The 143,408-nt window shown below is 46.8% G+C and overlaps 1 protein-coding gene across 1 annotated transcript; it reads right to left on the bottom strand.

Annotated features, from left to right (window-relative positions):
• Window positions 1-28,440: 28,440 nt before the first annotated feature.
• LOC135914708 (uncharacterized) lies at window positions 28,441-116,541 on the bottom strand. Its single transcript, XM_065447648.2, has 5 exons — window positions 116,518-116,541; window positions 46,702-46,778; window positions 41,991-42,647; window positions 39,845-40,083; window positions 28,441-29,097 (listed from the first exon to the last, which is right to left on the bottom strand). Exons 3-5 carry the CDS (start codon window positions 42,174-42,176, stop codon window positions 28,749-28,751), a joined length of 774 nt encoding a protein of 257 aa, XP_065303720.2. The 5' UTR covers window positions 42,177-42,647; window positions 46,702-46,778; window positions 116,518-116,541; the 3' UTR covers window positions 28,441-28,748.
• Between the last annotated feature and the right edge of the window lie 26,867 nt (window positions 116,542-143,408).

The following is a 143,408-nucleotide window of genomic DNA, read 5'->3' as shown; positions in this document are numbered from 1 at the left end:
TACCATGCGATTTTTTCTCGTTGCACTGAGCTTCAGGAATCGAGAACCGTGCGTTCGCTGCGATCCCAGCTCTAGCACCAGTTGAGCTGAGTTGATACCCGTAGGCGCTTTTCACAGATTCGTAATCTTTGCCCGTCTAGTATTGCATCGCTTGTTATTCGATGCACCATTCGAGGAAACTTGCAACGACTTTGTAAGAATTTAGAAGCTACCTGTACATTTCAGTCTTCCACTATATTGAAAGGCTTCGTCCCATCGCTTCATCCCAACGGCCAGTTGTTGGAATATATTAATGCGGAGTACTAAGCTGAGTATATCAGTATTAAAATTGTGACCGATGCCCTTATCAAGTAAAACATACTCGCTCGTGATCACCCTTTCATCCACTCACTCCGTCATTCGCTCACATGTCCTAGCTGTTTGGTAAATCCAACCTTCCCGTATTTTATGTGCTGTCACTGCGGCGAAAGCGTAATCAATCAACATCGAGACCTCCAGGTTATTGCACCAGATTCTGCGCGTATTGCTGTAGGGACAGTAACGAAAGACGGACGACCAGGCATAGAACGACGTGTGCACAAAGGGCAGCGAATCGAGAAAAAGGAGCCCATTTAAAAGAGAGAGATCAAGAAAGCCGCATGCAAGAAGGTGAGAATAAATGGCGGCAAGGAATAAACACGAAGTGCCACCGACCGGAACGGAGGCCAGAGCCAATAGGGCGAGGTATCACGTTTATTCTCGGCTAGGCGCGAGCCAGCTGTAAATTGTGCGCCAAGCAGCTGTCCAGCTGTTGCCAGAAATACAAGGAGCGGCATTCGCTGCAAGCGGGAACTTGCTTCCCTTCCTTGCCGTTGCCTCGGCTATTGTAGACCAAGGGGGTCGAGCAGAGACGCTGGTGGTCAACACTATAAGCGGAAAAATGGTTTTACTTTTACCTCTCCTCCTTTTCTACCATACAGTCTTATTCTCATGCAGTTCCATCGCACGCTTATTTGTCTGTATATTTGTCTCTCACCCCTTTGCAGCAATGTTATACTCCCAGCGCGCTTAAGCGTAGTTCGCATCCAGCGCAATGGGCCGTCATTGCGCTTGGCTTCAGAAAGCATGCCTGAGGTGCATAAAAGCGCGCGTTTTACTCGCAGTTTCACGCAGGCTCAATTTTTTTTATAGCACCGACTTTCGGTTTGATATGTTGCTCCTTGTAGACGGATTCTGGTATGATTCGCTCATGTTATACGTGTGATCACATATTGTTGATCACATACGATTACAGTGGCACACAAACGAACACGCGCACACGCGCGTACGCACATACAATGAATCAGTGAATCTGTGTATGATGTTCTTGAAAAACAATGACCAACCCTTGCCCTACTAGAAAATGGGCGTAAGCGAAGCTTGTCTTGCGTGCACTTGACCATTGTCACAGTTAAGTAACCCACAGGTAACGGTGCCGGATTGCTTCGGCCTCTCACTCCCTCAGTTTGGGATCTTCTCGTTACTGTCGGATTGCCTGGGCTGAGGCGGCTCTTACGGCTGGATCGGCGCGCCGACGGCGATCCCTTTCATGGGCGAGTTATCGTCGTCGCTTGTCGAAGGCTGCCCATTCCTCGGGGGAACGCACAACACGTGGCCGTACCATCTGTTTTCCGAGACTGAAGTGAATGGAAACGAAGCTGACCCAGCGTGCGCAAAGCCCTTTCCTGCCCTTCGCCTCCCCGGTGGAAGAGAAACAGCTCTGACTGGTTGCGCGCGTGGCTTGAGCGCGCGCCTGTGCCGCTGGAATTCTTGCTAATGACTCACGCTTCGGCGCCGGCGCAGGTGCCAATTCATCACACCACCATTCCGCAGCTGCTCTTCTCGGGGAGAAATGGTATTTTTTTTCCGTGACCGTGTCCACGCCACTTGTGAGCAAATTAGGCTTCGCTTGAAAAAAAATACATTTAGTGCGGCAAGCGATTCTGTGCCCCATAATTTACTTGCCTGGCAGCTCCGTGAATGAACGTAGACACGATGACTACAGGATCATCAGAACCTAATTGTGGTATAGAGCAATAGGCTGTATTTCCTAACGCACGAAACACGGTATCCAATCTACCGAATGTTTGCCAATCATTTGGAAGCAAGAACATCAAAAGGTTACTTCTCACTTCTTCATTCCTAAATTGTATGATTGTACATACAATGTGCTGTTCTCATCTTTTCTTCAAACTTCAGTGTCATATATGACAAGCATCCTATCAACACTATGTACTTCCTTCTTTGCCTTCATTCTAAACTTAGAAAAAGCGCAAATACAGCGTCAAGAGCTTACTCGAGCATTTCAGGAAAGAACTTCGCTTACCCCAAACGTCCATTTTTTCCCTCGCGAACAATGTTCCATTTCCTCTACGACAGACAGCAACCGTGACGTAGTGTGCGCTTCGTGAGGACCTCTCGGAATCAATTCGACTTTACTCTGCCCTGTTTCAAAGAGCACGCTAGAAAAAAGGGGCTGACGAGGGGCGCAGAACAAAGGCAGCGAACAGGGCTTGCGGTACTCTACAGATGGGAGCCCACGCGTTCAGTGGCGCCCATCAAAGAAGAGAGTACGGAGACAGCTGTAAATGACCAGTAGAAAAGAACACAAATGCATCGTGCATCCGCGCAATAAAAGAACAACAACACCAACTACAACAACAACAACAACAACAAAAGTTTGTACACAGCGCTCATTCACTAATGGTGGCGTGGTGACCATCCTAGCAAAACTAAGGAACGGCTACCGAGGCGGAAGAAATGAGACGCGCAATGTGTGCGAAGCAATGTGCCTGAAAGATAAAGCAAAAAAAAAAAACGTCGGTGTGGGTGAGAAGAAAAGAAAACAAGCGACAAAGCGAAGGAATCATGAAGAGGCGTAGAATTGCCACTGAAGCTGGCAGAGGGAGAACTCAAGCGGAAGTCTGCGAGGCAGTCCAACGTATACAAGCTATCCTGTACTAACAGAAGAAGGTGGGAAGAAATGTTTCAGATACAGGCGAGACAAAGAAATGTTTCAATAGCACTGGACACAATCTGAGAGTTTGCCTTAGCGTAAACCGAGGAGTAAAGAGAATGGGTGCCCACATCAGAGTGTAAAAAAAAATTAAGTCGAGGGAAGTAAAGTTAACGGTAAAAAGAAAAGGACAAGTTAGGGAACATTATCCAGCGCCGTCAGAACGACGCTTCTGCTTGTTGGTTGTCTTGCAGTAGGCACAACACGGAATGAAATGAGAGAAAAGGAATAATCGCATGGATCATAAAGTTTTAACAATATTAAGGGAATCTTACGTTAGCTTTACAGACTGTGACGCGTAAGTTATACTCTGTAGAAGTTTCTCCAGAACTTTTTTGTCCCTTCAGTTGAGGATGATATGGTCTCCAGAGTAAGCACCTAGCGGTTGTTTTTTCTGTTTTAAGCATTTTAGGTTGGTCACCGAGACATTAGAGTTTTGGAAAGTGTAGCGCAGGCTTCCTTCGACCCACTGAGAGCAATCTAGTGCCAAATTCTTACAAGGCTAACATCGGAAACCTGAAAAATATTGACTGCTTTTCGTATTGGGTATGTTTCAAACTTCTTTCCTGGGCCGATCGTTGAGGTCGTGCACAGCCACGCCAATAGAAGTACGCGATTTTAAGGTTTGAGCTCAGTAAATTGTTTCCCATGGTTAATATTTAAGGCTGAGAAGGTTTACGATACAAGGCATGCGCTGTTGGTGTTTTGTTTGATATTATGTCAAGGATGTAAGACCTGGCATGAGCAATTTTGGTGAAATAATAAGGGAGCAATATAACGCGTATATACCGCGTGTCATGTATAGCATGGCGTGGCATACAGCATACGTATACCTAATTATATCCAGAATCACATGGCTACGCTGTGCCGCCAGCAAAATTTTCCTTGTAGACTGTCCTTATCGATATGGCTATCGCAATGAAAATCAAGCAACTAACATGCAATAGTTTCCTTGTAGAGTGTCCTTATAATAGCTATCGCAATGAAAATCAAGTAACTACCATGTAACCTGCCAAATTCCAGCGCACAATACACCCGGAGAACATGAATGTTTTACGTTGAACAAAGCGCAGATTACAAGCGCACCAATACGCATGCATCAAAGCATGACAACGATGCGTCCCAAAAAATGAAGAGACCAGGATAAGTAAAAAAAAAAACAGCACCGAAAGTAAGAAACACGCAGGTTGTAAAACCAAAGTGGCCCGTTACGCCGACGAGAACGCATCGTGAAACAATAGTGGGCGAAATGCGCAAGCTCGCTGCACGTCTGAAACAATTCACTCATGTTTTTGAGTTTCTTGAAGGAAATGGACGTGGTGGTGGAAGAGGGAATGGCAAGCGGGACAGTATAAAAAAGTAAATGAGCGAAAAAGGAGGAAAATGCTGAAAGAAGAAACAGTCCGCACGTTGCACTTTCTCCCATGGCCTTTATCCCAGGGGATGGCTGCCGCGATATAGCAGGAGGAAAATACAGCCGATGTATTCGCCGCAGCTATAATAAAACTTTGTAATGTATTTATCTCGTATGTATTTCTTTTATTTATTTATTTGTTTCTTTGTTTCTTGGCCAGTTTCTTGGTTGGTTGGTTTGTTAGAATGTAGGATGGTGTTTTGGACCGGGTACGAAAAATAAAGAAACGTGAAGAAAAAGAAATGAAGAAAGGCGAATAAACGAAAAAGACACGTCCCTTACAGTTGTTTCACGTGCCTACATCCCTCGGAAAATGTCGCACTCGATCCTTTCCGTCGTCATCTGCACTAAAGATAAAGAGCGGAATAGAATGGCAGGATTGGGGCGACGGAGAAGGAGAGAAAGAAAAGAGTTTTGCCGCAGCATTCGGGACAAAGTAAGACCTGCGAACCACTGGCGCGGGTCTCACATGACCACACGTATTACCCGAAGGGAAGGAACCAAGACTGAGACTAAGGAAGAAGAAAAAAAGAAAAAGACAAAGAGACATCGGAGCATACACTGAATTCTCGACAGCCCCGGGATGACCACGGGAATTAAGCGAGAGTTCTGCGGTGCTATTAAGAAGCCCGTATTCCTTTAGCGGGTTGCACGGCCAAAAGCACGCACAGCCACAGCTTCTGGTTGCTTGATTCTTAGTTGATTGTGAACACCGCAGGCCCTAGCGACGAGCAGATGGAGCGAGTATCAATAGATGAGCCAAAAGGCCGCAATATAGATAGGACGGCGGCTCTTCGCCAAATGAAATAGAAGACGGAAAAATAAAAAGCGGTGAGTAATTGAAACCAGAAAGCGGGTAGAGCACAAATGCACACATGCTGTGTTGTTTTCCTGCAATATTGTCTCCTGTAAGGACGGACTGTCCTGTTTTCATTAAACTGATTGTACCGAAAATACACCACCCTTAAAGGGGCCCTGCGAGGTCCTTTTCTGTTCACTATATTTGCTCTAGATCTATCCTCAGCATTTCATAACACACAGGGCAAATGGCAGACGACTGAAGCAATAGGAATGACTTGTTATTCATCACGGAATATTGCATTGGTCTTGGTTGTCGGCGATTCGCTGTTTCAATTTTGCTAGAAGCACCGAAACGAGGAGCAATGACACAATGCCCCGACGAAGCAAAATGCGTTATTGTTGGAATCAACTAATGCGAGTGCTTCTAAACTTAAAGCGGGCGATGACTTGTAAGTTGATGCAGCTTCTGCTCCAAGAATAGCGGAAAATTTGTGCTTCTTTACCGACATACAATTTCATATCGCATCGAACTCTAGTCGTTTCTCACCCACGTGCTCTCTATTCAATCAAGCTCATAGCACCTCTCAACATCTCAAGGCATCAGTCATATGAACAGGGTAGAAAACCGAACCCTTTTCCAGTTTGCCTGCCTGCATTTCCTTTCTTCCTCTCTTCCCCCATAATGAAAACGATTTGTTTATATGCGCACAGGCTTATCACTGACTTCAGATGTCGCCTGTACACAGGCTGTTTCGCTCAACTTGTGCCAAACATTAAAAGCATGCAAATGCTACGTAGCTGGACAGATACCAAGGATCCTCCTAATTAGATAATTACCCAATACTATAATTACATGAAAAGTGTAAATGAGGCAATTGCAAAGCAACATGAGAAACTCCCGATACTACTTTCTGTTGCTCAATGTATGCTGCATGAACATGTTTTTCCGACCGCGAAAGACGCCCGCCAATACACGCAAAGTGCATTGAGCTTACGCCTTCGTCTTTTGTTGGTGCTTCGCTGCCCCTTCGACGACTCGGCCTTTAACGGCCTCCTTTAGAAGTCGCCTCTCAATCAAACGTGACAATATATTTATGCAAGCTTCTCCTTAGAAAGATAGCGTTCATACCGTAATGCTGAATGGAAAGCTATTATATATGACAACACATTTCATGCGCAAGATTTTAATGCCAGTGCTCCTTGCAGTCTTATACTCATTTCCCACTAGATACTAGCGTAAATTTCATAATTTGTTTTTCTGACAAAGTGCAATGAATCAACACCAACAGCACCAGGAATCTACTTTCGTGAGGACGCCAACTGAATAGAAAATATGATACGCCTCTGTACCGCTTTGGAGAACGGCCGGGATATTGCTGCAGGACCAGGGCAAGTCACACACTTATAAACAATGGGGTACAGCCTATACATGAATAACTTTGTGAAATATTTATTACCAAAGCTACATCTACGGCCTCACATGAGAATATACGACACATTTCTAAATACGCTGTACCAGGAATACACTGTGCAAGGAATATCGACACGCTGTACAGGACCTTATCAAATGAGCTGTGGTTTTAGAACATGGCGCAAAAATTTTCTTGCACAGTTTCTTTCCACCCCCATGCTTAGCAGCTCATCTGGTAACTTCTGCCATATAAGTACCTCATGCGTTTTGTGCTAGAAATGTGTTTGCTGGCCAGTAATGCCGCGCATATTTCTCACGATCGTAGTGTCGATACTTCGTGAGTTTGCGTACGTTTGTTCTTTGTTTAACTTTCCACTGTATACTTATTTTTGAAAAGACGAAGCCAATTGAAAATAAAGGACATTTCTACATTGCAATACTGATGAAATTTGGAGAATATACTTATGTTTTATTAAAAAATCTGCTGTAACCTTCATGGACATCATTGTGATTTGATATTATGTGTGTGTCAGTACGTTCCTGGAATTATTATTCCGTTTGTCTTGTGACTGATCAATAAAGATTTTTAGTTTTTAGGAGAAAAAAATGATTCATTTGAGTAACTTGGCGATTTCAGATTACATTCAAATCAATCATAAGTACAGGAGCTGCTTATGAAGTAATCAAATATGTCAGTATTCAAATGTCAGTATTTCGAATCTCTTCTAACATGACCATGGCTCTACATCGTAAGTGCTTGCACACTATTGGAAAGAATACTGTTCTGAAGGAGTATAATCTCTTTTAGGAGATCTAAAAGCACTCTGAAGGAGTTCAAACACTCGGTTTGGAGTAGAAGTACTCGTTTTGGAGGAGTTGAAGCATTCGGTCTGGCGGAGTACAAACGCTTTGGTGGAGTACTATTGTCCTTGTGGCGAGAGAGCATTAGCACTCTGTCGTAGAGTACTAGCTCTCCATTGCGGTGTAGTAATAAAACTATGTCGGGGGGAGTTATTCTGCTCTCTCTCAAAGAGGGTCGATCTACTCTGAAAAAGGCTCTGAAATATGGTGCAAACAGACACTCCGTCAAAGAGAGTTTCTGCAGTTTTTAGAGTTTAGCTACACCCCAATAGAAATACAGGTACGAAGTTGATGACTTTTCATTGCCCAGTACTGCGCCCGAGGAATGTCCGCTTTCATCACTCGATATGACTCCATTGTCAACGTCCTATATATGTTCTTTACCTTGAATAACTATACGCTGCTGTTTTAATGAAGCACTGGTAGTTTTTTTTTATGTTCTGCGTCTAACCTATCATGCAGCATGCTCTCTCGTCTTGTTATCTGGGCGTATAAAGCTCTCCTTCGTTTTCGCAACCATGCTTTTGCATCTCTCATGACTGCATCTGTGCAAAACGCTATCAAACGCACACCTGAATCAAACTTTATGCACCAGCAATCGCAAATTCGGATTTGTCGGCTTGCCTCGCAGCAACTTACACCATTTTCACGCGCGCCATTGTCACTGCAACAATAAGAAAGTACATAAATGATCGAAAAAGCCACGGGTGCCATGTTCAGTTACTTTTTATGAACCTAAGCAAAAAAAGAAGTGAAACTGAAAAACAGTTTCAACAGCAGCAACTAATCAGGCCAAAGGAGACCGTACTGTAGTCGAGGGGATATTGCCTCGTCTAATACCACGCCGTGTTTTCTTTGCATCGTAACTTGGGGCTTGATGTCTGGCGCACGCTCGTTATTGGCGCCCCCTTTCCTCATGTTTCTGCAAGCCTTATCTGGCGTACACGAAGCCCTTGTTCTGTTTTTTTTTTCCTTATGCCCATTTGCTTTTTTGCGACAATCATAAAATGATTACTGACCGCCAGTACTGGTCATAGCTTGCTTTTCTTATTTTCTTGTAGTTTTTTTTCCAGACCAGAACATGGATGAAGACGGCCAAGAATGTCACAAGGACGCCGCAGCATGTTTTGGTTTTGAGGCCGTCACATGGCCTTTGCCTCCCATACTGCATGTGTACTGCACACTGATAGTGTGCGTTTGTGCGTGAGAATTTATTAGATCCACTCAGCGAACCGACTTCTATTCCGTTCGCTTTGCGCGAGTGGCGAAGGCTAACAAGGAAAGAAGACTCTTTTTCTGAGACACTTCCATTGTTTATAGCATGCTTCAGTGCGACACGAATGCGTTTAAGTCGAATGTGCAGTAGCGCTCGAAAACATGTGTCCATCTTTCTGGCGTACTGCTATTTCGCTGTTATTATGCTAGTGAGGTATTGAGCAAGAATTCCGCGAGTAGAAAATTAAATTCTCTTCTTCCATGGTGAAGAGAGTCTCATTAAAACTCTACTAAATCCAAAAACGTTGTATGGTTACTACGTTAGGCAATTGAAAACCAGGCGTATCATCAAAATAAAGTTGCCCTGCATCTACGTTGTATCGACTGACGTCGGACTATAGGCACACTATGCATAGTTAGGCGGCGCCAGCAACGGCTATCAAAAAACGCCATCAAGCGGCCATTCTCAGGTGTTTTTGGGATGCTGCTTCCAAGATCGGATTCCGCGAAATCTCGGAGGCGGTGGTTATGAGAAGAAGAGGGAGTGTACGGCGGCAAGCCGAAGATCACCGCACGAGTTTGGCGCGGTGCTCTTTGTGTCAGCAAAAACGTGTTCCTGTTCACAACGACATGGTGCCTCGAACTGCGAGACTCTAAGACTTTAATTCGGAGTGCTATACTCAAGGGAAATTTCATGTTTACAGCAAGGCACGTCTACGAAATCGAACAGGTGGCTATCGCAGGCGGTTTCAAGTACATCGAAACATGCGTTCTGCAAACTATAATCAACGCCGCACCCGGCAGAAATTTAATACAGAACATAGTTGCTGCATCATGCACATAAGGTTCGTGTTTTCAAGTTAACAGCCGAAGAATTCAAGTGACTGCCACCCCGGTGTTGCGGTAAAGTGTTACCATACTGCGGCTGTTCTTCTGCACGTTAAGTAGTTAATATCGAACCCGTGCTAAAATCAGTGACGTGCTTGAAGTGTCCTTTTATCATAGAAAGCATACATGCTTTTGGTGATTCACGAGCTGAAACCACAATCTAACAAAGATTGAAGGGTTTAATTATTGGCTAGTCACGCTTTCTAAAAAGACTTGTGTTCACAGCGGTGTGGTGGGGCTAGGTGCTTTTGGCTTCGGGGACACCAAAGGCTAGTTAGTCATATATGCTTCTTGAAGAAACGAAAGACCTTTCAAACTAACATTACCTAATCCTGTCTACGATGAGAAAGTGCTGGGGCGCTATGCAGGATGCGCCGAGTTTGGCGAAACTCGGTGTCTTCACGAGCTCTGGCGACACCCCAAAATGAAAGCACGAATGGTACCGAGACACAGTTTATCTTTCGACAAGCCTCCAGTTTCATTGGTTTATCTAGATTCACTCTGGCTGGCTATCATTTCTTGGGCGTTGCCTTCTGGGCGGTCGACAAACTGGGGCTCACGTGATCATACCGTCGGTGCATGGTCGTGCCTTCTTTCACTTGTTTGTCGTTCCACCGAGTGCATTACATGCAGAAGCAAGTTGTAAAACAAATGCATTTAGTACAATATTATTAGTTACTTTAACGTGGTTTAGAAGCATTTTGAAGCTTACGAGATGTGCACTGAATGCGTCTTAGACTAATTTGTAATTTAGTACCCTTCGCATTATACCACGAGGGAGCGCTGTAGTGGCGTCATCACATCCATTCACCGGGCAAGCATGGCGGCTAAGCATCAGGGAGGCCCAGTGTAAACAAACCCGTACAACGAGCTTGCAGTGCGCGACGTAGTAATCAGGCTCGACGAAGGCCACTATTTCTTGGATAGTTCTGTTCCTCCGTGGGCAATCTTCCCGTGCACCCGGTAAGACTGCCAATAGCTTCGGCGATTTTACAGATCGCAACGCGCACCTACTGTTCACGGCGAAGTGCTGAAGAAACAACTTGTCCGGTGCTGCTTCTGCGAGTGCGCCGAGTTCCTCCACTCTGCGTGACTGCGAGCGTCACGAACATTACATTGTGTGGGCAAAAGGTAGACATCCTATATAGCTACGACGCGACGAGGTGGTACCGACGATGGATCTCGCTACCAACACAGTGAAGGAGACTTCGACAAACTGCAGATAAGTATATTTCTACTGTTTCATATTTAGCATAATAAGAGTGCACGGATTAAGTCACTTTCGTAGTAACGAACTGAATGTCCAGCAGTTTAAAGAAGGCAGTGAGAACCAATGAGTGTTCGTGCTTTTACGTGCAAGTGGGCCCGCGAAAATATGGAATAGATCAAGGTAACCTCCACTAACTTGGTAAGGCAACAGAAATTCATGAGTGACATTAAGCTAGAAAATTTATGGAAGAGTATCTTTATCCAAGTGAAATATCAATAGCAAGTACTGATATAAAGCAGGAAACTTATACAAAAATTTCATGGGTTGAACAGCACATGGAAGGCATTACCGAATCGTGATCGCCACGTTACCGATATGCTTGAAAAAAGTCTAGAATCATTGCATTCCACCGGTTATGCAATATGGGACATAAACCTGGAGGTTAACAAAGAAACTTGAGATGTCAAGGACTGTGTAGAAAGCGAAGTAACAAAAATTGTTGCAGATAGCATTAAGGCAGGAAGACAGTGGCGTAGTAAACCGTGGCAACTGATATGCTAGTTGAGATTAAAAAAGAAAGGAATCGGCAGGCAGGCCATGCACGTATTCGATCACTTGTTGCCAATTCATATCAGGTGATTACATAAGCATTACAGAATGAATGTCAAGGAGAGAGAACTACAGCCAAGGATGGTAGAAAATTGCGTAATGGGACAAGAATATGATGTTTGTAGGCATAGGATGCAATCAGCTCGTATAAGACGGGATTGTAGGGTGAGGCATTTGTTTTGCAGCGAACAAAAATAGGTTTGTGGTGCTGACAGTAGAGACTCGTGAAGGTGCAGGGCCACCTCAGCTGCTGGCACACTAATCAACATGACAATTGGCTCTGAAAAAGAAAACCCCAGTTTTGAAAAATAAAGCAATGTTGTCCCAACGCATTGTTTTACTATGCATACTACACTAGAGGCTTCCACATTTAAGGGCACTTGGTACTAATAGTGCAACGAGCATTTTTCTTTGTAAATAATGGTTTGTACGTGGCTGATTCATTCCAATACACTTTTTTGCAGCAAAACATTCTGCTGCTGGAGCCACTCAACCGCCTGGTGGCAGTAGGCGAGCGCCAGGCACGTGCTCTTGAGAGTGTGGCAAAGGTCCAGAGGGCTGCTCCGCAACAGTAGTATCGGTGCCCTCACTGCTCTCCTGTCGAGCCCACAGAAGGCACCTTATAAAGGAGCTTTCAGTTTAATATTTTGTTTATTATTCAGGAACATGAATAAAATTATTGCAGTAAACATTGTGCTGTGCATATTAGGAGACTTATAACATGCACTTTGTGTCCCTTCAAAATAGGCAAAAACGTAAGACAACCTGTGCCGCTCTTGGACCATGTAAATAAAAAATACACTAATGCAGCATACACGTCATCATGCTGTTTGTTCTTTCTATGTGCAAGAATACAGTGCGTGTTCATTAGCCACAAGATAAACGGTGTGTGTAATTCACAATGAAGAAAGGAAACAGCAGGAGCTTAATAATGCTATCACCTATAGACTGTGCATATGACTGCAACACTCCCCAATTCAAATGTGTCATGCATTTACAAATTACATGCATGTTCGATACCACATATTCTTTAACATTGTCTTATAATTGCATGTACCATATTTCACACATCTTAAGCCCTTGCATAGCACACTTCTGATGTATCCATTTCATAGGCCAAATAATTGTACACTTTGTCCTTTTGTGTTGTATGAAAAGCAGCATCCTTTACAGTCGGATAAAACTTCAGAAGACAGGAGAGGCCCCACCCAGATGACCAAAGCGCAGCAGCCGATTGCCTACACGTCTAAAGAAATAGTCCCTCTCCAACGAGCAATATTAGTCTGTCTGGCGGCACGATATCAGTCTCGAGTGCGTGCCCATTGGTGCAGGCTTGTGTTCACCTGCCTTAAAGTGCAGATTCCGCAGCCTCCTAAAGTTGTATCCGACTATAGAAACACGTAATGCCTTGCACCAGTTGCATAGGCTTCTGCAATTTGATAGCACACAATGATCAGGAGCAGAAATCTATAAAGGCATCCAAGCAAAGCTGGCTGGCAACACTTCCATTATGAGGGGCTGAAAAAGGTCTCGCCAAATATTCCCATGACGTCCTTGAAAAAGAGGTGGTGTTTGGCACTTCTTTAGAATCAAAAACAGATTACACTGAATGTTGTGTAGCACGTCAAAACAAACTGAGCTTGGTTATTTGCACAGCATGTAATGGGAGGTCGAGCTTCACATAGGAAACAAACTGCTCTGTCCAGTACAATTTTGAGGCCGGTATGGCACCTATTATGGCACCGGTATGGCACCTATTATGTCAACAGTATCTATATACAAATTACACTTTTCACAGGCCATTGATTTCACCATTATTTTTGTGTGATGGTTCTTTCAATCAGCGCTTGTATTACATGAGCAGGTGGATTTGAAAGCAAAGCTTTGTTTGCAAACCTTCCGACTTCCATAAGTGTGTGGCAAGGCACTGGCATGTTGTCGAATAGCTCACACTTCCTCGGTCCTGCACCAAAGAAGCCCAATGCTCTATTTTAAGTTGGATCGCACAACAATTCAACGGCACACAAAGGAGTGTAACCCACACAGCAAAGCATTCTGCTGTGTGTATTTCTCTTTGTGCCCCGTCGAATTGTTGTGCAATTAAACTTCAAGCTTCTATACCAATACACCGTCTTCAACCTCACCAATGCTCTAGTTATTAGGCCACAATGGTGCACATCTTTGAAATTTCCCAACACAAATTAGTTCTCCAAAAAATCACAAATGTTAAATTTTGTAGCACAGCTGTATGTATGAACGTGCCATATTCTTTACCACTAAACTCACAGGAATCAAAGAGGCAAGCATTAACGAGCCTTGCTGCCGCCGTTACCATTATCATCATGACACCAATGGAAAGACAGTGCCACGTTTCAGTAAAGGGAGTGCTGGAGGGAAAGGTGTGACAGCGAGGGCTTACAATAAAAATAACAGTTACGAGACATGTTCAATGCCAACATATGCTGCATGTCGCTCAGCCTACTTTGGCAATGCTGCAAGTGTTTACTCGTTTGGGCATATCACGTTTTGTGTAGTTATTGCTCTAAAGCTGTACAAATGGTCTATTTGCTCTGCAAGTTTTATTTTTATCATGGTAGGTTAAAGACCCACTTTTCATTGGCATCTGCACCACATTTCTCCCGATATGTAATAATGCCTTGGTGGTTCATGACATCTTCACGTACAGAGAGTTCTGCAGAGTATCGGATGTGCATTGTTCTAATGCTTAAGAATTAGAGCCCCATTATGAGACGAAAATATACAATTTATCCATCCAAAATAACGCCGCCCCCCCCCAAAAAAAAAAGAAGATGCACTGAACCTCTGGCACATGCATCGACAGTGAACAGAGCAAACAATCTGAAGTATTTTCTTCATGCAAGCCAACACACTAAGATTCTCAATGCATTTTCATTTCGCCACAAATGCATAGGCACAACCGGCTTGGCGCAACATCCACATCTCGCGCTGCAACAAATTGTGCAATGCCTCGCTGTTTCATAGTGCGGCCGATAGATTACGCATGACCAAAATTCAGCATTGTGCATACTTAGTAACTTCACCAATGAAGAACCTCAAGTTCTTTATGAGATTAGGATTCATAGGTTACTTCACACAATTAGTGATATCCATTTATCTATTTATACTTCACCCCTTTCCCAAGAAAGTGAGCCATTTCGAAGGCACCCTGACAGATAAATAGAACAATCGACAAAAAGTGAACAACCAGCGAAAAAGTCTGTTAATCACAGTAACGCTGACATTGAAGGCGCGTTAATTCCTACGTACGTTCCTTCGACACACCCGACTACGTTCGTAATGTTCCCACGAAGTGGGAAGCATTCTTTTATATATGCCCGCTGCGCCGCAGTATTCTGGAAAGCTAGCCACCGCTTACGCACTGCCGCATCGATAAGCGCGTCAGACACATCTCTGACACAGTGGCTAACAGTAGTTTGATGGCGTCCGATGTAACTCTCGGCGCCGACGCTTCCCTGAAAACTCCCAGTCCCGTAGAAACGGAGGGCACAGATGACTTGCTCTAAGACGGTGAGCGAATGAAGCCCGCCACGCTGTCACCGCAGACGAGAGTCTTCGCCTCGCTCGTCACACAGCCAGCACACTGATGTCTTCGACAGGCGAAAATGACGCTGAAACTCCCCGCCGGTCATGCAGGTGAACGGGTCCGGACGGTCATACTGACGCTTGCTGCCGCTGGATGCAATGCCGCTGCCGCTGCTGCTGCCGCCGCCATGTTCCCGAGTTGAACTCGGAGGGGGTTTCGCGATGTACGAGTTTAGCACGAGTTCGCCTGTCAATCAAAACCAGAGGTCACGCCCCGCGCGAGGCATGTAACTATTGCGCGCGCACCCACTACAGTTGGGCCACGCCCAACTTATCTGCCGGCAACAGCGACGCGGTGTCGAGCTGAGAGGCATCAACAATCTTGACCGCCGACATAAAACACGCACAACGCACTGTCATCGGTGATGTACTGAGCACCACTATCGAAAACAAAGCGTTGACTGTCGCTGGCACACGTCTTCTCGGGCTGAGATGGCCGCACAACACGGTTTCATTGCCTGCATTGCGGCGCGTAGCGCACAGTAAATAATTATCGGCACGTCACTGTAGGTGCTTGCAAGGCGTCGAGGGGGACGACGATGCTGAGGAGGGCTTATTGCAGCAGTCGTTTCAGATAGCTGCTCTGTCATCGGTGATGAAACGGAGCCACAACGTCGTAAACACGATCAGCGTCCGAGAATCGCTCGCTCTTCTAGGCCCAGTGCAATGACATTTCTTCATCACAAGCACTGCGCACTCAACAGTTCCAACACATCTCTCCGTTCGAAATCTGATTTCATAACTGCACACAAGAGTCCTCACCTGCCAAAATGCGAGTGCTGCGGTGTCGTTACGATATCCATCTGCGATCGCTGCTGGCTCCAGCAGAGGTAATCCGCAAGCACCTTCGACTGCACAACACACTCATATACTGCGTACGTGCGCTCAGAGGCGCCTTCACTGGGCAAGCGATGACAAGCGATGAATTCTGTCGCTGGGGAAGCACGCACGTTTCGCAATGTATCGCAAAGGCTTCGCGCACAAAGATAAACTGGTACATTTTCACTGAACTGCGACACTACGCACTCTAAAATAACATACCGCCATTTTACAGCGACAGCTGTTGTGTCGTTTTTAGTTGGTAAAGCGGGGGCCTTAATAGCCTAGTGAAGCGCCTGCGATGAACAGCCGTACCGCGGCGCTGCGTTTCTATTCCCCTAATAGAGAAAGAGTGGCCATGACCCTCCATGGATCATGACCGACTTTATTGAGAATAGCACTGCAGCGCCCCTAGGCGACTTATCACCGTATGAACGCCCTCGTGCGTGCGACCCGTTTCAATGTACCGCTTCTAAGCTTTCGCCTCCCTGTCGCCACTCACGGCAAGATGTGCAAAATTTAATAATTTGCTCGATCTCCGTTTATCACCACAAATTTCTAGCATTGAAAACGAAAAACAGATACCTAAAGAAATAAAAATGTGCGTTATTTTATTTGTCGCATTTTAACGTATTCGTTTGAGTGAAAGTGTAGGTGCAAGAATGCGCCGCATGTACCCCGTTCGCATTCGATGGAGGATAGATAGATAGCGCCCGAAAGATGAGGCACGCCCTTGACGCGCCCGGGAAAGGCGTGGCAAACGGCTCACGGCAAGTGTGCTGACAGACAGCGGGGCAGTCACGGTATCGCTAAGTTGCGATAATCCGTTGATAACAATACGCGGCGCTGGCGCGTTTCGTTGTGCAGCCTTCTGCGCTTGAAACGTGGAAGCAGCGTGCCGCGCAGGGTGCGCTCATGTTGTCATACGCGACTTCTTGTCTACATATTTTTTTGCCTGCACCTTCGGCCCGTTGCGCGCTATCTCCGTTCACTGACTGCCGTCGAGCAAACTCGGGCAAAACTCGGGTGAACGAGAAACTCGGGGCATCCTGCATAGCACCCCTGCTCTTTGAATAGGAAAACGAAAAACAGTTCCAAAATTTATTATCGAAGCAGGAGCGATGACGATGTCAAGGATGTCGTCCGCAACGACGCAGTTTGTATGGCTAGGTGGATTTTCAGTTCTAGATGACGTTTTGACAACTGTCACACGGACGTTATAAGCCTACGTGTTGAGCTCGCCTATGTCCGATCAATGTTTCACCTTACTGCACTGCAGGTTTGTACGGTGGTGAAGCATACTAAAGCACACGAAAACGTACTGACAAGAAACTATTAAGAAGCCAACGAACACTGACACCTGGGACAACATAGAGGAAATTACTTGTGCTTAATAAATGAAATAAGGAAACGATTAATTAATGGAAATGCAAGTGCAGAAAAAAAAAACTTGCAGCAGTTGGGGAACAGGCCCACAATCTTCGCATGCGAAGGTTGTGGCATTGTTCCCCACTTGCGACAAGTTGCTTTTTCCTCCACTTGCATGTAAATTAATTTGACGTTTCTCTATCGTGCATCGTTAATAGATTAATTATCGTTAATTTTTATCGTTAATTCCCTTTCTTCTCGTTTAAGACATAGCAAAGCATACTAAAACCGCACTACTTCGTCATGTGTGCAACTAACCGCTTGGCAGATGATTAAAGACGCATACTTTGGAAAATGAACCCTTCTTAACACTGTAAACGATGTTTTTAAAAAGAATATCTACAATGGTACGGCATCCTGCAAGATGCCACCGCATCGCTGTCAGTACCACGCCACATGCACGTTTGCTTGTTTGAAAATGTTATAAAATAATTAAGGCTTGGTAATTGTAGTCCTGGAAATGTAGAGGGGCCATATCTGCTGGCCTAAGTCATGATTTTACCGCCCGAGTGCCACCCAGCCACTGGCGTTGGAATTGAATTTCTTCAACTTCGTGCACATTACACCTGGTCTTTCGACGAAAACACGCGCTATCGAGTAGAAATGAAACGTACCGCAGGCAACTCCAAGATGCACCTGTTTGTGATAAGAACAAGCTTAACGAAAATACCGAGCATGTAGCGGACTTTCTTCACCGAACTAGCTGGGTACATAGTTAGGCGGTTGCTTCTCTGATATCCGTGCGGGCAAAAAGCTCCGTACCTGGAGCTTTGCTGTAAACAGTCTTGCATCCCATAGCACATCAGGTTTCGCGGTTTGGACGCAGGAGTATTGCAGTTTACGTCGAGAACCTTGGTTTTTGGTTGAAATGTAAATGTAAAAGGAAAAAGTCCGAAGTTTCCTTAGTTTACGGAGATGCCAACTATTGCCGCGACGGTGCAAGCATAAACTTGTGTCGTCGCCTGCTGTGTCGTCGCCTGCTGGCAGCTGCAGAAAGCAGCGTTTTATGAAGGGCCGCCACGTGTTTGAGTGGAATGAGCAAATAGGGCAACCTTCCTTGACCAGTTGTCTTACGCAGCTTCCAGGAGGTGGCGACACAAGCTTATGCTTGCACCGTCGCGGCAGAAATTTGTATCTGCGTAAGCTAAGGCAACTTCTGTATTTTTTATTAAAGACCAGGCACTTAACTCTGCCAAGTGCTACAGTACTGCACTAAGCAGACTAAAATGCGATCTTTCTGCAAACTTTGAGAAAGAACTGCACAGCGTTAAAGCAATATCTTTCTTTCAAACACTTTAAGCGACATTTTATGTCCCTGTACACATACGGTTGCTGTGTTCCCATGAGTTTCTCGAACATCTTCATCTCCACCGTATGCAATACGTTTCTGCAATACAAATACGGATGAAGGCGCTGTAAGTGCATAAGATCAGGCTTTTCTAACCTTTCAGAGTAATAAGTGTAGCGCACTGCACAGAATTATATGGAATGTCGGAAATAATTTCACGCATACTGGTTTCATTGCGTTATGATTACTAGCAGCCTTGCCTTATGTTTTTGGAGTTCTAAATGGTTTGAAAGAATCTGTGCACTTCAAATTGCTGTTGGAGCATTCCAAGTTCATTTTTTAGGTCCATCTCCGTCGTTGACTTCATGTTTTCTAGCTCGCGCTACTTCTTTTCCAGGAAGGCCGCCATCGATTCTGCCGTCTCCGTTTTTGTGTGGATCAGCGCGAAGCACATGCAGCCTGACACGTGCATAGCTGTTACGCGAAATAGTTGCATCATTCTAGCCAGATTATTTTTCCCAGATCCCAATGTGCGCCCCGGTCATGCCCTAGGGAATTTGATCAGGCATGACCTCCTTGCTGTTTGCCACTAACATGGCCCGTAGGTGAAACTAAATTGTGAAGTGCATTAGAACTATTGGAAATAACGCATGAAGGACGAGTCAACCCAACAAATAATTTTTTCCAGAACTAACACGCGCCATAACTTGCGTGCGTGTTCTTGCTTTCGTGCTCGTTTGTTCATGCGTCAGCAACACTCCGAGCTGACGCGACAGCTGAGTTCTGGACTAGGCAAGAGTTCACATTTTATTTTCTTGACACTACTTGAGCCACAGAGCACAACATAGCCGGAAGTTGAACTTGGCAGTCTGTTATTTCTCGCAATCACCTTTAAATGACGTTTTCACCGCTTGGAACTGAAAGGTATTTCGTACAAAGAAACGTCAGGCTTCATATTCTTTTGCTTGACTGGACGTGAAGAAATGCACCAAACCGCAACGCATTTTCGCTTCTAAAGTCTTCAGACTACTATCCACTGCGCATCACTTGCAATTGACTACATCGTCCAAATGAACGTTAGTGTGGCACATCGTAAGGATGATCTGTTCTTTCACTGCCGACTGCGGGTAGTTGGCTAGAGGGTCAGAAGGCAGCACCATCATGCTGAGGACGCGCTTGAAAACAGAGAGGGCGCGGCGGACGGCTTCGAGCCGACGTGACTGCCATAGGAGAGTGTAGTAGTTGAAGCTGACTGATTTCCCTGACTGACTGATTGCTCTGACTGATTGAATTCGATATTTAGTATAACGTGGCCTAAACGAAAGGCATGAAACCGTAGGAAGAACATTAAAGGACCCCTCACCAGGCGGCATAGAAAAGTTTGGTTATACGCTGTAAGTAGCTACGTGTCCTCTAGGACGCATTCTATCGCAAGACTTTTTCAAATTGGTTCAATAATAACTGAGATAGAAATGTTTCAGTGCCGCGAACCCGTTATTTCAGGAGGCGACTCTGCAAGGGAAATTCCATCCCTGCGTTATCCCATACGGGAGCCGCAGGATCGCTTGCATTCGTCACGGGCCCCGCCTTCATCTTTTTTTTTCTTGCTTTTTTTTTTGCTGTGCGGCGCACTTATGCTGACGGCCTCTTGCGCGAGTTGTTGTGTTTATCTCGTTTCTCGCAGTGCACGATTTTGCGCCCTGAACACGAGAACATCTGATTAGCAGTATAAGTCAGTGCTACTTGAACACTGAGGCAGACGCAAGCGGATCACAGCGCACGATCGCATGATAGAACACCGTAGAGAACGACATACTTTCGTTGTATGCGGGTGCGACTGTATGACATGAGAACAAGCAGAAGTAACAGGAGTATATAGATCTCTCTTGCTACGTTACGAAGTAAAACAAAGACAAGCATACAATTGGTGCGTAGTGTTTTTATTATCTCTCTAAACTTTCATTCTGTTGAAGTAACATATCTAACAAATAACTGATGTTGCCTAGAATAATTCTCAAAGTCACGTGCCACCATAAGCGACGTCACAGTAGTGCGATGTCCATAGGCGCACTTGTGCGATATACGTCGGCTCTCCGGCTGGCAGCGCCGCACCCGCTAGGAGAAGGGCAGACGGCGTTCTGTTTGAAATTTCAGCTATTTCCGCGGCACGTAGCAATGTAATGCTTAGCAGACACGATCGTTAGCCCGCATTGTATGCACGGTGCTTGTCAGTTCAAAATGGCGAGACCTGCTGAGGGGCCCTTTAAAACATTGTAGTTACAGAAAAAGATGCTACTGTTTTACTGAGTTGTATATATTCGAATCATATCTGTCTGGATCGACCATACATTTTTGTGTATTTTTTCTTGTTTGAGGTCTGATTTATTTCTGCAGAGTAGGCGCGAAAGGCTAAACGTGGAGTATGCCTTGACTCAATTACACTAAGAGTCATCAGTCTCCCACTCAGCTGGAGTATCGGGCGATAGGAAGTACTAAATTAAGGAATGCCCACTTCCCCTTGCGTCACCATACCTTTTATAGTCGCGTAAATGACGCATCACTAAATACAAACAAATTCGGCAGCACTTAAGGTGGGAGCAAGAATACCATTCTGGCTTCCTACGCCGTGAGTAGCTTATTAAACCATCTTTGTATAATAATGAAAATCATGCAAAGTAATCGGCGCACGTATGAAAGCTAAGATGTCCTAAATGACTGTTTATTTCGCGCGCACGAAGCTTTGTCGGTAGCAGCTTTTTGTCGGTCGTTAGCGTGCTCGCGAATACGTAATTTTGGTGGAACCTGACGGGAGTGGTTTATTGAGTAAAGCTCATCTGGAAGCAAACACCGGTACTGTCGTGCAGGTTCTTCGATCACATGTATCTCGCGCCGTTTAATTCTACAATAAAAACATTTATTTTGTTTTTATTGCTATATATTTCATTCATTTACACACATTTCTTGGCTTCCCGTCAATACACTTTGAGCTATTGCAGGCTCAAATCTGTGTCGTGTTCCACAAAGTTCCAGAAGTTGAAGCACATTACATTTGTTACGTGGCCGCTTCATTTTTTCCGGCATGCCGTTTCTCGTTGTCGTAGGCTCCTTTCCTGCGCTTCGCATGCATTGAACATTTTTAAATTAGGTGCCCTTGTAAACGGCGTTGTTGTGCGAATGATAAAAAGTAAGTGGAACTGAGAAGAGCCCTCAAGGATTGCAAAATTGAACGAGAAAAGAAACGGGGACTGGCATCGAAGCCACCCCCATCTTCAGAAAGTTAAAAAAAACAAGAAAAATTAGCGGTCACAATCACACCATGTCATATTCTTGGAAAGCTGTGGGGATGAACTTACTTTCGCTAATGTCAGCTGCCCCCGCGATAGGTAGCTCACATGATAAACGCTCTTTTTATGCGTGTGTGTTTGTGTAGGGCGGGTAGCAGCTTTTTTGAGACTTAACCATTAGACTAGTTTTGAATGACACAGTTTTCCTGGGTTCTCTGTTGCGATAGCTCAAAGAAAATTAAAGACAGCTATCATATGTGGCGCTTCCAAACGAGCCACCAGCTATAGATAGTGTACGCGAACGCAATACGCCTACCCCATAGCAGCTTTAGGTGTCCCATTCAACGCCGCAATATGAGAGCCAAGATCGATGATAGCCTGCTACAAGGGAAGGGCCGAGGGGGCAATGACGTTAACGTGCGCCTTTGAACTACTGCTGTGAGGCACACGTTGGTTGCCTTTACTCTGCACCGCTGTCGGCAGCAGCCAGGAGCTGCTTGATGAATGCTCTGTGCCCGCCTATAGCTAAATATATCGAGAGAACAAAAAACAGGTGCCTCTTGGGAGAAAAGGATTTTGCCTTCGGCTGTATAGGGTGTACCCTAAAAGCCAGTCCATCACTAAAGGCCGGCATGAATGACCAAGGTGCGTGCAGTATGCCGTGTGCTTTAGCGGCAGGCCCGATATACCGAGGTCTAATACGACAGAGAGGAAAATAGCTTTGTGTGTTATACTATTGAGAGAGAGTGAGTAGCGAGTCGCTGATCGCGTGGGAGTGCAGCACAGAAACACAGGATCACGCAAATAAAAGACGGATACTTCATTTTGTTAACCAACTGATACGAAGGCTGTTTGTGTGTTTATCTTATCACTGTGTACATCGATCACCACACTGTTTATATCATTGCCTACATCAGGGTGCATCTCAGATGGCATACGGTAATATCTGTGAACCAACACGTAAACTAGCATGACAGGGCGTCAGCCAGGCAAACCTGTCCAGCTTTCATTATTAAAAACAGCAGCTCTCTCAGAAGACTACTGCGCAGATAAGAGATTTCACAGCAGGCTCAAGGCGGAGGAGAGAAGAACTTTAAAGGGCCATTTTGGGCTATTTATGAGTGGTAAGAAAATATTAGGTGGCACATTGTGATGCCTAAGAGCAGTCGCAACTAACACATCCAGCGATCTATGCATGAAAACAGGTAACCTTTAAAGTGCATGCAATTGGTGCCATGCGGCAATGTTGCGTTTACCTGACGAGGTCAACGTTTTCGAGTCGGTACCGAATCTTCCAAGCACGCTGAATAAACACTGGCACCAAAGTTGCCTAAGGTCACACTGAAAGTGAATAGAGTGTCTATGCATACGCTAATAAATGTATAAGGACTAAATTTCGAATTGCAAAGTTTCGAACTGGTGGCTTCACTGTCTAATCTCGAGGCATAGCTGAATATCTTGAAACTCGGTTAGGAAGCCGCACAAGGACACTAATATTGCTTGCACTGTCACACAAAAGCATAGATATCAGGACATGAAATGAGACTTTGCAAATGCGTTCTCTATCAGTGAATAATGTTATTTGTATTATTTTAGCTAGCAAAATTGAAGTACCATAAGAAATGTGCTGCATGTTACAGGAAGGTATCACAAACGGGGTATCTAAAGTGAAAAAGCAGAGTCACGCTTGGCAGAGCCTATCAAAAATTGTGGCTTGCCCAGTTTGCAGGAAAACAAACCCATTACTCCCTTTTTACTCCCATGGAAATTACATGAACACTCCAAGCGCATGTTTGCCGTCGCCATGATGGTCTGTATAAATAAAGTCCAGGGGCGATGACACCGTCACCGTGCGCCGTATTCTGTATGTGTGGGTGAAAGCACGCGAGGGAAGCCGATGATCACGGCTCAGTCTAGCGCGCGTGAAGGAGGAAAGCGGAGAGCAAACGCGCCACCTTCCGTCGCTCGAAAGGCCGTGGGGAAAGGGAGGGAGGGGTGGCGTTGCGCTCCGGCAGCAACTGCGTATTTCGCGACTGGACGCAAAGGGAACTGATGATCGCGGCTCAATCTTGCGCTCTATAGGGAAGAAATCGGGGAGGGAGTGAGGGAGTGGGGGAAGCGGATGGCTGCTTTGACTCTACCAATAAGTGCGTACTTCGCACGGCCGCGCACTCGCGTGCGTCGTTATCTTGAAAGGGGTCTACAGTTGCTCATACGCAACTGTGTACGCAACTTGTGCGCAACTTGTGCGCAACTTGTACGCAACCTTTGCGCACCCTGTTTTAGCCGTTCTTGAGCTGAAGCGATAGACGGCACGAAGGTCACTTCGCTCGCTGCAGCTGCCATGCTTGCTCACATCAGGGCTTTGACAACGAGTGTCCGCGCTTATCGAGTGAGATGTTTTCATGTTTTTTTCTGCACGCTGACACCATGCTTGTTATTCAATTTAGTACGCGAATGTTTCCAAGTTCATACAGCCGATAAAACTACTCTCCTTACCTCGTACAGCTGTGTACTGACTTCCTATCCCAATCGATGCTTCGCCTTTCGGGTTAAACTGCACCTTTTTTTTTTTTTCACTCAGCCTGTTTAACGCAGCGACATCACAACAAAATAGTTTACCAAGAAGCTCTCTTAACATATTGTTACAGTAATAGCAGCACATTGCACTCTAGGCAGGTCATTTTCCCACGTAATTCACGAAATCATTAGTTAATGCTCTACCCACCACAAGCTCCCAATCGCCTACCACACATAAACCAGGGGACCAGCAAAGTGCCTGACCGAACTGTCAACGGTGGCTGCCAACGTATACACTTCCGCGGACCATCGGCATTGGGACGCCGCTTTGTCTTGTGTTGCTTTAGCCCATACAACTTGGCGAGGCACGACACGCTCGACTATTCACGGTTTTTTCTTCTGTGTGACCACGTAAATTCTCTGCCCTCAACACTTCACGTCTGTTCCTGCGAGAAAGTGGCTAGAGCAAACTAGCGCTCTCTTTCAGTCGTGGATACTTATGGTTTTTGTAACTTTATAGATAAATTACCGTAACCATATTACAAAGAAAGAAACATGCAAATTCATAAACGAAAAATGCGCAAGCTTGTCACAAGAGGAAGAACAAGCCTGTAAGCAACAAATTGATACATAAATAGCAAGGAAACAGGGTGAATAGGCTATTCACTAGGGCCGAATATGTACTTGGTCATTCATTTAGGAGCTTAACGTTAATCATGGAATTTTCCCAAAGTGCGCATTATAAGGGATTATCGGGAGGATCGCGCGCGCTATAAGTGGAAACATGCGTTATCCACGAAAAATGAGCTGCATGCTTCACCGCGCCGCGTATAAGCCCTTTAAACAAAGAGATTGGCTACCCTGAACGTCAGTGTAATATTTTATTTTTATTTTATTTCTTTTGCTACCGTCGAGTTTCTTCAATGTTCTTTTTTATGCCTCAGTCTTAAGCCGGGCTACGTACGTCGGACGTCATCCCTTTTAGCCAGCCCTCTGCTCTTAAACCAGCTGTTTCTTTGTAGTACGTCCTACATTTATTTATTTATTTATTTATTTATTTAGAAATACTGTAGCCCTCACTCGAGGGCCATTACAGGAGAGGAATTGTCAATATAGAAAGTTTAATTTCAGCACCGACAATGCAACGTTACAAGAATAGTCAAACACAAATTACAGGTTGGATGAAAAAGTAACACAGTAAGTTTACACAGTATACACAAAATAACAGTTAGCATGATCAATTCATAATTATCCTGTTGCTTGTAATACAAAATTGAGTACAAAATTCTTTAACATTTTGTGCGGTTAATGTAGTCTGGAAGGCCATTCCATATATTATTACGCGAAGGAAAGAACGAGTATTGAAAACCATCAAGGCGTGTTTTATAAGGCTGTATACAAGCACTTCTAACATTCTCAGGGTTGGTTCTAGTAGTAACACAAATACCTCAGAATGTGGATAGGATAACCGCGCCGCGGTAGCTCAAATGGTAGAGCATCGCACGGGTAATGCGAAGACGTGGGTTTGTTCCAGACCTCCGGCAAGTTTTTTCATCCGCTTTCATTTCCGTTAATTTATCACATCTTTAATTCAGTTAGTAAGTACAAGTAATTTCCCCTGTGTTGGCCTAGGTGTCTTTGTTGGTTGGCTCCTGCCCTGCCCGAACTACTCAATCACATCGATGGCGTGGACCACGTGTTCTACGCCAACGATATAACGGTGTCGACGAACCGCGCGGGGTCCGATGCCAGGGTGGAGGAAGCCCTGCAGAGAGCGGCAATGACCGTCTACGAGTATGCCAGGACCTGCGGCCTGAGCTGCGCTCCACAGAAATCGGAGCTGCTCATGGTACAGCCCGGAAGACCAAAGAAATAGCCGCCGCCAAACAAAATTATCACTATCTACGGCACCGAGATCAAGCCAACACAGCAGATCCGGATACTGGGCCTGCTGTCACGCAGCGAAGGCAAGGCGCACGCAGCCGCCAACAAAATCAAGACCACATCAGAGCAGGGCCTGAGCATGATCCGGAGAGTGACCAACCGGAACAGAGGGACCAAAGAAGAAGATGCACTGCGCCTGGCGCAGGCATTCTTCGTGTCACGCGTAACGTGCTCCGCCCCCTACCTCCAGCTTACGAAGGTGAACCGCCATACGCTGAACACGACGACAACGAAAGCAGTCAAACTCGCCATGGGCATCCCAGTGTACTCGTCAACGCAGAAGCTGCTGGACATGGGTGCCCACAACACGGTGGAAGAGCTGGTGGAAGCACACCTATCCCAGCAGAGAGTAAGGCCGAGCCGGACAGTACACGGTCGGGCCATCCTACGCAAGATATGATGGCAAATTGAACAGCAACCGACAACGGAGCCGCTCCCCACAACGTGGAGAGACATTATTAAGACCAAGCCCCTCCTCCGCAACATGCAGCCGGTGAGGAACGACGAGAGACTCTCTGCGCGGGCCAAGGCACTGGCTCGACAGCTGGAAAAGGAACCCGAGGTTCTCTACGCGGACGCCTCGCTTCCCAAGCACGGAACCAGAGCAACCGCGGTCGTCACCACCATCGATAAACTGGTCACAGGCGTGTCGATACGGACAACGAATACAGCCGAAGCAGCAGTGACCGTGGCCCTCGCACTCACGCAACCGGGAGTGAGGACCGTGGTCACAGACTCCCAGACCGCCTACACAAGCTACCGCAAGGGGAACATCTCTCCCGCGGCACTAGCGATCCTCACCAAACGCAAATCACCGGGACGGGTCGTTGAGCTCGTGTGGGTCCCGGCTCACTCGCAAGTGGAAGGCAACGCACTCGCCGACCACTATGCCCGAGGACTCTAAACCCGGGCCAAGGACGAGCCAGAGCTACCACACCACGTGATAAATTACAAGGACATCACCCAAATGTACAGATGCGGCAGATGTAGCCTTCCCGGTCCGCATCGGCAACTCAGCCGAAGGCAGCAAACGATTGTGCGACGCACGCAAGCGGGGTCGCTAGCGCATCCCGTGCTCTTGCACAAGATGTTCCCAACAGAGCATGACACTTCACGCACATTTTGCAGTACTCAAAAATCGCCTCGAGTGTCTTGAGTATGCACTCTTTTGTGCCAAAGCAATGTCCCGCTTTACTGTGAGATAAGTAATGAGCCCTAGAGTGCCGCACTTGGAGTGCAAAACGGGCAAGTGGATGGTTGCGATGCTCTGGTGGACGGTGAATAAATGACATTGCCTTGACTTGGAACAAGACATGGAACCAGGCGTAGAAATGCATTGGAGGTTATGTTTAAGCAGGCATCAAAACATGAATTGACTGTTATCATCTATCCAAGTTATAGATGTTGGAACGTGTAAATTTCACTTACGGGAGCGCATATATAAAATCATATAAATGTATGGAATATTAAATTACAGAACAAAAGAACTTAAAGCACCAGTCAACGAATTTATTGAACAACTTATGCATCTTTACCACGATTGAACATAAATACTGAAAACAAATTCGAAAGGCTATGCTGACGTGCCTTTCGAATTGTTTTGCCCCTACCGAGTTGCAGCTAGCTGAGCAACATGAATTCTTAGGTGGCTTGACAAAGACAGTAAGCAGATACTTTTTTTGGTCTTCTTTGCCGACTCGTGTGAGCGGCACTAAGAGTCTTCTTTGTTTTCCCCTAACAGAAATGCATGGGAAGGCGAACCGAAAAGGTAGATAACTGTACTGCTGTATCAAGCGTGAAATGTTCGCGGCTGTTGAGCGGCATTTTTATATTTAGATGAATCTTGCACTGTGAGTTATACTCGCAGAAAAACAAAATCTGATCTCCGTGACCTCCGAAAACTGCATGGACACTTTTCAGAAGGTTGCGCCAGTTTTTGGCTGGTCGCAAGCGTTAACACGGTCGGTCTGCAGCGCATCTCTTGCGTTCACGCAAGACGCACATTCCATACCAGCCGTGGTATCACATGATTTCACAGCAGCTTTTCTGCCTTCGGATGTCAGGAAAGAGGACTAAATGACGAAGTACAACTTGTCCTGGCTCGATCTTATTAATACATTGCAGCACACAACAGTAGCACAAATTGACAAACAAACTCACGTACAGCGTTGCATGTGTAATTCATCATGAGCCGACTATATAGCATGACATTCTACTCCTCCTTTTCTCAGGCAAAGCACGCATCCTTACTCGCACGGTAGGATTTCGTCGACTATGTAACACTAATCGAAAAGAGATGGCCGATTCGACAGACACTCTGAATTTAATGGTCATTACGCGTAAAATCTGCCTCTATCGCAGGCAAAGCTTGGCACTCAGCGCGCAAGATGCAAGCTTGCTAATTCCCGACGCAAGCTTTGCGGCAGGCGGCGAGTGAGGCGAACTGGTTGGAGCCGACGAGGCACCGGCGCGACTGGAGCGTGCGTCGAGACGCGTTGACGCAGCGAGCTCCACCGCGTGCCTTCATGTCCGCGAAATAAGGGTGCCTCAGCTGTCGAGGCGAGCACGCCTGCACGGGTGGCGTCTCGTCGCACTCCGGCTCCGTACGGAGCACGCAGCGCCGGCGACACTCTTCCGAGCTCCTGAAGACGCCCCGGCGAGCCACAGACAAGCAGGTGCCCTGCGGGAAGGTCCATGCGGCGCACCTATTCCCGTCAAAGTACCAGGGCACGTCCAGCACGTCTTGCCTGTGTAAAATGTAACGGGAGAGAAATGAGGCGTGTATAATATTAGCAGTGGTACTGCCTCTATTTAGGTAGAAAATGGTAATATACATTATGGCACGTGGTTTAGGGCAGTTACTCTCTCTCTCTCTCTCTCTCTCTCTCTCTCTCTATATATATATATATATATATATATATATATATATATATATATATATATATATATATATATATATATATATATATATATATATATATAATCTTTGCTTTGTTGCGTTATACGGACGTCCTACTGTAACTGTATTGACGGTGGACGGTGCATGCGTGCACGGCCTGCGGGTGGCGACGATCTCCAGAGACGCGATAGACGGGCAATGCGTTTGGTTTCGAAATCGAAAAAGCCAACTGGACGCGCCGCTCGATCGGCTTTGCAGCAGAGCCAGGGCCGCGTTTAGCTTCCGCTGCGGGCGTGAGCTTGATGCGCACAAACACGAGCGTTCCTGCTGAGCAGCTTGTGTGCGCACCGCATTATAGCTGCGAAGGCGCTCATTACTGCGGCCAAGCAGCAGTTGCCGCGCCTACAACCTTCCGTCAATATTTTGCTTTCGCTTAATGCTTGAACATCGTCCGAAGAGCTTTAGCCGCGTGGCAAACCTTTCAAGGCTATCCCTTTATGCGCAAGTTTACTGGCCAGCTCGTGAAATCGGCGGCTTCTGTTTGAAGCCGCGAAGCAACCGAATGAGCAAGGCGCCTGAGCCTCCGGGCTGGCTCTGGTTTGTCTGCAAACCTAATTTACTCATTTAATTAGCACTGTGGGCAACCACTACGCTGACATAGTTACTTCGCCTTAGGCCGAAGCACTGAGATACGTGGCAGTCAATTAATATTTATTATTACTAGATTTTTAACAATTGAGCTGTTGTTGCTTGCGTAATGAACTTTTATGTTAACCATGAACAGGAGGTCCCAATTCAGTTTCAACTATCCATGGGACCTCCTTCTGTATACCTCTATCTGTATATTATTTGTATGTAATATTGATTGATTGATCGATTGATTGATTGATTGATTGATTGATTGATTGACGTGGCGATAGTAGACTATGTTTGATGACCATATCTTGTTCTTACAGTTTCTGTGGATTTAGGGACATGTTAAATTTTTGCCGTAGCTTGTTTTTGGTTCATCATGTGTGAACATATATATCTGTGCTAACTGCGATGCTACATGGAAAGCATTTTGCGCATAGATAGGCCGGTTTCGGTGTAAATAAAACCAGTTGTTAGTAAGCGCTTGTGTTGTGGTTTGTGTTTCTTTGTCTTCGTCCCAGTTGCCCTGCGACTTTTGCATAACCTCAGTACGTTTACTTCAATAGATTCAATAAAGGAATTATATTAGGTCCTTTATTATTCTCAAGGTAGATTAACGACCTACCTTGTAGCACCACCTTTAAGTTTAGGCTTTATGCACATGATTTCTACTCTATAACACCATTAATGTTGTGGCGACACACTCCGCGCACATTTCTGCGCACCCTCCGTCTTCTTATCATCTGGCCCAGCATAACACAGCTGCACGCTGGACCGCATGGTCGATAAAACATAGCGCCACCACCACGTCACCCGAGGTAAGTGTCACCGACGGTGGCTATAAAAACAGGCTGCCTGGATGAAAAAGATCGCCTTCTACCTTCCGCTACTGGGACGAACGTAGCGTTGGTATGCCCGTCCGCTGCCATCGTTAGTCGAATAAAGAAGCGTTACGTTTTTATGTTGGGATTCGTCCTTCGGCAGACACGACATCCCACATCTGGTGACCCGGACAACGAACAACGCATCGCCATGTACGAACAAGACGCTCTTCAACGACAGCTAGAACTTCTCAACAGGCAGCTTCACGCGCAGCAAGAGGGGATCCAGAAGCAAAAGCAACAGCTTCAGGAACGGCACGACCAGCTCAATGGCTCCGTGCAGCAGCATCCTGCCGGCTCCGCCGAGGACGTCACAACCCCGGCAGATGGCATCCCGCACGCTGCCCCGCACAGCGTCTGGCGTGTCGCTGTCAAGCTTCCGCCGTTTTGGGCCAACTCGCCCGAGGTATGGTTTGCCCAAGTTGAGGCCCAGTTCTCCCTCGCGCACATCACACAAGACCGGACCCGCTACGATTATGTCGTCGCCCACCTCGATGCCCGCTACGCCAGCGAGGTCCGGGATATCCTTGCGAACCTGAGGGCTCTCCCCTCCGCGGGGGGGGGGGGAGGGGGGGGAGGGGGAAGGAGTGTGATGTGGCGACACACTCCACGCATATTTCTGCGCACCCTCCATATTCTTATCATCTGGCCCAGCATAACACAGGTGCACGCTGGACTGCATGGCCGATAAAACATAGCGCCACCGCCACGTCACCCGAGGTATGCGTCACCGACGGTGGCTATAAAAAAAATGGCTGTGGCTTAGGTAAGGTTAAGCCCAGGATGCGAAGCATACTAGCCTTTATTTTAGTTGTTGAACCACTGTTTAGCTTGGTGAACTGTTGTTGCTTGGCTATATTTGGTTCGGCTAGACGAAGAAACAACTCATGCGTTACTCTGCTTCGCCTTGGACGCCCCGCATTGGACGCGGTGAGCGTCGAGCAACGCAGCGTTCAGCGCGGCAACGAAATGTGCGCCTGAGCAAGCGACGCACGCCTGAGCTTTTAGAAACAGCTCGTTTCTAAGGCAACACCGCATTCACTAGAGGCGCTTTTGTACCGCTTTGAAGCATCGTACTCGTGGCTCGAGGAACGCCAGGTAGCGTAGAGGAGTGAAGACGTGTTTACGCCGGCTCCGCGAACAACCAAGGATTCTGGTGGTTTTTCTGGCAAAATGATCTGCGATAGTGCTACAATCGATTTTCGGAAGTGACAAGGACCCTGTGGACAGAATTGTTTGTGCCTGTGAGTCGATTTTTAGTGATTTTACGGCTAAAAAACTGTAACTGGAGCACAACGCCACGCTAAGCCTCACCCCGGCTTCGGCATGGCCCCGGCCGTGGACGGCGTCGACGGACAGCTCCAGGCCAGCGGCGGCTCCCCGAGAAGCGGCGACATGGAAGTGACGGTGGAAGGCAACGAAAAGGATCCTAAGGGACCCGACAACGAAGGATGGTTCACCGTTTTGGCGAAAAGGAGGCAGAAGACCGTGCCAGCTGGCGCGGAGACGACGATCGGACGCTCGGCGGACGCTCGGCGCGACGCGCTCAAGAAGGGAGCAGGGAAGAAGGAAGCGGAGCTATCGGTAGCATCGAACCTACCGAGACTGCCTGCCACGGGCTGGAAAGTGACTCTACGACTACGAGAAGGCCTCTCGGTGCTTCAGAAGGCACCGGAAGTGAGCCTAGGAAGAGCAGTGCGCGAAAGCGCGGGCGTCAGCCTACAAGAAGCCAAGGGAGACCGCTTCGTGATAAACACCAAACAAGGTACGATTATCTACCACACATTATCGATGGAGAATGCTAAAAAAATAAGCAAGATAGAGAAGATCAGAATCGGAGACAAAGATTACGGGGTCGTCACGTACGTGAACGCACCAGAAAGCTGTGGGCGTGGAGTCATTCACGGCATAGAGGAAATGTACTCCGACAAAGATGTCCTACTCAACCTCAACGAGGATGAAGACAACCCGACAATCCTAGAAGCAAGAAGAATGGGCAAAACCAGAACTTTCCTCCTAACTTTTGACGACGAGGAAGTTCCACGCACGGTTTTCTTCATGGGCGCTATTCTACGGTGCTTCCTATACAAGAAGAGGTACGAAGTATGCTACAAGTGTGGCGGACTCGGCCACAGATCAGACGTGTGTGACAATGACGAACCGAGGTGTAGAGGCTGTGGGGCAACCAGACCGCAAGAAGGACATCAATGCGAGCCGCAGTGCCAGCTCTGCGGCAAAAACCACGTCACCGGGGATAAGAAGTGCAGGAATTTATTCCGCACCCCGTACATCGTGAAGAAGAGACGATGGGAGCAAAAACAAGCGGCCGATGAGGCGAACCAAGAGGAACTTCGTAAAAGCAGGCCAAGCGAGAGATCGAACAGCAAGACCAGGAGCCGCTCGGAGTCCTTCCCGAGGCTACAGACGCCGCAACAGCAGACACAACAGAAGGAAACAAGTAACAAGGTGAGCTGGTCAGGCAAAGTCTCCCAGGATTCAGAAAAGGATAGAGAAAACCAGGAGCTAAAAGCGCTTATTAAGAGGCAGGAAGAACAAATCAGAATACTGATTGAGGATAGGAAAAAGGAGAGGGAAGAATTTTTAAAGATAATCGAGGAGATGAAAAGGGAGAAGGGTGGAAACAGTACGAGACAGGAAGAGAGTGTAGGGGACCAAGAACCTAAAACAGATCGGCCCCCGCTCAAAAAGAAGAGAACGGGAGAGACAGACTCAGACAGCAAGATGGACAAAGTTACTCAGGATATTACCCTGATGAACGGAGCTATGATGCAATTCATGGAACAAACTCGAGCGGAATTCGAAAAGCGCGACATCGCCCTCAAAGCAGAATTTGAGAAACGCGACTTCGCTTTAAAAGCGGAATTCGATTGGTTTAAAACACAATTAATTAACATTCAAAATGCATTGGCAAAATAACACGATCTGGCAGTGGAATTGTAGGGGCTTCCTGAAAAAGAGAGCAGTCCTACAAACATTCCTAACTAACATCGATAAACCAGATGCCATTGCGTTGCAAGAGTGTGGGAAAAATGCAAAATTGGCCGGCTACACAGCCTACACTGGGCAAGGAGAGAATCGACAGACAGCTATTTTAGTTAAAAGAAACTTAGCAGCAGTACTCCACGAGACTGACACAAATACGATTGATCACGTCCTTATTGAACTAGTACCGAGGAAAAGAAAAGATAGAAGCCTATACGTTCTCAACGTATACAGCTCTCCTAAGCAAAAAAAGAATTGTGGCTTCGATCAGCTCATCGACAGGTCCAAAAACATTGCAGGGAACAGCCCCATAGTCATAGTCGGAGACTTTAACGCGCAACACACGGCTTGGGGGTACAAAACCTCGCAACAAAAAGGCAGAGAATTATGGGATACTATCTCCAAGCATGACCTAACTCTACTAACAGATCCTCAAATCCCGACTAGAAAGGGAAATAGCGTTTCCAGGGACACCACACCGGACCTTACTCTCATAGGGGGACACATAACCGCACGATGGTGTAACACGGGAGAGGACTTGGGGAGCGACCACAGAATAATAGAGACGGTGGTAGAACACGGCATACCAACTCCCAAACCCACGCAGTTCGAAGCGGTAAATTGGAACCTCTTTAGGCAGAAATGTGCCGAAAAAGTGGAGCTCAAGGATTTAAGCAGTTGGAGCAAAGCCCTCTTGGAAGCGGTTGAAGAGGCCACCGAACAGGTGGAGGCGGACGAAACGCAAAAGGTAGTAGACCGGAAAATGGTCGGATTATGGCGGAAAAAGAGGCAGCTAGAGCAAAAATTGAAAGAGAATAGAAGCAATAGAAACATTAGGAGGGCATTAGCGCACCTGAACGGAGAGATTGAAGAATACGCACTCGAACTCACGAAACGAAATTGGAATAGCATATGCGAACAGATGGATCACACAATTGGTAAATCAAATACATGGCAACTATTGAGGCACCTACTCGATCCCCAAAACAGCAAATCAGAGACGCGTAGCAACATGCAGAAACTAGTGTATAAGTACGAAGGTAGTAATAGGCAATTGTTCGCTGAAGTTAAGGATAGATATCTTAAATGTGGTCCGCAACAAACGCTGCCGGACTACAAAGGCGAAGAGAACCCCCTCTTGGACAGCCCCGTCACGGTAGGAGAAGTCAGGGCCGAGTTGAATCGACTTAGAACGAAAACAGCTGCAGGACCGGACAGAATCAGCAATCGGATGTTGAGGAACCTAGACGACAAGTCGATAGTAAACCTAACGAATTTTATGCAAGAGTGTTGGGAGAAAGGTAAAATCCCCAAAGAATGGAAGGAGGCTAAATTAGTCCTAATTCCAAAACCGGGGAAAAAGCTCAGTCTCGAAAACCTCAGACCAATATCCCTCACGTCATGCGTCGGGAAACTAATGGAACATGTGATACAATCTAGAATCAGCAGATACTTGGAAGACCAAGACATATACCCTGACACAATGATAGGCTTCAGAGCACACCTATCTGCGTGTGATGTCATGCTACAGCTTAAAGAGCAAATTATCGACCACAAAACGAAGGACACGAAAGCCATCGTTGGCTTAGACGTGGCCAAAGCATTTGACAACGTAGACCACAGGGCAATCTTAGAACAATTGAATAACCTAAACGTAGGGAGACGTACCTACGAGTATATAAAGGACTTTCTGACTGACAGAACAGTAACGGTCAGTCTAGGGGGTAACGAGGAGAAAGCGATAGTGCTCAGTAATAAGGGGACACCGCAGGGCTCTGTACTTTCACCCACTCTCTTCAACATAGTAATGATTGGACTCCCGCACAAACTTAAGGACGTACAGGGGCTAGAACATACGATCTATGCGGACGACATCACCCTATGGATAAATAGAGGCAGTGACGCCCACATAGAAGAAACGCTGCAAAAGGCCATCAATATAATTGAAGAGCACTTAGAAAAAGCCGGACTTAAATGTTCAGCTACGAAGTCGGAGGCTCTCTTCATCAGTCCACAGAACATGCGAAAGAAAATCCATAACCACGGGATAAAACTCACTGTTAATGGGGACGCGATTCCAAACGTAAAAGCTATACGTGTGCTAGGCATGCACATTCAGGACAATGAAAGAAATACACAAACGATTAGAAAGCTTGAAATGAGCGTTAGCCAAACCTGCCGACTCCTCCGAAGAATCGCCAACAAGAATGCAGGCATGAGGGAGGCCAACCTATTAAGGATAATACAGTCCTTCGCGATCAGCAAGATTACATACGCAACACCGTACCTTAAACTAACAAGGGCCGAGAAAAACAAAATAGAAATCCTTATTAGGAAAGGAGTTAAAACAGCCCTAAACCTGCCACCATGCACATCTACGCAGAGGATACTAAACATGGGCATTTCAAACACCCTAGAAGAGTTGATCGAAGCCACACTAGTCTCCCAGCAACAGAGACTAATGCGAAGCAGAGGTGGTCTGAGAATTCTAGCGAAACTAGGATACAAAACTAACAACAAAGTAAGAAACACGGGAGCCATCCCGTCACAAATCAGAGACAGGATACGCATACCACCACTCCCTAAGAATATGCATCCCACTCACCACCAGGACAGGAGGAAAGACAGGGTTAAAGCGTTACAAAAATCACTAGATAAACAGCAAGGGGTGTTCTACACGGATGCAGCAGAATATGAAAGCAGACGAGGTTTTGTCTCAGTGACGACACAGGTTAACGGTGAGAACTCAAAGAGCTGCACTACCCCGCAAAACAGTGTGGAGGTTGCAGAGTAGGTGGCCATAGCCCTAGCTTTGACTCAAAAAGGGGTGAAAATCATAGTGTCAGATTCCAAAACAGCTATCAGGAATTATACCGCAGGGAGAATCTCCAAAGAGGCGCTCAACATATTGGAGAAAGGACCAATTCCAGAAGATTTAGTGAACCTTATATGGACTCCTGCCCACGAAGGCTTGCCCGGCAATGAGAAAGCGCATGCATTGGCCCGAGAGCTTATTTACCGGTCCACCAATGCAGCCTCTATAGCCAGGGAGCCCCTACAAAAAGAGGAAGGTATAAACACTTACAGCGAAATTCTCGATTATTATAGAATGGGAAGGAAAACACTGCCAGAGGCGCATAAGAAACTAAGTAAGCAGGAAGAGATAACATGGAGCGGGGGTGATCTGCAACCCTTACATTCTGAAGAGATGGCACGATAGCATTGAGGCCATGAGTTGCAAACACTGCGGGGCAAAGGCGGACATGATCCACATACTATGGACATGTCCTAGATACAATAAGCCAGGTAGGGATAGACAATCCTGGGAGACTTTAATGACCAGCTCAAAGGAAGCTGACCAAAGAGAAGTCATCCGCATGGCCCTGGACACCGCTGAGCTCCAAGGAGCATCAGCCAGCTGAAAGGGGAGGAGTAAGCCGAGGAGACAGGAAGACTCTTGCCTCCTTGGGGCTCTTTTTGCGGGTGCAAATAAACGTTATTTCTCTCTCTCTCTCTCTACTCGTGGCTCAGTGGTAGCGTCTCCGTCTCACACTCCGGAGACCCTGGTTCGATTTCCACCCAGCCGATCTTGCAAGAGTTGAGCAAAGCCACTTCTCCTCTGTCGTGACGTCACGGTGTCACGTGGTATTCAAGGCGACACCGCCGCGCCTGAGGAGCTGGGTTGAGCTCTCGTAATATGCTTCGCATAAAACAGGCTGCTTGGCTGAGAAAGATCGCCTGCTACCTTCCGCTACTGGGACGAACGTAGCGTTGGTATGCCCGTCCGCTGCCATCGTTAGTGGAATAAAGAAGCGTTACGTTTTTATGTTGGGATTTGTCCTTCGGCAGGCACGACATCCCACAATGTCATTGGTGACCATTAGAGTCTTGTCTAATCCCGCATGTATTTTTACGCGTGGTGTAAAATATGGAAACTGAACATCAACTGCAGTAATACAGTCGTGATTTCACCTACCCGCCGATGGAGCTACTTTTTTTCTACCACTCTGTGAATGGCGTTGATGCCTAAAAGACTACCCTAATATCAAAATTTAGGCGTTCTTCTAACAGAAAATCTTCTTTCATCTAAACCCATCGAATATGTAACCGGAAAATAATTAAAACAACTAGGATATTTGCACCGGACTTTAACATAGACACCTCGTGACACTGACCTGCTTTTATATAAAACGCTTATTCGCCCCATTCTTTAATATGCGTCCGTAGTTTGGTGCCCTGCAAACACAGCGAAATAACATCACTCGGTAATGTTCGAAGAAAATCTATCCGTTTAATTTGCCAAAAAACAGCCGCAGCTTTTCGCCTACACAAGCTCTACAATCACTGAACATGGAACCACATCTCAAGCAACCAACCACATCACAAGGACGCTCTGAAATGTTTATCTATAATAATTACCTGCACCTCTTGCATTTTTGACTGTACCAATAACACTTTTACAAAGGAAAGTTGTACCCGCAATTCCCACGCATCGCACACGTTTTTTGCGTGTACCAACAAATTCAAATAATGTTTTTTCCAACGCGTAATGGAACTTTGCAATTATCTGCCCGGTTACATTCGTTCCTTACCATTGAACGAAGTTTTAGCAGCCACTGGCGAACACCTTGCTCACCAGTGAATTGCGTCATCTGTATTATTGTTCTTTTTGTGTATGTGTTTACTTTTCAACAAAACTTGGGTTAATTATTACCTTGAATTTGCTTCGTTATGCGCTACTAATATTGCGTAACATTTTCCCACTCCTGCTTTAGCCCTATCATTGGGTGTTCAGTATATATAGTAAATAAATAAATAAAAATTAAAAAAGAGGTATTGCTATGATGGCTTGCTGGCGCGAAGCCTTCAGAATAAACCTCACAAACCTATGAGCTGATTTGTAAATGCGGGCCCAGATGTCCAGCACTAATGGAACTCGGTCTCCGGTACACTCTATCAAAGTTGACTTTGTTCTTTTGGGTATGATCACTGAAGTCTGTGGATTTAGAGACCAAATCGACATGTACTGGCAGGGGTTCTTTTTGTTCTTGTTGCTTTCTTTTTCTTTCATTTTACATCACCAAAAATTTATCTGCACGAGCGGTCTTACTTTCTTCCCTTTCTGTAATGCGGGTGTCACTACCATATTCATCGAATCCGCGGCTTACTTCTGAGCAGCAGGATGCGAAGGCCACTGAGCCACCCCGATGGAGCAGGTTGTGGTAGAACGCATCACTGCTATTTGCTCGCCAGTACAATTTATGCTCCCGTTTTTTTGCTTTCGTTTCTTTTTAAAAAGAAAGTCAAGTAAAATTAAGCGGTTTCAACGCACTGCGGGAAGCGGTGGACACGAAGCGTCACAACGTCTTCAGTGACATTGTCAGTACTGAGAAGCTGTTTATTTCGAGATGCAGGCAAAATTGCAAGTAGGGCTGCCTGTACAAAGTAGTACGAAGAGTAACGCTTCAGTTTAAAGCACCTACAGCCCATGTAAACTACAACTATTAACACTTTCCCCTCGATACATTAGTTATTGGTGCTTAGGGTCGCAATGAACTAAGTATAGTAACACCTTTTATCACGTGCAAACAACTGCTCAAGCGCTCCATCTCCGAACTACTCCAATCAAAGGTGATATATGGTGTCCTTTATGATTTCCCTCTACGCACCTCATGTGTATATTTCCCTACAGTACGCTTACTTGGTAAGACGCCGCGCCAAATCTGAAGAGGCATGAAAGCTCGGTCCACATGCTAGACCTGCTAGGCCGCAATGTGATATATAAATATCCGAATAGACCCACCCACGTATCTGACTGCACTACTTCCACAACCGGCTCGCATTACAATTTGCACCTAAACGTTTGTGAGGACCCATATCGTGCACTGGTGCCTGCATGAGTTCGCGAAGTCACCGCAATCGGTTACACAGAATCAGGAATCGGACCAAGTTTACCCGCCGACACAGTGAACGAAGACACACCAAACGCCGTAGAGTAGCCAAGGAGAGCTTCGCTTTAGAAGGTTCTCAGACTCAGCAAAGAAGACGCGGTACACACGCAATGAGCCTCCAACTCACCGGTCGCAGGGAAAGAACAGCGTGCTTTCGTAGCACCGGTCCGACACGCGGCGACCGTTGACACAACTGGTGAGGCAGCTCTCCAAGCTGGAAAACCGGTTGGAGCCGCGGTTACACACGTGCACGGTGTCCGCGGCCGCCGGGACGCAGGCTCGCCGGTCGGCGCTGTAGTAGAACTCCGGCTTTGGCCGCACGCAGTGCGTGTACACGTGACGGCTGCAAGACTCGTCTGTGGCGTCCTGCGATGCAGGAGCGCATGGCATGTATCAGTGCCTATGCCCGCGAAGTATCATCGTATCACATAGCTGCAGACTTTAAATGTGGCAACCACACTGATTCTGGAATTGCCCGGCGTACTCGTAGTGGCAGGCACAGTCTTATTTTCGTCTTTATGCGTAGAAAGAAACTTTTGCATCAGGGATCATCGCGCATAGGACTCACGTTCGTGCAATACCCTGTAATATACACTGTAATACTGAAAATTTATTTGCCTGCTCCACACCCGGCAGCATATCGCGGGCGCCACTTTCGCAAAGCTAAACTATTGAAAAAATAAGAAAATTCATATGCAAAGAATACTGCAGTGACGTAGGTTCCTCGGAGCGACCGATCGGGACATGTACATATATATACTGTTCGAGAGAAATAACTTTGCCTTAACGCAAAACATGAAGCGGGGTGGTCGAGCACACTCGGTCGCAGTTGTGGATTGTTACAGCTTTAGCTTCGTGTGATACGTGATACGCTACTGTGATACGTTACCACGAAACGACCGGTCCATACGCATCTCTTATACCAGGGACTACCGTGATGGTAGCCACCGCTCCTTCCGGTCACCGTGATTGCGCGACAACGCGTAAGCCCACATCGATCGGCATTCATCTTTGCTACAGTCTTCACTGCAGTCATTACAGGCATTCACTAGTTAACGTTATAATTATTGACACTAGGACACGTGACATTACGAAATTTAATCCTATCAGTTGGCAAGGCCATGTCCGTTGAGCATAAATCCTACGACTACACAACTACCAACAATATATTCTTCCCTAATATGGGCTATGAAATACATTGACGTTTCAATAACACTCGCCAAATGCTCTCCTCTAGCAGCTAGAGACAATCTTCACTGGAAAGCCGGAGCAATTTTAATATATTCTTTTTAGACGAATATGCCAAATGTGCTGCTACTCTTTGTAATCTGTGTCCTGAAGCAATAAAATGAAATAAAACATTATTTAGTAAACGTTCATTTACCTAGCTGGACACTGCGCTGTCTTAAATGAGCAATTTCCACCTTTTTCAGAAATTATCCTAAAAAGCCACCTCTTACAGGTGGATTCAAAAACAAGAAAGGAAAGAAAAGAGGACGGGTTAGGAATTTCCCAAAAAAGATGGGTGGTTGATATTGCGCATTAGTAGCACACAGCAGCTCTTCCTTGCTTCTTTCGTAGCGCTGGCGGCTCGTTTTGTGCCAGCAGTACACGACGAACGCTTCTCGCGATTCTCATAACTACATAGTGTTTCGAGTAACTTCAGCGAAACCTTCAAAATATGCAAATGCCACTCAGCTGGACCATACCACGGTAATATTCTTCCGTCGCTTGGAGCTGCTCAAATAATTTTTAGCATACCGCCTAATTGCATAATTAGCCTTAATTATTTATTCAACTTCTGCGTTATATTATTAGACAAAAAGCATTAATGAGAAACTTGTAGACCAACAAGAAAAACTCCGCATACAGCTTCCTCTTGCCTAATACGTGCTACATAAAAGCATTTTCCCGAGCGCATAGAAGCCCCCGAATGCACGCAAAATTGCCGCGCGACTGGACGTTCGAGGGTATTCGCGGGGTTACTTCACGCTTGGTAAAACACTTTTATGTTGGACTTCTTCAGCAATAGAAAGCTGTACCGGGAATTTTTCATGTTGCTCTACTTTCATATAATTATAATAATTGAGAAGTTACTTAAGAATAATGATCTAATTGGGTGTTATGCAAAAAAAAATATTCGGACTATCTCCAAGCGCTGGCAAACAACGTTACCTTGTTTCTGTCCAGCTACGTAGCATTTGCATATATTTAATGCTTGCTCAAGTGAAAAACCCTGAATGAGAATTGCCCCGCGAAGAGGACAAACTTACGCGTCTCGGTCGTGCGTCGTCTTCGACGCGAATCGTGGTCACAGTCGTGGCAGGTGTCGTCGTCTCGGGGCTCGTCTTCGCACTCGTCCGTGGTTGTCGCGCTGCCTCTCCGCTCGCCGCTCGGCCCGCGACTTGGATCCGCGCGCGATTGCGCATCGTCCTTTTCCTGTTGCCGCGTTCGTCCATGTCCGGGTGCCCAGTGCTCCGCAGAATGAGACGCTCGCCGACTGTGCTCGGCGCCACGCCCAGCCGCCGGGCCCCGGCATCCTCCTCGACGTCCGGGCTGAGGTCGAGCGGCGACAGCGAGCTGTGGACGACGAGAAGGCCGATGCCCAAGAGGAGCGCCGCGAAGGTGACCCCGAGGACGAAGCTCAGGCACTCGGGGCTTCCGTGCTTCGAGGGCTCCGTCGCACCTTCGGGCTCCAGCGACTGCTCGGAAACGGGCTCGGCGCTGCCTTCGTAATAATAACCGGCATAGCTGTGATCCGGTGCTACAGGTGCTGCCGGCCACAGACCTTTAGACAGGAAACCCGAATCGTGCGGTGGTTCAGTCCAGTTCAGCGGAGCCCTCCATCCGCTGTGGAGAGGCTGGGTCGCCGGAGGGATGACGCCGGAACGCTCGGCTTCGCAGTTCCACTCGGGTTCCCCTTGGACGGGCTGCATTCTCGTCAAATAAAAAGGGGATGAGCCAGAAGTGGTTACGAGCTTCTCCTTCTTCTTCTTTCTTCAAAATTGTGGCACGTGCCCACGAGGGCGGGAGATTGGCCATGGCTCTCAAAGGAAACATAGTATGAATTTCTTGCTTCCTGTTAAGTTAGTGATGTGTACTATATATATTTAATTATTAGTGATTATAAATTATTTTTCACCCCCCGTGGTTGTTTAGTGGCTATGGTGTTAGGCTGCTGAGCACGAGGTCGCGGGATCGCATCCCGGCCACGGCGGCCGCATTTCGATGGGGGCGAAATGCGAAAACAACCGTGTACTTAGATTTAGGTGCACGTTAAAGAACCCCAGGTGGTCGAAATTTCCGGAGTCCTCCGCTACGGCGTGCCTCATAATCAGAAAGTGGTTTTGGCACGTAAAACCCCATAATTAATTTTTTTAAAATTATTTTTCTGTTCTTTGTTGATATTTCTCATGCCACTTTTGACGTAGATGCTATATTATATACGAAAGTAACGCGATTCAGTGTTACTAATGAGGAAAAGGAGTTCAATATGATTGTTTCTCAGTAGCCATGACGTACTCATGCACAATTTGGCACATTTCCTTTCGGGATCGACTAAGGGTACTTGCCCCTAAAGGCACAGTGTTAATCACCGAGAGAGGAAGGCCCATGCACAATAGGGGCTGCTCTAAGTAGGTATTTCTTTCGGAATAATATTTTTGACGAAAGCAGGGTAAAGGGGTCCCGTGATTCTATATCCCCACGCCATGCACAAAGCTTCTGTGGTGCGAATTCACATCTACTCACGTACGGATTTAGTGGCAGTATTCGACATCGTAATAGGGTAATAGAAACATTACATTGCCGAGAGGGACAAGAGCGGACATTCCAAGGGAACAATAAATGTTCGTAATCTGGTGCGGCAAGGAGCGGCTCATATTTTTCTACTTGGGACTTGTTGCCGCTTTCGGAATCTTGTTACAGCGAGCAGAGTAGGTTTGCGTATAAAGAAACTTACTGGCCCAACAAGCGCTGCCTTTGCCATTTGCCAAGCTGTCTGCAACCTCATTAGGTGCTGGTCCATAATGTCCGGTTATCCACACAAACCGAATTTCTTCAGCAAGATGTGGTACAAAAAAAAAAAAGTGTAGCGGTCGGTGAAATAGAGAATTGTGAACTGACAGGCAGTCGGTGAGCAATATTATGTGTGGCACATTTTTCCGAGTATTGTATACGGACAAGCATATGGCCATGAATTCGGCCACATAAATTGGAGTGTAAACGGGAAGACGAATACCAAAGCTCATGATAGCATTTTCGAGCAAAGGCTTATCACTGATCTCTCATCTTTTTGTCAGGCGTCCATGGACACTACTTTGTATGAAGGAAGATCTTTCAGATACTCATTCAAGAATCCGACTAGTGTCTGTTTGGTTATGAATTTAGCATTATTTGGAATTATGTAATCAAAATTACAAGTATTACATGTTTTTATTTAAGTGACACATAGAACGTATCGTAGATTAACGTTTATTATCGCTTAAAGACTATGCGTAAACACGAACTGGGGAGCTTGTATCTTGGCCATATAGAATAAATATATAGTACCGGTTGTGCGACAAACACTGAGTAACTTGTCGCGGGAGCATGTTGCATTCTCTAAGTTTTCACTTTTAGTAGCTTAAATCGCGACGCTAAATCTGGTGCGTTTGCTTCTAGATACAGCAGAGTTCGCAGCACACCTAGGGGCGCGAAGACACTGACGTAGGACCCACCTCTCTATCATAAATAAAGGCAAGCACTTATAATTTGGAGAGCCTGACGTCACTAAAGAACCTAATTCAAGAGCGGGTCTTAAATAAGCCCGGCAAAAGTAAAGTAGAGCATCACTGGACGTACCAAACTTCACATTGCATTTTCTCGTCACCGGGCCAAGAGGGATTTCACCTCTTCTCACAACGTTTTTATGTGAGAATGCCAATCTGGGCCTGGTTAGTAAATGACTCCCCTGTACCGCAAATCACCTGATTATCATAAACAAGGAAAAAGGAAACCGATTCATGCGAAGGGAATACAAGAAGGAGACTTCTGTTAGTGTGAAGGACTATGCGAAATTATCCAGCAAGACCACAAGAAGATTTAAATACGCTTGCAACTTGGGGTAAAGAATGTGAAAATATTTAGCGCAAGCAAAGAATGCAGTACGTGTCATCCGCATATACAAACAGCGTGACGTTCTGCATAATTGGAATATCGTATAGTAGCATATTAAACAATAGTCGGGAAAGCACTGAACGCCAAGGTGCACCTCTCGTCTGGGAGAACCACTCAGAATGATGTTTTTCGTCTGAGCAGAAAAATTTTATTCCATGCTATAAATCCTTGATCCAAGCAATCATATACGATGGAGGGTTTAAGGCAGGAATTTTATTCCGCAGGAGGCTGTACTCTACGCTGTCATAAGCTTTTGCAACATCTAGAGTTTTGAGGACCGAAACTTGTAAGTTTCTCTTAGAACCGTATCTTGCTTTGCAAATCTAGATGCATGGACGAAATAGAACTTACAACCAGTGCGAAATCCAATCTGAGTGGCGCCTAATGCATTAATTTTAGAAATGTGCTCTGATCGCGGATTTTGAAGAACTCTTTCAATTGATTTTAGCATATAAGAAGTTACAGTCATTGGCCGAATGTCGTCCAAATCAAGCCCTTTTCTGGCATTCTTGAGAAGCAAGATAATTTTAGCAATCTTTCACTCGTTAGGTAGCCATGGTTTCTCAAGGGAAAGGTTCACAATATATAGGAACTCCCCCATTAAGTTATCTGCCACGAATTTCACCATAACAACAGATATATCATCATAACCGGGATCTGCCGATCTCATGCAAGCTACCACAGATAGAAGTTCCGATGATTTTCACTGTGACGGAATTCTCAACACAACTGAGCACTGTGCCTGAAATCGCAACGCAAGGCCCGCGTACAATCCAATCAAGATTAGTCTTAGCTTCAACTGGGTTCCGTACAACGGAGCTCAAAATGTGGCTCACAGAATCTTTCTTGTTTGGCTCCATGAATCTGTGTAGGGTTTCCCTATTCTTTCGATCAGATAAGTAGGCGTTTGCATTAGCGTTGTAGCAATCCTTAGCTTAACCATAGGCAACCACTCTCTGCAGAGAGCACATGATAGAAAAAAAAAATGTAGGGAAATGATCACAAGAAGTCCCGCTATTTAGAGATGTCCATGATGACACGCTAACTCGAGTAGCTACCAGAGTAGGGGTAATTTAGGAACTGGAATCTCGGCGCATAAATGGTACAGCCTCCTATTACTACAGCGAACACTTCTTGATGATAACCATGACCACAGGAGTTCATCCCCTCGTATCTGAGCGGTAATCCCACGTGATATGAGTCCCCTGCAATGAAAGTCGGTCCAATTTACTCAATAAACGATCAAAGTAGGCTGTCCTACGGACATCCCCGGGGAAGCAGACGTTTATTATAGTAAGGGGGGCACATCTGGTACGAACTAAATGAATAGCCAACAGTTCACTTTCCGGATTCATGATTTCCTTATGTATAACAGCTCTGCGAAATATTTTTGAGGACACCATAGTAATTAAACCTCCGCCATGGCAATGCATTCGGTGTACTCTGAAGACGCGAAAATTATTAGAAGAAAATTATTTTAGAGGGGTCAGCTGCGATTCATAGGTAACAATAAGGCGTTGAAGATCATATAAAAAGACAACATAGAGCGGCAATTCCATTGGACAATATTTAACTCAGCAGTGATCGCTCCAAGACCGAAGAGGCAACAGCCTATTTCAATACATCAATCTTCTTCATGCTCTGAGAACATTTCTTGCTTTTTGTCTGAAAATCCGAGGAGCAGACTTCTGATACGTGATTTGCGCCGCAGTTGCGACAGCGTGTCACAGATTTACATGTGTTGCCTCTGGGTCCGAAATGCCAACAGTTCTTGCATAGGAGAGCACGTGGGACTAAATGATCTACCTTATAGAAAACAGGCCTTACCTTTAGCTCTGTAGGAAACGATATTCCAGCATACGTTGATACTGTCGACTCTGTCGGAACTCGTGCCGTCAACCATTCTGTTGCAGTGGTACACGAAAAACAATCCCCGTGTCAGCTTCCTTGAAATCCTCGAGTACTTCCTCGGGAGAGCAAGATGGTTTCACACCACGAAACATACGCTTAGTACATGCCAGTGGCTCCAGGATGAAGGCCTTTACCGGTAACGGCGCCAAGGTTGTGCGTCAGAGCAAGTCAGACCCTAAAGCCCAACCTCAGGATTTGCAGACAAAATCGCCTTCTTCCAAATGATCTGACTTCAAAAATTTGAAGATAGTGGATAGTAGCTGTGCGCAACCATTCCTGAATCAATTTAGCGTTCTTTATATAGATGGCTCCGTCACCAGTTGGCATGAACACCCCGGGTATACCATGTAAGCCATTTCGAGTGAAACACCCAAGGGATAGTTTCGGACCGGCAAGCTGGCAAACCAGACTGCCGACACTGCCCCTGGGGCGTTAACATACATTACAACCCAATACTAAGAGAAAAGCTCAAAAACTAGCCGAGGTATCGAAAAACCTGGCCAATCGCTCATGGTAACAGCACCGGGCCCGGCACAAAGTCCTAAGTGACAGCGTTCCTCAGCTTCTTGACGGGTGACCGCTCGAGCTTCAAGGCGCTCTAACTCTAAGTAGCTTAGTAGCTGTTACGAGCAGAGCGAGGCAAGGGGAGCACAATTTTGGTGCTTTTTGTCCTCTCTGGAATATTGTGACCGGTTCGCAATCCCCAGATTTTTCCACTGGGTTAGGGCAGCGGTAAACGCTATGAGACGAAACGAACACACCCAACTTATGCAAGCTTCTTTGGACTACAGGGATAAAACGCTCTTTTTTTCACCAGGATTTGAATCAAGGTAGTGTTTACAATACAAACGTCATGGGCGGGAGTGTTATAAGGCGAAAAAAACCATATAAGGCGAATATTTTGACACTCTTGATCACATGCATAGCATCTCAATGAAATCACAACGGTTATTTCAGTTCATTCTCTTGTAAGCTAGTCATCTAGCTCAATGTATTTATTTACTGTTCTTGAACTTACCTTACGACTCGCCATTCTAAGAAATTATGGGTCGTCGCCACATTGGTTTCCTGCTCCTTCACCCATATATCGCGGATAATAATCTAGCTCAAGTGGAAGGTCGGAGTTACTTGTCAATACAAGGCAAAAAAGCGGTCTTACCTGCCGTCTCGTCCAGCCCTGCTAATGCGTTGAACCCACGGTCTCGAAGCTTTCGCTCTCTAGGAAACATATAGAATCCGACGCCTTTGTCCCTTGTGCTGCTGTTGCAGCACCCAAGAACGCAGCAGGTGAATCTTCCCATCGCACTATGGCTCCACATGGACCAAAAATTGCCAAATATTGCTTGAAAATAGGATGCGCAGGGGTGCCTATAGTGGCCGGATGACTACACGTAGCGGCATGCACTGCGGCAGCTGTGGCATGATCAAACTGGCCGGTGGATTCAGTCTAATACAACCAAAGTGAATAAAAAAATGCCGATGCAGCTCAAACGGTTCAAAGCACGTACACACACCACGGCTGATGATGAACGTCGTATGTTTGAGCAAACAGAGATTGTCCCATACTGTAGTTACTGCTGCACTCAAAAGCTACATACTGGTTCCCTAAGGACTTTGTATGAATTGACATCCCGTAAATTTCTCGAAGAGCGTGCAGCACAAGACGACAGATGGATAGATGGATGGATGCTCTGAGCGGCCTCCTCGAAATGGGGAGGGGTGGGGTTGCACGACCAAGCTTCTTTTCTTATTTTGCAAAACGTCTTACCTACGTAACTTTTTTTTTAAGACAAAAAATTCCCAGCATCAAACTTTCTGAGTCACTTTCGGGCAGCTGCTTTTTGTACGCCGCCGTTGTTTGTGTTCGCTCTATTTTTCTTGCACCATACTTCCAACTACCTTTTTACTTATCTCTGTTGTGGGCATCTTTGCTCTCTCCCAGCTTTCACTGAAACCAAGAGCTTCGAGGCCAGCGGAGCCTAACCCGGAAACTGGGTCCTTTCAAGCAGCGCCGCGTCTTCTTGAACAAGCCAGAGAGGAGGAAAGGTTTGCGGTGCGCCCTTTCCTTCTTGCCTGATGAAAAGGTATATAAACCAGAATTTCCAGCGCCTGAATGCGGCTTCCATGTTTTTATGATTGTGAAGATGATGATGATAGTATGAGTGCTGCACGGGGACTGCGGGAACGGCGCGAGCGACAAGTTGTTGGGTCAGTTGCCTGCGATGGCGAGTTCCGAAAGATCTGCAGTCTTCTTTTCATCTCTTGATGACGGTAAATGTGCCGTCGTGAGCATGATTATGTTTCAGATGCCAGAATTATACCGCAGAGATAAATTAGCGAGCGTACCCTGCAGCGTTGTCTGCTTAAATGAATATTGAATGTGGTCAGTTTCGTTCCAATTGCAACACCCGGCCCAGTTTTTTTCTCTGTGAGCTTTGTGTAATTATCCCGCTTCAGGGGGCCTGAGGCGGTGTCTTAAAGGGACTAGGTGGCATTTAATACATGGTACCTCATTCTTTAAAAGATGAATAGCATTTCTGTGGCGCGCGCTACAGCCGCACTTCGTGCTGCATCTTTGCCTCTCCTTGTCATCTCAATCGTAGTATGCGCTCTTGGCACGCCATGACCGAGATGAGTATAATAGAGTGATTTTCTATGGTCTTGCTATATGCCGCCTGTTACAGAGGCTTTATTAATTATTTCTGTCGCAGTCAATACAGTACACGCAATAACTTAATTGCGTATCGATCCATGTATGAGATTGGTGTAGGAGGGGGCGACTTCTGGCAGGAAGAACTGAACATGTTCTGTGCGTAGCGGAGTGTAAGCATCGCATATTTATAACAGTTCAAGCATCCCTGACATAGCGCGCAAGCAAAAAAAAAATAAAGAGAAAGAAAGGGAGTCAATGACGCGAGCGCAGCGCTGTTTCTGTGCGCACTAGTCATATGGTGCTTTCTCTTTTCGCGTGCGCCAGTGTACAAATGCAGCTGATTCCCATGTACTACATGTAGATGTGCACGTAAAAGACAGGACACGGAAGCCGTCAAGTTCCACGCCTTCTTGTTAGACTTGCGCCTGCAACAGAACATTCGCTACCAAAGTTCCGAAGTCGACAAGCGCACCCGTCCGCTTTCTTCTAACCGTTATTTCATATCGTACGCGGTGCTCTCCGTGGGTGCTGCTCCCGGAAAATTAACCGAACAGCTTCAATATAAAGGCGATGAATGACCATAAATGACCGTATAATCTCAAACCCGCAGTGGATATAGGAAGGCTTGACATGTGCTATCACGTATAGTTTACGGCTCTGAAACGTATAACCACCTGAAGAAACATGCTGGCACGAAGTCTTTTCCGTGCAAAGCCAACACCGAATTGCGTTTTTCGCCGCACGGATAATTCGTACATAAAAATGCACACCAATAAACACAGGCTTGGCGTCTGCTTGTATGTTGCCCGGCTGCTGCATCATCCACGCCGAATCGGATGCACAACGAATTGGGTGCAAAGAATGGAAACGACAAAGACCATAGAGATTTACAGGAATGAGAAAGAAGGAAATTAGAAGAAAAAATCTTTACGATAGCATGAAGTGCCTTGCTATTTGGGACTCGAGCTGGTTGCCTCAGGACAAAAAACATACCGGAGCAAGTATTCGCAATCAGATGAGGCATGTGTATGCTGCAGCAAAACTCTGGAGACCAGTCAGCACATCGTAATCGAATGTGAAGTTTGTGAGCTGGCATGCCCGCGTGGCGTGGTACAGTGCGGCCGGCGCGTTGCAATCGTAACAGGTTCATGGGCATTGTCTGGGGATACCCCATCGTGTGAGACCGCCTGCAATACGTGGAAATGAGCGTCTAATTTCCTCCACGACACTGCCTTTTCGTGCGTGAAGGGCGCGTGGGGCAGAGGGGGGGGGGGGTGATTTCCGTCTTCGATGTCTCAATGGTGGCGTGAAATCGTTTGGCGATGAATTTTAATCTCTCGTCTTCGCGATAGGCTTGCTGAGAGGCTCGGTGGACGTGCGCTCGAGTCGAGGCGTACGCCTACATATTCCCAGCGAGAGATTGATGACCTAGGATTTACTTCATTGTGGCTGTTTTCAGCATGGTAGAATTTCGTACAATATAAAGCGCTACGTGTTGTATTCTGCCTGTAGCGTAACTTATGCAAGTCACTGGTAAGTCGGTGGGCGCAAGGACCTGCTCTCTGCCACGGTTTGTGCCAATGACAACCGCGATGGCCACTTCTTTGGCGCGGGTCGTGTCTATAGGCAACACTCTCGTCGCGCAAATTTTCCGCAGGTTTTGGTACATGACGCTGACGGCATGAGCATCATCCCTGTCTGGATACCTGGTCACGTCGGCAACCGGCACGTCGGATAAACTGGCGTTTTCTTTTTGTTATGCCATCGCTCGTACTTGTGGACGGTCCTTATGGCGAACGGGATGCATCTTTGTAGGGATGGATGTAACGTAGAGGCATTCAAGAGTATCCGACGGGTCACCAAGCTTTTGTGCCCCTGTGTTAGGAGTGGTGCAGCGCCGCACCATTACTGATTGGACATGGCGGTTTCTGTGAGGTTATTTTCCTTTTGGCTCGCCAGGTGTGCTTCGATTAGCTGCTATGTGATGTGCATGCCGAGATGTCCTAATATTTCGATGTAAATTTCCCAGTGGAAGGTCCATCGCTTGTTTGTATCCTTTTAGGATGAGTACATTTGGCTCGAATCTTTCGCTGCGGGTAAGGGTTCATTGAAGAGTGGCGCATACCCGGTGGCATATATCACGTGACCCATGTTGGTCCGGCGGTTGGTTTCGAACCTTGTTCGCGCGAAACAGCAGCTCGACGCTGAGCCCACTAATACGTGGACTACGCAGCGACCTAACTTTGCGGGAAAACTCTTAGGGACCCACCCAGACAGGAATACAATCCCCTAAAAGTACATGAAATTCATGAAAGTACGTGAAAGTTCATGTAATACGCTTTTTGGTCATTTGTTCAAGCGACTTACTTTTTGTCCTTGCGCATCTCAGCATCTCCACCGCTACTTCAAAGCCGTAGCATTTCAAGGAACCATATAAATATGTACCAAGAGCACATTTTCCTTTTTGACGCTTAGTACACTTTTGTGCGTGCATGTAAGTGTGTAGCAGCGTGAGAGTGTTTGTATACTTGCGAATCCGCGTGTGTGTCTGTTGTTACGCGCAACCACTGCGTTTAATTAGAGCGGCGTTTAGACCATCGCCCAATTTCTTCTTTGTATCTCGTGGTTGTGCGTCCAGCGCATTGTTCTCTTCTTTTTACTTTTTCTTCTTTTTTTTCTTTTTTTCTTTTGCGAACTACGACAGAGTAATGCTACGAGTAATAAAAACTACAAAGAAACCTTCGGGTCGTTGCGGTTGGCCGGATCCTATCATAAGCCCAACCGCCTTTCTTTCATTTCGCGCGTCGCTAGTGCTGCTATACAATACTGCTTCGTCTCTCCGTCTCCTGAACGCTGTGGTCACAACAAGAGGAGAGAAGAAGACATGGCACCAAACAAAACTCTAGGACCAGGCCAGACGGGAAAAGCAAAACGAGCGCTAACGCACAAGGGCTGCTTGTTTCGTGGTCCAGATTGAAGTTGCCCGCCTGGCGGGAAATTTTCTGCCCCGTGGCTTTCTTTTACGGCCTACTCTGCCGCGCTCCAGTCGCCAAGTGTTCCTTTTAGCAAAGGCGCCGGTAAGTTCAATGTGCACTTTCTTCGGATTTTTGCTTGTGTAGCGGCGCTCTTGAAGCTTAACTTGGCCCCATCCCGTCGCCCATTTTCTTATTTAGGTAGTATCCAATAGGCCGTAGCCAGTGCACACCGATCAAACTGAAATTACCTAGCTTACAGCTCGAAACTTGAACGACCACATTTTTTAACAAGGACGAACAGCTTGAGACAGACTAATTTAGTTTTAGCATTGAGAAGGTTTTAGTTTTGGTTCTCGAATCTACTACGTAGAGAACACGTTTTTTTTTTAAAGTTTCTTGAAGTAGTACACGCTACAACGATGGTAAAGAACGGAGCCTTAGAGTGGCCGTTTCTGGAAAAATTTATGGGATGTCCTTAAGGGCACCTCGTTAGGTTAGATCAAACAAGAGAGTGACAATGCAAAAAATTATACCGCAAACATGTACCTTCAGGCGGGACGGCCAAGGAGAAGCTACTGCGGTGAACTACAATGCCTGCTCCTACTTATGTATTCAAAACATTACGCCTTTGCAGTTCGTCGCTCTCGTTTCAGCAGGAAAGCATTTATTATTACTGTTACTTAGAACCACAAGAACCAAACCATTTAGGAGTTATTGTTAGTGAAAGACGCGAAACAGCGCACAAGCAGAAATAAATACGAAGCAAGAGACAAAAACAAATCTGGACCGCCTCTTTGTCACCTCTCGACAATAAAATTTGACTTGGGTCAAACCTTACTGGGCAATGTCCATTGAAACATTAGGTTATCGGCGTTGGGCGTTGCATAAACAGGGTGGTTGTTGTTGGGAAAACAAGTGTGCTGTTAGTATTATTTACGTGAATGAGAAAGGGTAGCGTAAATCACGGCGGCAGTTCACGAACACTATGGCAAAGTTTGAGCAGTGCTGGAAATGTTATCCACGTCATTGGCGGCATTCTTCAAATTCGAGGTGAAATCGGCTGTCCGCTATATAAACAGCCGGGTTTCACATCTTGTTTATTAAGCTATTTACTAGTGCATGAGTTCATACCACCACTCCGTGACGACACGCTCTTGCCCAGTAATATGACAATTTCTTTATTTAAGGAGTTCGCGCTTCCGTAAGAGATGTGTTGTCAGTTTAGTGTACGTGTTCAAAGACGCGTAGTGTATCTTGATGATGCACACCTCCGACATTGGAGGCTGTTCTTGCTTTTCTTTAGAAAAATCAGGCTCAGATGATATAATGTGACCACGTGGTGGCCTAACCAATGCTTTGTCTTACCTATATTCCGGTTCCCAGAGGATGGTAGCAAATGCGGTTGCAGGCTAACCTATCTTTTCTTTACCTATTTGATCTATCTGTCTGTCTGTCTGTCTGTCTGTCTGTCTGTCTGTCTGTCTGTCTGTCTGTCTGTCTGTCTTATCTATCTATCTATCTATCTATCTATCTATCTATCTATCTATCTATCTATCTATCTATCTATCTATCTATCTATCTATCTATCTATCTATCTATCTATCTATCTATCTATCTATCTATCTATCTATCTATCTATCTATCTGTCTGTCTGTCTGTCTGTCTGTCTGTCTGTCTGTCTGTCTGTCTGTCTGTCTGTCTGTCTGTCTGTCTGTCTGTCTATCTATCTATCTATCTATCTATCTATCTATCTATCTATCTATCTATCTATCTATCTATCTATCTATCTATCTATCTATCTATCTATCTATCTATCTATCTATCTATCTATCTATCTATCTATCTATCTATCTGTCTGTCTGTCTGTCTGTCTGTCTGTCTGTCTGTCTGTCTGTCTGTCTGTCTGTCTGTCTGTCTGTCTGTCTGTCTATCTATCTATCTATCTATCTATCTATCTATCTATCTATCTATCTATCTATCTATCTATCTATCTATCTATCTATCTATCTATCTATCTATCTATCTATCTATCTATCTATCTATCTATCTATCTGTGTGTGTGTGTCTATCTGTCTGTGTGTGTGTGTCTATCTGTCTGTGTGTGTGTCTCTGTCTGTGTGTGTGTGTGTGTCTGTCTGTCTGTCTGTCTGTGTGTGTGTCTCTCTCTGTGTGTGTGTGTGTCTGTGTGTGTGTGTCTGTCTGTCGCTCTCTCTCTGTGTGTGTGTGTCGCACTCTTCCTCTCTCTCTCTCTTTGTGTGTGTGTGTGTCGCTCTCTCTCTCTCTCTCTCTGTGTCTGTATGTCTGTCGCGCTCTCTCTCTCTCTCTCTCTCTCTGTGTGTGTCTGTATGTCTGTCACTCTCTCTCTCTGTGTGTGTGTGTCTGTCTGTTGCACACAAGCAATCAATTAGTGAGACGGCTGCCGCATTTAGATGGGGGCGAAATACGAAAACACCCGTGTACTTAGTTTTAGGTGCACGTTAAAAAACCCCAGGTGGTAGAAATTTCCGGAGTCGTCCTCTACGGCGTGCCTCATAATCAGAAAGTGGTTTTGGCACGTAAAACCCCATAATTTAATTATGCTTTAATTGAATCCCAAAGGCAGTGCAATAAGCTTTACGCATTAATCACCACGACGCAGCCAACAGGATAGCATCCTTCTCAGTGGCGTAGCTAGGTCGTCTGGCATCCGGTGCCCATAAGCCTTCTGTCACTGTCCCCTCCCCCTCCCCCCACCCCCGTGTGTAGTCAGGAAGGGGAGGATACCGAAACTTTTTGGGAGTGGGGGAGGTGATGTTTGAGCAGTAGCACAGCTGCATTGAACCCCCCCCCCCTCCACTTTCGTTCCCAGAGATCGCTAATATAGCAGGTATACAGGCTGTTTTACTTTCTGCACGAAATAAACCAGGGTACAGCACTGGTAACTTGTGACAAGCGCATTTGCACATCTGCTGTCCGACTGTAATGCTTGGCAGCCTATGCATATAAAGTTTTAATTAGCCATTTTAGAGGCAACATTTCATTTGCAAACTTGAAGACCGACAGTCATATGCCCAAAAACAACTTCACGAAAATCGTCGTAGGTACTACGTCATGATGTATTTTGGTTTTCACTAGCCCTGAACCCAATCGAAAATTAGACAGTGGGTCAGCGACGCTGATTTCCACATCCTATGAGAAAATGTCATCGGCTTCCTTGCTGCGTGGGCGCCAATACTATGACAATTACGAGTTCTCTTCATTCTTATCCATAAAGCCTTTCTTTATTTGCTGCTATTGGCAAACGTGATCATCCGAACTGCAATACCACGACAAGATTTCAAACGGAATAGAGCCCGCTCCGCGTCGATTCCTGGCGTCGCAATGCAAAAAACGAGAAGGCCACGATGAAGCCCGTGCCAGAGAAAGCTAGCGCTACTTTTGGTCTGCACACGCAATGGAGATGATAGAGAGATCGACGTAACGGATATTTCATAATTCTTTAGGTTCTGCCAAACTGAGCCGCCCCCAGTGCGAAAGTACTGAAGGCTCCTGCAATTGGGTCCTCGATTCCCTATTTGTAATGTTTCCTCTATAATTGCTAATTAAGCACTTATTTCACATATCCTTTTTGATTATCTGCCATATTTTGCACTATATCGAGCTCAAAGACACAGAACCTGACAGACTATGGGGAGATATCCCCACAAAATGCACTTTTTTGTAAAATTCCGTGCAGTTGAATCAGGACACTATATTTGTGACACGAATTCACACAACAACCACCGGAGGAGTTAGAAGAGGAGGAAAAGGAAGGTAGGAAAGGTAGGGAGGTCGACCATACGCACGTCCGGTTTGCTACCCTACGCTGGGGAAGGCGTTTAAGGGGAAAAAGGATAGGGAGGGAAGAAAGTACTATCGGCGTGAATAAGTGCGGATATCCATAACTTGATGCCTATAATAGGTAACTGAGGCCAGTCGCTTTCATCAAACGCAGCAGTGCCCGCGTCGCTTTGTAAGCCTGCGACGCATGGAGCCATGGTCGAAGAATCTTCAAATGGTATGCCATTTAATCGGTTTAACAACCTCCGAAGAACGTTGCGTTCGATCTCACAAAGCTTACAAAACCGCAGGACGTTCTTGATCATCTCTTCACATTTGGACGAGTCACAAATAAATGTGCCCGTCATTCCAATATGGAGTGATAAGGTTTTCGTAAAGGTCACCCCTAGCCAGAGGTGGCATAGTAAAGTTGCATCACGGCGGGAGAAGTTCGATGGAATCTGCATCTTCAGTTTAGGATCCAGCGGTGGAGACGGCAGCTGAAGAAAAATGGGGTGTTCCACAAAGTTTCAGTCTTGGTTTGAGCAAGTAAACGACCCCTCTCAGCGTCTCTCCTTGACAAGGGTACAAAAAGTGCCAGGGTTTCTTTATGGACTGACCAAGTGGCGTCATCACCAAGCTCATTTCCGACGATACCACTGTGCCCCGGAAGTCATCGGAGGATGATGTCATGTCCGTTTATGAGAGCTTGATGGATAACCTATTTGGTCGCAAACACGAGGTATTCATGGGTGTTGCATTGTAAGGCTGACTGCACACTCTCAAGGGCTGCCTTGCAGTCACAAAAAAGGACCCACTTTTGAGATTTGGCGTGTGCGATGTAACTAACGGTGGCACGTACAGCGGCAAGTTCTGTTGCCACAGAGCTCGTTATATCCGACATTTTGAACTAAACTGTGAATTGTAAAGGCGGAGGAATGAAGGAAAAAGTGGAGAAGGAAAGGCAGGGAGGTTAACCAGTTTAGGCTAACCGATTTGCTACCCTACACATGGGAGCGGGATGAGGGATGAAAGATGGGGAGGAGAGAGAGAGAGCACATAACACAGCGTACACATCGTCAGTTACAGTCCGTCACTCTTGCGCGGTACCTGACGTCACTATCAAAGCCGCTTGTCGAAGCCCGTCTCTTTCATAAACCGAAGTAGTCCTTTCGTCGCCTTCAGATGCGATGTCTTCTGTCGGCGATATGTGAAAATAGTTGCAACTGACAATGGTCTGTTGTCAAGGTGCGCTAGAACAGACGCCAGAGACTGTCTGTGAACATTATATTCAGGACATTCGTACAGAATGGGTTCCAGCGTCTCCTCGCAAAGACAGGCATTGCAGAGAGCGTTGTCAGCCATTCCAATGCGATATGAGTAAGATTTCGTGAAGGCCAGCCCTAGCCATAAGTGATAAAGCAGAATGGCCTCACTTCGGTGGAGTCCAGTTGGCATAAAGAGATGCATCAAAGAGGGCAGGTCGTATTGACGATTACTCCGGTTGCTCTGGCTGCTTGATGTGCACCATAGAGAGAGCGTGATCTCCTGTGCAAGCACTCGAAGTCTGCTTGCTGCGTCGGACCGCGAAAGTGGTATGGCCTCTTCCTGTGTGTCTTCAACACCTGCCCATGCGGCATTATCGGCGTGTTCGTTTCCTATGACGCCGCAGTGACTTGGCAGCCACTGCAACGTCACGTGGTGTCCTTTCTTAAGTGATGTGTGGAGTAGGCATCTTATATCGAATACGGGCTGTTCGAATGGCCGGCGACGCAGTGCTGATAGCACAGATTGTAGAGCTGCCTTTGAGTCACTGAAGATTGACCATTGTCGAGGTGGTTCCCGATAGATGAAATAAAGTGCAGCGCGAAGAGCAGCCAGTTCCGCAAATGTCGAAGTTGTTGGGTGGTCAGTCCTAAAGATGATGGCAATAAGTCTTGCTGGGACAACCACATCACCAGATGAACACTGGATGTTTGTGGAACCATCAGTATAAATATGTACGCTGTCCCCATACCTCTCGTGCAGAAGAAGCAGAGACAGTTTTCAGCACACGCGACGACAGCTCAGATTTTTTACGGATTCCTGGTACACTTAGATGGACTGTGGGCCCGATAAGGCACCAAGGGGGTATCGATGGTTTATATGCAGCGGTGAAGCCCGAGGGAAGTTTGTCGTTGTATTTGACGATAGTTTTAGAGAATGATGATTGGTGCCTGTCTGAAGTTAGTGTTACAAGGTGGTGATAGGGGGCGCGTGCAAGATGTCTGATGTGCGTTCTCAGGGCCTCCACCGTAATGTGAGTTTGCATTGGATGGTCCCGAGCAATCGCAATAGTTGCCTCTCTTGACGTGCATCTTGGCAAACAAAGGCAAACTCTTGTGCTGCCTGCAGAACATGAATATTTGTCTTGCAGGTGTTGTTCAGTACAGGTAGACCATATCTTCAGAAACCGAGAAAGAGAGCTCTGTAGAGCTTAAGCATTGCGTCTACTGACATCCCCCACGTCTATACAGTCAAGTATTTAAACAACTGGGGAAGTTGCTGTCAGGCACCGTTTCATTTAGGCCACGTGCGGGCTCCAACAGAGGTCTTGGTCAATAATTACACCAAGAAATCGGCGGGTTCTGACGAAGGATATTCTCCGCCCATTGAGATGACATAAGGCGTCATTGTTTTGCGAGTAAATGGCACTAGTGCGCATTTTTCTGGTGATATGCTGAGACCTTGTTTACACAAGTAGCTCGCTGTCAAAGTAGCCGCTCTTTGAAGCCGCGCACGTATCTGAGGACGTGTGACTGCCGAATTCCAGACACAAATGTCGTCAGCGCATATTGAAATTTTGATAGTAGTTGGCAAGTATTCAGCAAGTCCTAGAAGAGCGAGGTTGAATAACGTCGGGCTGAGAGCACCGCCTTGAGGAACGCCCCTACTGGTATAGCGTCGCGTAGTTGGACCATCGTCAAGTTAACACATAGAATGATCTTGCAGATAGGTAACTTGCAATCCACGGAAAGACTTGACCACCTAGGCTAACCGTCACAAGAGCGTCGAGAATGGCCTCATGTAATACGTTATCGTATGCCCCTTTCACTTTCCAAGAATAAAGTTGCAGGTCAACGCTTACGGGACCTGTCGTGCTGGACATATGAAACGACATCAACTACATTGTCGTTGGAAGAGCGGTCACGTCGGAAACCAGCCATGCAATTCGGATAAATCTTGTAGTGTTCAAGGTACTATTCCAGGCGGCCAAGGATCATCCGTTCCATTATCTTTCCTACACAGCTGGCCAGAGCTATTGGGCGGTAAGAGGTGAGCTTTAGTGGGGATTTGCACTACTTCAAGAGTGGCACGAGGCAGCTTACTTTCCTTTGGTCAAGAACATTTCCCTCCTGCCATGAGGAGTTGTAAAGACTCAACAATTTTATCCCTCCGGATTCTCCGAAATAGCACAAGGCTCGGTATGATAGACCATCTGGACCCGGAGATGATGAACGCCTGCAGAGAGCTAGTGCCGCCTCGAGCTCCTCTACTGTAAAAGGAAGGTCCATGCGGCAATCGCGGGAATGGGGGACGTCATCTCGGCCTGGAGGATCTGGGTGAGTCGCTTGGTCAGCGATCTGCGCACGAAAGTCTCCTGCGACATCGATGTTTTGCCGCCCTTGGAAAAGCACGAGCGCCTTGAATGGAAAACGCTGTTCCGGAAGGCAACGCAGACCTTGCACCGTATTCCAAATGTGAGACAGTAGCCTGCAGGGGTCCAGTGTCTGGCAAAACGTTGCCCAAGGTTCCGACGCTAATCTATCCATACGACGCTGAATCTTCTTTTGCATCCTCCTGGCTGACCTGAGGTCATGGCTTGATTTTGTACGCCGATATCGACGTTCCGCCCGGCGACGAAGTGATTGAAGTCACTCTAATTCTATGTCGAAGTTGTTTTGCGTGGAAGAGATCGTTATCGTTCGAGTGGCGTTTTGCATCATATATTTAATTGTTTGCTCTAACCCAGAGGGTAGGGTGTCGCGGTAGGTATCTTCCGTATCAGATTTGAAGTTTAATCGTCCGAATCGTATTCCGTGGGCCAGATCTAGACCACAAGCCTTTGAAGTTCAGATAGGTGGGAATGTGATCACTCCCATGTGTCTCAATATCTGGAAACCACTTCACACATCTGGCGAGAGAATTGGAGACGAAAGCAAGGTCGAGGAAGCTGCCGTATGTCACGCCTCGAAGAAAGGTGGGGCTACCATCGTTCAGGAGAGTAAGGTCATAGTTGTAGGCGATGCTTGCCAGTCTTCGTCCTCTTGCATTTGTCCTTGCACTTTCCCATGTTGGATGGTGTGCACTGAAATCCCCTACGATGACCCATGGGGTGGGACAAACACTCAAGATGTCCGCTGATCTTCTGGTATCGAAATTTGTGGAAGGCCTATGAGAGTAACAAGAGTTTGTTCTTTTTAACTGTGATGCATATACGTTGATGGTCGTCGTGGGACGCAATTGGTTGCAGAACATAGGGGAGTTCACGACGAACAAGAACGATGATTTTGCTGCATGCACCATTTGTCGATGACATGATAAATTCATACCTTGACAGTCTGACTGGTTTCGATAAGTTGGGCTCACAAATCACGATGAGTGGAAACACATTAGTGCACACAAACGGACAAAAATCTGAAATTCGTGATTTTAGCCCTCTGGCGTTCCACTGGATGACGGACGCTGCCATGACTTCTTTTCGGAAGGATGGGGTATGTGTAGCCATCTTTCCAGTTGAGGGATTCAAGCACTGGGCTTAAGGCGTCCACCACTTTAAGTGTGCTTAGAGCAGACGGTGTCCCTATGTCCACTAAAATCGCTCGGATGACCTCCATGAGAGAACGTAGCACCGAGATGATTTGACGATCTGTTTTAGGTGAACCATCCATGACTGGAAAAAGCTCCGGTGGGGCCGCGACCTTCTGAGGTTCCTTACAAAGGGAACGGCTCGGTAGCGTAGGCCATTCTTCTAAAGAAAGAGTCTTATCTGTTTCCTTCGTGGAAGCGATGGGCCCTTTCGCCACGTGACTAAGCGGTACCGTAGTGGAGTGGGTACTGTCACTTCGCACATGCGCCATCTTTGAAGACCTATGATGGTGCCGACGTCTACGCCGACGCCGAACTACTTCGGCTGCCTCCCTGTGGGCCGAATTGTCTCTGGCCATTTTCTTGAGAACCGCGAGCTCCCTCTTGATGCGGGGACAGCCTTTCGAGGAGGCTGCGTGAGGGCCGCCACATTTGGCGCACTTCAGAACCATGGCAGTGCAGGTCTATTCTGCATGAGGTTCAGCGCAACGGGGACACAGTCACGAGTTAGGATACATGCCCTTGACGTGTCCTAGCTTTAAGCACTGATGGCATTGAAGCGATTTCTGGATGAATGGTCGAACCGGATGTCGGAAATATCCCACTTTAACATGGTATGGTATGCAATCCCTCTTGAAAATTACTTTTACGCAGCGCGTATTGCTAAGGCGGCACACTTGCATAATGATCGTGCCCTCGTTTGCCGGCCTGATGAGGCTAGGTAAATCATCATTGGGAATGACAATGTCAATGTCGTAGATTGCACCGGCTATGGGTGTGTCGTCGATCGGGATAAAGGGGCGCATTTTGATACCGTCTAGCTCCATGATTTCTTGAAGTTTTCCAAGCGCACTCGTGTTGCACAGGTCTATGGCGAGAATATTTTGCCTGGAGTTATTCCGATGTCGTTAATTTGATCCAGCACAGCACATTCCAGAAAAATGGATAAGGCTTGCCTGTTGAGCAATCGTAGGTTGCTTGACGGTTCTTCCGTCATAAAGGTTGAATCCCAGCCACGGCGGCCGGATTTTGATAAGGACTAAATGCGAAAACACTCACGTACTTAGATTTAGGTGCACGTTAAAGAACAGCAGGTAGTAAACATTTCCCGAGTCCTCCACTACACCGTGCCTTATAAACAGAAAGTGATTTTGGCACATAACACCCCATATTTCAACCTAATTTCAATCTATTGAAAGGTCCGTCTGCAGTGTCCTTTTAGGGCATCCCAGTAGAAGACAGTATCCCAACAGTCAATGAATACATATTTTACTGTATCTGGTTTTCTGCATGAAAGATACTTTACTCCCCACAGTACAAACATGCCTCGTCGCTCGAGCTATGTTTTAGAGCGCAGCTCCTAGGCGCCCGTTCCTGCGTTGAGCGTCGGCGTGCCTCGTCGTCGTAAGCGAGCGAACGCGGAGCGCAGCGGTGAGTGAAAGGAGGCGATGACGAAGAGAGCGCGAAGAGGAAAGCGGAGGAGAAGTGTATGGCCAAAAGGTGAGGAGAAACGCAGAAGAATGTGGCGCAGAAGAGAGCGAGAGGAGGAAAACGGAAGAAGTCCCCTTGAAGCAGCACCAGATTGCGCTCACGTCCGCACATCCGCGGAAGCGGCGGCGCCGGCCGTCCAGGGGAACGCATGTATAATAAGTACCACAAAGCTCGCCTTCGCGCACAGCGTTCACCGCAAGCGTTTCCCGCTAAAAGTAACGGCTGCATAATCTGCAGTTGCCGGGAAGCGGCAACTGTGTGGCCGGTCAACATATAGCGCTGCGCGTCGAGGCTCTTGCACTTGGTGCGGTGATCGGTGTGATGCGTCAGTATATCGCGGAATGGATGGATGGAATGGAATGGAATGGAATGGATGGGGTGGGTGGGTGGGTAGATGGATGGATGGATGTTATGAGCGTCCCCTTTGTAACGCTGCAGTGGTTTGTGCCACCAAGCTCTTGCTATTATACTGCCTAATGTCCTGCTTAGGATAAAAAATAAAGAATAATAAATAACATAAAGAAATAAATAAAATAAAGAAAACACCAATATGAACTCCCATAAGCAAATTGTCTGAACACCTAATGCGAACTTTGCTCTTGTTTCACGTTTTCTCTCGTTTCCCTAGTTTTCTTCCACCATTCTTTCAGTCGCCTCTTACTAATCTCTATTGCGGACATGTTTACTTTCACACTGCTCTCACTGAACCCAAGGGCTTCGAGGAGACCAGCAGTGCCTAAATCCAGCGCTGGGCAGATGTCTTCACATTTTAGTGAAATATGTTCCATCGTTTCCCTAGCTTTACCGCAGCAAGCACATGCTTCTTCTTCCTTCTTATATCTCGATTTATAGCAGCGTGTTCTAAGGTATCATGACTTCGCTTCCCTGATGAGCTTCCCTTGGAGTTATCAGAAATTCTTCTCTTTCCGGATTTTGTTTTTTCCCTTAAGTAGTTTCTAATGGCAGCTTTCTTTTCCATTGATGCCACCCATGATATTATTTGAGCCTCTGATTTTCCCCTTGACGTTTTTAGTTGCTGTGTTGTCCACCCTAGAGGTTGCATACTTGCTGGTAAGCTTCCTAGTTCTTTTTCTCCACTGTAAATCAATGTTTTTCCTGTACAGATAACTAAACGCTCTCCCAGCCTATTTATTTTCTTGCATATTCCTCAGTCGCTCTTCATTATATATCTCACTGTGAGCTTCCCTCACTTGAAAACTAGTCCAGCCCATATCACCATGCACAGCTTGATTTGTAGTCTTACCGTGAGCACTCAATGCGAGGCGACCCACTGACCTTTGGTTCCCATCGAGTCCTGATTGTACCCTTGATTTCAAGCAAACAACCAGATTTCCAAAAGTAAGCCCTGTAACCATTACACCTTTCCACATACCACGGAGCACCTCGTACCAATTGTATCCCCATAGCGCTCTGTGCTTCATTATGGCTGCATTTCTCTTCCCCTTTGCTGTTATTGTTTGTCCTTATGTTTCCATATATCTATTGCCTTCGTTTATCCATATACGAAGATATTTATATTCTCTTACCCGATATATTTTCTGGCATATTAAACAGGGATAAGTGGGCTAGTTGGTGGTCGTTATTGGAATGCATCATGTAACCGCACAAGAACAAGGGACAAAGAAGGAATACACAGGACAGGCGCGGAACTTCAACAGTTGAAGTTCCGCGCCTGTCCTGTGCGTTCCTTCTTTGTCCATTGTTTTTGTGCGGTTACATGATGCATTCCAATATTTTCTGGCCCTGTATTGCCACTGTCGGTTCACTGTTTTGATTGAATACCATAACACCTGATTTTGTAACACTAAATTTCAAACCTAAATCCTTGCCTTCCAGTCCAGATATTAGCCAGACGCTGCAAGTCACTTTGCTTGTTAGTACGTGAATCGCTACCAGTTTATACGGTGCATAAAACTATCTTTACTTCGTGCAGCTCTCTACTGATTTGCTATCGCAATCGGTGACTCACCTTTCGGGCAGAACTGCGAATAAAAAAAAACTTTCATTTTCGTGGTTGAGCTTCGCTAACGTTAGCTTGGACAAAGGTCATATCACTTGCTACTGAACTTTTTAAATGGTTTGGTGACACAAAAGTCTGTTGGGAGCGCTTCCGAATTTCTAGCGCATAAGCAATGTTCTGGACGGCATCTGGAGAGGGACATTTTAGCTATTCCTGTATAGTTAGCACCTCCACACATACACTGTTCCTGCAGTGGTACACGCTTTACAGGCAGTAGTAAATTATTGTTTACACACACACACACACACACACACACACACACACACACACACACACACACACACACACACACACACACACACACACACACACACACATACGGAAAAAGTGTTAGCCCCCAGCCATAACTTATTTCAGTCAGCCTCCATGTGTACGGGTACTTTTATTACAAACGAATATATAGTGAAATCATCGTGCGTTGTCTAACCGTACGTCACATGGCATGCGTAATCAGTACAAGAACTCATTCGCGTGAGTCTGATGTTGTGCTGTATAAACGTAATGTACGTAAAGTTGGGTAAATACGCCTCTTCACGTGGGCTCTTCACGTGGTCCTAAATGGCTACGAACCACTAAATAACATCATTTTATGATGTTATTTAGTGGTTCGTAGCCATTTAGGCAAACGGAATTAGTACGCCCTTGTCACGCAAAGATAGTCAAAAAGCAAAACAAGAGTCGGAGTTTTTAATAACGGAGATGCGAACCGTTGCGGAGCACGAGAAGGCCCACACACGTCGATCGCGTTACCGCCTATCATCGCTCACGGCAAGTCGGCCACGATACGAACGATACGGAACACAACTTTTCCGAGAAGTAGGCGAAGGGCGTGGAGAACCATCTCGCTGTAATAGACACGGCCAGAATGGAAGCCGAGTAACAGCAGCATCGCGACGCGTTTCGCTGGTGCAAAACATATATGGCAGCAGGCGAAGTCTGGCTGTGTTGCGAACCAGATGCATTTACAAATTGGATGGCACCGGCTGTCTCTGTCTGGCAAGCGAACGTCGCGTTTGTTGACACCGGACTCGGGACGCAGAACGCTGGATATGGGCATGCACAGTCGCGAAAGGCGCCAGAGAGAAACGAAACACTGATGTGCTCGGTCGCGCGTTCAGGCCAATTCTTGTTTCTCTGTCATGATGCGAAGGCGTCGTCGCGGTGTTTACCACGGCTCAGTGATCCTCGCGCCGTTCATTGTTTAGCCCGCCTGCAACTCTGCAGCAAGGGACCAGCTGTCGGCTGCTGTTTCATGCAAATATGCCATGTCTCACATGCATCGGTTCGCTTGAAAGCGAACGGCTTACTTTAGTTTCTTCTCCCACTGTAGGGTTCTCGCGCTCTTTTTTTATTTTTGCTCGGGATGACACCACGCGCACTTGGCATATAGCGTTGTGTTCTCTGGCTCACAGCGCAAAAAGCCACCATGAAAAGCCGAGGGTTGCAAATTGCAAGACGCCACTACGCCGTCTTTCAGTGGCTGCATTGTCGGCTTTCACTGAACACAAGTGTAATTTATATGTGCCTTACTGAAAGTATTGTGGAGGTGGCAGGCAAAACGCAGCTTTCTCTAGGGACCCTCTAGAAATGTTAGACGTTAGAGGACAGCAAGTGTCGCCCTCTCTTAAGGACACTTCATACGCATGTCCAAGCGCAGCGCTTGAATGTGTGCATGCATGAAGGCCACATACCCCGATTTGAAGACAGAACATGTAGTTGCCTAAGAAAAACTACTACAAGGAACTATGGTGCTATTGTCTATGGTAGCTGCAAGTATATGGGGGTTATGCAAGCATGGGAAGTATGGTTAATACCTACATTCACCAGAAATACGCTCTTCCGGCTTCGAACGGCTTTGCGACTTTGCAAATTCGTTATATTCAGCGAAATATTCCCTTATAAATGCAGCAGTTAGCAAGAATTATTTACGTATGCAGAAACCTGTTGCATTTTTGTGTTTACAAAAACGCTGTACTCGAAAATTTTGAAAAGCAAATCGTATTAAAGTATTCTGCCAGAATGTCTGGAGTCGTATGCCCATACATATCTAGATAAATCCATATGCTATTATCCATTAAATTACTATGGTTGCTGAGAGATACAAGCTCCAAAGTTCCCTCTGGTAATTTTTGTAGGACACTGTATGGTGTCCTTCTACTGTTTTCGTGCGGAAATCAATTTCAAAAGTCACCAAACGCAGAGTCCAAGTAGTCAAGAATGGAAACATCATCCGCGCGTCCATAATCCTTAATGCGTGGGCGGTCCAAGTGCTCATGGCAGCTTAAGTTTGCAACGAAAGACTGGAAATAACCTTTCATTCATATAGGTCTGCGTCATGCATCATATCAACACTATTTCCTTTTTCTTGTAATGTACCTGTACCAAGTGTACCCCAACACATGCACTATACTCGCGGACAACTTTCTGTGGCAATGAAGGAAAATGCTACGGAGGCGAAACGCGCACAAGTGACAGTGCTTGTGAAAGGAGTCCGGCGTTTTAATCCAGGTTTGTTTAGGCTGGGCAAGGCAAAACGAACATTTTACTAGCAACTGGTAAGTAAGACAGAACACACAACTGAGTATAAAAGGTTTATTTTTTTTCCAGCTTTCCACTTCCGCGTCTAGGGAAACGCGAAACCGTCGCACCTGGAAGCTGCGATGATTCAGCGTCTGTTCCACGCTACCAAAATCAATATCAAACGCTGCCGGACTACTCGGCTCCGTAACACGTGTGCAGCAGGCACGAGCCTGTAGCTTCGCCTTCATTGCCACAGAAAGTTGTCCGCGAGTATAAACTTGACGGAACGTTCACGTTAGACACTGCAAGATGGCATATACAGGGCATCCTCAGCGAACAAATCGCCCTCTCCTTGAGAGGGCGATTTGCTACCACCATTACCATGACGGACTGTTGTAGACAAGATTCAGAAACGACCCCGCCTGTAAGTGCGGTTGATGTTAACTACAACGCGCGACACAAAGAAGACCGTCTTTACTTTCATAGCTAGCCATTCACAAGAGATCCCTGTTTGGTTGTGTACGTTAAAAACTGAGCACCATTTGGAGTTTTTTAAGTAGTTTTCCTTATTTAATGCATTTGGCCACTTCAACGCCTCTCAAGATGGCGCGAACGCGAATTACCTCCCATTGGTAACTTCTTCCTAACCCCCCCCCCACCCCTTTTTTTTTGGTGCGTTTAGAGATTGAAGGATATGCAACCGCGTCTCAACCTGATTAACCTCTCCGCCGTTATTTTGCTCGCTGGGCAGATGCATTCATTTCTCAATTGCATTTCTTCCCTCGCACAATAAACACAACTGATCATCGTGATTTTAAGAGGCGGTAGCTTTGAAAAAAAGCAGTTTGGTATTCCCTGGAAGCGTTCAATGGCACGTGGTTTGTGCTGGCGAGCTCCTCCATAGCTCAAACTTGTAGAAAGATACGTCTGCTGTGGCCATGGCAGTCATTCATTGAGAGCACCAAGCCATGCAAGTTGGCGTTGAGAAAGCAATCAGTACGTCTTCAACCAGTTATAAGTGCGTGAGTTTACAGACACGAGTCACCTGCACGTTGCAGCTGCAGGCGCGAACTCCCAACGAAATGTGCTGTTCATTTCGCCACCTTGGCAACTTAAGCTCGCCTGCGCTTGCTAGCTGCTGATGCCTAACATGGGGCCCTGTTTTTTTCTTTCTTTTGACGGATAGCGATGCAAGATGGAGCCCAATGCAATGCGAGATTTGTACACAATCTGGATTCCTGTACTAACGATTAGTACGTTACACATAATACTTTCCGAGAAACCGCAGCACGAAGCTCGCACGCGAGCTGGGTGGGTTCGCGGGCTTGGTGCGCATGAACCGAACAATTCATGCACACCAACCAAATGGTTGGTGTGCATGGCACCAACCGAACGGTTCTTGCGATATCAAAGAAATCGCATGGCGCCTCGCTGCAAGTTCCTCGCGATTTTATGCGCCCTTCGTGAGCCGCCAGAAGACAATCAATATCTTCCGACCACATTATTTCTTATTCCCCCTAGGCTGGAAGAAATATCGTGGGCAACAAGAAAAAGACGTGGAGGGGAGGCCATGAAACGGAAGTATAGCAAAGACGTGGCCAAAGCATAAAAGTATTAAGTGTAAGAAGAAAAAAAAATGAGTGAAATGTAGCAAAGGGAAGCAGTGAAAAGATCATCGGTAGTTGAGGAACAGGGAGGAGTCTCATAAGCTTTCCCGTCCATGGGTTATGAAGCAGCGGTAGGAAACAACTTTCTCTGACCACTTCTATGCAGCCGCCGGCTGTGCCCTGCCAAACTTGTTGGGTGGTCATAGCCTGCGCTGCGACGCCAGAGCGTTGTCCAGCATCCACCGTGGCTTGTCGTGGTTGCTTCTTCAGAACGCCAGCGCGGCTTTCTTTCTTATTGTAGCCACCATTTCTATTCCTCTATAAGCAGCGTACCAGCTTTCATGGCTGGTAGCGTTTCACATTTCTGGTGACAGCTGGCGGGCCACTTGGCGCACCCAAATGGAAATATTTACGGGTGGTCTCTTCCTCGCCTCATGGATTCCTTTTCTTTTTCTTCAGGCCGGCGCTGCCGGTGTGCTTATTTATTTCTACTTGCATTTTCATTCCTTGGCGTGCAGCGTCTCTGTACGCTCCCCCGGCTTTTTTCTTCGTGTTTGCGTCTTCCTGTGGACCTGTATTTGTTTGGTCATACATGTTTATATTCAACAAGACCCGCGGATTTGTACCGAATCTTCCCGAACAGAGGGTATGGTGTCAGTGCTCACGGATTATTCGCGTATTTTATCCGCCGTCACAACCGCCATCTTTAATGGCAGTGCGCTGTAAGATCTTTATTTGGGTAGGTAAATTAATGACATTGGGACCTTAGAGGTGTACGTGAGCGTTGAAGCAGGAATAAGCCTGCTAGACAAATGGCTAAAAATGAAAGAGAAGAGGTTACAACACGTGGAATCCTTCAATCATAAGAGTACTTCAGATGCGGTCGCATTTGTTGTTTCATATTTATTTAATTTTTTTTTTAAAGGAGGGGGTGAGGTGGCGGGGAGGCTTTTCAAGTGAGATACAATAAGCACCGCCGAGACATGTTTAAAAATGGGCCCGACGTGAAATCTCGCTCTGAAAGGAAAAGCAGACGCAACTTGGCTTTCCAAAACCTCTGTTGATATTAAAACTGTAGGCGTCCCAGCACACTTCCGAAGTGTATGTGCGTTAAACTACACATATGCTACCTGTATTCAAGAAAATCCATGGGAATCCAAGGTAACATTTTGGCTTGGTTGAAAGAGTGGCTCTGTTGAGCACGGACATCGTATATGGTTATGACAGGTGCCATATTTTTGACAAAGTTGAGGGTGATTGGTGGGACCGACCAAACGTATAGCGTAAGGACCGACATTCACTGGGAAACCTGCACGATGCCAATCTGGAGAACAAGAGTCCGGTGTAGAGTCCGGTGTTCCTCAGGGCTCCGTCCTGGGACCATTACTTTTCATGGTATCTATAAATGATATTGCAGCCAATATATCAGTTAAAATACGTCTGTTTGCCGATGATTGTATACATTACCATGAGATTTTGTGCAACGACGATCAGGAATTATTAAATATGTCTCTACGTAAAATTCAAGCCTGGTGCTCAACTTGGCAAATGTGCAATAATTATAAAAAAACAGTAGCTATGACTGTGACACGTAAAGTTAATCCTTTGAAGTTCCGCTACACCATCGATAACAACGCCTTGTCTCAGGTTACAAAATACAAATACTTAGGAATCATAATTACATCAGATTTGAAATGGAATGACCACATAACGTACACCGTAAATAAGGCAATGAAACAACTTGGATATTTAAGAAGAACCCTTCGTAAATCTTCCACAGAAATTAGACTGCTCGCGTACAAAACTTTCATTAGATCAATTCTAGAATATGCAGCAATTGTTTGGGATCCACACACAAAGTGCAATATTACCAAACTTGAAAATGTCCAACGCAAATGCGTCAGGTTCATATATAATTGTTATAGTTGGAAAAAATCCCCATCAGCCCTTTTGCAAACAGCCAATTTAGAGACCCTACAGGTAAGGCGACACCAGGAGAAGCTAAAAATGTTCTACTTAATCTACCATAAGCAACTTGGAATAAATAAAAATGCATATTTTCATTCAATTACCCAGCGACAAACCCGTTCTTTCCATTCAAAGAAGATGAGCGAGTTCTTGTGCAGAACAAATGTGTTCAAAGCCTCATTTTTCGCGAGCACAATTCGCACATGGAATAACCTACCTGCCAATGTAGTCGAGTGTTCGATGGTGTCTTCTTTCTTAAATGCATTTCAGAATAGCTAACGATACTTCACATTGTCGTGACATATTGTTTGTACTCCGCTTTGTTTAGCTTGTGTGGGTTCTTCTCATGCCGTACTTGCTCGAACAAATGTACATTGTATTCCTACATGCTGTATTGTTATGTACTCCACTCCTGCCTAAAGCCTGACATCCAGGCTGGCAGTATGTAATAAATAAAATAAAAAGAAACGGGCATGTTCTTGGTGGTGCGAACACAGGTATCTGAGTCATATAGAAAGCATATATACCGCCACAAGCTGCACATTTATTCATATGTTGTTCATTCTTCCCTCTCATCTTTCTTCTCCCAGCTTCCCTTTCCACAGCATATTTATTTATTTATTTATTTATTTATTTATATGCCAGGCACCCAGAAATATTCTGTCGTCCTTCATTTACGTTTATTGTCGGTGTAGACACGGGGATGACTTGACTAGACTCTATCTGATATCTTTAAAAAATAGTCTTTGTATTGGCGATCATCGCAAAAATTGCGATGCCCGCGACATCTATGAGGTTCGATTAACAAAAGTGATCACTTCGTTTCGAATCACCTACTTTTAATAGTTCGCAAAAGCACGTGATTTGCACAGCTGCGAGCGTATACGTATTGAGCGTGCTACGTAAATGCCGACGGGAGACTCCAGAAATACACAAGCGAGCTAGCTAAGGAATCCATGGGCGCTATAACGTAAAACTATTCCAAACTTTTCTATTCCAATTCTGCTATCAGCCCTCCGCGATTGGTCAAAAACTTTTTTCGACCACCCCCCATTTCACCTGTCTGTCACGCGACGTTACAAAAACCGCAATACCTCCCCATCTGATATGATGTGTGCACACTGATTATGCATGATTTGACAGAAAAAAGAAAAACAGTTATTTCTGATTCGACCCCTTTTCGCCATTAGCCCTCGGCTATTGGTAAAAAGTTTTCGGGCTGCACCCACTTCACCTGCCTGTCACGCGACGTCACAAAACCGCATGAACTCACCGCGTCAAAGTGACGTGTACGCGATAAAGATGCATTAATATGCCGAACAAAACTGAATTTTTTTCGGAATAGCCGCAGGCTGCCCCGTTCCGAAAGGAATAAAAGATAGCTGCCGCCGATCGCTGAGACGCTGGCTACTCGCACCTGCCGGAGAGCATGGGTGTATTTGCGTATAATAAAACTTCTTGCGTGACCGTGTAACGTTTTTAAGCACTTTCGACACGTTTACTACCTCATTCTGCCAACTCTTCTTTGCTGAGGGTCAATTTTAGCGTCATTCTTAAGCTTCCGTTGCATGCCGCCGCGATTTTCGACCAGCCACCACAAGCTATGTAAGGGAAAGCCGACCAATCGCCGACGCCGGCACCACCCTCTTCATCCGGTTATCGGTTTTCAGTGCACTGGCTCTGCCCTAGTGAATCCCTCTCCACTTGAGCGTTCTCCTCGCCTCTTGTCAGCCAATTAGATACAACAAGCCGCTCAGTGTAGGCAATGTTATTCGTTTTTCAAGCAAACAAAAGGGACCTCCTATGAACGAAGAGCGTTTGATTGGTCTGTTCAGACAACCCTATGGGTGACCGCCCGGTGCTTGTGTCGGTGGTTACGCAAATTTGACGTCAGGAAATTGGAATAGAAACATATTGGAATAGTTTTACGTTATAGGGCCCCATATCACTTCTCGTAAAACCATTGCTCTCAGCAGTCTATGGGTGCGTATGCCCCTGCTTCCGCTAAAGGGCACTTGTGTCACGCGTAAGTGCACACCTGGTTATTAACGCCTTCGTCGAGGTGCGTTGTCAGCCTAACGGCATCGTTGCAAGATGACGAGAGCAAGAAAAAAAATGCTGGGAAGCCTGAGTTCGAGGATGCTGAGGGCCATAAGATGGCGAGAAATTCATGGAACGGTAAGATTTGTACGGGCGGTGGAATAACGCACGGGTGCCAGGCCTTTCGCAATGACTGTGAGCAAGTTGTTGTCTAGAGTCGCGTCGTGAAACGAGCTTGGTTGGCAGCGGACAGAAGACCGCGGCTTTTTTGCAGGCGCACTTCTCAAGACGATCACAACGGCGAAAGGTGCAGCAGTTTTTATATTGAGTAGCCCTTGTTTGCCGCTCCTGGGCACTCGTTATGAGTTCGCGTGAGAGCACTGGCGAATACTTGCGGAAAAACTTACCGTGGATAAAGGAATCAGAAGTGTGAGGGTGGCGATTTATATGTGAACTGGAAGAAGGGGGCTTAACCGAGGGCCCCGATTTTTATTATTCATGTCATAAGAAGCCAAAAAACAAGGACACCAGGGAGAACATAGGGAAGATTACTTGTACTTACTAAATGAAATAAAGAATGATAAATAAATGGCAATGAAAGTGGATGAAAAATAAATGCTGCAGGTGGCGAAGCAATGACAACGTTGGCAAACACATGCGAGCCCTGTGCTGCAGCTCAACGTAAACAGCCGCCCGGTGGCTACCAGGCATCATGGGTATATCTGACGTTGACGTTGTCGGGGATCATGTATGTATCGAAGCTGCGGCGTTAGCGTTCTGGGCAGATCATGCACACGTGCCCATAGACGAGGCAACCTAAATTTTGCCCGCGCGGCACCAGCGCCGAATGCTCCCCTAGCGGACCGATGGAAGTTTCGAGGGTCGTCGCTGCACTCGCGCGCGCCCGTGGTCTGTACGGCGGGAGCACTCGTGCGCGTGGTTTTTGCGATGCCGAGTGCGACCTCATCAGCCAGGAAAGGTGGCACGCAATACTGATGTGTTGTTGATTGCCACAGCAGCCTCGAAAACACGAAAGGTCGTACGCCGCCCGTGAAGCTCTACAGATTTCCTGGGAAGTGGTACGAGAAGGACAGACGACAAGCATGGATAACTGCAGTGCGCCGAGTCAAGTAAGTCTCATACTTTCGCATTCGCGTGTAATATCTTGAAAGCGGAATAGTCATATGCCTGTTTTTAGTGCACGGCCGTTTGTTTAGTCGTGTCGCGTTGTTGAATTGTGGTGGCATCCGCCGTTTGTTAGCGGTAAATGCATACGTGTTGCGCCGCTAAGATCTACGACGCGTGCTCGATTCCCAGCCAGGGCGGCCGCATTTCGATAGGGGCAAAATGCAAGAACACCCTTGTTACCATGTGCTTTGATTTTTGCGCACTTTAAAGAACCCCCAGAGGTTGAAAGTATTCCTGAGGCTCCCCATTACAGTGGGCCTCATAATGATTTCGTGGTTTTGGCGTGGTTTTGGCACTTAGAACCCCCGAATTTATTTGATTGCACTGTGCCTTCCCTCGCGAACAGCATGGACGAGCTCAAGAGAATTATTTCCCTTTTCCAAACGCTGCAACTTAAATTACTATTTGCGCAGGTAACGAAAGGTGCCGCGCGCTACTTTTGTGTGGTAGCAGACCGTATTTAATGCAAGCCGCGGTCGTCGCGTGCGTCAGGAAGCGGCAGATCGGAAAGCAGCCGCTCGAGACGTGCGCGTTATGTTTGTCGTTTGCCCATGCTTTCTAAGTATCTAAGTGTGCAAGTATCATAACTTGTAGTGGTACCACTCTTGTAGAATAATATATGCACACAATCACAGGAACGTTGCCTTTGCAAACATATTATTGGGAGTAATTTAATCCCCACAAAAATAGGCACACATACTGTTTCATTTATATGCGATGCAGATGGAAGCGGCGCCAAACATACCAATGGCAATCACAACAGTCTTCTCAGCCGTCAGCACCACCGGGACATGTGCTTTCCTACTGCGGCGACGCAGCTCTTGAGCAGCGGCAAGACATGTGTGAAACAGGCTCCAGAACATGCCTTTGTGAATTGACGGAATCGTCAAGAAGCAGCCCAATGGATCTGCAGTCATCGAGTAGTATGACAACAGAAGTTTCTGCTGCCAGTGTGACTTATGTTGTAATTGAAATAAAAGTGGCTCAATTTCTGAACATCGTGCGTACCTCTGACTTGACGTCGTCTATGATCTTGTCGGACACCTGTGACACGCACTTGGCTTTCACTCTCACATCACCGTCCACAATTTGTTCAACGCCGTACACGTTCGGAAGCAGACGCTCCCCTATCGTGAGGTTGCCGCCACGAAAAAAAGCTGTCGGCGGCGGCAGCCTTCTTGAAACCGCACGGCAATCTTTGCATCGCTGTTGCGCAAGCAGGCGATCTGCCGCCGTCGTAAACGGGGCGCCGGGAGAACGAGCAGCGAAGAAAAGCGCGGACGGCACAATGTATACAAAGCGGAGACTGCGCCACGACGCGACCGCGCTGCTTGGCGTTTCCACATTGGGACGCTGTCAGGAGGAGCAGTAGCGCCGCCTGGCCATGGTTTTCTCGTCTATACACATGTTTAAACGTGAGCACATGTACGTTTCAGGAGCGCGCATATCAAGTAGCATCTCTGTGGCGAAGGCAAGCATGCGGTGAAAAGCAAGTGCCATTTCGACGGAGGGCACGCGCTTTTCTTCAGCCCTCTTCAATCCAACGTCTCGTCCTGGCCTCCCAACCCTTACACGAGAGACCCATCCCTCCCTTCCTGGGTATTGTCCTATTCTGGGCCGACCATCCCCTTTAGGCTCCCACTGCCCCAGAAGGCGGCAAAGTATCGCCCTCTCGCGCTAATGGCATGCTATTTGCGTGATGATGATTACATGAAGTAAGTGCTTGGGATAGATTTTCGCTGGGGCTTGGCACGCAAATATTTCATGGATAGTTATATTTGTAGTACATGGAATGACGTGCCATCGACAACGCATATAAGCAGTCATCAAGACTTTCACCCTCCACTGCGTTTGGAGCCAATCGACCGTCCATTCCAATGCATACCTCATGAGATTCAGCATCAAAAGTGGCACGAGTTTTTCTTATAAGTTTCTTTTATTTGCACCTGTTTCTTCACCAAATATATATTTTGTTAAAGATCAATCAGAAGATTTCGAAAGAAAGTAGCGAACTGTAATTCAATCAATTGAAAACAGATTAGTAAAGTATGGTTTACAGTTAATCATCAACTGTATATAAATAAGTTCCCGGGTGCAAAGAAATTTTCATGATGCAGGAGCGACCACTCTCCCTGCGATTGGAGATCGAAAGGAGAGGCCTTCGTTCTGGGTAGTGGACATAAAAATAGGTTGCTGCTGGTGCTGCTACTGACGATCATGATGATGATGGTGGTGGAACACACATACACGCTACATATTTTTGCTGTATCTTGGCAGAGAACACTTCCGTAGCAATTAAAGCTTTACAAATGTGAAGAAGAAGCCCTAACTGAAAAAAAAGTCTCCTAGCTCTATCTGCTGTGCGGACTCCAAGAGTAGATCATATGTGATCGAATGCTTGCGCAGTTTGCTGTGGTTGCGGTCGATCCTTCATCGTATACGCGCAAATTGTCACCTACACGTCTTGGTCACGAAATAACTTTTCACCGGCATGTTTGATTTTACTTATTCTTTTATTTCGTTTTAGGGCAAAGTTCCCTCCGCGCATCCCTGACGGCGCCTGACGGCATAGTTTGTGCGTATGCCACTTCTGTGCTTGCATGCTGAAGCGACAAAAGTGCCTGTGCTATGCTGTGCAGGTCGTGTGCTGAGCTGTGATAGTGTAAACATTACAATCATCGATACCCGGGAAGAGAGCGCCTGGAACTGGCCTCTCAACAGCGTGCTGGTCACGTTTGCACAAGGGGCACGCAAACACGCGCCAGCAATATGGCTCCGAAGTGTGCACTCAGCTTGGCGGACATTGTTGTGCCCTTACCACAAGCCCGGATTCCGAATCTGCAAGATGCAGAATCTATCCTGCGAGCGCCATAATTCTCCCTTCACAAGTCAAGATGCTGCGCCTTCGTGCGGGAGAAGCCTCGGCGAAGCAGCGTGTTTAAACGTGTCCGCGTGTGCCCGACAGCCCGGCGCCGCACCTCCCTTGCCTGGAGGTCACCGCGCGCGCGAACTTTGAACCGGGTGGCCAGCGCGGTCGCTGGTTGGACCCCTCGGACGACCGTCGTGTGCTGACTTTGTATTGGGCCGGTTGAGTGACAATGGGCCTCGGGGATTATAAAAGCAGAGACACGCCGCTCGAAAACAGGATCCGCCGACCCCACCTGGAGAGAGGGTCGCTCCCGACTGGGGTGAGATGTGTCACGCGTTTTCGCCGGACGCCGTCGTGCGAGAACAGTCGCGTTTGTGTGAGCTCTCGGCCCCAGTGCCGATCCGTTCATGTCCTGTATGATAACCTGTATATAATGTATAAAGTCCCTTTTGTTATTCTCATCGACGCCAGGCTCGGAGTCTTCGCTACCAACGCTCTGTCACGAAACGGGTGACGAGCGCTACGGGACCACAAAGCCGTTATCGTGGTGCAGCGGTTGAAGTTCGTAACAACATGCAAGCCCGAAAGAAGCTTCGCGACGAACAGGAGCGTCCTCGCTACGCAGCGAAACGTGGTGCAGGCCAAGAATCTATCTATACGCTGTATACCTACAATTTTATAATAAATAATTGAATTACGTACAGCACCATAGCTTAATTGAAGTTTAACAGTTCTGCCACTGGGCACTGTGCCATGTGAGGCAATGCTATTGCTCAACTCTCAGTCATTATGAAGAATGACGCAGAACAAAGCCTCAAGCAAACACGTCTGCCTGTGTGTTCTGTGCACTACGCAGACAAACAGCAGTGGCGCATGTAAGGTAACGTTTAACATCAGCTCACCACTCTAGCGTTAAACTAAACGCTGAATAAATTACGCATTCGCCGCCAGCACTCCCGCTAATTTTCGACAATCAAAGCAAATGGCACACAAAGCGTCGCATATAGCGATTGCCACTGTGCATGTGATCCCCACTTTTTTTCTAGGTGACACCCTGCAACTATAGCCATTATTTTCTAGTTTCCCCTCATTTCATTTTGTTTTCGTTTTTTTTTCTTTTTTGTTTATGTAAAGGCAAACTGTTTCCTTTTTTTACTATGTTCCTCTCCTTCAAATGCGAAGCTGATATTCTTGCACCTGGCCTTTTGGCTTTAATTGTTTTTTTTTTGTCTGCATTGTGTACGAGGAGGCTTTCAGTAAAATTCCGCCAAACTCCCCTAGCTCCACAGCTGCCACTGCTAGAACGGATTTCGTTCGCACGTCGTACTCTCGTGACTTGATAGATTCTACTTCATTCGAGACATCCTATAAAACTCCTATGGAAAATGGCCTCTACATTTTCCAGGTCAGTTTCAGAAGCCAGGGATTCGCGAAATTGATACTTTAGCGACATCCTACCGCGTCGGAAAGTAACTTCATATTAGGGAAGGGAAATTAGGACGCAGACAAAAGTTTTGTTGTCAGAAAGGTAAGTAAACGTTTCAGATTTTAGGAGGAGGCCTCATTGACGTTTTATAACCTCCTTCACGCTACTAATTTGCTGGCTGTTCTGGATAGAGGTAGGTCAATGATTATCTTACAATTTTATTCATTTGTGCATTTCTTGAGCGGTCTCAGCAGCACACCGGCCATGTTATCCTCGGTATAGGCCAACCATTAAAGGTGGGAGGAAATGAAGGAATGAATTCGACTAAAATAATTTTCTCGTTATGAAGACCATGCCTTTATTCCCCCAGAATCAAACAGAAGCGGGCAAACTAAGGAATCTGTCAGTTTACAACGCCGAACCTCTCGAGTGTGCTTCCTTCAATGGGAAACCCTTCATTTCGCTCTCAGGCCGTCACCGAACGTGGAGTCTGCTATTGGGCAGCTCAGGTATTATGGCCGCATGGCATTAACCAACACAAGTACACCCTTCAGGTTGTTTAGGAATGAATTCCGCCTCCTACAAGCCCGCTTTAGAAAACGCAGGACGCGCAAATCAAAGTTTCACCCGCAGCTCGGAAAACGGTGTGCATAGGCCATGTGCCCACAACGACTTGCGTCTCGTGTGTTTTTTTTTTCATCATTTTTTTAAGTGCAGTTTCGAAAATGCTTGCTCCTGTAGGGATTGCCACTTTGTTTTACATTCCTTAGGATTTCTTGCCTGATTACTGCAACTGGTGCATCGCACTGCAGTACTCCTGTATATGTAAAAAACAAAAGCAGTCCAAGTGAATTCTACGCTGTTCAACTATCTGCACTTCGATCTATATTATAGGGTCTCGTTGCCAAAATAGGTCAATGTGAAAGGATATGCAGCTATCATACACATCAAGACACCATAAGTGACTGGTCCCTAGACAATATGCACTGCAATTATATATTGGTGCCATCACACGATTTTCAAGCATTACATTTTTACTAACATGGTTCTAACATTGACAGGTCACAAGTGAAATTCTCTTCTCTGTTTTTCCTGAATACATACTTTAAATCTAATGAAGGGTTTGCACGTACAAAAAAAATGGCTGTGGCTTAGGTAAGGTTAAGCCCAGGATGCGAAGCATACTAGCCTTTATTTTAGTTGTTGAACCACTGTTTAGCCTGGTGAACTGCTGTTGCTTGGCTATATTTGGTTCGGCTAGACGAAGAAACAACTCATGCATTACTTCTTCGCCTTCAAGAGTGGAACGCGACAGCGTTCCCGTCGACCCGCCAAGGGGTGTAAGACAATGGGCTACAGGGCAGCGACTACGCGCCCCGCATTGGACGCGGTGAGCGTCGAGCAAAGCAGCGTTCGGCGCGGCAACGAAATGTGCGCCTGAGCAAGAGACGCACGCCTTAGAAACAGCGCGTTTCTAAGGCAACACCGCATTCACTAGAGGCGCTTTTGTACCGCTTTGAAGCGTTGTACTCGTGGCTCAGTGGTAGCGTCTCCGTCCCACACTCCGGAGACCCTGGTTCGATTCCCACCCAGCCCGTCTTGCAAGAGTTGAGCCAAAGCCACTTCTCCTCTGTCGTGACGTCACGGTGTCACGTGATTTCATGGTCACCGCCGCGCCTGAGGAGCTGGGTTGAGCCCTCGTAATATGCTTCGCATAAAAAAAAAACGACTGTTAAGTGTCGCCTTTGTCGTCTTTGCTGTCTTTGTCAGCACGCTGTCACGAGTCAGCGGCAAAGCATGCGCAAATACATGAAGAAGACGGCGACACTGGTCGGAAAAACGGAGAGTGGACACGTGATGCGACAAGCGCGCGAAGCACCAGAGATAAAAAAAAATGAAGGAAAATCTGACGAAGGCGGTGGAGCTGGCATTGCTGACGTGGATGAAGATCAGGACAGAAGCATCTCTAGCCGTGCTCAGGAGACGGGAAGCGGCAGCTTCGACGACCACGGACTGGAGAGGTTATGTTGGAGAGCTGGTCGGCAACATCTTCAGCTCCTGAGCCCCGACTACGTCGTCGTGGCTGCGCTACATAGCTCTGGTCAAACCCAGGCTGCCGTAACCAGCCGCTGCCCAGTACCACGGAGGCAGTTACCTGGCCACATCAGCGGACAGACACCCGACTGGCCCAGACCGCGTTATGTGCCACGGTGGTCTTCGCGGATGGCAACAACCCGGCCGCTCGCCGCGGAGGTCGACGCCTACGCCACGTCGGAACCCTACAGGCCGACATATTACGCAATGCCGGGTCGAGGTCCGACACCACTTGTGACGATTAGAACATTCTATTCCTAAGGACCAGTTGTTAAGTGGCTAGATGAACTAGTAACAGTATAGAACCATTATGGCTTCGCTCTTATGTACATAGCTAGTTTTGGGAGTGCTTCGTGTGTATATAGGAATTTCCCTCGTGGTCGGCCGGATGGTAGGCCTAACGAGACCTAGCACGAGAGCGGGGCTCCGCGGGCTCCCCGACCTCGGCCCGAGGTAGAGACGACCCGGAGCGAAGTCCCGAATACCGAACACCAACTTTGAGCAATCATCGATGAGAGGACCGACAGGTTTCATGGCGCAAACCCAGGAAACCATGGAGGACGATTTTCACGACGCCACCGAGCCCGTCCTCTTGCAAGATCAAAGCGGGCCCGCGGCAGGCACCCAAGCCCCCAGAGGCAGCACCCCAACGACAGGAAGACCACAGGCAGAAAGCAATAACGACGCGGACCCGGAATGGGAGATCGCCATGTCCAGGAGACAGAAGAGGCGCCAGCGAGACGGCAAAGGATCGAGCAGCCAAGTTTTGGCGGGAACGGCGCTAGGGAACAGAAATTCCCTAGGCGACGCAAAGATCACAGGCGGCGCGCCAGCTGCGCCGAAGCGAGGAGGAGGAGAGGGGGTGCCGCGGAGGAGACGGCCTCCGCTCCCCAAGGACGATTTAAAGATAGTGCTCAGGCCGAGGGGACTCGCAGTCAAGAGCTTGCAGACACACCAGGTTGCGCGAGCGGTGGTCTTGGCCACCGAATCCGGATGCAAGGCGGAAGACTTGATCATCAGGCTGCGCAATGGCTCCAACATCACTATAGTAAGCACCGACAACGAAGAGGCGGCCCAGCGTATACGGCGCATCACGCAGCTAACGTTCGGGAACAGCAGCTACGCCATCAACGCACACGTGGCGGCGCCGGAGGGCACGTTGCGGAGGGTCATCCACGGGGTGGACGCGGGGACCTCGCCGGAAGAGCTCAAGGCGAACCTACGAACCCGAATGCAGGGAGGGAAGATACTGGCAGCCAGAATGCTAGGCCGATCGAGCACGACCCGTCATTACTTTCGAAGGCCCCATTCTCCCCAAGCAAGTTTTATACTACGGGGGAGAAATGTGGTGCTACCCCTACAGGCCGACCAGATAGATATGCTACATATGTTGCCAGCAAGGACACCGATCGGACGTTTGCCCAAACCCGAACATCAAGGCCTGCAAGCAATGCGGAGAGCAAGACCCAATTACAGAGCATCAATGCACACCCAAATGCCTAGTCTGCGGGGGCGACCACAAGACGGGCACTAGGGACTGCAAACAACGACTAAAGGCAGCGGAGGAGCTGCGCGGCAGATCCGCCCAAAAGGGCAAGCAATGGCGGAGCCGGAGCAGGAGCCGTACCCGAGGAAAAAGACCAAGGTGGTTCGGAGAAGGAGACGACTCCCGGGACCAAAGCAGAAGCAAGTCAAGGAGCCGGAGCCGAGGAAGAAGCACGAGCCAGGACGGACGCCGGGACGAGTCCTAGCCGCCACTGGGGAAGCAGAACGGGCCCGGACCAAAACAACAGCAGACGAAAGGTGGCGTTAAGGTGAGCTGGAGAGCAGGCCTTCCCAAATCACTATTTCCGCACTCGGATACCAACACTACACAGACAAACAATGAAAAGAAACTACAGGAGGAAAACAAGGCATTAAGAAAGGAGTTAGAGCAATGTAGCGAAGAGACTAGGCAACTTAAAAGAAAACTGGACGAGCTCATCAAAGAGTTGCAGTGGCAGAGACAGGGGAGGAACGTGACAAACACGTCGGCTCCATCAGTTGAGGGCACGCAACAGACAGAAGAGCAAAACTTCAGAGACGAGATTAAAGGTTTCATGATAACAGTACAGAAGCAGATGCACAAAATGCAGCAAAAGCAAGCGTTGCAGGAACAGAGTTTCCGCACCTACGTTAAAAACCAAAATACCCAAAGAACCACTAACGACGCCACAGATAGACTCTACAATGAGAGGCGTTTCGGACCTGAAGGCCAAAGTGCAAACAATAACAACACAACATGGCAGGACAAAACCAATTAAACGTATGGCAATGGAACTGTAGAGGGTACCGGAGGAAGCAGGGCCTCTTAGAGCAGTTTATTACCACTAAAAGAGCACAACCAGACATAATCATGCTACAGGAAACCAACATAACACCCACGCTAAGGGGATACACGTGCCATGAGAGTGGAAGGACCGCAACCCTCATTGGCAATAAGATAGTAACCATAGCACACAAAGAGATTGAGGGGACAAAAATCGAACACGTGATCACATAAATCATACCCAAAAGAAATATAAATGGAGAAGCACATTCATAATAAACCTATATAGCCCCCCTAGACAAAAAGATGGAGATTTCGAGAAGCTGTTTGCCGAGGCAGACAAACTAGCCAGATCGAACACACTCATCATAGCAGGGGACTTTAATGCCAAAAGTCCGAACTGGGGCTACCAGAAGGCAGAACGAAAAGCACGAAAGATAAGTGACGCGGCGGAAAGGATAAGATGTGAGCTACTCACAGACGAAAACCAACCTACGCGACTAGGGAGTAGCGTAAGCCCAGATACCTGCCCAGATCTAACCTTTGTGAAAGGAGCAAGCCAGGTCGAATGGGCGAACACGCTAGAAAACCTAGGCAGCGATCACTTCATCATAAGAACGTCAATAGAGGCAGGAACAATCAAGAGAAAGATAGGATCGGCCCATTTAACAGATTTGGACGCGTTCAGACAAGGAAGTCAACAACTAAAGGGAGAGATCACATCCATCAAGGAATGGTGTCGGCAGCCCAAACAAATACAGGAAAGATATATGCATGAAATAGATAGGACGCAGCAAGTACCGGAGGTGGACAAACGTCTGCTTGGGCTATGGGAAGCGAGACGTGGGCTCACTAAAAGATGGAAAAGACAAAAGCTTAACAAGAAACTCAAAAAGAAAATAGCAGAAATCACAGCAAAAGCAGAGGAATATGCAACGCAACTGGCCAGGCAAAGCTGGCAACAGTTTAGCAGTTCGCTACAAGGTACGCTCAACACGGCCAAAACGTGGCGCATTCTGAAAGCATTGATGGACCCAGGGAAAACAAAGGCAGAGAGCAACAAGGCAATCCAGAGGCTGATTCACCGGTACAATGGTACCGAAGAGCAGCTAATGGAGGCTTTGAAAAGCAAATGCTACAGACAGGAAAGACCCGAAGAATATAAAGGGGAATACCAGGGGGAAGAAAACGCAGATATGGATAGGCCAATCACACGAGGAGAAGTGAACGCAGCTCTGGGTTCCCTAACCAAAAACACAGCAGCGGGAGCAGACAAAATTACCAACTCCCTCATTCGCAACCTAAGCGAGGCGGCGATAGATCAATTAACAATCTACTTAAACAAATTGTGGAACGAGGGAACCATCCCGGAGGAATGGAAACACGCCGAGGTCGTAATGATCCCGAAGCCAGGAAAGAAACTACAGATAGAAAACTTAAGACCAATCTCCCTCACCTCGTGCTTGGGAAAGTTATACGAAAGAATAATCACAAAGAGAATACAGCAACTCATGGAAGGCAAGGAACTGTATCCGCACAGTATGTTTGGCTTCCGAGCAAAGCTATCAACACAGGATGTCCTCCTACAGATTAAGGAAGAGGTCCTAAGCAAAGCACCCAAGACAGGAGAAAACATCATCATGGCACTAAACATCAAGGGAGCCTTCGATAATGTCAGACACGCGGCAATAATGGAAGGGCTTCAAAACATAAATTCTGGGAAGAGGACCCATGACTACGTGAGAGCCTTCCTAGCAAAAACAACGGCCACAATAGGACTAGGGGATATAAGAAGCGAAACCTTTGTCACCCCAAGCAAAGGTACGCCAAAGGGCTCAGTCATTTCACCCATACCGTTTAACATTGCGATTCTTGGCCTGGCCAGGGAACTAGGCGAAATCGAGGGCATACGACATGCAATGTATGCGGACGATATCACAATATGGGCCAACCAAGGAACGCTAGGACAAAAGCAAGACAAGCTGCAAGAGGCGGAAAACCGCGTAGAAAACTACGGTAAGGCAAGAGGCCTGGCTTGCTCCACAGAGAAATCGGAAATACTCAGAATTGGAAAGAACGCCACCAAGGCCGAAATCGAAATAAACTTAGAGGGCCAGCTTATAGCGGAAAAGAACATGATAAGAATTCTAGGAATGTGGCTGCAAAGCAGCGGAAAATGCAGTCACACAATTAGCTTACTTCAAATATCGACAGATCAAGTAAGCAGGATGATTACGAGAGTTTCAAATAGAAGACATGGCATGAAAGAGGCAGACACGATCAAGTTGGTTAAAAGTTTAGTGGTCAGCAGAGTCACATACTCGCTACCTTACCACTCGATGAACAAGCTAGAAAGAGAACAAGCAGAAACCATACTAAGGAAGGCGTACAAAGCGGCACTACACCTACCGAGGAATACTTCAAACGACGAGCTACTGCAGCTAGGAATACACAACACGTTCAGCGAACTGGCAGAAGCGCAACTAAACACACAAATAGCAAGACTTTGGCAGTCGGCTACAGGAAGAATGCTCCTAAAGAGACTAGGACACGATACGAAAGGGGCAATAGATCGAGAGGCAGACATCCCAGACAACGTCAGACAAACCCTCAGAATAAGTCCAATTCCGCGCAACATGGATGCGAACCTACACGCAGCCAGAAGGCAGGCAAGGGCAGATTACGTGGAAGGCCACCTGGCAACACAGTAAAACACGGTGTACACGGATGCAGGGCTATACCCATGGGGCAAGCACACTAGAACACACAGAGTAGCTACGGCTGTAGTAGACTACGTGGGAGAGACAATCAGCTGCGCAACCATAAGGAATTGCACGGTAGCGGAGGGGGAAGAGTTCACCATAGCGCTTGCAGCGACCGAAGGCTACCGAAGTAACAGATCACTAACCATATTAACAGACTCCAAAGCTGCATGCAGACATTACATGCAGGGGAGAGTCTGTAAAGAGGCCCTGCGAATCCCTCGGAGCAGGAACCCTCGGAAATAAAGTGAAACACAAACTTTTCTGGATACCGGCCCATACCGGGACAGAAGGGAACGTGATAGCAGACAGTCTAGTTCGCGAGATCACATACCGAGCTGGACAGATAGAGTCTCTCGAGAACCCTACAATGGTGGAGCCGACGTGTGCGGAAATATTAAACTATTATAGAGGGCAGAGAGTCAAATATCCTCCGCCACACACACTGCTTACGCAACAGGAAGCAGCCGACTCGAGAAGGCTACAAACCGGAACTTTCTATAATCTACACATATTAAGTAAAATGTATTCGACACAATACAGAAACTCCTGCCCATGGTGCGGAGAAATACCAACTCTTTACCACATAACATGAGAATGTAAGCATAACTACATATTCCATAAACATAAAAACCCGAGTGCGGAGCAATGGGAGGGCCTGCTCCCCAGCAGCGAGCTCATCGCCCAAAGGCCAATGGTGCAGCACGCGTGCGAAGTGGCCAGGCTCAGTGGAGCCCTGGAATAGGGGCACACCCCTGCTGAAGAGCCAGGCAGCAAGCGCAAGATGGCTCACCGCTAAACCCCTGGATAGAATCAATAAAGTTTTTCTCTCTCTCTCTCTCTCGATTTGGCACGCAAACCTTTCATGAATAGCTATATTTGTGCAGCTACGATACGAAATACATTTGTAGTACGAATATACATTCCATCGACAACGCACATAAGCAGTGATAGTGATTGCCTCAGTAACCCGCCGTGTGATCATAGCGTTTGGAGCCAATCGACCATCTAATCCAATGTATACCTCATGAGTTTCAGCATCAAAAGTGGCACGAGTTTTTCTTGTAAGCTTATTTATTTGCACCTGTTTATTCACCAAATATGTATACTTTGTTAAAGACCAATCAAAAGATTGCGAAAAAAGCAGCGATCTGTAATTCAATCAATTGAAAACAGATTAGTGAAATCTGGTTTACTGCTAATAATCAACTGTATATAAAAACGTTCTTGGGTGCAAGCAAATTTTCATGATGCTGGCTCGACCACTGTCCCTGCGATTGGAGATCGAAAGTAGAGGCCTTCGTTCTGGGCAGTGGGTATAAAAATAGGATGGATGCTGCTGATGCTGCTACTGATGATCATGATGATGATGCTGGTGGAACGCACATACATGATACAGATTTTTCCTGTATCTTGGCAAAGAACACTTCCGTAGCAATCAAAAGCTTTATAAATATGAAAAAGAAGCCCTAACTCTGCTGCACTGAAAAAAAAATCTCCTTGCTCTATCTGCTGTGCGGACTCCAAGAATAGATCATATGTGATCGAATGCTTGCGGAGTTTGCTGTGGTTGCGGTTGAGCCTTCATCGTATACGCGCAAATTCTCGCCTACACGTCTTGGTCACGAAATAGCTTATCATCGGCATGTTTGATTTTACTTATTCTTTTGTTTCGTTTTAGGGCAAGGTTTCCTCCGCGCATTCCGGACGGCGCCACCGTGGGCCGGGATGCGTAGTTTGTGCGTATGCCACTTCTGTGCTTGCATTTTTAAGCGACAGAAGTGCCTGTGCTATGCTGTGGAGGTCGTGTGCTGAGCTGTGATAGTGTAAACATTACAATAATTGATACCCCGGAAGAGAGCGCCTGGAGCTGGCGCCTCAACAGCGTGCTGGTCACGTTTGCACAAGGAGCACATAAAGACGCGCCAGCAATATGGCTCCATAGTGTGCGCTCAGCGTGGAGGATACCGAGGCCCGAAGGAAGCTTTGCGAGGAACAGGAGCGTCTTCGCTACGCAGCGAAACGTGGTGCAGACCACGAACTTATCTATCCGATGCATACATAGAACTTTATAATAATTAACTGACGTACAGCACCCTGGTTCAATTGAAGTTTAACACTTCTGCCACAGTGCGCTGTGACATGTGAGGCAGCCCTATAGCTCAACTCTGAGTGATTATGGAGAATGGCGCAGAACAAAGCCTCAAGCAAACACGTCTGCCCGTGTGTTCTGTGGACTACATAGACAAACAGCAGTGGCGCACGTAAGGTAACGTTTACCATCAGCTCACCACGCTAGCATTAAACTAAACACTGAATAAATTACGCATTCGCCGCCAGCACTCCCGCTAATTTTCGGCAATCAAAGCAAATGGCACACAAAGCGTCGCATATAACGGTTGCCACTGTGCATGTGATCCCCATTATTTTTCTAGGTGACACCCTGAAACTATAGCCATTATTTTCTAGTTTCCCCTCCTTTCTTTTTTCTCCTTTTCTTCTTTTTTGTTTATGTCAAGGGAAACTGTTTCAATTTTTACTATGTTCCTCTCCTTCTAATGCGAAGCTGATATTCTTGCACCTCGCCTTTCGGCTTTAATTGTTTTTTTTTGTCTGCATTGTGTACGTGGAGGCTTTCAGTAAAATTTCGCCAAACTCCCCTAGCTGCACAGCTGCCACTGCTAGAACGCATTTGTTTGCACGTCGTCCTCTCGTGACTTGACAGATTCTACTTAATTCGAGACATGCTATAAAGCTCCTAAGGGAAATGGGCTCTACATTTTCCAGGTCAGTTTCAGATGCTAGGTATTCGCGAAATTGATATTTTAGCGATATCCTGCCATGTCAGGAAGTAACTTCGCATTAGGGAAGGAAAATTAGGACGCATACAGAAGTATTGTTGTCAGAAAGGTAAGCAAATTTATCGGATTTTAAAAGTAGGCCTCATTGACGTTTTATAACCTCCTTCACGGCACTAATTTGCCCAGTCTTCTGGACGGAGGTAGAGCAATGATTATCTTACAAGTTTATTCATTTGTGCATTTCGTGAGTGGTCTCAGCAGCATACCGGCCATGTTAGCGTCGGTATAGGCCAACCATTAAAGGTGGGAGGAAATGAAGGAATAAATTCGGCTAAAATAATTTTCCCGTTATGAAGACCGTGCCTTTATTCCCCCAGAATCAAACAGAAACGGGCAAACTAAGGAATCCGTCAGTTTACAACGCCAAACCTCTCGAGTGTGCTTCCTTCAATGGGAAACCCTTCATTTCGCTCTCAGGCCGTCCCTGAACGCGGAGCCTGCTATTGAGCAGCTCAGGTATTATGGCCGCGTGGCAATAGCCAACGCAAGTACGCCCGTCAGGTTGTTTAGGAATGAATTCTACCTCCTACAAGCCCGCTTTATAAAACGCAGGAGGCGCAAATCAAAGTTTCACCCACCGCTCAGAAAACGGCTTAAATAAGCCATGTGCCCACAACGACTTGCGTCTTGTGTTTTTTTTATCATTTATTTAAGTGCAGTTTCGAAAATTCTTGCTCCTGTAGGGATTGCCACTTTGTTTTACATTCCTTAAGATTTCTTTGCTGATCAGTGAAACTGGTGCATCGTACCGCAGTACTCCTGTATATGTAAAAAACAAAAGCAGTCCAAGTGAATTCTACGCTGTTCAACGATCTGCACTTCAATCAATATTATAGGGTCTCGTTCCCAAAATAGGTCAATGTGAAAAAAATATGCAGCTATCATACACATCAAGACACCATAAGTGACTGGTCCCTAGATAATATGCACTGCGATTATATATTGGTGCCATCACACGATTTTGAAGCATTACATTTTTATTAACATGGTTCTAACATCGACATGTCACAAGTGAAATTCTCTTCTCTGTTTTTCCTGAATACACACTTTAAATCTAATGAAGGGGTTGCACGTACAAAAAAAGACGACTGTAAGTGTCGCCTTTGTCATCTTTGCCGTCTTTGTCAGCACGCTGTCACGAATCAGCGGCAAAGCATGCGCAAATACATGAAGAAGATGCCGACACTGGTCGGCAAAACGGAGAGTGGACACGTGATGCGACAAGCACGCGAAGCGCGAGAGATAAAAAAAATGAATAAAAAGGTGACGAAGGCGGTGGAGCTGGCATTTCTGACGTGGACGAAGATCAGGGCAGAAGCATCTCTAGCTGTGCTCAGGAGACGCGAAGCGGCAGCTTCGAAGACCACGGGCTGGATAGGTTATGTTGGAGAGCTGGTCGGCAACAGCTTCAGCTCCTGAGCCCTGACTACGTCGTCGTGGCTGTGCTACACGGCTCTGGTCCCACCCACGCTGCCGTAACCGGCCGCTGCCCAGTGCCACGGAGGCAGTCACCTGGCCACATCAGCGGACAGATGCCCGACTGGCCCAGACCGCATTATGTGCCTCGATGGTTTTCGCGGATGGCAGCAACCCGGTCGCTCGCCGCGGAGGTCGACGCCTACTCCGCGTCGGAACCACACAGGCCGACGTATTACGCAACGCCGGGTCGAGTTCCGACAGCACTTGTGACGTTCAGAACATTCTATTCCTAAGGACCAGTTGTTAAGTGGCTAGATGAACTAGGAACAGTATAGAACCATTATATTGTTTCGCTCTTATGTACATAGCTGGTTTTAGGAGTGCCTCGTGTGTATATAAGGATTACGTTTTGTCAGGATACTTTGCCTGTTCGTTTTTCTTCATTAGAATTTTTTTCCTGAGATAAATATTTTTTTTTCAAATGTGCTTGCATTTCTTTCCTGTCTATTTTTGGGTCGCAGAAATTCATGACACACACCAAGACGCATTGCTCCGGCTTCAAGATTTATATGAAGACGTGTATACCTATAGTTAGAGAAGCCTATGCACAATAACAGCGGAACGAGATCATCGCATTTCTCACTTGAAGGCACCGATACAGCGAGCTGCACAACCGTTTTGATCCCTATGGCAGTCACAATGATTGCACAACAAATTCAATGTGCACCTGACACATCACAAGTAAGAGCAACAATGGTGCGGCATCTATGTTGCAGACAAAAGTATTAGGCATAGATCAACGAGCATACCAAAATCTCACAAACATGCGATGCATAACAAGCTTTCAAGAGAGAATAGCCGAAGAACACGTAAGAATGAGCGTTAAATATAAGAAAACCTAAAGGAATACTCAGCGTAGCACTTCTCCAAGAGTAAACGACCAAAAAATACGCCCGATACGATCCACCAGCTTGCTCAAGAAAGAATCCCTCTTCTTTGAAAAGAGCTAACCATTGCATCCTTGGTCCATCCTCTCTCCTCACACTTTATACTTCCTTTTCCCATTCTAATTACCACAGCGCCGACATCTCTGTCCAGTGCGCGCACCCAACCACGTGCTCACTCGCACGCCCCATGAAAGGCCTGCTCGGCCAGGGAGGCTCTCGCTGCCAACGACCACCTCAGCCATCTTTCGGGAGAAGCACCGCAGAGTGTCCGGCGAGTCTTGATGCACACAAAACGGGCGGCAGCCAGAGCAGCAGCTGCATTCAAAACACGCGAGGCTATACCGAGCACTCCTTGTCCATGCGCACGCTTCCGCGCACACAAGCACCCACTAACATTTACAAGCACGAACACACACGTATCCACGCGCGCACGCAGGAGTGCAAACACCGCCAGGCCGTCGTTTGCAGACAAGAGCGAGACTGCACAGCTCCTCTTGTGGCGTGACGTTGGGACGGAAGAAGGCACACGGGCGGCTTCTGCATATTCGTCAGCGGGCAGAGAGTTTGAGGGGATGGAAAGGGTGGCAGAGAAAACTGGTTGTTTGCTCTCAGCGTCGTTTCGGCTATTAACTAGGTGCTCAAACATCACCCTTGCGGCAGACAGAGGGGGATCAAGGTGCCTCTTTATTGCTTAATTCTTCTCGGCGTAAGCGGCGCAGGGGCCATCGTTTTACGCCCGCTAAGCTTGTACACGCGTGTACTAACTGCGGCGCCTTCCGTTCAACGAAAGTTTGAGCACATGCGCATGCACTGCGCTCTCTACCATGCTGGGGGGCAGCTGGCTAGGAGGGGAGGAGGGGGCGCTATATCGGTCATAATCAAATTGGCGGTGCTTTTTTTTTGCTTTTCTCAATATACTAGGCCGGCAGGTGGTACTGTATGCACGAGGAAAGATGTATGGAAACATAAACTGTGTTGTCACACCACCCTTACAACCCTTACACCACCCTTACACGCCTCCGTTTTTCTTTATTACCTCCTTTTCGGAACTTCCGAAATTTCGCATCTGAAATATTGGCCCTAAAGTTACCAAGCAAAAGAAATCAGGGTTGAGGTTTTTGCAATTTCTATTCAGAGCTTCACGGTGGGTTATCAAGGAGGCCGACGAAAAGGTCACCTAAATGGCGTGTTAGAGACAGTTTAGGCTATACGAAACAGTTCTTACTCCAACGCTATTGTGATAGCAACTATATGGACACCACAGCCGCATTTCTGCCGTCTCCGTTGCCGTCGCCGTCGTTGTATGGCCCGTATAAAGTCCAAGGGCGATAATACTGTCACCTCGTGCGGTATGCTGTATGTGTGCGCGAAAGCGTGCGAGAGTGAGACGACGATGACGGCTCAATCCCGCGTGCGCAAGATAAGAAAGCGGGGAGAAAGCGCGCCGTCTTTTGTCACACTCAAGGAACTGGAAGGACACGAGGTAGGGGGGAGGTGGGGGGGGGGGCATTACACTTCGCCACCAACTTCGGAAAGCGAGATTGCGTACGGTCGCCCGGGCTTTATTTTGAAAGCGATCCACTTTGGGGGCACAGTCTAGGTGGGCCGACGGCTTCTAGCATTGCGGGCGCTTTGTTCTCGAAGCTCAATTTGCGTTGAAGTGGTAGACAGCACAAAGGTCACATCGTCCGCTGCTGTGGTCGTGCTTCCTCACGTCAGCGTTTTGACAGTGAGTGTCCGCTGTCGTCGTGAGTGATGTGTGCATGTTTGCCTGTGCGCGCGGACACCGTGCTTGCTAATTTACTTAACGGGCGAGTGTTTACAAGTTCATACGGCCAATAAAACTACTATCCTTACGTATTGTGGCTGTCTCCTAATTTGCTGTCGCAATTGATTCTTCGCCTTCCTGGCGAAACTTCGGCTTTTTTAAAGCTTGTGAAAGATTTGGCTTAAGCATAGTAATGGGAAGGTAAGGTTTTCAGGGTAGGTACACATGTCACCTGCAAACTGTGGTTTCCTAGCCAATACAAGGGGCAATACTTACGCGTAATGCGCGCTACTTCAACGCACGCAGTGACTGAAATTTCAACGTGATTTGCACAGACTCTACAATTCATTCTTCTTTTTCTTTGTCTTGTTCTTAGCTCATCTACCAAGGAATGGAAGAAATAAATAAAGGAACAATCCAGTGCGTAGTGATACTTTCTTGTCCTTTTGCAAGGAAGTGACTTTAAACGGGTTACGCGCTATGCCGTGAAAATTCCCCCAAACAATTCAGAGATTGGATATAAATAATAAATGACGACAATAATGCGAAAGCAAACACTGAAGCCAAGTTACCGTTTGGCTCTCTGCCTTCATTCGATAGTCCGGTAGAGTTGCATCAGCCCGCCAGTTCAAGCAAGACGGGCTCGGCATTAAGGGTTTGGCACAACTTACGTAAACGAGCGGACAGATTGGATCCTCGGTTTTCCGCCTACTATAAGGAGCACGGAGCTCTGCATATGCGCTCGTATTTGCGCCCCGAGGCCAGTTGGCACTTATAATTTGGCTCCCCAGAATCAAGCCCGCGTACGATTTTAAATGTACCATTTATTTGCCTCTTTTTCCCATTTTGCAGCTTCTAGTTACTGGTTTTTGGTTTCTGGCGGCTGCTGCCTTGCGCAATTCACCGTTTCCGGGTATATAGCGAACCAGTACCGGATGTACTGCGAACCGGGGTGACCAGAGGCAGCAGGTGTCCTACGTAAGCGCAGACTAGAGTTCTGACACAAGGACGCCTCTGTTTGCACATTATTGTCGTATTCTGTCGTCGATACCATATGAATCTCTTCCCATATTCATTATTCCTTCGTTTCCATGTCATCAGTGTTCTACCTTTCTCGTCAATGTGTCGCCATCATGCGGTCATCGTCGATCGATCATTTTCATTTCATCGTCATGATGAATTCGTCATTAAGCCGCCATCGTTATTCCGTTTTCGTGACACTGTCGCATTATTGCATCGTCATCAATCAATTATCGTCATGCCTTCTGCATTATGCCGTTGACGTCATTCAGTGATCATCATTTCCTCGTCATCAACGCGTCATATGCGATTTCCCATCGTAAAGCCGTCGTCATCACGCGGTCGTGATCATGCCGACGACGTCTTCACGCCATGTAATCATGCAGTCATCCCAATTTGATCCATGATAACAGCGCACGACAAAAAGATGACAAAGAAAGAGATAAAATCTGGACAAACGCTGTCCTTTCTCTTTACTTTTTCATCCTCCCCATTTTCGACAACATTTTTTAGGTGATTTCATCGCAACGCCATCATCATCATCATGCCATCACCGTCATGTAGTCCACATTCTGTTTCTGCCAATCAGGCCTCGTCGTGATGTCCTCGTCATCGTATCGTTGTCATGCCATCGCCGCTATGCCATCGTAGTCATGCCATCGTTGTCACGGTCGCTCCACGTCATCATTCCGTTGTCGTCCTTCCAGCGTCCTTATCCCACGCTGTCGTTGTCACACTGTCATCGTCACTGTATTGTCATTTCTTCGCCGTCTCGCAAGCGAGCGTCACAAGTTTAGGCTGAATGCCGTGTTTCTCTCGATGTAAATGTGCCCAATGGAGCGTGGGCTCTATACCTGCTGGAATGACGTTCATTGCAATTGGATGCAGGGGAGGGCGGAGGGGGTGAATGGGTAGCGGTCCCAGATGTTCACCCAAGGTAGCCAACCACAGCAACTACGAGCTTATATGCTTATAGCGATGCTGCTTACGCATATGTTAAAAATCCTTTTTGTTCAATCCCTCCAAGTGCTGCAAGCTCGCTCCAGCCAGCTAGTAGATGTGGGTGTCTTCTTTGGTGCTTTGAAGCATCTTACCCTACATGCAGTGCTTCACTGTGGGATACAAAAATAACCTCACAACGCAGTATCAATACTGTAACGTGGACAGAGCATGCGTTCAGCCTAAATGGGCGCCAGGAATAAATGCCGATGTTGGGTGTGCGCACAGGCGCAATGTCATGGCGCAACTAAAAGCCCTTCGTCCACGCACCAACACCGCTTTCACAGTGGAGCTGCTGTAATCTCGCTGGGTTTCTGATTGCGTCCGCAGCTTTGCCGAGCTGGGGAGAGAGACCTGAGAGAGAGTGAAAGAGTGTAAAAATGACAAAAGCACCATCGCGTAGAATAGCGACGCGGCAAGCATGGGTGAAGCCTAGCTGAGGAGAAGGAGCGGTGCGCACGCAAGCAAGGAACGTGGCCCGGATGCGTTCCCTCTCCTGCGGCGCGCGAGGCAGGGGTTCAGGAGAGAGAGGAGGGGCGCTCTTCATCTGCAGGCTGCTAGGGTGCCTCGATGTCCTCCTCACCCACCACTCCGAACAAAGTGGAGACAACCGCAGCGACTACTATGGCGTTGGCCACGCGAATCGCGGACGCCGTAGTAGGCGCCTCTGGTGGGCGCCGTAGGGACGCGTTGCCGGCGCTCGTGTCTTGTGTGCTGTTTGCCTGTACTTTACTGGCGATCCCACAGCTCCACTGGTCTCTGGTGTTTGTGATGGTAGAGCCACGCGTAATTTTTCTCATAGCAATGGCGCGCAAATTTTGCGGCTGTGACGAAACCATCGAACATGTGCTCTGCCACTACCTTTTTTTGACGAAGAAATACACTTACCGCGTTGCACTCGCTAGGCCAATCGGACGGCAGACCGCGCAAAGAAAGGGAAATACTAGAGCCATGTGGCGGCTTGCACGAATACTTAACAACAAAAATATTAACGGATTTAAGAATGAGTGTTTAAATGCTTCATAGACAACGCCTTGTCCGCACAAGAACGCGTTCTTAAATTCTTTAGTATTTTCGGTAATAAATGTTTGCGCAAACCGCCCCTGGTCTCGAACGCCCTTCTTACAGAAAACTTATAGATGTCCTACTGGGTTTCTTAAGCACCACTGGACTGAGAAGACACTTCTTAATTCGCAGCTGTGTTGTGTGTGCGTGAGTGCGCGTCACCTCCTGTCACTTTTTAAACGCAGTTTTCTAAGTACCGCCAACCATAGAGGTTCCCACTACAATACTACAGGTAGCGCACTGGCACTGCAATCATTCAGCCACCATAGGACTGATGTTTAGCACGCATGGATTTGTTTGATCTTCATGCTTGTGGCTTAAGAAGGTCCTTTCGCTACGTTAATTACGTTTTATCTGCCTTTGACAGTCTAAATGTCGATGCATCTATACTTTTTTTATGCAGGAGGCAATGAGATGGTGAACGCGTATAGTCGCTGCTAATTTCAGCGCTTCCCCCTTGTCCATGCGTCCTTCGCTGAATAGTTTCAATATCGGGTTTCCGTGCTAGAAGCCCTATGTTCAAATCCTGCCCTATGAAGAAGCCTTATGTTCAAATCCAGTTTATAACTGGAGTTCTTTGCTTTTGGATACATCCGAAAAAATCCCTTGAATACTCGCGGGTAAATTTTTCCCTAATTCGGATTTATCCGATAAACTCCAATTTTAACGCCCAATATGACCGATTTCCATTCTTTATCGAAAGCCTTTCGGTGAATGGTATGTTCTAAGCGGTCACCGATAAATCGGCCGGTTTGGCCGATATAAGCGTTGCCTCACGTAAACAGTATCTCGTAGACCACATTCATCGCACATTCAACAAAGGGCTTGTCGCTCCAGGGAGCGCGAGACGACATCTACATACACGGTACCCTGGCGGCAATCAAGCGCCAGGGGACTGAATCGAGCGCGGAAAGCCTGCTGGCGGAAAGCATGGCGTGCTCACATGACGCATTTGTGTAGCGCGCGAACAGAAATTTTGAGTAAGCGAAATGGGAAGGAAACGAAAGCTTTCCAGCGCCTACTTAACGGAGCTCAGGGATTTTGAAGAGCCAACGTCATCTGAAGGAGCCATTATTTGCATGTTTTGTCGTGTGACAGCATTGCCAACTTCAAGGGCGCCTTGAGAATTGCGGAGCATCTACAATCGCAACGCCACGTTCAGCTGAAGAAGCCCAGTCTAGACGCAAGTTCGTCCTTTTTTAGTTGTTGAAGGGTCCTGTTTTAGCTGTTGGTGCTCTGAATTGATGGCTATATGAGAGTGTGTGTAGCACGCTTCGTGCAGGCTTACACGGTTTCTCCGTTTATCTTGCACGCTTCCTTCTATGCCAGGCGTCTCAACAGACTTCACATGGTCACAATCCAATTTGGTTACATCGTCTTATTGTTTCTATCCCTTTGGCAACTCGTCCAAGCAAAGCTCGCTGGAAAAATGCATCACGCGGGCCCAATCCAACAGACAAGATGCGCATCACTTCACTGCAACAGTTTTTCCGGGCACTTTGTCGTGCTGCGATTCCACTGCACCAGGGTGATGGACCTCTTGGCAGCCTCTTTAGAAGCAAGTGTCCGATGGCACGCACGATGCCAGGTAGGTATCAACTACATCGGAAATACCTACATGAGGTCAGTGTGCAAGACATATCGACGATAAGCTCTTCAACGAAAGACCGCCCCATTTCCATCACCATGGCGAGTCATCGGAACTCCGGGGACGTCCGGCAGTGGCGGCGATTGCAACCTCCTACGACGACGAGCTTGCTGAACGTACGCCTCTCATAATAGGCTTGCAAGTTAGTCAGCAGTGTAAGGCAGTATCAATTGGCATGTTGATACAAACCGCTCTTCAGAAGGTAGAAAAGGCCTTAGTCGACGTTGCTGTGTTGAGCTCTGATTCAGCTTCCTACTTGCAGAAGCTTCACAAGGTCTTGCAACTCTCCAGCCCCGTTTTCAAGGCACTTCACTTTAAAGATCTGTGCACCGGAGGATGGAATTAAGACGAGCTCATTTAAGGTAGTTCACGATTTTGTTGTGCACTTTCCTGCCCTGTTGAAGTCGTTGCGGGAGCTGCGTGGCAAGTGTGGTCTTGTGTGCATGGCTATGGGCATGGCCATCAAGTTGCTGAAGACCGTGTCTCCGTCTAGTTGGTTCGATTTGTATGGAGGCCTAGAACATGTTCTGGACTATTGGTGTGTCATTTTGTCTTTCTTGAAAAGCGACGTTGCCAAGGGAACGAAGTGTGAGAAGCTCAAAACCCTTGTTCTATCGGCTGAAGTTGTGTACGACTGGCTCATTAAGCTGAGCTTAAGACGTAGTATGCTGTGCGCTCACTCATTAAGGAACTTGAGTCAGAGAGTACCCTGGGACACCAGCTTTACCCCATACTAGGGGTTCCTTTGAACGCACGCCTCAGTCAATGGCGTCACCCGCCTGAGGTCTTCACACCAGGTGTCGCAAGTTTGTTGGATCTCCTTGACGCGAATGGCCCCTCAACGACTGTCGCAGACCTTTGTCGATACTGCCTGCTGTTGCTGAATAGTGGAGAAAGACAGTTGAGAGGAACCATTGCGATGAACTTCAATACACCAATGAATCGTTTTAGTACAGTGTTCAAACTGTCAATCCAATTATGAAGCATGAGCTAGCCCACGCGTTCGAAACCTAAGCGCCGATTTTTAAATTAGTGGTTCTTAAAACTGACGACATAAGCCAGCGCATGAGTGATTTTGCGAACTATCAGGGCTATGAAATCAGTAACATAGTTGAACCCCGGTTGTTCTGGAGACTTCACGTTGTACAGCGGCCAGTGCATTCTCGCTGCGCACTAAGTCTTATGGCTCTCCCTGTTTCTAGCGCAGACGTTGAAAGGGCATTTTCAAAGCTGAGGATCATCAATCGAAAGGAGCGCGCTTCCATCACTAACAGCAACCTCGTAAGGTATGCTTGCGTCTATTACAACGAGCTTTAATGTTGTAACACGCACAAACGTAGCTGTTTTGTATACAAGTATTTGTGCTTGTCTGCATACGTGTTTTGTGTTCAAACCTTCCAGACAACCAAAATACGCTTCGTTTGGTCTGATGTTTCTTTTTGTTTGTTCAGATATCATTTCATTTAAGCATTTGGGGTATTGAAAATAATGAAAAATTTAACTCCGAATTTCGGAGAATTGGGGATTTACGAGAAAGAAACTCCGACAAGCGCCGAATTTCCGCAAAAGATATACTCCGAAAACACCCTCCGAAAACGCGGACTCCTGTTTATAGCGCATTACTTTCATGAAAATGGCCAGTTTCCAAAGGAAGTAAGACGAAGTATAGGAAAATCCCTGCACTAACCATCATTCCTACGCTGCCTGAATTGCCACGCTTGCAGCTCTCGCAGGCACTAGCGCCAGAGTTCCCTCTAGTAATTGTGATAAATTGTATGACACGGACCTTTGACGTGCGCCGCGTTCTCTGATTTGTCGCTCACCCTCGCTCAGAATCCGCAGTATTCCATTCCTCCACTTCTGTTCCCGGGATTTCCGCTTCCTTAATTTTTCCATTTCACTGCTGTTACAATCTCGCACCTGTGTGCCACATTAGCAAACTGCAGATGGCGTTGCTTCTGCTTGGAATCAAAAGCCGAGATAGCGCAAGCACCACTTGACGTCTAAAGCTTGAAGGATGAGCTAGAGAGGATCGTGTGTGGAGGAGGAGGAGGAGGAGGAGGAGGCTAGTCTCGCTGCACCTAAGCTGGAGCGTCCTTAGGAGCGACATAATTTGCCTCAGTCTTGCCCGTGGAAGCCGTTACTGTGGCGTGATGATAAGTTTCTAGACGCCCTTGCCATAGTGTTACAACTCAACGGTAACAGTCCTTTGTTCCTCAAGAGGTACAGTAACGACAGGTGTGCTTATTCAGAAGAAATGTGTCATCGTTCTCTTGATTCTTTATCGATTGTACCCCTTAGCTAGCATGCAAGGGTCTCCGAAAGGTACATTTACGTTAAAGCGGTTGGGTACTTTCTTTGGTTTGTGCGATAACATATTGGCACGCGCTAGTTACGCGAGCTGTCGAGAAAGAAGAAGTGTGCGTGGTAGCTGCTGCGAAAAACGAACTGTAAACGGCCGTTCGCTTAGAACTGTCTGACTGGCTTTTCCTCTCGTGACAAACTGGTGGAGGTGCGGGGTACGCATCCATCGTATGCCTGCGGGTCCTCAACCAGAAGCTACCGACGCCAGTACCTCGGGGACGGCAGAAATCTATCGAAGCAGCCGTCGCCTCCAAGGTCTTCCACCGCAATACAGCCCCCTGGCAAGCTCCGTGAGGAAGATGTCAACAACTACCGCAAGCCAAACCGAGGGGATGCCAAATGCTGCCGTACCATGCATTCTCAGCGCGCCTCGCACGCCTAACCCGTTCCATGGCGACGCCTTTGAGGACGTTGAAGACTGGTTGGACCATTTCAACCGGGTCGCCGCCTTTAACGACTGGGACGATCGCCGTAAGTTGAAGAACGTCTACTTTTCCCTTTTAGACGCGGCGAGAGTATGGTACGAAAACCACGAAGCCTCGTTTACCAGCTGGCAGGAGTTTTACCGACTGCTTTGCGAAGCCTTCAGCACTCCCGAAAGGAAAGAAAGAGCCGAACAGGCACTGTCTTCGAGGTTCCAAATGCCAAACGAAACCGTCGCCATGTTCGTCGAAGACATGACGCGATTATTCCGTCGGGCCGATCCACTAATGCCAGAAGACAAGAAGGTGCGTTTGTTAATGCGAGGCGTAAAAGAACAGCTTTTCGCGGGCCTCGTGCGCAATCTTCCTACAACAGTCTCTCAGTTCATTCGTGAGGCAACAGTCATGGAACGTATGCTTCGGCAGCGGCTCTCGCAGTATGAACGCCAGACCACCATGACTGCTGCATGCTCTCTCGTACCTGCAAATGATGACAGGGAGTCCCTTACCGAGCTAATACGACAAATCGTTCGAGAAGAACTGCAGAAGTCCTATGCATCAGCTCCGGTACCTCCCAGTGCCGCGGTTCTTACGGATGTCATTCGGGAAGAAATCGGCAAAGTCGTTCATCCCTCGCCACCAACACGACCCGAACCTCCCACGTTCTCGTACGCGGATGCTCTTCGGGCTTCCGCGCCGTCGACGGGCCGTTTTTCGCAGCCGCCTGCTGGGATTTCTCGACGCTCCCCAAGTCCGATCCACCGCACGAACCCGCAAGCACCTTTTCATCCTGGTCCGCGCAAATCTACAGTATGGCGCGCCCCCGACAACAGTCCGTTGTGCTATCACTGCGGGGAGGCTGGTCACATGTATCGCGACTGCCAGTACCGACGGATTGGTCTGCGGGGATACCATCCGGACGCCCGTTGCCCGCGCTATGGCGAACGCCCGCACGACATCGAGCAATACCTAGAAAGTAACCGGCTTCCTCCTGCCCAACAGCGAAGACAGTCACGGTCGCCTTCACCTCGTCGGTACGCGTCACCAAACCGTGCTCGACCCGCCTTTGATTCCGCTGGAGTCAACGGTGGAAGCCCGCGCCGGGGAAACTGAAAACGGCGACCTCCGGGGGTGAGGCCGCTGTCATGCGAACCGTCAAATATCCTCCGCCGACGCCATCCCCTCGCGACGTACCGCTGACGCCTTCATTCGAAACTGCAAAAAGAACTTCTGCTGTTATTACTGCTTCAATCGACGGTTATCCGGTAACTGCACTTGTCGATACGGGAGCTGACTACTCGGTTATGAGTGCCTCACTGGCCACTCGGCTACGCAAGGTGCTGACAGCGTGGGACGGCCCACATCTGATTACGGCCGGAGGACACCTCGTGTCACCCATTGGACGATGCACCGCCCGACTTGCAATTTCTACTTCGACTTTCGTAGCGTCTTTCCTTGTGCTGCCCAAGTGTGCTCGACTAGTTATACTGGGCATGGATTTTCTCCAGGAGTATGGGGCGATCATTAACCTTCGTGACTTGTTCGTGACTTTTTCTAACTACGTTTCTTCGGATTCGAGTGTGGAGGATGAACATCACCGCGCGGCTTTACGCGTGGTCGATGACTGCGTGACCGCCTCGAAGTAGCATCTTCGTCCTCGTTGAATGCCCCCAAGAACAACTAGGAATAGGCATTGCCGAAGGTAACCTCGCCATATTGCTGGATCGCGAAGTCGGCGTCGCACGAGGTCTCGTAGAGCTCCAACATAGGCAAACCACGATTCTAGTTACCAACTTCAGTGGCGAATACAAGCACTTTGCGAGGCATACCACCATGGCCTACTTTGAAACGGTGGCCGATTCCAACGCCTGTGCTTCGGTAACGACAATCTCGATTCCGGAACCCAGCGATGTGGACTTGACCAGTCACATCAACGTCAACCCACAGCTAGACCAAAATGAGAAGCAGAGGCTCCTCACTCTGCTATCGTCATTTAGCGACTGTTTCGCCACCACGTCGAAGGTCAAACAGACTCCTTTAATCAAACACAGAATCATCACTGAACCGACCGTCCAACCTGTTCGCCAACACGCTTATCGCGTGTCGCAAAGAGAACAGGATGCTATTCGTCATCAAGTTAAACAAATGCTCGACGATGATGTCATTCAACCATCGACAAGTCCTTGGTCTTCACCTGTTGTATTAGTTAAAAAGAAAGATGGTTCACTACGCTTCTGTGTCGATTACCGCAAACTGAACAAGGTCACGAAAAAAGACGTTTACCCACTTCCTCGAATTGACGACTCCTTGGATCGCCTGCGACATGCCCGTTACTTTTCTTCAATGGATCTGCGTAGTGGGTACTGGCAAATTGAAGTTGACGAACGGGACCAGGAAAAAACGGCGTTTATAACACCCGACGGTCTCTATCAATTTAAGGTCCTCCCTTTTGGATTGTGTTCCGCTCCGGCCACATTTCAACGCATGATGGACACAGTTTTATCTGACCTCAAGTGGAACTCGTGTTTAGTCTACTTAGACGATGTAGTTGTTTTTTCCACCACGTTTGAACAACACATCAAGCGGCTTGAGGCGGTTCTTCAAGCTATCCGCACCGCCGGCCTCTCCCTGAAGCCCGAAAAATGTCACTTTGGCTACGAGGAGCTCAAATTTCTAGGTCATATTGTCAGCAGCACCGGTGTGCGCCCTGACCCTGACAAAGCCATGGCAGTCGCTCTGTTCCCGATACCGAAGACAAAACACGATGTCCGCCGATTTTTAGGGCTTTGCGCGTATTACCGGCGTTTTGTACCCAATTTTTGTGAAATTGCCGAACCTTTGCAACGACTCATCAAGAACGACGTCACATTTGTTTGGGGCCCTGCACAATCCGACGCCTTCCACGACCTTCAGCAACGTCTACAGACACCACCGATCCTTGGTCACTTTGACACCGAGGCTGACACAGAAGTGCATACTGATGCTAGTAACGTTGGTCTCGGAGCGACACTCGTACAGTTTCAAGCTGGTGTTGAGCGCGTTATTGCGTATGCCAGCCGAACCTTGTCTGCTGCTGAAAAAAACTACTCAGCAACTGAAAAAGAATGTCTGGCAGTCATATGGTCTCTCCAGAAGTTCCGCCCATACCTGTACGGACGCCCCTTCCGTGTCGTCAGCGACCACCACTCTCTCTGCTGGCTGGCGAATCTCAAAGATCCTTCAGGCCGTCTCGCAAGATGGAGCCTTCGGCTGCAGGAATTTGATGTGACCATCGTCTATAAGTCTGGCCAGAAACACACTGACGCCGACTGTCTCTCTCGCGCCCCCGTCGAACCCGCACCACTAGATACTGACGACGATTCGGGTTTTCTTTGTACTCTTCCGTCTTTAAACCTTGCTCAACAGCAACGCCACAATTCCGAGCTCCAGCCCTTGATTGAATACCTTGAAGGAAGCCGCCCACAACCCCCACGGCAGTTCGCGCGTCACTTGTCATCTTTCTGCCTACGTGGCGACATCCTATACAAGCAGAACTTTCACCCTACGGCAACCGCTTTCCTGCTCGTTGTTCCCGCTACTCTCCGCGACGACGTTATACGTGCATGCCACGACGAACCAACGTCTGGGCATCTTGGTTTCACGCGTACTCTCGCGAGGATCAAGCAGAAGTACTATTGGCAAAAACTCACAAAAACCGTGAAGCAGTACGTCAGAAGTTGTCGAGATTGCCAGCGTCGCAAAGTTCCACCTCTGAAACCAGCCGGTCTGCTTCAGCCTGTCCGACCTCCTTGCTCACCTTTTGAACAAGTCGGGATGGATTTACTCGACCCATTTCCCAAGTCTTCGGCTGATAACCGCTGGATCGTCGTCGCCACCGATTACCTCACTCGATACTGCGAAACACAAGCCGTTCAGCGAGCTACTGCTTCAGATGTTGCTAACTTCTTCATCAAAAATATCGTCCTTCGACATGGTGCTCCCGCTGTCGTCATCACAGACCGTGGTACGGCCTTCACTGCCCAGTTGGTCCGAAATATCCTGCAGCTGAGCGGGACAACGCACCGTACGGCAACTGCGTATCACCCGCAGACTAACGGTTTAACTGAGCGTCTCAACAAAACGATCGCGGATATGCTTTCCATGTGTGTTGCCACGGACCATAAAAATTGGGACGAACTGCTCCCGTATGTGACATTCGCGTACAACACTGCCCTACAAGAAACCACCGGGTTTCCTCCTTTTCGTCTGGTCTACGGACGCGACGTCACCACTATGCTCGACGTGATGCTCCTACCAACTTCGTCGCAACATACCGCACCAGATACAGACGCCTTTGTTCAGCGTGCCGAAGCAGCGCGGCACCTTGCGCGGCAACGAATTCTATCCCGACAACGTCAAGATGCTCGTCGATACAACCTATGTCATCGAGACGTCACATACAACCCGGGAGATCTTGTATGGGTTTGGACCCCTATACGTCAAAGAGGCCGGTCAGAAAAATTATTGCGCCGATACTTTGGACCCTACATTGTTTTGCGTCGTCTAAGTCCTGTTAACTACGAAGTTATTCCAGCCGACAGTTCGCACCACTCCCGTAGACCACGTTCCTCTGACATTGTTCACGTTACCAGGATGAAGCCCTACCATTCGCGCTGACTCTCATCCACAAACTTTGTGATTCGGCCCCTGTCGTCTCGTCCGTTGTCTTTCTCATTTCTTTTATTTTTTCCTTGTGGCATTTAACATCTCCCCAACTTTATGTATTTATTTATTTGTTTTTTTTTTTTGTTTTTTTGGAGGGAGGGGTAATGGCACGCGCTAGTTACGCGAGCTGTCGAGAAAGAAGTGTGCGTGGTAGCTGCTGCGAAAAACGAACTGTAAACGGCCGTTCGCTTAGAACTGTCTGACTGGCTTTTCCTCTCGTGACAATATGCACATACGGCAACATGTACGCTGGTCTCCTGTATTTTTATCTGCGTGCTGATTCAAACCTCATCATTTTCATTTCTGCGAGATGGTGTCACATACTGAAGTGATGAGAGAACGGGGCAACCTCCTTCCATTAATTGCGCTGCCTGATTCTATAAACTCTTCAATACTCAGTTGGTCATCAGCACTTCTTCTGTGGAGTTTATTTCTCTGTGTGTACTTGTTTCAGTCGTGCTGTTTGAGCGTAGCTCTAAAGATGAACCAACTAGCCCTTACTGGGATGTTACTAGTAACTTGGATGCTTTTGTGCCTTCTTCTTTATTTTCTATTTCTTCATCGCGCGAACCTGCACCCTTTTCTTGGCCTTTATTGAACTGCATTTTTCTTTTTCGGCGCGCTTCATTTCAAATGCCTTAAATATCAAAACAAAAGAGAATGAGCAAAAGAAGCCTATGATGCTGAGGCCGATCATTTATGAATCCGGCCATTCCCAGGCTTTCTTTCCAGGGCGATCCCCACTTGCTTTTTCCCCATTACTCGACATTTCACTTTGTGCGCCTATTGCGCTGGCGGCTCTTCCTGAGATTGCCAGCTCAGAGGTTTCCCTTCTACTTTTTTATTCCTTCTTCCCTCCTTTTTCTTCTTCCTTTCTCTATATCTTCCCATCTTTCTTTCTCTTTCTTTTTTTGGGCTGTCGCCAGTCGTTTTCGTACTTTATGTGCACTTCCTACGTGTACTTATAGTATGCCATTTTTCTTTCCCTTCTCTAAGCTGCCTTCTATAACTCCCCGAGCTGGTCGAAAGAAGAGAGAAAAAAAGAAAAGAAAAGATTCCTGCGATCGCTTCGTCTCGCCCTTAGTATCCTAACATTTTCTGTCGCCTCCGAGTGCCTTTGTCTCGCGTGAATACTGCCGCATTGCTCAGTCATGTTTCTCCCTCCGTTTGGTACATATACGTAAAGAGCGTGTACTTCAGAAACGTCCTTTTACTATCACCAGCGTACTCCCCTTCCTTCCCTGCTTACAACGTCGGCCGCTCCCTCCCGCTTTTTCTCGTTCGCGCTGTAGTGCGCGTGCTTTGCCATCTTTCCCGACCTCATTTCCCTGTCCACCATCGTGCCAGCGCATTGTGCGAGCATTCTTTGTTCCAGCCTTTGTTTTTCCCGCCGGTCTCACTCGCTGCCTTTGACTCGCTAGGTACGCCCGAACGGGTATAATACGGCCTTCTGGATGTTACTCAAGAAACGAAGGGTTTCCTTAGTGCATTTCGTGCTCATCGCTCCTTTGTTCCTGCGTCCTTTGCAACCCTTTGTTCTCGTCGCGACCCCTATTGTCGAAAGGAGGAGTGAGGGCGAACGCGTGGCAGTGGTATGAATGGCGCTCACGTTCCTTCGCGATGCATGTCGCTCGTTGCTGAATCAAAGATAGGGCAGGCGGGAGGAAACGGCTGGTCAGAGTTATTTGCAGAATGTGGAAAGGATCCTTGGGTATCACCTTGCCTTCCTCCGGGCAAGTGCTGGCGGAACGCAAATGGCTCTTGAATGTCGGCTCTGCTTCGAAAGTTTTGATAAATTGCACAAAACGCATGTTGCTTTCTCGATTTTAAAACGACTATAAAGGCCAGTTTAATTCACGCTAATGTGTATCCGAAGTAGTGTAAAGCGTCCTCTTTGCGGAGCAAAACAGATTTCGGAATAGGGCAAGTGATGCAAATATATTCATGGTTGGCGCCGCCACTGATGAAGCAGCTGCATTGTTGTTAAATAGGTGTTGTATGTAACATGGAGGCTACGACGCCGCTTTATATGGCTGCAGTAAGCAAAATTAGGGACATGGAACAGTTTTTTCATCGCAATCCCAAGCTCATTGGGGATTCGGTGTCAACTCTACTATTTCTTTGTGTTTTTTTTTCTTACATTTTGGAAAACTCAAGACGTCGCGCGTTTCGGCATGGCTTGTGAACGATGTATTGCATAAACATAAATATTGTACAATATTGTTACGTGGTGTGGCAGACCAGGGGACAGAAGAACAGGAGAACGAGGTTCTCGACAATGCGCGTCGAAGCTTACGCTGAACTACCCAGTTATTAGCCTCTCCCCCGAAATTGGGTATCTGCCACTACTAACATTTAGCCTCTATATCTGCATCTGCAACGATTACGCTCTGTAAAGTGCTGACGTCGGGGTACTCGGCGTGTACTTCAGCAGGGTATACGTGACAATTCTGGTGGATGTTGCTGGATATGCTCGACTTATGAATAAAAGGCGTCACCAGGCAGCAAGAACACCGCCCCTCAATAGCTAAAAAGGAAAACACCCTATATTTCATGTATGACAGTTGCGGTGTATCACCATAAACATTATGTCAAGGAGCCCGCTGCGTAGGACGAAAGCAAACACATTTGTAAGCACCCCCGTTAATTGTACATAATTTATTTAGCCGCTTCTGCAAAGCTTCGGTTCACGTAGATTCCAGCATACGTGTTGGCTCTGCCTAAGTTTAATTGCGAGCCTATCTCCCCTTCGCCTTCGGTACATGCTTCAACCTCATGGTATTTACAGAGGAGCTTGCGTCCGTGCTTATGGTACAATGCCTCTGGTTGCTATGCGACGAGACGCCTTTTGAACAGCAGCTGTTCACTCTCTCCCGTGCTTTCCATGAAGCGCGCGCCTACAACCCCATTGGGCATAACAGCAGCCAGAAGTAAGCATCCTCAAAAGAAGGAGGCATGGGCGAAGAGGAATGTTTAATAGATTGCAGTAACTGTTCCACTTCCTAATGACCTTTACTTAACATCGAAAGTCTGTCATAATAATACTGCGATGCTGGATGCCGATTTTTACCAACCAAAGACCGGTCTCAAGTTTGTTAGTTGGAGCATCCCATAAATGAATCGTCTCTACCAGTACAAAAATACGATTAGACACGTCACAGCTTGATTGTGAACACAGTAGCAACAATTGAGCATTAGCCTTTTTCCACTGCACTTCAAACGAGCAGCCTTCAAACTAACTATAATAATACACTATAATAATTTCCGACCGATTGAAATGCTATAAAGAATATTTTACTTGGTTTAATCGAAACGAATCTGTACATTCAGCCTGGGAAAGAAAGAACTCAATAACAACAAATTTTAGCTTGCAGGAAGCCAATAAGCGATTCATTCCTTTTCCCTGCGGTCTGTGATCAGATCTTGAGTTTTATTTTCTCTATCCGGAATAAAGAACAAGCCAATGAATTTAATAGGGATATTCCTTAGGACTTCGAGTGGGATCTCCGTCCGTAGCCCACATCATAAACCAGGCCACCAAAGGAGCAGGAACCGAAACCGTGGCTCTCTCTTTTCTAGGATAGGCAAGTGGCCAGGCAATACTACCCGCGGCAATAAATAAGCATGAACTTTGGAAGCCCCATCACTACGTTTGCTTATTTTAGCTGTGCTCCTTCTCAGGGCGAAAAGCAGATATTACGTGTTCGAATACATCGCTGACATCACCACCTTTATAAGTTTCTAGCTATAGTCGCATTTCTTTTTTTACCTCAAAGCCTTCCAAACTAACCAAATTGCCAAAGCAAACTGCCAAACCAGTTGAAGCACAATTTTTCAGTGCTCCTAGCACCGTGTCGGTATAGGTACTTTTGAATGCCTATACCGATAGATTTGTGGAAACATTTTTAGTACGCACATGCAATAAAATGTGCCTTATAGAATAGTCCGTGAGCAGGCCTCCTCCAAAGTTTGCTTATGCTGGCCGTAGTGTTTGCACTGTTTATGAGTCAGGGTACAGACAAAGGTAAAGGGTCAGGACCGCTCTGGCTTCCCGTACTAATTCCTAGCACACAGACAACAGCGGGCTCCTACGTAAAGCATGAGCTCCGTCACGTTAACGGCGGCTTTCCAACCCTTGCCATCGAGCGCGTCGAAGCACGCTCCGCATCCGTCCGCGATTATACGCAGTGCGATGACCAGGCGTTAGCATTCGAGAGAGGCAGCCCCTTCTTCGGCCTAGGATGTTCACGCGCGCAAATGAGAAGGCGCGCGCAAATCTGTCGTTTCCTTGCACCGGGCTAATGGGTCTCCGTCTGCAGCGGTCATAAGCTTTCCCGGCGTAGCACTATTCCTGCAGAGCCCTCCGGGTAATGACTGCCGGAGAAGCACCGCATTGCGCCGCGGTGCCGACTGAAGCCACGGTCGAGTCGTTTGCCGAGGGAGTCGCGGCTCCTCTTAAGCGGATTGCCACGTGTAGCGACGACGGCGCCGACCGGCTGCGCGTGAAATCTGCACGATCGAGATTTTCTTTTACAACGCGCGAGCTTACTCCAGAAGGCAAGCCTCGCCGCCTTCAGTGGCAGCCACGAAATCCAGTGAAGAGTATCTGTGAAGTTGAAGTTGAAGTAGGAGGATAAAAAAATTTATTGGTGCTTTTACTTACTATACTTGCTGACTATACTTACTCGCATGGAGTAGCAAGGAGAGGCTAGTGCTGCCAATGTAGATTCGCCAGTTTATTTATAGCCTTACCTTTTTCACTTCTGGCCGTCAGCCAAAAAGTATAATATGGCGTTAATATTGAAGAAATTTCTATATAGAATGTAAAGAGTGAGAAGCGTCGGCGAATCTTATATGGTCTTGTTTATCGTCAGTCACAACCATACGAAGTACGGACAATAAAGCCGGAAGCAGCACAGGGGAACAAATTGCTTTGTCTACTTTCAAATGAATATAATAATTACTTTGCATACTTATCTTAGCTTCATCGTCTGTTACTTCGCATGGTTAGGATTAGAATGTACAGGGGATGTCACAATGTTGTCAGAAGATCGGCTAGCGGACATAGCGATCACAGAGATTCCCCTGCAGAGCTAAGTCAATTCGCTCAGCCAAACATACGCTTTCACCGTGGACACCATCATGTTCTGAAGAACTGTTTTCTTGCGCAGCCCACAACCTGATTTTCGTCCTTTGCTGTACTTCCTCTATATTGTCCGCCGCAATGCTCGTACAGACAGCGCCACCACGAGGGCCTCTGTGGAGCGCAGAGTATTGCACAGCTTACCAAGCGCGAATTTTGAGCCATAATGCCGTGGTTATGCCTATCCTCCTACGAAGCTGACATGTGCCGGAGCGACGTGAGGCAAAATCCAAGTGACCATAATGACGAAAGCTATCGTGCTCAGACAGATGGGTCGGCCGACAAATGAAACACTGTATCGGGGTTTTAATGGATTTCAATGTAAAATATAGCGCAATTTGTTGATAAAGGCAGACCTAGACTATATTTGAACTATTTGACTCACCTATTGCATCCCCTTTCCCTTCCCCCAGAACAGGGTAGCCAACCGGAGATAATCTCTGGTTAACCTCCCTGTCTTTCCTTTGCCTTTCTCTCTCTCTCTCTCTCTTTGACAAGCTGATGTGTATAAATTGAAATTATGCTTACCAAATAGAGAATATTTCAATAATAAATTTATCAGAACTAAGAAATGGATAGAAGTATTATGGTGTGACTGATATGGATGTAATAGCTGAACATCGGTTTACAATGGTCTCACTGATATGGAAATCGCTAAAACTTTTCTAGAAAATTAACCGTGTCTCCACCTATACGTGAGAAATATGTCACGCTACCAAATGACGTAGGGGTTAACACCAATCCACTCAGTGCACATCGATTTAACCTGCCCACATTTTATATTTTTCAGTTGTTTTTACCTGTTGAATTTTATGAAACATGTGGCGTTCAGTGACAAAGTGCCCACAGGCAAGTGTTTCAGCTGGGGACATACTGTACTCCCGGATTATCGCTTTCGGCGATGTCACTTTCAGTGAGTGCTTTTGATTGGCTGGTTGAGCAAAATAGGACGGACTGATCGGTTGATTGAGCAATACGCCAAGCGAAGGGGATCGTATTGCGGAATGTGATTGTCGGATAATACTTCCACTGGATGATGTTTGAAAGGAAAAATTGTCATCCATCCGACTGTAGAACGCAAGTAAAGACAAACGAGTATCTCTGTCTGAGTAACCCGTACAGGCTTATTTGTAGCTTTGTGTTGCAGTAGGCTGGATGACTTCTTTCTTTCCTTTGTATAGGTGTGCAGGATTTTCCAAGTTAGGATCCCCTTTGCGGTTGTTCCGAATATACCAATAAACTTCTTGAAGTACTTGCATTTGTCATTGCGCGTGCTGCTAGGGCTTAAACAGAAACCCAAGCCCGGATTTTCAAAATATTTTGCAAAGGCATTAGGAGTGCTGTCATATTGACTCGATTAACGGCATCCGGTAGTCTCGATTAAATTGCCCTGCATCGATCACTGAGCCCAGAGTTCCTTATTTTGGAAACATTGTACGAAATCATTTCGGAGGCGTCTTATCCAACCCTACTGTTAGTTGGCGAACTTAATTTCCCTGGCATGAAATAGGAAGACGGTGCATGTTAAGTGATAAAGGCTAGAAACCTCATAAATGAAATAAAAAAAAAACTTTTGTTGACATTTCTGGCGTGATACAGTACGTATTGGAACTCACTCCACTTAATCATATACTCGATCCTCTCTTTTGTATTTCTCATAATTTCATAATTATTATTCACATCATTCCAAGGAATAGTGATCGCCAGGCTGTGGTTGCAAAGATTAAAAAGGACACTCGGCGCACGGAGAGTCCAAGAGAAGAAAATAATTTGTCTTTGATAAAAGGCGACTATTCCTGAATTTCTGAAAACCTTATTGACATTACGCATGTTTCGAATGCTTTGGTGAGGATTATGATATAGATTACTTGTGGAGCATATATATAAACGAGTTGCAAGAACTTAGGGACAAGTCCACACAAAATGTTGATGCAGTTAGGCTTAGGAGGTGCCCGAAACCATGGATGGCATTCTGTACATTGAAGGGTGGTAGAGTGCGAAGGTGCATGTTTCGCACACACACACACACACATGTGTACGCACGCACACATGCAGACACGCGCGCATGCACACACGCGCACACGCACATACAGACTCATGATATGATAAATAAAATTCGGGCATCTCGGTTAACCCCCTTTGTTCTCGTTAATACATAACTAGGGTATCGAATCCGGCAGCATTGATGCCTTCGGGTAGCGAGTGTGGGTTTACTGACCAGTTAACCCGAAAAGATCACGTACTCGTGACGCCTGCAGCAGAAAGGGTGGTCCACATACGCCGCCAAGGCTTTCGTGTGGTGGCGTTGGCTGACACTCCTAGGATTAGTTCTAGTAGTAACACATAAATTCCCCAGAAAGTGGATGGGAAGACGGCGCCGCGGTAGCTTATGTGGTTGCACGCGTAATGCGAAGACGTGGAATAGCTCCCCACCTATATATATATATATATATATATATATATATATATATATATATATATATTGTAATGGGTGTACTGAGTAGTTCCGATGGTAACGTCTGTTCGTAACCGAGAAGGCAGGTGACACAGAGCAGGAACAGCTGGTTGCCCGAACGGCTCACACTCGTGCTAAGCACTGGCGATACGGCTGGCCCACTGTTTGCACAGCAGGCATGGAAGAGACGATCTGGCTGGCCTAATTCTTGTGCTCTTCTTTCTCATTACAATGAGAAATGAGCACAATTACAGATATAACTTAATATTCTACGTACGTTATACTATTTTTTCCACATAGTCCGTACACCCGTTCGGAGACATTTGTCACATCGCAGCGCTAAATTTGAGATTGCCCTGCGGTAAAATTCTTTCGGCTGACTGTGGAACTACCGTCCACTGCAGCGGCATAGCAGCCGCCGCAGACAGACCCCCTTTCATGGAGCGCATTGTTTCCATGTATCTTTTTCGGCTCTCGTCGCAAACGATTGGTGAAGAGACGACGGCGCTGGGGGACGCTACATGCAAGCGCCGTTTTAAAAGCAGCGCTTCCGTGTAGGCTGCCTACACGGCGCACTACTCCAGCGGCACCTCGTAGTGTTCGTCGCCACAGAGCCCGTCTTGCACGGTACTGCGCTTTTGTTCTGATGCGTTAGCAAAACCTTCCTCCTCCCCTTTCTGCCTCGCGCTCTCTTCCATATCGGCGTTTTTCATCCCTCGGTGTGCTCCGCGTTTCTGGTGCTCTTTCTCTCCCCCTACTTTCATTCCCTACCCCCTGTGCAGCGCGGTTGAGGTGTCCTCTGCTGAGAGACAGTTACTGCGCTGCACTTTACCCCAACCTTTCCTTCCCATCTTCAAGAATCTCCTTCTCTCTCCGCGTGCGCTGTTTTAATAAACGTTTCTCTCTCTATCGCCTTCGTTGTGCTCGTTCACTTGGTTACGCCGAAGGAAGACGAGGGCCGAGGCGAAATGCAGGAATGCGCGCTTAAGTGCTACGCTTAAAAAAAAGAAAGAAGCGGCAGATCGGACTCCCAGTGGAAATCGATGTTATGCGAAGCTGTGTGCGGCGAGCGCACCAAGTTAACGAAACAATCATGAGAGCACCAATACATATTTTCGCACAAAACGAGATGTAGGCGGTTGTTTCATGACCTGCATGACACGCATGTCACGACATTCCTATCAGGACCTATAACTTATGTTCGTTATACAGCCTTGTGATATTATGCCAATTTCGGTACGTACCAAGTTAACGAAACCACCATGAGAGCACCGAAACGTGGGCGACTGCTTCGTTACCTACGTGACACGCATATGATGACATTCATATCATGAGCTATAATTTATGTTCGTGATACACTATGGTCATACTACGCCAATTTTAGAGCATACCAAGACGTAGGCGGCTCTATCGTGATCTACATGGCGAGCATGTCATAACATTCATGTGATGTACTATAATTTATGTTCGCCATACACTCTTGTCATACTATGTCAATTTTGGTACAAACGAAGACGTAGATGGCTGTTTCACGTCCTACTTGACGCGCATGTCGTGACCTGTCAATTATGTTAGGAGACACATGTGATGACGAATCGTTTATGTTCGTCATACTCTCTTCTCGTATTGGTATTATTGGTCATATTGTATTATCATATTGTCATATTGGTATTGGGTATATTGGTATTATGGTGTGCCAATATTGGTACACACCACTTTAGCGAAACGACCATGTGAGCATGAAAACGTAGGCGGGTAAATAGATAGGCGCTGTCAAAGATAGAAACAAGAAATGTTTTGCATTGAAAACTACCGGTAAATTCATGCAAATAATATACGCAGTGCTGAATGCGCTAAGACATGGTTCGTATATTGAATGACATACCAGTGACAGTTAATATAAGTAGTGCTAACAGGTGTATTTCGATCGCTGTGATGTGCTCATACATTGCGACTGGAGGCAATCTTGTATGCATTCTGGTGCATAAGTCATTCGCGTCAGCATCAACACTGACACGAGGTTCTTTGAAAGGTTTTCTTTGTGGTAACCGTCTGTTCAGTCAATATATCAATTTTGTTAAAACCTACAAGAAGTAGTTTCGAAACGAGCGGTGAACTACAATTCAAAGAATTGAACAGACGTTCGTAAAATCTGTTCTGAGCCATATATCAGTAAGCTTCTTCTCGAATACTACGTGGCTTTTCTTTCTTGCTTCAGAGTATTGTTAGTAATGGTAATTAGGAGCAATGGTAGTAATAGGAGTGCTAATGACTTCGACAGCTTGGCGCCACGCATGGTGCGAAGGTCTGCAGGGACATCACTCCCCGCGTCGCAAGCTGCTGCCGTCGCGGAAGCTTGCGCAACAGTAATCGTTACCGGTAAACGTGCGCATTGTTATCAGGATCGCCTTAGCGTCAGTTATGTTTGACGATTGTTTCGTGCTTGTTCTTTATTGAAATGCACGGTCTTCTTTATGTTGTGTATGTGATTCTAAAGAATGTATGCACTGTTCGCTTCACTTTGCTGAGTGCTTGAAGGCTCTATCTTATGGAGGTACGAGCCAGTGCTCCTGGCCCCGCACTGCCGCCTGGATTGGCCTACATTTTTGTTGACGGACGCTGACACTAAAAATGCCGACCAACTAGAGGGTAACAGCTTCGCCACCGTCATTATGCCCATTGTCGCAATTTCGCCACTTTCTTCCTGTTGCGATCATTCCTCCGTTGTCATGCCCACGTCATTTTTCCGAAGTCTACGATAATTACCTCCATTACGCGTTGTTTCGTACATGACTGCAGTGGGGTTTTTCTTATTTTTTCCAGATTTTGAGTAGTGTTTGGTTGCTCTTGCTTGAGTGTATGATTGCATTATACATTGAGGAAAATAAATAATGAATGCGATGTCATCAAACTCCATCCATATCTAGAACGTATTAGTACATGGTGCACCAAGAGGAAACTGAAATTGGATACAAAGAAGTGTGCATACACGCGTTTTACAGAAAAGTGGAAAATAATTCATATTACTAGATTGGGAATAACACCATGAGTAGGAAATACACACGTAAATATTTGCGTGTGTTGTCGGCTGATCACTCTTGAAAGCAGACGTACACCAGGTGGTTGCTAGATACAGTAAAGCATCGTATGATATCCAAAAGAACTATTAAATCTGTAAACTCTTACCTTAGAAACACGGCGTAGGAAAATGTAATGGACCAAGTATGAAATAAGCTTGCACTTCTATGATCATTGTCAAATATTCTGTATCTATGAACTTGAAAAAATTACTCGCCGTAGTTGCTCAGTGGCTATGGTGTTCGGCTGCTGAGCACGAGGTCTCGTGATCGAATTCCGGCCACGGCGGCCGCATTTCGATGGAGGCGAAATGCGAGAGCACCCGTGTATTTAGATTTCGGTGCACGTTAGAGATCCCCAGGCGCTCGAAATTTCCGGAGTTCCCCACTACGGCGTGCCTGATAATCAAAAAGTGGTTTTTGCACGTTAAACCCCATATTTTTCTTTTACCATAAAGAAATTCAAACAGATCAGCCAGGTTCGTCCCCGCTAGGTATAGATGAAACTGCCGTTGCAGTGCGATGAGAAAAAAGGGTGAATTATTAACCTTTTCGCTTTGTCGAAAACTATTTCAGTTAAAAGTTACCATTTCGAATATTTTATAGGGAAAGCGGTAGCTAAAAGCGACAGATAAATATGAATGTTCAATAATATGTCCGCACGTACTGATGAAGGTACAATAATAGTATATACGAGGGCAGGACTAGTCTGTATGACAATTCTTTCTTTTTTCAGTATCAATGTGTGAAATCAATTTTCAGTTGATCAACTGTGCCATGTAAATAAGGATGCATTTTTTTTTCAAGTTCATGACCACCTTACTGTCAACTTATTCGGCCAAGGAAGGAGATGTCTAAATAAATAATAAATGATTAAATTTGTGCTTTGAAGTTCATGAATATCTCAAAATAAGGGCTGGTCTAGATTTTCGGCTAAATGAATCCGCTAAATACTGTGCCTATTTACTTCCGCATTTGCAGTCGGCGTTCAAGTGCAAAAGTAAAACTGAGGTTACTGCTGTTTTGTGAATTTGTTACATTAATGTCGCAATTCCTTGCGGTGCTGGTAATGTCACCCTCTCCAGAAAAGTTACGTTAGCTTGCAGGACGTTCTCTCGGCCGCAATTAATATATCTACCGAGAATCAGCAAAAAAAGAGGAGCAATTGACATCTACAGAAAATAGGGTTAAAAGTTGCTCAGCTTCTTTATGTAGTTAATACGGGAAAAAATGCCCAGATAGATCACGTTACCTGTACTGGCAGTACGCAGCAGGGTTGCTCAACTCTTGCGCTGTAAGCTGAAATCAGTAAGGTTCAGTATAAAATAAATACATGAATAAAGAAGGTTTGACTGGCCAGAACGCTGAATAATAAAGAATCATGCTTTATTTTTTTTTATTCTGAAAGCAGTAAGCTTGAAGTCACCTTTAGTACGCTACATCTCCAGGCTCAGCAGTGGCGCCTGACACTGGCGAAAATGCCGAGAGACAGTGGAACTTTACTAATCCAGGTACAACCAAATTAGGAAGGCCCACTAAACTTCAAATAAAAGACTCCCTCACCAAAACAGGAATTGGCCTCCCTGTTAGAGTGTTCGGCCACTACGTACCTCATGACTCCTTCAATCAACCAATGGCCGTCAGCCCCCAGCAGCTGCGGAACACCTGACCAAGGTGACGGTCAAACCTGTAAAGCAGTAGAGGGTGCTAAGGAACCTCTGGACCCGGACAGGCCCGCACTGGAAACTGACCCTGGCGACTTTCAACACTCGGACCCTCTGGGGTGAAGCTAGCTTAACAGGAGTTTTCGAGGAACTATCAGGCATTGTTTGGGATATCATTGGCCTTAGTGAGGTTAGAATTCGTGAGGTTTTTGCAGTGCTGACTAACAGCCATGTCCTATTCTGTAGATCACTCCGGATAAGAAGCAATATGGGGTAAGCTTCCAAATCTATAAGAGCATAGCGGACAACATTTACGAATTCTATAGTATAAAGGAGACGCCAGCAGCAGTAACAACAAAACTAAATAGGAGGCACATAATAAACGTAGTACAGGCCTACACTACAAATTACATTCACGATGACGATGAAATAGAACAGTTTCATGAAGCTGTTGAATTAGCGCAGAGAAAAGTGCAAACTCAGTATATTGTAGTTATGGGCGATGTCAATCCAAAAGTGCGGAAAAACCAGGCTATGAGCAGGCAATTGGCAACTACGGCATGGACTCTAGGAACACGCGAGGAGAGATGTTGGTGGAATTCGCGGAAAGGAATAAGCTGCGAGTAAAAGGGAAAGGAAAAGCCATAATGGTGAAACTAGAAATGAAATGCAGTTCATACTTTCTGCCGATCCCAGCATAGTGCAGGATGTAGAAGTGTTAGGCAGGGTAAAGTGCAGTGATCGTAGGTTAGTGAGGACTAAGATTTAGCTCAATATGAAGAGAGAAAGAGTAAAATTGGTCTAGAAGAAACAAGCCAACCTAAACGGAGTGAGTGTAAAAGCAGACCAATTCAGGCTGATACTTGCAAACTAATATGCAGCTTTAGGGCAGAGAGATAAAGATATCATAGAAGTAATGAATGAAATCGTAACTAGGCTGGCTTCAGAAGCAGCAATTGGACTGGGATGTAGGGCACCAAGGCAACCAGTAGGTAAGCTCTATCAAATAGCGAAGAACTTAATAATGAAACGACACAGAACATAAATGTGCAACCCAAGAGACCAGATAGAATTCGCAGAACTGTCAAAATTGATCAACAAGGAGGAAGTAGGGAATATTCGAAATTACAGCGTGAAAAAGGCTGAGGAAGGACTAAAACATGGACGAAACATGAAAACACTGAAACTAAAACTTGGCATAGGACAAGCCAAGATATATTCACTGCAAGGTACGCAGCGTAATAGTATCAGCAATTTAAAAGGTATAGTAAAAGCAGAGAAATATTTCTACACTTACGTGTACATTACCCATAGCAGTTACGCTACCTTCATTCAAAGTAGTAATAAACAGGATACAGGGGCTCATTTTATAATTAATGATGAAGTTAGTAGGGCCTTGCAGTTCATGACCCGGGAAAAGTGGCAGCAGAATATGGAAGAACAGTCAGTTTAATAAAAGAAGAAGCAGATATCATGTCAAAAATGTTTGCGGCACTTTATACGAAGTCTCTCATGACTTCAAGGGTGCCACAGAACCAAAAGAATGCAAACATTACACTAATCTACAAAAGGGAGAGGGTAAAGAATTGAAATAATTTAGGCGCGTTACCTTGCTTTCACTATTGTATAAAATAGTCACCAAGGTAATTTTCATTACAATAAGAGCAACACTTGACTTCAGCCAACCAAGAGAACTGGCTGACTTAAGGAAGGACTGCAGTACAAGTTATCCCATTCATGGCATCATTCAATTTATCGAGGGAAAATCAGAGCAAATCACCCTATCGGTATGGTTTTCATAGATTACGAAAAAGCATTTGATTCAGTAGAGATACCAAGAGACATAGAGACATTACGTAATCAAGGAGTACGGGGGGATTACGTAAACATCTTGAAAAATATCTACAAAGATTCCACAGCTACCCTAATTATCCACAAGAAAAGTAGAAATATACCTATATAGAAAGGGGTCAGGCAGGCTATTCACTGCATACTTGGATGACGTATTCAAGGCATTAAACTGGGAAGGCTTAGGAGTGAGGATGAACGGCAAATATCTCAGCAACCTTCGGTTTGCAGATGACATTCTCCTGTTCAGTAACACTGGGGACAAGTTACAACAAATGATTGAGGACTTTAACAGAGAGAGTGTAAGACTGGGGTTGGAGATTAATATACAGAAGACAAAGAGAATGCCCAATAGCCTGCAAGGAAACAAGAGTTCCGGATCGCCAGTGAGCCTCTATAATATGTTAAGGAGTACGTTTAACTAGGTCGACTACTCACAGTAGGCTCGGACTATGAGAAGGAAATTTACACAAGCATAAAAGTGAAGTGAAGCACATAAGGCCTACATTGTCAGATCCTGACTGGAAGCTTACAACTATCATTGAACAGAAAGGTGCACAATCAATGGATCGTACTGGCGCTAACATATGGGGCAGAAAGTTGGCGATTGACAAAAAAGCTTGAGAACAAATTAACGACCGCGTAAAGAGCGATGGAACGGAGAATGTTAGTCGCGACGTTAAGAGACAGAAAGAGAGGGGTGGTGGATGAGAGATCAAACGGGGATAGCCAACACTCTAGTTCACATTTAGACAAAAAATACAGCAGGGCAGACCATTCAATAGATTGGTTAGATAACCAGTGGACCATTAGGGTTGCAGAATGGGTGCCAAGAGATGGGAAGCGCAGCCGAGGACGGCAGAAAACTAGGTGGGGTGATGAAATTAGGAAATTCTCAGGTGCTAGTTGGAATTTTTTGGCGCAGGACTGTGGTAACTGGAGATCACAGGGAGAGTCCTTCGTCCTGCGGTGGACCTAAAATAGGCTGGTGGTGATGATGACGAAGATGATGATGGTAATGATGGATGGAACACGAAAACAGGATTAAGGAAACGGCCGGAATGAGGAAACATTTGTTTGCGAGGAAGCTGAATGTAGAAAAATTAATTATACCAATCCGACAAACAAGTTGGAAGCCATGTGATGCGAAGCTCTTTTAGTGAAGCTGGTAAATGAGTGATTCACAACTGATGGCGATGTGAACAATTTCGTTTAATCGGATGCTTTAGCACCAAGCGATCACATTAAATATGTACGTTTAACTACTTCAAAGCTCTTGACTGATTTGCCATGCACCGTTTATGTATATGCTCTACATCACTGCGCAAAGGCAATCACCAAGTTAGGCAGATGCACAGTTTGAGAAGTATGCGCAGCGATATCACAAGAATAAATCTTATGCATAATGCTTGTCGCAGGATAAATGGTGATGACAGGTCTGGGCACAGAGACGCAGCACACGTAACAAGCAACATTAAAGAATTGTGCACGTCTTGCGTCATAATGGGACGTTATAATTTGGAGGATTGGCCAAGTGGGGGCACAAGTCTAGTGACACACACTGAGTGGCTGCATAAAAAAAAAGGTTAATCATAGAATTGGTTCATTTAAGTTCACAATTCCACTAACATATCGGTATGCTTGGGATACACATGTGAGCCGACAAATTATATACAGGTTTTATGTAGAAAATGAACTTTTTCTTATGAAGAGCATATGTGGACATACTTTGTTAGCTAATGATAGTTATATACGCTACCGAGCGGGTGCTTTCGTGTTACCATTTTATATATATCCAATAATACATCCGGCGTCCGACTCAGTAACCAGATGTCCCCACGAAACACGAGAGAGTTTCGCTTTAAAAAATGATTTCATTGCTCTTTCTGAGGAATTAGTCATAATACGAAAGGGAAGCGTGTATTATTAGAAGCAGTGGGCAGTTTTGTTGCACATATAAACTGAAAGTTCATAAATTCGCTCAATATTTTCTGAGTTACAGTTTCACTTGGACTGCGGAACAGTGGCAACGATAACAAACACGCGAGGGGGGTGGGGGGGGGGGGGGGCTTGTGCCGCAAGTCAGCGTAAACAGCTCACCAGGGGCTACCAGGCATCATAGGTATATCCGACGTTGACGTTCACGGTGATAGCGCATGTATCGAAGCTGCGTCGTTAGAGCTCCGACCGAATCATGAGCGCATGCGAATACACTTGTTTCGATGCGAGCATATGTAGTACGTTCGATGAGCGCGCTTATTGAGTGGCATCTCTGGGCCGAAGGCGAGCGTGCGGTGAAAAGAAAGCGGCCTTGGCACGGCGGGAGCGCGGTTTTCTTTAGCCATCTGCATTCCAACTGCCAGGAGAAGCGAAGCGCAGTTGCGGATGGCAGGAGACTAAGTGGGACGATGAAATTGAGAAATTCGCGGGAGCTAGTTGCAATCGTTTAGCGCAGCACAGGGGTAATCGAGATCGCAGGGAGCGGCCTTCCTCCTGCTGTGGAAATAAAATAGGCTGATGATGATTATTATTCCAATGGCTCATCCTGACCTGCCCACCCTCTCGAACCGATCCACGGGTGACCAATCCCCCATCCCTTCGTGTCGTCCTACCCTTCTACGACCACCCCTTTAAGCTTTCACAGCCACACAATGCGGCAAAGTATCGCCTTGTCGCGGTAATGAGTGAAAATTTGTGTGATGATGATCGCTTGGCGTACGTACACGGGACAGATTTTCGGTGGGGCTCAGTCGAGAAGAAAACTGGCTGTGGCTTAGCTAAGGTTAAGCCCAGGATGCGAAGCATACTAGCCTTTATTTTAACGCGACAGCGTTAAGGAGCTCGTGTCGCAGAAAAGCCGGTGTCGTCGGCGTCGGCTCAGGCGTGCGGCGCTTGCTCAGGCGCACATTTCGTTGTCGCGCCGAACGCTGCGTTGCTCGACGCTCACCGCGTCCGATGCGGGGCGCGTAGTCGCTGCGCCGTAGCAAAGCCACCTAGAAACAGTCTCTGTAGCACACCGCAACCTTCGCTTCTCATTCCAACGAGCAGCTCTGTCTCCAGGAGGCATCTCACCTCGTGAGTGTCTAGCAGAGGAAAGCGCAGCTGCTTATATTAGCCCCGAGAATTAGGAGTGGCGCCCTCTCGCGAATGACGTCACGGCCAGGACGCCGCTCGCTCCGGCTCGCTTGGCTGCCGCGCGCGCTCGTTCCCTTAATGTATGCTTGGGGTATGGGTGGCTCGAGCCGTACGTATTGAAGAATACGTCGGCTTCTTTCAGCTGCCATACCTTAACCACAGTTTCTTCTTCAAAAGCGTGTGAGTCGAGAAACTTTGCGGCTTGGATATCGCAAGCTAAGTAGCGTTAAAGGGGTCTACTAGGTTTTGCAATGCATATACGCGCCGTGTCTATCGGTAAATTTTGACTCAAAAAAGAATATCTGCAAATTCAACGCGCGAAGTTGTGTATGATGTTTCGTTAAACATTTAACATTCCTTTAGTATTTAGCTATGAGAGGCATTGCATTTTACGTGAAAGAAAAATTTCGTAATTGCCGTCAACATGTTATCTGATTTTAGAAAGACACTGCCAAGCGAAGCTCTCATCATGATCCCTATTACTCTGGTGTGTTGTTCTATTCAAATATGGCCATTCATTAATGCGTAAAAAAATAGTTAGGCGCGCATTTCTTATGAAAAAGTTTGCTGCTACTTTCATCCCCCTCTGAAACAGGCCTCCAAAAAACGAATTGCTCATGGCTGCTAACACGACGGCGCGTCATGTAGAGTATTTACATAGTTAATTCACAAACACCATAGTAGCAATCACCTGAGAGAAAAGTTTCGTTGTTAAGATCGAGAGCCACTCAATTGAAAGTGATGAAATGTTTCATAGTGGCCCTCAGTAGCCTTTATCGACAATATGGCACACCCCTGATCACGTAACGGTAGCAATCGACTGTCCGTATGGCGAGGCACGCTATATTCGCGAAACCCATCAGTTCACTACAACTTCGAATTAAAACCATAAAGCATGTTTTTTACAGCGCCAACTGGAATGGCTAAAGTATTCTCGAGCTACTACACCGCAGCTTAGATTTCCTGTATACAAAAGGAAAATTCAAGCACCTTCTGTCTCACCATGTCTCGATCCAGCGTTATTCAATTATACAAACAGATAACTATTCGCTTCGTCGATACATAAAAGAGAACCTTGCAGGCAAATTAAGTTTGCTCCAATCCAATCGCAAACATTCATAAAGAAAGCACCACAAGCCTTGCATATACTTTCACATGATTTCTGACCCTCCACCGGGGGAATTTCGATATCTTTAATATGTCCCATACTACTAATCATTGACGCTTCGACTTCTTTCTGGCTGCAGCTATGCGGTCCAGCAGGCATACTTCACTAAAGAAATTGGGCCGAGCAGCCTGTGTCAGTCCGCCAAACAGATTCGTCATGTATATTCCTCAAGCAGCAAGCACTAGTAAATTCCTCAAGTGAGTTTGATTTGATTTATTAATTTCCATTTACACACACACATGTACAGAGGAGTGGTAAGTGGAGGTGGATGAGGGAAAAAAGTCGCACAGACGCGGCTTGAGGTAACCTCACCCCCTTAGGTACAGTATGGCTGCATGGGGTAACACATCAAGCGCCATATAAATTACATTTATATAGTGGCCATAAAACATTGCAGTTATACAATATATGAAAGAACAGTGAAATATTTCCACAATAACAATGCAAAACACACTGCGGCATTGAAATAAATAAATGATATACACTTGGTAATATAGACAAAAAAAGAGGAACATAACTTACATTATTAATCATTAACAAACGCGCCCTAAAGAGGTGAGTTGAACGTGTAACACGGAAAAGGAAATATATATTGGTACATTCCTATTTGTACTCTGTAAATAGCTGTAAGCCTTCATTAACTTTACTTCAAATTTCCGTCGCTTAAAGAAAATGAACACATGACGAACCACCTAATGTTGACAGGCAGTTAAAGAAGCAAGTGAGGCGTGTAGAATCTAAGCTCCAGTATTAGTTGAGTCCCCGTGCTACTGCCGAGCGTTTCTGTGAGGAAATGCAAAAATTCGATATTATACCATGAACTACTCGTCGTGAGCAAACCTATTTTAGCGGTATAAAATCAACGTAACTGCTGTAGAAGTCATATATAGCCAGCTTTGTGACATACTTGTTGCACCGCGGCAAGTATGGTATCATAACTGGATTCCTATAGGCTGTGCTTTTGCGATTGTCTATCCGCGCATGAAAAACCCGCAATGGGCTGGTCTGCGTCGCTTCGGCTGGCACTGTAGCGTTGCCTTCGAGAGCTGCATTGTTGTCTAAGAAATTAGCTCTTTGAATAAATGTTCGCAAAGGAAGACGTCGTAAAAATATATTTGAGACGACCACCATAAGTATTCAAGCAGAGAGAACGAGGGCGAACAAACGAAAACACCGCATAAAACGCCCGAACAACGCCCGAACTGTAGCAGACGACAGGCGCGAGTCCGTGCCCTGACGTCACGCGAGCGGCGCTCGCAGCGCCGCTCGCGTTCGTTCTCGGGGCTAATACCGCCGCGACGCCGCGAGTGACGGCGCGAGTTGGAGCCCCGTTTCTCCTCTGTCGTGACGTCACGGTGTCACGTGGTCAGCCTTGAAGGCGACGCCGCGAGCGACGGCGCGAGTTGTAGCCCCGTTTCTCCTCTGTCGTGACGTCACGGTGTCACGTGGTATTGAAGGCGATACCGCCGCGCCTGAGGAGCTGGGTTGAAACAGTCTCTGTTACAATAAACGTTTACTCTCTCTGAGCTCTAGTAATAGGCTTCGCATAAAAAAAATAACTGGAAGCGAAGCTATGGGCCAGTGCGAGCGCGAGTCGTGATAATGTAACGCTGTTGGCGAAAGTTGGCGCGGCGCCGTATGGCACGACGCCCCTTACATAGAGTTTCTCACTACACTGCCTAGAGGGAAATCTGGCGCTGCTGCGCTGTGGTATGCATGGGAATGCCGGTATATTGTGGATTCGGATTGGCATCGTTCTTGTAGAGACAGGACACCTTGAAGACGCGCTTGGCAAGTACCGTTCCGTCTGTCACAATGATTGATTTTCTACTAGAACAGCTCGTGAAAAGCTGTTTTAGCTTTATTATTACGCGAAAACATGTTTTGTTTAACTATGAGAACTTGTTATTGTGTGTACGACTACATGTCACGTAAAAAGTATCAGCGGGCCGCTAAAGTTGGAGGACAGACGACAAGGTTCGCGCTCGCTTTGAAACAGTTGGTCGTCTGTTCTTGCTTTTCTTCGCTTGGTCATGCATTGTGGGTGAGTAAAGATGTAATATGCGTGAATGGAAACATTTTGTGAAGATTTTACTTTGAGAACGCGTTATTTGCGTAGCCATATCCACGTTTTAGACGAAGCCTCTTACAACACCAGCCAACACGAGCCTCGCAGACACATATACCGTCATTCCCATGACGGCACGGTGCCCCCTTAAGAAACTCCCATAGACGGTGGCGCCAGATTACCCGCTAGGTGCGGTGTTTTCGTTTGTTCGCCCTCGTTCTCTCTGCTTGAATACTTATGGTGGTCGTGAGAAACTCTATGGCCCCTTACGAATTACGAACTTCTTTCGTTGTCCCTCGTGGTCGCAGCGGAGCGCGCGTGGCCGGTGCCTCCAACGGCGCCCGGCGCCGTCTGCTTCTGGCTGCTTGCACTGGGTTGTCCAATAACGCCATAAAGTTTTGCGCCAGCGTGGTTTGCGTTCAACGAATAAAAGGACTGCATGCGATTTAGAGTAAATATTTTGTCCAAGATTTATATTTACGATCACATGCTTTTTATGCTGTAATAAGAGCCAGAAGCTAGCGCGCTTGAAAGATCAAACTATTTGCAATCGTAGCCAAGTGCGTATGAAAGGAACAGACGATTGGCAACCATAACCTTCCACGTATAGAAAACTGCACTTGATGCGTTTCATGTTTTCTTGAAGTATACCATATCATAAATAGAAATATGTACATATCATGTGCCATGAAAAGTGATGCTCATAGTTTGCGATACATAACTATTGTGCCGCGAAACAAAAGTTCCTTATATTAGTGCGACACATTTGGGCAGACGTGGACAGACGGAACAGTCGCGAAAAATCTGCCGCGCACTCCAAGGAATCAGAATCATCCCTACGTAAGTTCTGCAACTCCTCCACTGCTCCTCTGCAATGTAAGTGTTCACTGTGTATGCGTTCACTGATTATCGAAAATGAGGACCCAGTGCTTCGTTCCAAACTATAATAGCGAATGTCAGTCATGCCCGGAAAACGCTCAAACTTTCAAAGGGCCAAATGACCTTGAACGCCTGCAAAAATGGACGAGAACTACTGAAAGTGAGGATCAAGAACTGACAACGAGCGACTACGTCTGTCAGAAGTATTTCCCCGGTGGAATTGTCAGCAGGCTCGAATACTAGGCTGACCTTGAAGACGCAGTCATGTTTAGCCAGCCAAAAAAGTCATTTGCTGAGACCAAGTTATAGCGCTAACAAGACAAACGGAAACAAAGTGGGAACAGTACAGAAGATAGGACTCCAGGACAGAACGGAGGACAGAGACAGGACAGAGGACAGGACACTAGGGCTCTGTCCTCTTCCCACTTTTTCCCGTAAGTCTTGTTAGCGCTAGTAACTATGTCTTAGCAAATGCATCAACACCAACTAGCCCAACTTTCTGCGTTGAAAAAGTCATTGTTGCTCCTTGGGGCGGTACTGGTCGGTATACCCGTCCCATGGTGCACCGGCTAGCTTGTCGAGAGCAAGTTGTCATTGCTCCCGTTCCGTTTAGCGGCAGGCCTCATGTTCAGCTAGTGTACTCGATCTACGGCTATCTAAGAAATAGACGGATCTTGAATCTAATGCAAGAGGGACGCCGTGGTATCAAGCAGCCACATGCGAGCATGCGACAAGAGCGCTCCGCTCATCGGACATCATGTGCATTGATTGATTCGGCAGCTTCGACCTAAGCAATGCTAAGCAGGTCACCACAACACTTCTCATTCGAGCCGCTCTTATATGTATTCCGATGTATAACTCATCAGCTTCAGCATTAACACTGGCACGAGGTTCTTTCGCAAGTTTCCTTTGTGGTAAATATCTAATCAACAAATATATCTATTTTGTTAAAGACCACACCGAACGTTTCGACTATAGCGGCGAACTTTTATACAAATAATTCAAAACAGTGGATTAAAGTTTGGTTTCCACCTTATACATCTAGATAGAAATAAGCTTCTTCTCGAGTGCAATAGGGTTTGCGCGATGATGACGCGATGACTCTCCCTGCGAATTAAGATCGCAGGGAGAAGCCTTCGTCCTTCAAGGTACATAAATATACGTGGCAGCGGCGGCGGCTGCTGCCGCCGCCGCCGCCGCCTACGACGATGACGACGACGATGATGATGATTACAGCGGACGTACATACACAGTACGGATTTTCACTGGATCTCTGCAGAGAACAACACTTCCACAGTGAACAAAAAGAGCGCTAACGCTACTGCATTAAAAAAATTGAGAGGACGCCTATGCTCCGCATTTAAAGTGGAGCGCGATAGCGTCCAAAGACCCTTATTGCTTTTCATGCTTCCCGGCAACTGCAGCTTAAGGAACAGTAACGTTTACCGGGAAACGCTGGCTGCGAACACTATGCACGAAGACGAGTTTTCTGGTAAAAGCGCACCCTCTTGCGTGGGTCAATCTACTGTTATTGCTTTGAACTTTTAATATTTCAGTCTGAGAAGAATTAACTGTAAGATTCGTCGGACGATCTCACCGCTGCCACCATTTGTTAGAGTTGTCGGACGATCTACGAGCTGTAGGCCGATCTCACCGCTGCCATTCAGATGTAATATTTGGCAGTCGTAGCTGTAGGAAGGAGCTTGACTCCTCGTCGGGGCTTAAGAGAGCAAGATTTATTTACATGTTATTTACAGTTGAACATGCGATACATTGACAGTCTAGCGTGACTCCCAAATGGAGCCCGCAAGACGAACATACAGCAAACAGCTTACGAGTACATTTCGAGCACGACAACGAGCACCCATTAGCAGCCGACAATCCCTGGTTATATGTACGCCGCACGACGTCATAGTTCGACGTCATTGTAGATGACCCGCCCTTTTGGAGGAGGCGGGCTCTCGACTTAGAGGAGGATGAGGGCTCACACACACGCACGCACACACACACGTTGACGGTCCAAAACCGGCACCACACGAATTTCGTAGAGCTCGGAGCCAGGTAGCGCATTGTCTTGCGTCTTGGTCGGCGCGTGGGAAGGAGCCTTCGTCGGCTTTCCCACGGCAACTCCCCCACCCGTAGCACATCAGGTCCGCGTTGTCGTGTTGCGCACAAAGCCTGCTTCGTCGAACTCCTTCAGTCACAACGGCGATGAGACTAGAGCGTACGGTGGCGGTTTCAACACAAAGCCTGCTTCGTCAAACGCATCGTAGCTGAAGCAACGGAGAGGGGAGGATGCGCGCATTGTTCCCGACACAAAGTCGACTTAGTCACGCCGTGGCTAGAGGTTGGCGGCGGCGTTCCCAGATGAGGTTGCCACCGCTAGCGTAAATGGCTGGCAAACTTGCACTGTCGCTGGCCATTTTTAACATAACATAAAGGACATGTGCGGTAGGTGTTGTTTTCACATTACATTTGTTTGTGGGCTGCCGTTCTCAAAATTCCGAGGGATAGCATTGTAAAGAATGAAAGAAAAGGTATGACGAATTTCGTGGTAGAGAAGTGGTTGGGTATACGCGGTTCAGAACTCGTACGCAATGCTTTTTGCCGAGACGACGCACAACGCTGGACGCCGGACGCGGTACGCCGTATATTCTGCGACACGGGCTATCGGGCTCAAAATCTCTTGGCTCGTTTTTCTAAGCAGACTCAAAGAATAGACATGGATGTGATCGAACGCTTGCAGAGTTTACTGAGGCTCCGGTTGAGGCTTCATCGTGTCCCTACAGAGTCTCGTTTACACGTCTTGGTCACGAAATAACTTTTTATCGGTGTGTTTGATTTTACTCATCCATTCATATTGTTTTTAAGTCGAACCTCTAGCTCTTTGCTGCTTCTCCCCATTTTCCCGGTGCTGCTGCAATAGTCTTGCAGCGCGTGTTGCTGAGTTTCTTGCAACACTTTCCACATAACACTCTCCTCCGCGTATCACGGCCGGCGCCGCCGTGGACAGGGATGCGTAGTTTGTGTGTGTGGCACGCGCGTTGCTTGCTTTTCCATCCGACAAAAGTGCAGGTTCTGGGCTGTGGAGGTCGCGTTCTGGGCTGTCAAGGTGCAAACATTACAACCTTCCGTAGCCTGAAGAAAGCGCTTGGTGCTGGAATCGAAACAGCATGCTGGTCGTGTTTGCACTAGGAGCACGTAAACGCGCGAGAAAAATCGCTACAAAGCGTGCACTAAGTCATGTGGACACATAGGCTCGGAAGAAGTGTTCCTAGGAACAGGAGGGTGTTCGCTACGCAGCGTTATGTGCAGACCGTGAATGCATCCGTAACATGTGCACATACAATTTTCCTGTAATTAATTTCATTATTTAGAGTCCCACAATTCAAATAAAGTTTAAAACTTCTGGCATGATTCGCTGTGCCATGTGAGGCACTGACAATGCTCAACTCTCAAAGACTATAAATAATGACGCTCAGCAATGCCTCAAGCAAACACACCTCCTTGTGTGTTCTGTGGACAGCGCAGACAAACAGCAGTGGTGCACGCAAGGTAAAGTTTAACATCAACTGGCCACTCTCGTATTGGACTAAATACTGAATAAAATTACACATACGGCTCTTTATTTGCCTTTATGACTGCATTATACATAAAAATTCAACATATAGGGAATACGATATTATCAAATATATCGAGATTTAGAACGCATTTGTGCATGGTGTTTGAAGAGGAAAATGGAATCGGTTGCGGAGAAGTTCGCAGATGTCCATTTTACCACAAAGAGGAAAATCATTGATACATGTGATTCTGTACGGATTAACACCGTGAGTAAGAAATAGACGCATAAATATTTACTTGTGTTTTTGTCCATTGATCGATCTTGGACGCACACATAGACCACGTGGCTGCTAAAGCAGGTGCAGCGTTAAATCATTTTCAAAGGAACTTGACCTCTGCAAACTCCAGCTTAAAAAACATGGCGTATCTGACATGTTATAGACCGTTTTTTGTATGACTCTTCTCTTTACAATTATTTTTAAATATTTTGTATCAATGAACATGGAAAAAATAGAATACAGAGCAGTCAGGTTCGTCTTTGCTAGGTAGTGAAGAAAAAGTCAATGTAGTGCGATGAAAAACGAGTTGAATTAGGAACCGCTTCCGATTCGTTGAAAAAAGTTGCGGTAAAAGTTAATATCCCAATTATTTTATAAAGAAAGTGGGAGTTCAAAGGGACAGTTGCATGAAACTGTTCGATAACCTAACTCCACTCGCTGATGAAGTGCGCAATATCAGGAAATACCAGTCTTGGACTTGCCTGTGCAGGGTATTTTTTTTTTGCGTAACACTAAGTGAAATCGATTGTCCATTCATATAGTGCGCAGTGTGAGTAAGCAAGCATTTTTTTTCAAATTTGTAATCTTCTTATTATAACGTGTTTGGGGAAAATGAGATGTCTCAATAAAGAAATATTTTATTTCTTCATTGTTGGGCATGGGTATATGAAGAAGAGGTGCAGTCTAGGAATTTCTGGTAAATGAATCGTTTAAGTACTGTGCCGATGCTTTCCCGCATTTGCAATCCGTGTTAACGTGACAAAATAAAAATTCAGTTAGGTCGGCTATGTGAATTATTTACGCCAGTTTTGCAATTTTCGTGCTGCTTTGGCAATTTCAAGCTCTTCAGAAAATTTATGTATTTCAACAAATGAAAGCAAAAAAGAAACGACCGATTGTCATGAATAAAATATAAAGACTTTGCTTAGCGTTCCTATGCACACAATAGGAAAACAAATGTCCTGAAGGATCACGTTACCCATACAGGCGATGTGCCGCAGGGTTCTTCAATTCGCGTGGTGAATGCTGAAGCCGATAAAACTCAAACAAAAAGTTAGAGAGAGACAATGTTTAATGGCAGAAAGGTGGAGAAGAAAAAAAGTTAGTGCGTTAATAAAACTGTTATCTGGCGAGAACGGCGAACAACAAAACATCTAGTAATGGAATGCAAAAATAAGAGGATGAAGGGAACGGCTGCAATGCGGAAACATTTACTTTTGTCTAGACGCCGAAGCTAGGAAAATAAATTACGCAAATCCAACACGCCTGTTGCAATCTGCGTCGTGCGAAGCTCTTTTAGTGAAGTCTGTAAATGAATGTTTCGCAACTAATGGCGATGTGCACAATTTTGTTTATTGGATGCTTACCCACGTTTGATCACATGAATTACTTATGCTTATCCACCCCAAATTTTCATGCCCCCTTGTCATGCAACATTTATGTATATGCAAACGCCGCTGCAGAAATGCAATCGCCAAGTTAGGCCGACGCAACGTGTGAGAAGTATGCCCAGCAATATCACAAGTACGAATCCTTTCCGTGATGCTTGTCGCGTGAAGAATGGTGCTGATAGGCGTATGCACTGAAATGACGGACTCGTATCAAGCAACGTTTAAGAACTCTGAACCACTTGCGTCGTAATGACACATGATAACTTTGGAGGATTCGGCAAGTACGGGTACAAACCTTGTTACACATACTGAGTGGCTACATGATAAAAAAGGATTATCAAAGTGTCAATTCATATTGGTTCAGCGTTGCATTAACAGACCTGTGTGCTTTTTAGATAGATGTAAGGCGACAAATTATGAGGGGGTTTTCGTAGGAAGTTCTTTTTTTTCTTGCGAATAGCAGAGATGGGCATACGTGATTAGCTTACAGGAGTTATATAAGCTACCAAGCCTGTACATTTGTGTAACCTTTTTTACGTATTCATAAATATATAACGCGGCACACCTAGCTGCCCGACAGGTGCACAAACCCGATAAAGTAGGCAAAGAAAGCATCGCTTCAAAGATTGTTTGATTCTTCTTTCAGGGGAACTGGTCATGATGCGAGAGGTGTACATGTGTTATACGAAGCAATGGGCGTCCTTGTTCCATATTTAAAATGAGAATTCATAAATGCGCACAATATTTTCTGGATTACCGTATCACTCGGAGTGCGAAGCAATGACAACGTTGGCAAACACATGCGAGGCCCGTGCCGCAGCTCAGGGTAAACACCGCCCCGGTGGCTACCGGGCATCATGGGTATATCCGACGTTGACGGCGATCACCTATGTATCGAAGCACCGTCGTCAGCACTTTGCCCGCATCACGCGCGCGCGGCTATACACATGTTCAAATGCGAGCACATCTATGTATGAGGAGCTCGCATATCGAGTGGCATCCCTGTGCCGAAGGTAAGCATGCCGTGAAAAGCAAGCGGCCTTGGCGGAGAGGGCGCGCGGTTTTCTTTAGCCCTCTCCAATCCAGCGTCTCGTCCTGACCTCCCCACCCTTACGGGAGATACCATCCCTCCCCTAGTGCGTATCGTTCTACCCTTCTCCGGCCATCCCCTTTACGCTCCCACTGCCCCTGAATGCGGCGAAGCATCGCACTGTCGTCGTAATGGCATGATATGTGCGCGATGATGATTGCATGACGTACGTTCACGCGATAGATTTTTGCTGGAGCTCCGCACACAAAACTTTCATGGATACAAAATAAACTCCCGTTATATTCATGCAAATATGATATGTAGTACAGAACGCGCAAATACGTTGTTAGTACATAACATAAGGAGCGACAGTGATTTCGTCGCAAGTCACCAGGAGTTGCATGGCGTTTGGAGCCGATGGCATGTGCAATCCAATGTATAAATCATGAGATTCAGCATCAACAGTGGTATGAGGATCTCTTACAAGTTGGATTAATGGTAAATGTCTAATCAGCAAATATATGTATTTTAATAAAGACCATACGGAACTTTTGGGAAATAGCGGTGAACTGTATTTCAATCAATTGAAAACGGATTAGTAATATCTGGTTTGTACAGTAATCAGCAGCTGTATATAAATGAGCTTCTTCTCGAGTGCAGGGAAATTTTAATGATGCTGGCGCGTTGACCCTCCCTGCGATTGGAGATCGCAAGGAGAGGCCTTCGTCCTGCAGTGGACATAAAGATCGGTTGCTGCTGCTGCTGCTACTGATGATGATGATTATGGTGTTGGAATGTACATACACGATACAGATTTTTGCTGGGTCTTGGCAGCGACGGCGGAGAAGATGGACAGTCGCCTCGCCCATCTCTGGGAAGCCAAGAAATCCACAAAAACCCGATGGCAAGGCCAGCGGTTCAATCGAAAGCTGAGAAAAAAGATAGCCGACTTAAACAAACAAATCGAAGAGCACTGCAACACCTTGAGCAAGCAACAGTGGGACGAAGTCTGCAATGCCGCGGATGGCCAACTCCACAACGGAAATACGTGGCGACTGCTGAGGCACCTACTGGGCGAAACCCAGTGCAAATCCAAGCAAAGAGCCGACATGCAGAGACTTCTGCACAAAGAAAAAAGGGCGGCGAGCGAGAAGCAAATCGTCATGAAACTCTGCGACAAATACCTCCCGCAACGACCAACGGTCGAGCACGGCCGGTACACTGGCAGTCCTAGTCCCAAGTTAGATGAAGACTTCAGTGAGGCGGAAATCAGAACGGCACTCCAAGGACTCAACAGCAAGTCAGCCCCAGGACCGGACAGGGTTAACAACGAAACGCTCAAAAACCTGGACGACAAATCTGTTACCAAACTCACGGGTTATATGAACAAGTGCTGGAGAGAAGGCCGCATCCCGGAGCAGTGGAAGAGGTCCAAGGCTATCCTCATACCCAAGCACGGAAAGCCGTTGCGTTTGGAGAACCTACGCCCAATCTCTCTCACGTCGTGCGTGGGTAAGGTCTTGGAACACGCCTTCCTGAACCGTATCAACAGCCATCTAGAAGAGACGGAAGCCTACCCCCACACCATGACAGGCTTCCGATCCCGCCTGTCAACGCAGGACGTCATGTTACAACTAAAGAACCAGATCATTGACGACACGACAAGAAACACCAGAGCCATCCTAGGACTAGACCTGGAGAAAGCATTCGACAACGTCGCTCACGAGTCGATCCTTAAACAAGTGTCTAATCTGAACCTGGGGGAAAGATCCTACAACTACGTGAGGGACTTTCTGAACGATCGCAAAGCCACCCTCACGGTTGGCGACCTCGAGTCCGAAGAACGAGCCCAGGGAAGTGCAGGTACCCCCCAGGGCTCAGTTATATCTCCGCTCCTTTTCAATTTAGTCATGCTGGGTCTCCCCAGCAAACTACGCGAAATCGAAGGAATCCACCGCGCTATATATGCAGACGATATAACGATATGGGCAGACCGCGGCAGTGATGGGCAAATTGAACACGCACTACAAACGGCCATTAACAAAGTGGAAGAGTACCTCCAAGGAACGGGCCTCAAATTCTCCCCGAGCAAGTCCGAACCACTCCTTTACCGGCCCACGCGCAGAGGCATGCCACCAAAGAGCTACACAGGACCCCGGGAGTAAGAGGAAATCCGCCTGTACAACCAAGACGGAAACGCAATCCCCAAAGTGAACAAGATCAAAATCCTCGGAATGATCATTGAGGCCAACGGAGCTAACGGTGAAACCGTGAGGAAGATCGAAGGCAAAGTCATCAGCGCCACGAGACTCATAAAGAGAATAACCAATAGACACGCGGGCATGAAGGAAGACAACGTCATTCGACTGATCCACTCATTCGTTGTCAGCCACATCGCCTATGTAGCCGCCTACCACAACTGGTACGTCGCGGAAAAGAACAAGATTAACACGCTCATAAGGAAAACGTACAAGATAGCCCTGGGCCTACCGGAATCGACGAGCACCGAGCTCCTGACTCAGCTGGGCATATACAACACCATAGAAGCAATAGCCGAAGCACAACGCATCTCGCAGCTCGAACGCCTGCCGACCACCACGACGGGAAGACACATTATGAACACGCTCGGCATAACGTGCCACAACCAGCACGGCAAGAAAATGCAAATCCCCAACAAAATCAGAGAGACCATTACGGTGGCAACCATCCCAAGAAACGTGCACCCCGATTACAACCGAGGCAGACGAAAGGCAAGAGCCGAGGCTCTGCTCCGTTCATTCGGCAGGGACAGAAACGCGCGCTTTGTCGACGCAGCCGAATATGCGAACGGCCAAACATACGCCGCCGTAGTCATAGACGCAGAATCAAAAATCAGAACCACATGTAGTGTATACACCAAACACTCAGAAATAGCGGAGGAAGTAGCGATTGCGCTAGCCCTCACAGAACAGGAATGCGAAGTCGTACTAAGTGACTCGCAAACGGCAGTAAAGAATTATGCCAAAGGTCGAATTTCCAAGGAAGCCATGTCCATTCTGGCCAAAGCGGGCAGATCCAAAACCGCGAGCTCGAGGATCATATGGTTCCCCGCGCACGTCACCACGGAAGGCGACGCGCTCCCGAACCTAAACGAGACGGCGCACCGGACGGCGCGAGACATGACCCGCCGCGCCGAACAGGACAACGCCTCTCGCACGATAGCGAACGCTTCTCGAGCAGAACGGGACAGGCTCACAAGATACAACGACATCAGCAGTGCATATTTGAACGCCAGAAGGATATACCCCCCGCCGAGTCCCACAGTGAACAGGAGGCAGGCCGTCGCCTGGCGACAACTCCAGACAAACACGTTCCCTAATCCATTCCGTCTCAAACGCATCTTCCCAGATAAGCATCAGGACGACACGTGCAAATTGTGCCAGGAAGGACCAGCAACACTCAAACACATGCTGTGGGAGTGCAATGTAGTTATAGGAGGGATGGCAGTTACTCCGGAGACCCTGTCGTCGAGGTGGGCCGCCGCTCTGCGCAGCTCAGACCTCGGAATCCAGACGTGGGCAGTCCAGCAAGCCCGTGAGGCGGCGTTGAGGCAGGGCCTTGACGTTCCTCCATGGGAGACCTGAGCCCGGGTCGCGTTAAACCTTGCCGGACGTACAAGAAAGTTGTATCCATCCATCCATCCATCCATTGGCAGAGAACACTTCCGTAGCAAGAAAAAGCTTTACAAATGTGCAAGAGAAGCGCTAACTCCACTGCAATGAAAAAAATCTTGTAGCTCTGTCCGCTTTGCGGCCTCCAAGAATAGATAACATGTATGTGATGGAATGCTTGAGCAGTTTGCTGTGGTTCCGGTCGAGGGTTAATCGTATCAGCTGAAATTTTCGCCTACATGTCTTCATCATGAAATAGCTTTTCATCGGCGCGTTTGATTTTCCTGATCTCATTATCTTGTTTTTAGGGTCAAGTTTGCTCCGCGCGTCGCGGACCGCGCCACCGCGGGCCGGGATTTGTAGTTTGTGCGTATACCACCGCTGTGCTTATATGTCGAGTCGACAAAAGTGCACGTGCTGGGCTGTGGAGATCGCGGGCTGGGCTGTGATAGCGTAAACATTAAGTTCGTCGATAGCCTGCAGAGAGCGGCTCAATAGCGGACTGGTCACGTTTGCACAAGGAGCACGTAAACATGCGCCAGCAATATGGCTCCGAAGTGTGCACTCAGCATGGAGGACACCCAGGCCCGAAAGCAACTTCGCGAGGGACAGGAGCGTCTTCGCTATGCAGCGAAACGTGGTGCAGGCCAAGAATCTATCTATACGCCGTATACCTACAATTTTATAGTAATTAACTGAGTGACGTACAGTACCATGATTAAATGAAAGTTTAACGCTTTTGTCACAGTGCGCTGTGCCATGTGAGGAAGCGCTATTGCTCAACTCTCAGTGGTTAATGAAGAATGACGCAGAACAATGGCTCAAGCAAACACGTTGGCCTGTGTGTTCTGCGGACTACGCAGACAAACAGAAGTGGTGCCCGCATGGTAACGTTTAACAACAGCTCACCACTCTCGTATTGCAGAAAACGCTGAAGCAATTGCACACCTGCCACCATTACCGTTAATTATCGCCAATCAAAGTAAACAGCATTCAAAGCTTCCCCTTTAAAGGTTACCACAGTGTGTGGGATAAGCCTATGTTTTCCTAAGTTGCGTCTGGCAGCCACGATTATTACATCATATCTCAGCTCACTTTAGCCAAGATTGAACGATAAGACGAAGCTACAAGTTCGCCACCAAATGCGTATTGTTGGACATTGTATAGAGCCACTCGTACTATTTCATTCCAATAGCGATTCTATGGACACTGCAGGCGTTTTCTGCCGTCGCTGTCGCCGTGATGTCACGTATAAAGTCCGAGCATGGTAACGTCGTCGCCACCAGCTGTATGCTGCATGTGCGTGTGAAACTTGAGAGGGTCACGCGAGAATCGCCGCTCAATATCATACGCACGAAGGAGTAAAGAGAGGAGGAAGCGCCCCGTCTTTGTTCGTTCGCGAGGCACTGAGGAGAGTGGAGTCACTAACCGGGGGAGGGGGGGGGGCGAGGGATTCTACTCTGGCGGCTGCTGCGTACGGCGGGGCTGCGCGACTGGCGTACCTTGACAAGGATCTACGATGTGGACAAAACGCGCAGTCACGCGGGCCTCGTCTTCTAAGCGATGTGCAATGTCGACAAAGTGCGCCGGGTGTTGGTAGCTTCGCATGCGCTGGGCTTTCGACGCTTAGTTCGCGTTGAAGCGAGAGGAAGCACGAAGGTCAATTTGCTCGATGCTGCTGCCGCACTTTCTCACTCTAGCGTTCTCACAGCGAGCTTCAGTGGGCCATCGAATGAGATGTGTTCATGTTTGCTTGTGCGCTCTTGACACCATGGTGGTTACTTTAGTTAGTATGCCTGTGTTTAAAAGTTTACACTGCTAGTAAATCTACTAGGCTTAATTCCTACAGCTGCCTTCTAATTTGCTATCGCAATCGATGCTTCGTCTTTCGAACAAAACTCTGACTCTTTTGTATCCTCTTTACCTGCATTAATACTGAAGGTTATTTACAAGCCAAGCAAGTAATAACCTTACGGCGAAATTTCCAATGAGAAAATTGTACAGCTTTATCAGGAGCATATAATTTTACAGGTTTTAACGTCCAATTTGTGGCGCGATCATTTCTTCTGCGTCGTAAAAAAAAGGCCGCAAGGCATTGTTCGCTCCATCGCCCTCATTCTGGTGACAGGTCACTGTAGTACTTCGCGGTAATATGAAAAAAAAAGAAAAGCACACGACATGCCCACTTGTGGGACGTGATCGCCATGCTCTGAAAAGTGCCCCATGTGAAAGAACGTCGCATGCTGCTACCTGAAGAAAGAACGAGCAGCACCGAAGACCTTGACTGCATGCTTTACGACAGTGGTGTACTTCCTACACCGTGGTTCATGATATTGATTGTCAGATCGGGTAGCATTCTTACCTGAAGTTTCAAACTGCCTTGAATAGAGAGTTCCTTTCTAGAAACTATCTACATAACGAATGTTGAGGTTTCGTCTACCGGAGTGCCTCCATTCTGCCATCTCTCTCTCTACATATATATATATATATATATATATATATATATATGTGTGTGTGTGTGTGTGTGTGTGTGTGTGTGTGTGTGTGTGTGTGTGTGTGTGTGTGTGTGTGTGTGCAAATAGGTATCCAAAATGTGCAATCGAGAAATTAACAAAAGTTGTTCAAATAGCTTTGCTGCTTTACTGCATATATTCGAATTAACCAGTTGCAGCCGCTCATTTGTCACGGCATGCCAACTTTAAGCGAATTGTCTTAATGTTACCAGTTTTCAGATATTCATTCCCAAAATATGTGACGACAAACATTGGTGTTTTAATTATTTTAGTGCTTAATGAATAAAAATGATTTCTTGAAGAGAGCAAATGTAATAGCATTGAATGTTTACACAAACTTCGGCAGTACCAACTTCATCACTGCTTCTAGTTTTAAAATTTGTCCCAAGTGGATTTATCTTTTCGACACACAGTCCTAAATTTTGAAATTCCGGTATGTGCCTTAAATAAACAGTTAGAGATATGGTTCGCTACATTTTGATTATCAGTAAGTCGTTCATTTTGATTTAATCTATCTAGTTCAAGCAGCACATTTATGCCGATCGCCAAAGGGGACCTTTATAGTTATCTTGCCAAAAATAATAAACAGAGAAGAAAAGAAAACGGGCTATCGACAAGACTACAGGCAAATAACTGGAGTGCGTGTTTCCTGTAGCGCTATCGCTCGGATGTGTGGCCTTCCTTGCCGCGTGCTCTTTGATGACGTATCCAGCGCTGCGTTGCGGCTTTTCTTACGCTCCATCTTGACTCTCTTATGGCCAAACAATGAAATCTTCCTTTACCTCAGTAAGGAAGCCTTCATTGCGGTGAGGCTACCTTATGTCACTCTGAAAGCTTCCTTACTGAGGGGCCCTCGGTGAAGGCTTCCTTGGTGCTTCCTCAGCATAAGGCAGCTCCAAAGCTACTTTCATGCGTCCTTACGCCGCTCCTGGCCCTGAACGAGCGCTTCACCTCACTGCTTAACAACGTGACGTTTGCTTGCGCATGCGCGCTGTCGCCCACCTGCGGAGATGTGCGAGCACGGCACGTCTTGTCAGGCACGCTCGTTTCAGTCACGCGTGCGGCATGGAAGCGTTGCTAGGCGTTGCACGTCGCCGGCGTGCCAGCGTTGCTGGAGTACATCAAGTTTTGCCCTGTAATGCGCTACTTCTTTTAACTTTAGTAAACAAAACTAGAAGAAAGCGTCTACGCTTCTCTATATTTGCTCTTCAATTTAAAGATTGTGCGACGATACAACATTTTTTTATTGAATAATGGTGTTCGCATAAAGCTTTTAAGAGATAATCTCGAACCCAGGCATGCGGCAACCACTCCTAACGTGAGGACGGGTGAAGGGAGCTTTCAGAGTACGCTTGCTTCCTCCATCGGTCCTTCGCTGTAAGCAGACCTCACGTAAGGTTAGGAAGCGCTCGAAGGAAAGGAACGTTTCATTGTTTGGGCCTTTCTTGAAAATTCTTGTGGCACACGTAGGCAGTCCTATGGTCGTGCCTCCTATCAGCAAATATCTTAAGTTCTGTACATGTGCGCTTTTACTTTTCTACCAATGACAACCACAATGTTCTGTGCCGAAGCACTATACAACAGAGATATCCATCCCACGTTAAAACCGCGACAACAACATCAGCGGCAACATAATCGTAGAAATAATGACAATTGGTGGTTGAATTCTGAAGAAACATCATTTTTTGATCATTTCTCTTTATATTCTCCTTCAATATCTCTCTTTTTTTTTCCATAACTCGCAACGCCTTCTCTCCAGAAGAGAAGTGTGCCTACAGCTGCTTCTTTCCTGCAAGTTGGCAGCCACTTAAGAACACCAATTGTGAGCCGACCCAGTAATTTTTAGCCGATAGCCAGTTGGATTCATTCCGTATTTGTGGTAGCGCATGTGCAGTTCCCGAGAAGGAAATCACGAACGGCTGCTCGAATTTCTGTTAGATTGTCCAGCGCAACAATCTGCACCCATGCATGCATTACTCCAAATAAAAGGTTTTACTAAATGTCTGCGCAGATATTACTGAAAGGAACCTTAGAAAGGATAGTGTGGCATAATAATTATACCAACAAACAAAATGTAAAATCCAGGTAGAACTTGTTAAGCAAGCGATCGCCTTATAGGCACCAGATACTAAAAGCAGCTGTAGAAATAATAAAAGGTGCGTCTCGCGCATGCAGTGTACCTGTACTGTCCAAACCCCTGTTCTTCTAACCCTTTCACTTTCTCGTCTCCGCCCACACAATGAAGTAGCAAACTGATCAAAATCGAGTTAACCATTGTCGTTTTCTCTCTCTCTATCGAGAAAAGCAGAGGGAAGCGACGAAGTTATACATAATTGGAATCACCGATACTGCGGGGGACATTGATGACTCCGTTTAATCTCCGGGGGAGCAGATGCATCAACTGACACTTATAAAGCCGTACATCACAACCGATCTACATATTGAAGTCGCTGCGGATTCAAGTGGTTATGAACAGGTGGCAAGAGGCCCGACCGCACTACTGTTGCTCCAGAAATTTCCATCAGGCGACGGAACAACAAATTGTTTGCCTCGTACGCGACGTTTTACTTTATTTTCATAAGATGGCGCTGTCTGCTCATTTCGATGTTTGCACTGGATGCAAAGTCTTGTGTTTGCTAAAGAAGACACACACAAGGACCGGCTTTAAAAGGGCCCTGAAACACTTTTCAAAATAATCATAATGTGGTCTAACTATTAAACGACGTTGTCTCACAAATATTATGCCGAAAACATTTTTGGATGCTTCAAATATATACGATATTATCGCACCGATAAACGCCTTTCTCACTCTTTTGGTTTACAAAGCGCGCCTGAGGGTACCCAGCGGAAAAATTACGGCGAAACTCGACTGCAGTTGTCCAGGTATGCGTAAGCATAACTCCAAATGTCAGTTGGTCCACCCGCAGAATTCAAGTTGGCCCACTCCAAGATTTCAAGTTCAACCGCTCCCAAGTTTTAAGTTCACCCAACCGCAAGTTTCACTTGGGCCTCCCCGATATTTCAAGTTGGTCGAGCCCCAAATTTCAGTTTTGCCACCCGTAAATTACAAGCTGGCTCACCTCCACATTTCAAATTGGCCCACCGCCAAATTTAGGTTAGCCTACCGCCAAATTTAAGTTAGCCCACCCCCAAATTTATATTAGCCCACCCCTAAATTTAAGTTGTCCCATGCCTAAACTTTAAGATGGTCCACCCCCAAACTTCAGGTTCGCCCACCACTAAAATTTTAGTTGGCCGTCGCTCAAACTTCAAACGAGCCAACCCTCATATTTCAAATTGGTCCATCCCCAGATTTTAGGTTGGCCCACCCCTGCTTGAGCCTTCCCCATGTGTTTTCTACAGAGCCCTATGTATCCCTACGGGTAGGCATTAACCTGATCGTATGGGTATACTCATTGATCATTTCTTTTTTCTTTGAATTGTTTCGGAACACTTATAAAGCAACCAATCATCTACATTTGTACTATCATCATCATCATCATCATCATCAGCCTAGTTACGCCCACTGCAGGGCAAAGCCCTCTCCCATACTTCTCCAACTACCCCGGTCATGTACTAATTGTGGCCATGTTGTCCCTGCAAACGTCTTAATGTCATCCGCCCACCTAACTTTCTGCCGCCCCCTGCTACGCTTCCCTTCCCTTGGAATCTAGTCCGTAACCCTTAGTGACCATCGGTTATCTTCCCTCCTCATTACATGTCCGGCTCATGCCCATTTCTTTTTCTTGATTTCAACTAAGATGTCATTTTCCCGCGTTTGTTGCCTCACCCAATCTGCTCCTTTCTTATCCCTTAACGTTACACCCATCATTCTTCTTTCCATAGCTCGTTGCGTCGTCCTCAATTTCAGCAGAACCCTTTTCGTAAGCCTCCAGGTTTCTGCCCCATATGTGAGTACTGGTAACACACAGCTGTTATACACTTTCCTTTTGAGGGATAGTGGCAACCTGCTGTTCATGATTTGAGAATGCCTGCCAAACGCACCCCAGCCCATTCTTATTCTTATGGTTATTTCAGTCTCATGATCCGGATCCGTGGTCGCTAACTGCCCTAAGTAGATGTATTCCCTTACCACTTCCAGTGCTTCGCTACCTATAGTAAACTGCTGTTCTCTTCCGAGACTGTTAAACAATACTTTAGTTTTCCGCAGACTAATTTTCAGACCCACCCTTCTGCTTTGCCTCTCCAGGTCAGTGAGCATGCATTGCAATTGGTCTCCTGAGTTACTAAGCAAGGCAATATCATCAGCGAATCGCAAGTTGCTAAGGTATTCTCCATCAACTTATATCCCCAATTCTTACCACTCCAGGCCTCTGAATACCTCCTGTAAACATGCTGTGAATAGCATTGGAGATATCGTATCTCCCTGTCTGACGCCTTTCTTTATAGGGATTTTGTTGCTTTCTTTGTGGAGGACTATGGTGCCTTTGGAGCCGCTATAGATATCTTCCAGTATTTTTACATATGGCTCATCTACACCCTGATTCCGTAATGCCTCCATGACTGCTGAGGTTTCGACTGGATCAAACGCTTTCTCGTAATCAATGAAAGCTATATATAGGGGTTCGTTATATTCTGCACATTTCTCTATCACTTGATTGATAGTGTGAATATGGTCTATTCTTGAGTAGCCTTTACGGAATCCTGCCTGGTCCTTTGGTTGATAGAAGTCTAAGGTGTTCCTGATTCTATTTGCGATTACCTTAGTAAATACTTTGTAGGCAACGGACAGTAAGCTGATCAGTCAGTCAAGAACTTTATTGAAGTCCTGAGGAGTTTCAATCCGTTGGAGATCCCATGCGGGGAACTCCTCCGGCAGAAACCGTAGGCGACACCCAAGTCGGGACGGGAACGTGGTGACGCTCCGCCAGTTCTTGGGCCCTCTGGACGGCCTTGAGTTGTAGTTTGAGGTCCGGGCTTTTGAGGGCTTCTTCCCA

The sequence above is a fragment of the Dermacentor albipictus genome, chromosome 2 (assembly GCF_038994185.2).
Source record: "Dermacentor albipictus isolate Rhodes 1998 colony chromosome 2, USDA_Dalb.pri_finalv2, whole genome shotgun sequence".
In the NCBI taxonomy this organism is placed as follows: Eukaryota; Metazoa; Arthropoda; class Arachnida; order Ixodida; family Ixodidae; genus Dermacentor; species Dermacentor albipictus.
Note: the sequence above shows the minus strand (reverse complement) of the source record. Positions and strands in the feature narration are given on the sequence as shown.

Excerpts from the sequence above, each read along its gene's own strand:
- LOC135914708 (XM_065447648.2), bottom strand. The coding sequence starts at position 42,176 with ATGGACGAACGCGGCAACAGGAAAAGGACGATGCGCAATCGCGCGCGG. Across the intron at positions 40,084-41,990 it reads ACGACGCACGACCGAGACGC|GACGCCACAGACGAGTCTTG; the intron begins GTAAGTTTGTCC and ends CCTGCATCGCAG. Across the intron at positions 29,098-39,844 it reads CTGTTCTTTCCCTGCGACCG|GCAAGACGTGCTGGACGTGC; the intron begins GTGAGTTGGAGG and ends CATTTTACACAG.